This window comes from Ranitomeya imitator, chromosome 9 (genome assembly GCF_032444005.1).
Source record: "Ranitomeya imitator isolate aRanImi1 chromosome 9, aRanImi1.pri, whole genome shotgun sequence".
Classification (NCBI taxonomy): Eukaryota; Metazoa; Chordata; class Amphibia; order Anura; family Dendrobatidae; genus Ranitomeya; species Ranitomeya imitator.
Genome location: NC_091290.1, coordinates 34,839,984 through 34,941,049, shown reverse-complemented (window position 1 = coordinate 34,941,049; position 101,066 = coordinate 34,839,984). Strand labels below are relative to the sequence as shown.

The following is a 101,066-nucleotide window of genomic DNA, read 5'->3' as shown; positions in this document are numbered from 1 at the left end:
TTCAATTAGCCAGATCCGCTAGTCGGATCCGTCCAAAAAAAAAAAAGATCCGACATCAGTTTTTCACAATCTGCGGCGGATCCGACAGATTGTGACTGACTGCAAAAAACTGATGTGTGAAAAGGGCTTTAGGTATGTGCACACGTAGTCTGGAGGACTGCGGATTTGGAAAAACCCCAGTGCAAAACTGCAGCGGTTTTTCTTGCGGATTTATCACGGTTTCTACTGCGGATTCCGCTGCGGCTTTACACCTGCAGTTTTCTATTGGAGCAGGTGTAAAACCGCAGCGGAATCCGCACCAAGAATTGACATGCTGTGGAATGTAAACCGCCGCGTTTCCGCGCGTTTTTTTCCGCAGCATGTGCACTGCGAATTTCGTTTCCCATAGGATAACATAGTACTGTAAACTCATGGGAAACCGCTGCAGATCTGCAGCGTGTGCACATAGCCTTAAGTCCTTCGGAATTTGTTGTCGCTATATAAATAAAAATTATTATTAAATGCAGAGATTCATCCATTTCATGAGAAGATGGACATCATGATGGACAGCTGCACAAAACTTTCATGGGTTCCCCAAGACAGTATATTTTGTGGGTTTCACTTCTGGGCCACTAAAATCCCTTTAACCCCCCAAGGGTGGTTTGCACATTAATGACCGGACCAATTTTTACAATTCTGACCACTGTCCCTTTATGAGGTTATAACTCTGGAACGCTTCAACGGATCCTGATGATTCTGACAATATTTTCTCGTGACATATTGTACTTCATGATAATGGTGACATTTCTCTGATATTACCTGCGTTTATTTGTGAAAAAAAACAAACAAATTTAGCGAAAATTTCGCAATATTCCAACTTCGAATCTTCAGGCCCTGAAATCTCAGAGATATGTCACAGATACGATAAGTAACATTTCCCACATGTCTACTTTACATCAGCACAATTTTGGAACACATTTTTATTTTAGGGAGTTAAGAGGGTTAAAAGTTGACCAGCAATCTCTCATTTTTACAACACCATTTTTTTTAGGGAACACATTTTAAGTCACTTTGAGGGGTCTACGTGATAGAAAATACCCAAGTATGACACCATTCTAAAAACTGCACCCCTCAAGGTGCTCAAAACCACATTCTAGAAGTTTATTAACCCTTCAGGTATTTCACAGGAATTTTTGGAATGTTTTAGAAAAAAAAAAAAACTTTAAAAAATGTTTTACTTCAGCTCCAATTTTGTTTTATTTTACCAAGGGTAACATGAGAAATTGGACCCCAAATGTTGTTGTACAATTTGTCCTGAGTACGCTGATACCCCATATGTGGGGGTAAACCACTGTTTGGGCGCATGGCAGAGCTCGGAAGGGAAGGAGCGCCATTTGACTTTTCAATGCAAAATTGACTGGAATTGAGATGGGACGCCATGTCACGTTTGGAGAGCCCCTGATGTGCCTAAACAGTGGAAACCCCCCACAAGTGACACCATTTTGGAAAGTAGACCCGTAAGGAACCTATCTACATGTGTGGTGAGCACTTTGACCCACCAAGTGCTTCACAGAAGTTTATAACAGAGCCGTAAAAATAAATATTTTTTTCACAAAAATGATTTTTTCGCCCCCAATTTTTTATTTTCCCAAGGGTAACAGAAAAAGTTGGACCCCAAAAGTTGTTGTGCAATTTGTCCTGAGTACGCCGATACCCCATATATGGGGGTAAACCAGTTTGGGTGCATGGCAGGGCTCGGAAGTGAAGGAGCGCTGTTTGACTTTTCAATGCAAAATTGACTGGAATGGAGATGGGACGCCATGTCGCGTTTTGAGAGCCCCTGATGTGCCTAAACCAGTGGTCCCCAACTCCAGGCCTCGAGGGCCGCCAACAGTGCAGGTTTTCAGGATTTCCTTAGTATTGCACAGGGGTTGGAATCATCCCCTGTGCAGATGATCACATTACCACCGATGCAATACTAAAGAAATCCTGAAAACCTGCACTGTTGGCGGCCCTCGAGGCCTGGAGTTGGGGACCCCTGGCCTAAACAGTGGAAACCCAAAATTGACACCATTTTGGAAAGTAGACCCCCTAAGGAACTTATCTAGATGTGTTGTGAGAACTTTGAACCTCCAAGTGTTTCACTACAGTTTATAACGCAGAGCCGTGAAAATAAAAAAAAAAAAAATTTCCCCCAAAAAATTTTTTTAGCCCCCAGTTTAGTATTTTCCCAAGAGTAATAGGAGAAATTGGACCCCAAAAGTTGTTGTCCAGAGTATGCTGATGCCCCATATGTGGGGGACCACCACTGTTTGGGCGCATGGCAGAGCTCTGAAGGGAAGGAGCGCCGTTTGCAATGCAGACTTAGATGGATTGGTCTGCAGGCGTCACATTGCGTTTGCAGAGCCCCTGATGTACCTAAACAGTAGAAACCCCCAAGTAACTCCATATTGGAAACTAGACCCCCTAAGGAACTTTGAACCCCCAAATGTTTCACTACAGTTTATAACGCAGAGCCGTGAAAATAAAAAAAATCATTTTTTTCCCACAAAATGATTTTTTTTAGCCCCCCAAATTTTTATTTCCCCAAGGGTAACCAGAGAAATTGGACCCCAAAAGTTGTTGTCCAATGTGTCCTGAGTACGCCGATACCCCATATGTTGGGGTAAACCCCTGTTTGGGCGCACGGGAGAGTTCGGAAGGGAAGGAGCACTGTTTTACTTTTTCAACGCAGAATTGGCTGGAATTGAGATCGGACACCATGTCGCGTTTGGAGAGCCCCTGATGTGCCGAAACAGTGGAAACCCCCCAATTCTAACTTAAACCCTAATCCAAACACACCCCTAACCCTAATCCCAACGGTAACCATAACCATACCCCTAACCCTGACACACCCCTAACCCTAATCCCAACCGTAAATGTAATCCAAACCCTAACCTTAATGGGAAAATGGAAATAAATACATTCTTTAAATTTTATTATTATTCCTTAACTAAGGGGGTGCTGATATTTTCACTGGTGACGCTGTATGGCGGCTCGTTTTTTGCGGGACAAGATGATGTTTTCAGCGGTACCATGGTTATTTATATCCGTCTTTTTGATTGGGTGTTATTCCACTTTTTGTTCAGCGGTATGATAAAGCCTTTGTTTTTTGCTTTTTTTTACGGTGTTCACTGAAGGGGTTAACTAGTGGGACAGTTTTAAAGGTCGGGTTGTTACGGATGCGGTGATACTAAATGTGTACTTTTATAGTTTTTTTTTATTTAAAGAAATGTATTTATTGGAACAATATTTTTTTATGTAGGAATTTAAAGAAAGAAAAAAAATTATGTATATATTTTTTTTTACTTTGTCCCAGGGTGGGACACCACAGTATAGTGTCAGATCGCTGATCTGACACTTTGCAAAGCACTGTGTCAGTTCAGTGATCTGACAGGCACTGCTGGAGGCTTGAAGGCGCCTGCTGTGGGCAGGCGCTTATAAGCCACCTCCCTGCAGGACTCCCGCAGCCATTGTGGATCCGGGGCCTGCAGAGAGGAGACGCTCGGAACAACACGATCACATCGTGTTGTTCCGAGGGTCTCAGGGAAGCCCGCAGGGAGCCCCTTCCCTATGCGATGCTTTCCTGTACTGCCAGAACACTGCGAGCATGTTTGATTGCAGTGTTCCTGGGGTTAATGTGCCAGGAGCGGTCCGTGACTGCTCCTGGCGCATAGTGCCGGATGTCAGCTGTAATAATCAGCTGACATTCAGGGGCGATCGCCTATGATGTACTATCCCGTCCCTGGGAATTCAGTCCCACGTCACCTCGATGGGATAGTACATCATATGGGATTAAGGGGTTAAAGAGCATGCAACCCATTAGCACAACCCTTGGTATCACCATGCTGCCCATATGGCAAGGGGACAATGACACTGCAGTAGAGGAGCCAAGGTTGGTGTTAGAATAAGGCCTCTTTCACACTTCCATCTTTTCAGATACGTTGCAATGCGTCGTTTTGTGAAAAAAAAAAAAAAAAAAGGATCCTGCAAATCTGCCCGCAGGATCCGTTTTTTCCTATCGACTTGTATTAGCGATGGATCGTGACTGATGGCCACACGTCGCGTCCGTCAGATCAGTCGTGTTTTGGCAGACCGTTGTCTGGAAAAAACGTTCAATGTAACGTTAGGTTGCGGCATACGTCGATGACTACAATGGAAGCCTATTGACGCAGGATCCGTCGTGACACGTCGTATGACGGAATCCAGCACTGGAATCTGTTTGTTTTTTGTTTTTTTTACACTGAGCATGCTCAGAATCAGGAATTTGTAGCCAATTGGCCAGACAGGCCTCAAATCTATATAAACCCGGCCTGGGGCGTCACCCCCAAATGTGCCAGCAAGACTCCTGCCAGCCTGAAGACAGCCAGCCAGTCAATATATTGGTTTCCCTATTTTCCAGTAGCTAATCACATTTGGGAGACTCCCATTTTTAGGCATGGAAAACAGATCCGTCAAAACGGATGGTAAAAATGGACAAAACGGATCCAGTTTTTGGACGGAACGGTCTAGCGGATCCGTTGAAATACTGGATGCGTTGCATCAGTTTTTCACTGTTTTTGACGCATCCGTGGCGCCGACGCATTGTGACGGATTAAAAAGTCCTTAGGCCTCTTTCACACTAGCGTTTTTTGACGTACGTCACAATGCGTTGTTTTGGAGTAAAAACGAATCCTGCAAAGTTGCCCGCAGGATGCGTTTTTTCTCCATAGACTTTCATTAGCGATGCAGTGCGACGTATCGCCACACATCGCATCCGTCGTGCAATGGATGCGTCGTGTTTTGGTGTACAGTCGGCACAAAAAAACGTTACATGTAACGTTTTTTGGTGCGTCGAGTCCGCCATTTCCGACCGCGCATGCGCGGCCAGAACTCCACCCCCTCCTCCCCGGACCTTACAATGGGGCAGCAGATGCGTTGTAAAACTGCATCCGCTGCCCACGTTGTTCTTTTTTTTCCACAGTTTACGTCGGGCCGTACCAACGCTAGTGTGAAAGTAGCCTTAGCTAGTGGTATATCTAAGCCTAGTATAGGCCTACACAGAGAGCAAGATACATGAGGCTGAGACCAGTGTCTGCATCATAAAGCTTTACAGTTCATCTATGAGAACTTACTACTATAGCACACAGGAGCAAAAATTAAAGATTCCAGAGTAAAACAACTTCCCCACCATCATCATGTTCCTGGTCTCTGCAGGGGTAGGAGGCACCGTTACATCCAGAAGTCCTGGCTGATAACCTCAGTAGAAGACCCTCAATATCCAGCAGAGATGTGAGAATCCATTGCATGCAGCAGCCCTCCCTGGTATCCCCATGCCTTCTCAAATCAAGGCTGTTTTTACATAGGCATGCAGGCATCTCTTCACTTCAGGCTGTGGTCAGACGGCCATGTGTTCTCATGTGAAAGAATAGTGTTGATTATTAGTGATGAGTGAATATACTCGTTACTCGAGATTTCTTGAGCACGCTCGAGGGTCCTCCGAGTATTTTTAGTGCTCGGAGATTTAGTTTTTCTTGCCACAGCTGAATGATTTACATCTGTTAGTCAGCATAAGTACATGTGGGGGTTGCCTGGTTGTTAGGGAATCCCCACATGTACTTATGCTGGCTAATAGCTGTATGTCATTCAGCTACGGCAAGAAAAACAATCTTCTAGCACTAAAAAATACTCGGACACCAGAGCATGCTCAAGAAATCTCGAGTAACGAGTATATTCGCTCATCACTATTGATTATGCTAATGGCACTTGGCTCAAACGAAGTCAGCGTTTAAGCCAAGTATTAGCGTGATCTGATTTCCATGCATGAGAATGGCAGCACAGATACTGAGAACTTATTTTTCCCCATTGCCTCTGTGAGTGTACATCGGACTGCACTCTGATGACATCCAAGTGCAGTCCAATGTTTACAAACACCCATAGACTTGTATGGGTGAATGCGAACAGATTATCGGATGCACTCGCAGCACGTGGAATCGGCGTGAGAAAATAATCGCAGATCTGTACTGCCGAGTGCTATCCCATAAAACATCAGACGGTCACACTGCTGTATACAACGGCTGAGTGCTAAGGCCCAGGAAAGGAAAAAAAAAAAAGAAAAATTATCCACCTTTGGGGAATTTTCTTTTACTTCAATGTATTGGGGCTAAAAAAAAAATAAAAATTTGTAATGGTGTTTTATTAAAAATTTGCACTGTTTGGCTCTTACAGGGCTTTTGTTTTTCTGCATGTTCAGCTTTGATGTGATCTATGGTTATAAATCAGATAATCGGTCAGAAAAAAAAAACCTAAAGAAAAAAAATAAAAAATAAATCCTCTTTGTTAAGACTAACAAATTCTCAAGTAATGGGGCTGTTCTTTCTCAATAAATGTTGGTCTCCGACTGCTGATTATAAGGAATCAAAAAGCACTTAGTCCTTCCCAGGGTCACTGGCGAGTCTCCGCTGTGACTCCCGGGGTTTGACACTGGCTACTGCCATGACGTCAGCACCACAGCCAATGTCAGACCCCAGGAGAAGCGGCAGAGACTCGCCAGTAAACCAGAGGAAGGAGCCCAGAGCGTGGATTATTTCTGTATGTAATAACCTGCAGGCAGAGACCATCAGTTATTCAATGGGGAACAACCCCCTGTAATCATCCTGGAGCCAACAGTAAGCCGCACAACGTGGAGGCTACAGAACGCAAAACCTAGCAATATTTCTTTATGAAACGCAGTAGCAAAAATATCTTTAACCCCAAATACATGCATTTAAAGTGTATTTATGTATATTGTGGCCTCTGTAATACGGCACAAGAAATGGTTAACTGAGATCAATGAAGGTCAGAAGAGAGTACAGAAGTGAAGAAAGCCACGAGCATGGAGGCACCTTAACTAGTGATGAGCGAGTGTACTCGTTGTTCGGATTTTCTCAAGAACACTCGGGTGATCTCCGAGTATTTGTTCGTGTTCAGAGATTTAGTTTTAATCACTGCAGCTGAATGATTTACATCTGTTAGCCAGGCTGAGTACATGTGGGGGTTGCCTGGTCGCTAGGGAATCCCCACATGTACTCAGGCTGGCTAGTAGCTGTAAATCATTCAGCTGCAGTGATGAAAACTAAATCTCCGAACACTAACAAATACTCGGAGACCACCCAAGCAACGAGTACACTCGCTCACCACTAACCTTAACTAAAGGGAAGAGGTGGTCTTGCGTCATTAGCCCCCATCCTGTAGGACCGGTCATACACAACAATGAAGTGATGAAATTAAATCAGAATGAGATTGTGCTGCCGAATTTAGTTCCTAAAATTACTTTGTAATATAATTAAGAGCACCGTTGTAATTAACTTTTTAAAAAAAAAGGCTTTCACATAAATATTATAAACCTATGAAAAGTACTAATGTTTCCGTCCTATATTAATCACACGGCAAGCGCCCACGGACGAGCAGTGCACTTTTTTTTTTCTTATTTTACTGGTGGACCTCATTGTTTCATTGTACAAAAAAAAGCAAAACCTAAAAACAAAATAACAAAAAAATAATAATAATTGGGGACGTAAGCGGAGAGCATTAGCGCTCCCAACAATTACAGAAGGGAGTTAATATGAAGAAAAAATATACATTAAAATAAAAGGACGTGGGTAAAATGAAAGATGGGAGGCGAAAGAGCAAAAACAAGGCCCCGTCGCTGCTAGGTCGGAGAGGTGATATTTGGGAGCTGGATTTCAAAATGGGAGGTCTTCACTCGGGGGTCTTTCTGTCCTCAAGTGTATTGGCCAGTGAGATAAGCACCGAGTGAGCAGTACTGACTAGGAAGGGTGAAGGGGACAGAATTTGTTTTCTACGGATGGTCGTTTTTTTTAGTCCCTTAGTCTTCCAAAACAATTGGTTCACTTGTACTGGCAGGATGGGGTGTTGTGAGGGAGGGCAGGAGCCCCGATGGCCGTGGGGGCAGTGGTAGCTTCAACTTCAGAGGCTGATTGGGACGTCGGGCAGCTCGGCGCATCTCCATGTGTGATAGGGATTTTCTTAAGCATCTGTAAATGGAGAAAATAGACACGTAAAATGCTAAGTGATGGAATAGAAGAAGTCACAGATCATAAAAATCTACTGTAAAATTCCATTATTCCTGGAACATTCTGGTTCAGAAATCCCTTAGAAAAAAATAAATCTTATGTAACAGTAGTAATTATTATTATTATAGTAAGTCTTAGGGAAGAGCCAGGTGACCATATAACTCCGACGAGGATCGCAAAGCAGTGCACGGACTGGCCATCGTTTCTTCAGACCCGAATGCATAGAAATACACACTGTCACGCTCGGGTAGGGAGAGCAGACGGCCCGTCCGAGCATTGCGTTGTGATCCTCGTCCAAATTATACAGCCGATTCTTCCTTTATAGACGCGCTCCCAGAAATACCTGGGGCCTACGTTACCAGTATGGCGACTTACAATGTACGTATTGTGCCGTGGTGGGACTGAGGCACACACCTTTGTATGGACCCCGGAAAACCCAGTAAACATACACCTCGTGATGTGAAAATTCTAAAACTCTGGTGCTTCCCCCAAGGATTCCAGATGATCAGAATTCTACTTTTGCATATGGTTTTCACTTCTGTAGAATCAGGACTCTGTAGGTTGTAAAATACGAGGATTTTAGTCACCTTGTGTCTTTAGTAGCCACAAAAACGACAGGATTAGGGGCATCGGCAAGATTGAGTTTCTGCCTCTTGACATTGGGTTGATTGCTAGAACGGACACCTGATGAGAAGGAACGACCATTGGCAGAGAATGGCGGAACTACCCCCACGCCAGACACCTAAGAGAAGAGGTAGTAGATGACAAATTCATGATTTAACAACTACATATAAAGTAGTAAAGTTAATGGACACAGGACCAGATTACTTAAACAATAATTTGAACAAGTGAACTCATACATTTACACCCATAAACTGGGCTGAGTTGCACAGGAATCATGGTCGAGCATGAGTATACATTCATTGTCAAGGCTCCCGGCAGCTGAAAGATATGGCAAATTTACTAAGAGGTATACGCCACTTCATGAATTTGGCAGATCTTATTCCAGTGCACTATTTATTAAGACTGGCGTGCAAGACGCTATTCTTGATGAAGATTCGGGACCATAATCTTTACCTCTAGTGTGCGTAGCTATACAGTCTGCAAACCATCAGATTCGTCTTTTTGGTGAAGTGGATTTAGTTTCTTTCACTCAGACATCCCCTTTATACTGTATGTTGATGCTTTATAAGGCAGTAGAACTGATAAGATTAAAGTGCTACTCACTCCGGAACTGGAGAGAAGAGGTTGCCGTTGACGTTATGACCTCCACAACGTGCCGAGATGTGGATGATCGGCAGATACCGTGCACATGTCCTATTCTAATGAACCTTACATGTGCACATTACCCGACCAACATGCACGCGTCTCGGCGGGTGTGTGAAGTCGTACCGTCATCAGCTCCGTTCACTTTCAATGTGGAAGTGAGAGTCATATGTTAATGGGAATCTGTCACCCCAAAATTCGCCTAAAAGCTAACGCCACCGGCATCAGGGGCTTATCTACAGCATTCTGTAATGCTGTAGATAAGCCTCCAATGTAACCTGCAAGAAAAGAAAAACAAAGTTAGATTATACTCACCCAGGGGCGGTCTGGTCCGATGGGCTTTGCGGTCCGGGTCAAGCGCCTCCCATCTACATGTGAGGACGTCCTCTTTGCTTCCTGCCGCGGCTCCGGCGCAGGCGTACTGATTTGCCCTGTTGAGGGAGGAGCAAAGTACTGCAGTGCGCAGGTGCTGGGCCTCTCTGACCTTTCCCCGGCGCCTGCTAACTGCAGTACTTTGCCCTCAACAGGGCAGATAAAGTACGCCTGCACAGGAGCCACGGCAGGAAGCAAAGAAGAGGACGTCATCGTATGAAGATGGGAGGCGCTGGACCAGGACCACGACGCCCATCAGACCGGACTACACCGGACCGCCCCTGGGTGAGTATAAAATATAACCGGTTTTTCTTATCTTGCAGGATACATCGGGGGCTTATCTACAGCATTACAGAATACTGTATATAAGCCCCTGATGCCGGTGGCCTTAGCTTATAGGCGATTTTTGGGGTGACAGATTCCCTTTAACCCCTTTACTAGCTGCTTTAACAGACCGGTCCGTCAGTCCTTATCAGTAAATGCAGGCTGCAGTTAAATTGAATGAGCAGCATGATTTAGGGGCAGAGACCCCGATTTCAGTGACGTCACTTACTGGGCTAGTTGCTGTAGTTTTGATAACTTATCTGATGCAGATCTAGCGGTTCTCTGAATGCTGAGCTCTGTATAACTCTGCCGATTGAAAGCTTTCTTTGTACACTGTGCATAGGCAGAAAGGTGCCATTGTTTGGGGCGGGTAGGACTACTTGGCAGCAGGTTTACTAGTCCTGCAGTGATCATACACTTCTAATAAAACAGTGATTCTATGAAAACTACAGCAATCAGCCCAGCAAGTGACATAATTGGAAACCCGGTCTCTGCCCCTACATTATGCGGCTCTCAGATTAGGTAGCAAAAACCTGGTGACAGATTCCCTTTAACAGTATAGGGATATAATATGTATAGCACATTTTATATTTCTTCAAATTTGCATTGAGTGGCTCAGAGGCAATGGGTGGAGCATAACCCTATACTTACTGCTTCAAATGCTCTTTTGGCAGGTAGTACACCAATAGTACTGACTCTACTCTGACTCAGTTGATTACGGTTTATTGGAGTTTTTGTTCCCCGAGGAGTCTTCGGTTTCAGCGGTGCTTGAGCAGCTACGAGAACAGAAAGGTTTATCAGAACATAAAAAGGTTAAAAAGGCCATAAAAACGAGAAAGCAAAAATGGGAAGAAAAAAAAAAAAAAAAAAAAGTTTACTTCTTACCTAGTTCTTTTACAATGGCTGCCAACGGTGGACGCACCAAGGGCGATATTTTCAGAGGAGTTTTAGCTGCTTTCGGTAGTCGAATAGAACCTGGTCAGAGAGGTTGCTACATGGTAAGTTCTCAACAAGTTACAAGGCTAGGAAAAAAAAAAGTCATGATACTTTAGACAACTCACATTCTGCTTTAATGGAATTTGAGTTGATCGGGGCATAGGGTCGCCGTGCGGCTCGCCTAGGCTGCAAGATATCTCTGCACATGCGACGTGCGATGCGGGTTAATTTGGTCGTTTGCAGGAGGAACGTCTGCCGGTTCTTTGCCAAAAGCTTAGCACGGTTTGCACTGGAGCTGTATGGAGACAAGCTCTGAGCTTCAGGCCGAGAGAGATGAGTGCGAGGGTGGGCTTCCTAAAGAGAGAAAAGAATGCTGTCACTGCCAGATGGAGAGAAAATGTTACCCCCTATTACAGCAGTTAACGTCCTCTTCTAAAGTTTGAGAAAGGTTTATTTCTCCTCCTTAGTATGCAAGAGATCGATCTCAGAATGATCAGCGACGTACCCCGATATTGCGAGTTGCGCCTTCAAGTTGCGTTGGCGTTTTAAGTCCTCCATACTTTTTCCAATAAATCCAGCAAGAAGCACAAAGGCGGCATTGCATGTTGGGTGGACCCCATGCATACCACTGTGCCGACACTGTGGCTGTAACAGGGGAAGGGAGATAATATATGAGCAAAAAAACAAAAACAGCATCTGCACAGAGATTAGGACAAATGAAGGTTTGGAGTGAGCTTACTATGGCAGCTTTCACAGGTAAGACCTTTCTGGAATCCGGCTCCATTCAGTCCAGGCTTCGCTCCAACAGAAATAATCTGATTGGGGTTGGGTTTGGTACTAAATGGAAGAACTTGTGTCATTGAAAGCAAAATGCATTCTGTCGTATCACATAGAATACAGAGACGCCCTTCACTCACTAGGTTGGGATGTAGACTTGTTTCAGTTTGCTATCTGCTTCGGCGGCCTTCAGACGTTTCTGCAGGAAGAACCCGAATGGGTAGGATGGCATTTTTAATCCTTGTGTACCAGTTACTTAACAATATTTAGAACATATACACTTCTTACCTGCTGAATGTATCGGTCTGTAGTTTTCCACATATAGTAAAACTGGACAATACTAGCTAGAGACTTCCAAGGCAGCTTAAAAAAAAAAAAAAAACGAGAGGTAAAAAGGGGCATTTAGTTTCTATATTTAAGAGACAAGGTGGGGCTAGAGTAACACAGATCAAAGCAGTCACTGGACTTACAAAGTCTTGCCTAATATCATTGAAATCCTTTCCGTATTTCTCCAAAGCTTCCTCAAACAACATGGCTTCTGATGCAGACCACTCCTCCATCTCATCCCGACACAGGACAGGACCTCCTTGAGGGACAAGAGTAGACATGGCACGGGCAAGATCGTAACCGTTCTTCTGTAGTGTATCCATAGCGTGAAACTAGGGGGAAAAAAAAGCAGAAAAGATCAGCACAAAACTCACTGCATCAGTATTTGCAAAGAAAAACCTAACTTTCTTACTGCCAGGATACTTTTTTCACTTTTGTCTAATACAAATAAAACCTGGATTACAAAATTAAAAAGAAAAAAATAAAATAAATCCATCCATCATCCATATATTTTTGGAGACATCCGAGAATGTCATCCAGCACGTGTAATTATGGGTGCCTTAAGAGGTGACGGACCGATGGTCAGGTGTTTGGAGGATGGCTCTTTGGGGAAAGTACACCCAACCCTGTTCCTGATTCGAAAATTATGGAATAGACTAAGGCAGATTCGTGGGGTTACAGGGTTGACTAAATTCACACCGATATGGTCTAATAACAATTTAAAGGAATTTGAGGCTTTGGGAGGACTGATGGAATGGCAGAATAAGGGAATTTGTTTTGTTCACCAGATAATTTCAGCGGCAAGCATTGAAGTCCTTTTCTCAATTGCAGGAAGAATTTGGTTTGCGATCCACAGGGGTATATCAGTATGCGCAGATGAGGCATGCCTTTAGAGCTCAGAAGAAGAAGGTGGATTTCAGAATTCAGGATGATATTGTGTTGGAGTATGTGTGTGGTGACGGGACTACAAGGGGAGTTATTTCCACTCTGTATAAGGACCTAATGCACACGTTTTTACTAGATTTCCTATAAAGGCGAGAGCTAAGTGGGAGAGGGACGTGGGGCCGATGGAGAATGAAACCTGGGAATCGGTGATGGAGTGGATTCCGCGACTAACCTTGAGTGAACCATATAGACTCTCGCAGTTATATATTCTGCATAGAGTATATAAATCTCCGGATGTCCTATACAAAGCGGGATTGCGTGCCAATTCTGAGTGTCCGAGGTGTGCGAGTGAGAATGCAGGAATATATCACATGATGTGGACGTGTCCTAGGCTGGCTGCTTTTTGGGTGGTGGTTTTGAGCCGGGTTGAAGTAGCGTATAAGTGTAGAGTTCTTAGAGACCCGATAGTATGCGTGCTGGGATATGTGGAAGAAATTGGAGTTGACAATACTTGGAAGGTTGCAATTGCTAGGCTACTCTACATGGCAAGGAAAGTGATAGCACGAAATTGGATTAATGTGGAACCACCTACGAGAAGGGAATTTCTCCAATATGTTCAAAATGGTTTAAAATTGGAAAAGGGGGTGTACAAAAAAAGGGGGAAAATAGATATGTATAATAAGATGTGGTCTCCTTGGCTTGAATTGGAATGAGGAGTATAGACGTCGAGTTTCTTAAGATCTGGATAAGGATAAACTACACGAGGCAGATAATGCCTCAGTGGGGTATAGACTGGGAATGAGCTGTCTTAGGGGGGTGGGGGGTAGTTGGGGTAATGTTGGGGTGTATTGAAATAAGAAAACGTGCATGTGATATAATGCAATGTAAATGACATCCGGATGTTCTTCTTTATTTTGTTAATAAAAATTTATTTAAATAAAAAATTATGGGTGCCTTCATGCAATAAATTAATGTTTGCAGCCAAGAATCTTTTTTTTTTTTTCTAATGGATTCACAGGACCCGGGTCCATCGGCCACGTCAGTAATCTGTATCAGCTGGACAGGAGCCCCGAGATTCGCCTCCTACCTCCCGCAGCTCTTGTCATCAGCCGCCCTGTACTGATCTCATCGCTCCGGCATGAAGCACATGTGATGTCGCGCCAGACCGGCTAATCAAATGAAGAACTGGAGATGCCAAAAGTAAGCCGGTGGTTCTCAGGTTCTCCAGTCCAGCGGCCACAGTTGGCTAACGTGGACGATGGACTGGGTCCTGTGAATCGACTTGCATCAACTCAACATAAATGCAAACAGTGAAACCATAATAGAAGGAAAACCGAAAATGTAAGGGTTCTTTCTAACCAGCGTGATGTCACGAGAAGCAGCTGCGGCACTCATATGTAAGCTCGGCTGTCTTATTGAGCTGCTGCAGTCCAAGGCTCTTGCGAATGTGCCAACAGCTCTAAGGAGAGATCAGGACAATGCTGAGATTTCAATACGCTGCCAAAAACATGAGAGAAGAAATCGCAACGAGCAAGTGAGCGAAACTCTCTACCTAGCAACCACAAGAAATTGGTCAATTTGTCTGTCCGTCAGAGGATTCTCTGGATCCCACACTTTCATTTCCATCTTCTGTTGGTTTCGATTATCAGATTCACCTGAAAGACAACATTTATTAGTCACAGGAAACTGCAGGCCCGTGCAAATAGAACTTAAAGTTCTCCGCTCATTGATTAAATTTGCCAGAGAGGTGTCAAGGTGGTAAAAACAAATAAAAGATAATCTACTAACCCCTGGATTTCGCTCACAGTCTCATCGATTTCTGCCAAACTGGACGCAATCCCATCACTGATCAACTGGTCAGAAAGGGGACCCCAGTAGACAATCAGTGGCCAGTTCACTTATCGGTGAACTTCGAGTCTGGTGGTGAGTGCCGGGGTTTAGAGCAAAGTCCAGGGGACGAGTATATCTTACTATTTTACCACCCTAGCTCCAATCTGCCAAACTGAACAATATAACCCCCTTTACTATCGAGTACATAAAGTTACCCCCATCCAGTGACTTACCCTCTGCTAATTGGTCAGGAATGTCTGCCTGATACTTAGAACCGACCCGTATCTCCCCTTGATCAGCCAGCAGAGTCTTCTGTACTGGATCAAACACCAGCGAGTAGAAGAAACAATCCTAAAACCACAAGTAGGATTAGTAAAAAAAAAAAAACAACAACAAAAAAAAACACATGAGATGCACAAGGAGGAGAGGGATGAAGAAGTGACATGATGCATTTACCTCTTTTTCCAAATACTGACTCAACATGTCAGTCTCATTTAACAGGGTTACACTACATTTCCCCCTGCAGAGAAAAAAAAAATAATGTCAGTGGCAGTCTATGGATTCCACCTGGACAAAAATAAAAATCATAGTCCAGTATGAACTTTCATACATTGCAATCATCTGTTCCTGCCTGCTGCAAGCTTTGTTCTTGTTTTTAAAACAACAAAAGGAAACCAGACAGACCGCATAGTAGTCAATGCGGCCCCTCTGTTTCTGTTTGCATAAATGATGCAACAGATCACTTTTATATTTCCGTTTGTTCCTAAATATATGGAATCTGCCATGATTCCCCATCAGTGGGGCGCTCATTAAACAGATCACTGAGGGTCCAATTCTCTTTTAGGCCATGTTCACACAGTGCGTTTTTTACTGCGGAAACGCAGCGGTTTTGCCGCTGCGGTTCCGCGGCTGTTTTCCATGCAGGGTACAGTACACTGTACCCTATGGAAAACAGGACCCACTGTGCACATGGTCCTGAATTGAAAAAAAAAAAAAAACGCACTGATTAGCTGCGGTAAAAAAAGAAGTACCATGTCACTTCTTTTTGTAAAACAGCAGCGGTTCTGCACCCATAGACCTCCATTGTGAGGTGAAAGCCGCAGTAAAACCCGCAGATGAAAAAAAATATCTGCGGGTTTTACTGCGGTTTGTGGTGCAGAACCGCTGCAGTGTGGCTGCCCCCCCCCGTGCCCCAATCCCACCCCCCCCCCCCCCCCATGCTCCGATGCCACCCCCCCGTGCTCCGACGCCCACCCCCCCCCCCCCCCCCCCGTGCCCCCATCTCCCCCCCTTATACTTACCCGGTCCCGTTGTCCGTCTTCTCCCTGGGCGCCGCCATCTTGCAAAATGGCGGGCGCATGCGCAGTGCGCCCGCCGAATCTGCCGGCCGGCAGATTCGTTACAAAGTGCATTTTGATCACTGAGATATAACCTATCTCAGTGATCAAAATAAAAAAAATAGTAAATGACCCCCCCCCCCCCTTGTCACCCCCATAGGTAGGGACAATAAAAAAAACAAAGAATTTTTTTTTTTTTTTTTCCACTAAGGTTAGAATAGGGTTAGGGGTAGGGTTAGGGTATTTTCAGCCATTTTAACCCTAAAAAAAATCCTAGAAAACACACAGACTCTGGCTAGAAAACTGCATCAAAAAACGCATCAAAAAAGGACCAAAAAAAGGACCTGCGTTTTCTGCCAAGAGCTGCAGTTTTTTAAAAAAAACAGTCCTGAAAAAAAAAGGATGGAAATCAGGAACGTGTGAACATACCCTTAAGCTGCAGATATGAGGTTAATCTGCAGGATAATAGCGCTGTGAACCTACCTGGCGTTAAGACCCCCACTGCTGGGAAGAAAAACTTTATTCCTCCAGCAGCGTTTCGGTTGCAGTCACAGGGGCGGCACTGGCGCAGGTTCAGTCACCGCTCTGTGTATATAACGGCACTGACCGACAGCCGTTCCTAATGCTGAGCTACTGTCAGTCAGTATCGGGACGCGATTACAGCCGCTGTGCTTTATACACAAAGCGGTGACTGAACCCAGGTCGGCATCGCTCCCGTGACTGAAACCTTAACGCTGCCGGCGGGAATAAAATTCATTTCCTCCCGGTAGTGGGGGACTAAGTGCCGACCCAAGGCAGGTCCAGAAACCTATTAACCTGCAAATTAACCACTTTTTTCAGGTGACAGGTTCCCTTTAAAGACTGCAATGCCTTTAACATGCACATACCTGATGTGTGTGGCCGGTAAAGATTCGAACTGACGGGACAGAAAAAGCTCACGGTGTTTCAGCTGGTGTCTCTGTTGTTCGCCCACTGTTGGCTGCTTTGACTCCTCTTCGAATTCCCCTACAAACGGGTGGAAAAATCAACATCAGACTCTGTATAGATATCTATAGGAAGATACCCTGTAGAGAATTTAGAATGACATGGTCTGCAGCATTCACAGCGCTGCAGGCAATCACCAAGCTCAGCGCCCTGAGCACCTGTCGCTCCAGCTCTATTCCTGGCCCAGCGCCGCCTCCTCCTGCTGCTTGACTAATGGCTCCTTTGCCAGAAGTCACACAGCAGAGAGGCTGTCAGTCGTACAGAAGGCAGCACTGAGTGGGGGAATAGAGCTGGAGTGACGGTGGCTTCAGATCTACCGTAGCTTTTCAGCTTCATTGTTATATCAATTCCAACGCTGACTACTCAGGAATGGAGGAACAGACTCGCCATGTAAAGGTATTGCTGGACTCGTCTTTAAAAGATTTCCTTTAGATAAGCTTTTTAGTCATCCACTGCCTTTTAAAAAGCGGTTTTCAGATTTACATAATGGCCGTAGCGTTCACGTGTTCTAGATGAGACAACACCACTGCTTCATGTCAACAAGGCATAGATGCATCGCTGGAGAGCCAAAGGGTAAGTAATGTGGTTTCTATTTACTTTTTTCTTTTTAACATTTTTGGCTCTAGTTAAAACTAACATTCAAAACTGTACAATTCCCACAAACCAGAACTTACTTGCGTTGCTGTCGGCCAAGCTGTTCAGGCTGCTGGAGATGTCTCTGCGACGGAACAGGCAGACCACTTTGGCTTCTACGTTACCATTTGCAGTCTACGATGGAAGAGGGGACGCTTTAGTCAAAAGCCGATAAAAAAAACGTGATTACCCCCTGAATGGATCTAATTGAAGTTCTGTTACCTTATTCAGCTCCTCGATTCTACGGATCAGGTACGGGTTACTGGAGGAGTTTTCAAAATATACATAATCTGCAAACACAACAAAGAATTTCATTAATGGCTGATATAACCTGTGTAACGTATCATACACGAGTGACCGGTATCGGCCGGCTAAAGACACCGACCCTCCGATGTGTAGAGGCTGCCCAACAGTCAGAGAAAAGGAACATTGGGCATGTAGGGATTTAAAAGCCAATAATGTTCCCAGGGAAATAAGGTGCATCTGGGTGTCTGGCAGTGGCCTACTCCACTCTCCCCATAGAGAACCCACAAGCTGTGTATGCCGCAGACAGGGGAGAGCTGCTCTCGCTCCCACGGTCATACCCAAGATTAATTTTCGGGCAGTGCTCGCAGCTTAGCGAGTCTTCATAGCCCGTCGGCTACTAAATGGAGCCAAACACCATGCATAGTTCCCGAATATGGTCCCTTCGCCTCTAAGAGTCTGCCTAAGGGACAATGGCAAAAACCAGTCATACTGGGAGAACTTGCTCCCAGCTAAAAGAACACCTAGAAAGAAAACCCTTAGTGCACGACAATTACAAAAAGGTCTGGGATAAAGACCGATCGATCAAAAATATGAACGAGTCATGTCATAGTAATCAATAAACCCTCACTTAGTATGTGTCCTCCTCTATATAATCCATGGTAGATACAAAATAATAATAGTTAATTAGTCACAACACTAAGAAGGACAGGTGGACTCAGACTATGGAAAAATATAAAAAGCCCAGGTAATACCACATATGGCCTATGAAGCCCGAAGATGTCAGCTATATGTTCCCTGACTGGCAGCGGAGGTTGGCACCCTGGATAACGAGGTTTTGGCGCCCGCGCTCCCCCTCACTTTCCTTATGTGCATCTGATATAGCAAATAATCACTGGCATCTGTACACATAGGAGTCCAGTGGGTGGTGCCAGTAGGGATTGACAGTCTTCCCTGTGCATGCAGAAATAGCTGTCAATCACTAGTAGCACCGCCCACTGGACTCATGTACAAACACAAGGGATTTCAATGAATAAAATGCAAGAAATCTGCATATCATTCAGCTCATTCCATACTGTCCAAAGATAAGAGCGCATACAACGTGACAGATTCCTACCAGAAATGCAAATTTACTAAATCACCACCGCGTTGTTTAGTACAGTCTTACCGACTGCATGGCATGCCAATCCAAAACATGGCGTCTAATCCAGGTGCATGTGACCAGAAATGTCCGTTATTGGCCCCTACTGTATGGGAAACGGGCGTATGTGCAGTGCCGCCGTACATAATGCCTTTCCACGTAGACAGCCGATTGCTGCGTCACCTGCCCGTCCATTAGTGACTATGCTCAGGATTGGAGCGCCGTGGGGGTCTGCGGAGAAAACTGTGCAAAAGAAGACATTGGCTCTGATCGAATTCAGCATTAATTAGGGGTTAATAATGCACTTTCCAGCACATTTGGTTAAATTATAAAGGGGTTACCTATAGAGATGAGCGACCCCGAACTGTAAAGCTCAGGGGTTTCATCTCGGACACCTAGTGTCTGGTGCTGAACTCTGACCTCTCCTAGATATCCACTTTAGTGTTGGGAGATCCAGGCAAAGTCCGGGAGGGGAGAAAGAATATTTTTATAAAACCAACGTTTGGTTCCCCATTCACATTTATGGGGTTCTGGTACCCAGACCGAACTTTGGACTAACGTTCAGTAGAAAGCAATGAACCCAAACTTCCACGCTCATCCCTGGTTATTAACAATCAGAAAGACCAAACATGGCCTAAAGACAGGTGCTGCTCCTGCGGGGGGGAAAAATGAGCAATGTTTCTTACCCTGAACTACTCAGACCATGTGTTTCTACCAGGACCAAAAAAACAAAACAAAAAACAGAATGTCGCAAATGTGCACACCACTGCAAAATGTGATTCACATGTATACCTGAAAATTTAATTTTAGTGTTTTGGATTTTTTTTATTAAAAAAAAGGGGGAAATAACATTATAGCCATTCATACATAATACACATGTCTGGACTGCTCCACTACAGCAGCCTCAAGGCAGATGATAGAAAATTATACAATTTTCTAAAAGCAGTAAACTAAAAAGAAAAACCCCACCGCCATACAGGTTTCACACTTTATTGGAGATCATTAAAAAATATCACAATCAGTATAGTAAGTCGCAATAGGGGGTTGTACATAGTAATATAGGGGGGCTGTGACTTACTATGCTGATTGTGGCATTTTTTAATGATCTACAATAAAGCTTGTTGTTATGGGACACCTGGATTCTCCGTCTATTATCGCTTGGTTTTCCTGCTGCACCTCTGACTTGTCGGATCCCTCTCTACATTTGGGCGAGCTGACTTACACCCCCTTTTTTGACGACTTACACCCCCTTTTTTGACGACTTACACCCCCTTTTTTGACGACTTACACCCCCTTTTTTGCTGACTACACAGGTTTGGTATCGCGTTTTCATACTGATCTGGGGAATAGAGTTGCCAGGTCATTTTTAACAGCGCTATGAGGTCATATGTTTAATAAAAAATACATAATTGTTCTTAGAAGAGACGGGGGGGGGGAGAGAAACAACAGGAGCCTAGCAGACGTGGGTTAATAACGCAGCTACGCAACACTTCCATCTGCAGTTTCCTCTGCGCTTTTCATTAACTAGGGCGACTTCAGCTATCGGCTCTATACCTCGTCTCTGGTGTGGTTACTCCCTAAACTGACATCCTTCATCTTACACTGAGCTAATAAAATGCTCTCCGTTCTGAAGAACCGAGGGATTTTTAAATCTATTTAATGATGGTTGCCTAAGTTACTGGCCACCTCTGCAGTCTACCAGCAGTGGACGGTCTCCTAGACAAAGGGGCGCAGTGCTTAGACACTCTTCTGATAGAGAGCTTGTAAGCGCTTCTCTGTAGCGGGCTGGCTCACCAGATCTGGCCAACTTCGGTGCCCCTGAGGACACAATTCAAGCCAGTATTCCTCTCTGATGCCGTTAGTCCGAACTGTTAAAAATCTGTCAAGCTCTGAATGCCGCTGTCACTAGCGGCAGCGTCATACGAGGGGTTAAACTGCTGGGATCGGTGAGAACGCTGATCCTAGTGGGTAGAGCAGGAGCTAGGCTGTGCACATCAGCAGATTGCACTGGTGCAGAAGATGAATCAGCATGAAGAACAGATCAATCATGGAGCAAAATGTGACATGTGCTCAGCTCATATTGAATCTATGCATCAAATACCATTAAGGGGTTAAAGACAAATTAACAATTAGAGCTGAAACCCTTCCATGCATGGCTGGAGGCCTTGGGCCATGTACACACTGTGGATTTCAGCATCCCAATCCTATGTGCTCATGTGAGAAGTTGCTACCAGGGGAGTCTGCACCTGCTTATCCGGGTGTCCCCAGTGAGGAGCCAGGCAGCATTTTGGGGTGGGAACTGGAAGGAAAAGCCGTCAGTCTGGCGAGTGCTGGGACGACTTCTCTCGCAAGCTTCAGCCAAAAAATGCATGTGCTCAGCCCGGCTGTCTGCAGGTTTATGGGGGTGGTGGGAGAGGAAGAAGCCTTTGGCCGACAGCTTCATCTTACATGCTTCACAGGCATCTAAATTTGGCCTTGGGACAAATTAAAATATTACATAGTTATTAATTAAGGTTGAAGGAAGACTTTAAGTCCATCAAGTTCAACCCATAGCCTAACCTAACATGCCCTAACATGCTGATCCAGAGGAAGGCAAAAAAAAAAAAACCAAAAAGTAAGCACCATATTGGGGGAAAAAAATCCTTCCTGACGACTCCAGGGGTTTCGCAGTCCGAGTATAGACTGCAATGCACCAACATGCTCGGATCAGGAGACCTGCGGCCAGCCCATACATCAGGGTCCGTACTCGGACCACAAAACAAGATCATCTGAATTCTGGCCTTAGTATTAGAAATCCCATACGTAGCAGTGTTGCCCGCCACTCTCAGTCACTGCTGTCATCTCTCCGCCTGCTGCCCGCCACTCTCAGTCACTGCTGTCATCTCTCCGCCTGCTGCCCGCCACTCTCAGTCACTGCTGTCATCTCTCCGCCTGCTGCCCGCCACTCTCAGTCACTGCTGTCATCTCTCCGCCTGCTGCCCGCCACTCTCAGTCACTGCTGTCATCTCTCCGCCTGCTGCCCACCACTCTCAGTCACTGCTGTCATCTCTCAGCCTGCTGCCCGCCACTCTCAGTCACTGCTGTCATCTCTCCGCCTGCTGCCCGCCACTCTCAGAGTCACTGCAGTCATCTCTCCGCCTGCTGCCCGCCACTCTCAGTCACTGCTGTCATCTCTCCACCTGCTGCCCGCCACTCTCAGTCACTGCTGTCATCTCTCCGCCTGCTGCCCGCCACTCTCAGAGCCACTGCTGTCATCTCTCCGCCTGCTGCCCGCCACTCTCAGTCACTGCTGTCATCTCTCCGCCTGCTGTCCGCCACTCTCAGTCACTGTCATCTCTCCGCCTGCTGCCCGCCACTCTCAGTCACTGCTGTCATCTCTCCACCTGCTGCCCGCCACTCTCAGTCACTGCTGTCATCTCTCTGCCTGCTGCTCGCCATTCTCTGACTCATTGCCAGCCCCAGAAACTTCCCATCCACCGATAATCATTCCTTTTAAGTTGTATGTTAGCCGCCCTAGTACGCCTGCCCAGAAAAGCCCCAACAGACAAATTGAGAAATACTGGCAAGAAAAAAAAAAAATAAGCCATGGTGCCAGCACAAATAGCAATTGCCAGTCTGCACAGGTAAGTGATCAGGATTAGAACATAGAGCTGAAAATCAGCAAAATGGTAATCAGGAGTGCCGAACCTATATCACTGCAGTCAATCAGAAGGGTAAAGAGGACTCCATTGGTATCGGTGAGAAACTCTTCCACATGCCTTGCCAATCAGGACTAGTGACTGTACTCCAGATACCGCAATCATTCTCCAAGGGTGTATCCAGCTTTAGTTCTAGATGTTTTTTTTACTGTGGAGACGGTGTTCAAAAACAATAAGATTTTCAAGTCAATACTCGCTACAGGAAACAATTCCTTTTTGGGGAGTTTTTCTTTTTGAACAGTGTTTTTCCCCAGCCTTTTAAATCCATCAGGATCTGCGTCAAAGAAGTGACGACATACCGTATGAGCCCCCCCACAGCCAGGCATCTTTCAAAATGTTTAGTGGAAAGAAAAATAAAATGTGACTTGTCAGTTTTCTAAAATAAATGATGAATCAGTCCCTCTGTCTTTTCTTTACAGGCGTCTTCCAGCTATAATCCACTGTAGAATTGATTAGAAGCTAAACCAGAAATCCCATTTATACTGCCATTAAGGGACCCATTTAGACGGACCGGCCATACTCCAGTGCGCAAAGTACGATTGCTTACACAGAACTTTGGGCTGCTGAGTGTGATGATTTTTAAAGGGAATCTATCAGTAAGCCTCCTAAGTCGCCTCTATGAGCATGTAAGTCAGAGGAAGCAGAATAAAATGATACCTTGATACCTGCAATCCGATGCTTTATTCCAGAGAAATCCAACATTTTTCTTACATGCAAACGAGCTGCTAATGGGGTTTGGCACGAAAATGTCACTGGCTGCAGACTTGTGAATCCTTACAGTGTGCACAGTGCGCGCAGTCAGGATTCTCCGACACCAGGAGCAGGCGGCCATGTGAGTGCAAGTGTGTGATATACTTACTCCTGGCCACATTATGACTAGACGTGCAATACAAGTGATTGCAGATATGAAGGTATAATTTCATTCAGATTCCTATGACCTACATGCCCATATAAACGGCTTCGGAGGGTTGATCCTACCAACAGATCCCCTTTATGTGCACTGGCTCTAAATATCCCAAGACCCCATTCACAAGTCTGAATTCCACATAATGATCATTTGCATTTATGGCTGTGGAAAGCTGACACGAGCAGGCCAATAGACAGTAATGGGCAGAGTGTGGTTACTTAGCTAGAGATGGCAGATCCTCCCGACCGCTTCCTGTACTCTACTTACAGTAACCCACAATTACCGCACACAGCGCCATAAATAAAGAGGTCCCCACAGTGACTACAGAGGAGCAGACAAACTGCAAGATCTGCGGGCCTCATCTCAACAATGGGGCCCGGACAGTTGATGGGGGGTAAATAACTGCACATATAGCACCTGCTGTCCAACAAGAAAACCCGGTTTATAAAGTCAGAGGCCCCACAGCGAGGCCTCACTGACCTTCCACTTGTTTTCTTCTGTGAAAAATAAACTACTACATTTCATCAGATTGTCTGCTCTACGATCAGTGATTTTCTTGCATTGAAACAAACCGCGAAGCTTCTGCAAATGGACAACTCACAGATGCCCTTCCGAGTGCAGCCTTTTACTTTCACAGACCAATATACCGTACTTGTATATGAGCTCAGATAAAAAATAAATAAATTAAAAAAAAAAAAAATAAAAAAAATATATATATATATATATATATATATATATATATATATATATATTTTTTTTTTTTTTTTTTTTTTTGTTAATTAATTTTCTTTTTAGGGCAACACTGCAAAAAAGATAAATGAATAAGAACAAAAGAAACATGGAACAGGTGAGATTATAATGGCTCCGTGTTCTGTGAGAAGCATGGATAGAACACAAGTGTAAGGATTAAAGAGCCATTAGTTTGCGGTATACAATCTTGATGACAGGTTTTCTTGAATCTGCACTAAAGACGTGACAACCACTGAATCACCAACAGAGGATTAATGGACTAAGATTCCCAGAGAACACATCCGGAGCATCCAAGGATGAGGTTGTGGATCCACCTTTATTTATTTTTTTTACTATGCAAAACTCCTGCACTCACATAACCGTATATATGGAACTCCATGTCCCCGTAACAGACGCCTATAACACCTCTGAGAATAAAGGGTTCTCAGGTGCAGCGCTCAGAATCCGCCGCGTAGGAGTAGTTTATGTGGGCAGCACGGTGGCGCAGTGGTTAGCACTACAGCCTTGCAGCGCTGGGGTCCTGGGTTCCAATCCCACCCAGGACAACATCTGCAAAGAGTTTGTATGTTCTCTCCGTGTTTGCGTGGGTTTCCTCCGGGCACTCCGGTTTCCTCCCACATGCCAAAGACATACTGATAGGAATTCTAGATTGTGAGCCCAATCGGGGACAGTGATGATAATGTGTGCAAAACTGTAAAGCGCTGCGGAATATGTTAGCGCTATATAAAAAATAGAATTATTCTTACCGTTAATTCGGTTTCTAGGAGCCTTCCACGACAGGCACCAGGAGGTTGTCTCCATTCCCTAATGGGGGACAGGAAGCACAAGAGGTTAAAAACCCCTCCCACCTCCCATTTACCAGTGACTTACAACAGAACCCATAGCACCGGTTACCTTTAGGTTCTCAGAAAAATATCCAAGAACATCGGGAGGGAATTAATGCTGTCGTGGAAGGCTCCTAGAAACCGAATTAACGGTAAGAATAATTCTATTTTCTCTAGTAGCCTTCCACGACAGCCACCAGGAGGAATGCCAACCAATTCTGTATTTAGGGAGGGACCACAGCTTGAAGAACCTTTCGGCCAAAAGCAAGATCCCGATTGGACCAGAAGTCCAATCTATAATGCTTAGTAAAAGTGTGTAGGGAAGACCATGTTGCTGCCCTGCAAATCTGCTCCGATGAAGCGCCAGCCCTTTCAGCCCAAGAGACAGAAGTAGATCTGGTGGAATGGGCTTTTAGGCCCGCAGGAACAGCAATATTCTGAGTTGAGTATGCTTCAGAAATGGCCTTTTTTATCCAGTTGGCAATGGTACTCTTCGCTACCTTCTTGCCTTTGTTTCTGCCAGAAAGATGAACGAAGAGATTTTTGTCAATTCTAAATGATTTAGTATGTTCTAAGTAATATAACACTATACGTCGTACATCCAAAGTATGGAATCTGTGTTCTTCCGGATTTGAAGGATTGTGACAGAACGATGGGAGGACTATATCCTGTGATCGATGAAATTCTGACACTACTTTCGGTAGGAAACAAGGATCTGGACGGAACACAATGGAATCATCTCTTATGGTAAGATAAGGTTCTCTTATTGAAAGGGCTTGTATTTCCCCTACTCTTCTTGCGGTAGAAATTGCAACCAAGAAGGCCGTCTTGTAGGACAGAAGTTGCGAGGAACAAGATGATAATGGCTCAAATGGAGGAGCCGTAAGACCTTTTAGGACTATGTTTAAGTCCCACGATGGCACGAAAATTTGTCTTCTTAGACAATGTCTTGATGCTGCGACCATAAACCTCTTTATCCAACGATGACCCGCAAGGTCCCGATCAAAGACGGAACTTAAGGCTGACACTTGAACTTTCAAGGTACTTGGCTTCAGCCCCAACTCTAATCCTTTTTGTAAAAAATCTAATATTTGTGAAATATTAGGATGAAAAGGGTCAGGTTTATGAGGATGACACCACGAGGAGAATCTATTCCAGATTTTGCCATATATGGCATTGGTAATAGGTTTTCTAGATTTCTGTAGAGTAGATATTACCGACTCTGAAAGGCCCCTAGCTCTTAGTACCTGGGCTTCAATAGCCAGGCTGCCAGTTTGAACTTCTGTGGTTCTGGATGATAAAAGGGCCCTGGCAGAGGAGATCTTCTGATACTTGAAGAAAGACTGGACCGTCCACCTTCAGTTCTTCGATGAGGTGGTACCAGCTCCTCTTCGGCCATGCTGGAGCTACTAAGATAGTCTGGACCTGATCGTCCCGGATCTTCCGGAGGGTCTTCGCAAGTAACGGTATTGGAGGGAACCCGTATGCTAGATGGAACCTCCAAGTATGAGCAAAGGCGTCTACTCCTTGAGACCTGTCCTTGGGGTTTAGGGAGAAGTAGTTCTCGACTTGTGCATTCTGGCTGGACGCTAGAAGGTCTATATCGGGAAGACCCCACCTGTCTGTCAACATTTTGAAAACGTCCGCCTTCAGGCTCCACTCTCCTGGATGTAAGACGTGACGACTTAGGCGATCTGCCTGAACGTTCACCGACCCCTTGAGGTGTATCGCTGAAAGTGAGAGGAGATGTTTCTCTGCCCAGCAAAATATTCTGTTTGAAATTGCTTTCAGTTGGTTGAACTTTGGACTCCCCTGGTGTTTTAGATGCGCAACAGTCGTCATATTGTCCGAGTACACTCTGACATGTTGACCTATAACGAGACTGCTGGCTGCCAGAAGGGCCCTCTCCACTGCCAACAGTTCTCTGGAGTTGGAGGAACCGGAGCTTTCCTTCTGATTCCAGAGACCCTGGAATGGAATTTGCGAGACCACTGCTCCCCAACCTTTTTGACTGGCGTCCGTTGTTACTGTAATTAGCGGATCTTGCACCCAGTTGACCCCCTTCAGTAGGTTTGATTGGATCGACCACCAGGTTAACGAGGCTTTTACCTTCCCTGGAGTGTAAACTCTTCTGTTTAGGGAATTTGGATTCCCGTTCCAGTTCCCTAAGATGCGCGCCTGCAAAACTCTGGAGTGGCTCTGAGCCCACTGGACTGATTGTATACAGGCCGTCATCGAACCCAGAAGAGACATCGCAACCCGTAAGGTCGGAGAACGTTGTTTCCTGAAGTGTGAGACCTTGGAAATTAGATTCATCCGATGTTCCTCTGGTAGGAAGGATTTTTGACCTTCTGAATCCAAGAGGACTCCGAGGAATTTCCTCACCTTTGATGGTGATAGCTGAGACTTTTTTAGATTTGGAATCCAACCCAAAAGCTGTAAGATGTTCAGAGTTTTGGAAATTCTCTGATTGAGAACTTCGGCGGAAGGACCAATTATTAACAGGTCGTCCAAGTATGGTACTATAGCGATGTCTTGGCTCCTGATATGGGCAACTGCTTCCGCCATGACTCTGGAAAACACCCTTGGGGCTGAGGAGATCCCGAAGGGGAGAACATTGTACTGGAAATGTAAGATTTTTTGGTTGAATTGGACCGCAAATCTCAGGTATTTCCTGTGCCGAGGATGTATTGGAATATGGAAATAGGCATCCTTGAGGTCTATTGTTGCCATATATGAATGAGGAGCTATTAGAGGGATGGCTGTTTTTACTGATTCCATCTTGAACTTGCGGTAGGTTATGTATTTGTTGAGAGCTTTCATATTTATTATAATACGAGATTGCCCGGAAGGCTTTTTTATCATGAAGATACGGGAATAGTGTCCTTCCCCTTGCTCGTTCACCGGGACTATGGATATAGCTCTTGAGTCTAGCAAGTCCTGTATTCCAGCCATCATCAACTTTTGAGTCTCCCGAGATGACGGGGAGGTGACTCTTAAGATCCTGGGAGGAGGCGCATCGAACTCTATCAGTAGACCCTGTTGGATTACACTCACCACCCAGGGGCTGTTGGAGATATTCTGCCAACTGTGAACGAAGTTCGAAAGCCTCCCCCCCACCGGATCGGAGTCATTGCTTTTCTTGTTGTGTTTGTTGGGGAATAAGGATGTTTTTAGGCTTCCCCTTAGCATAACTCCACCTCCCGGTTTTTCCTTTCCCTTTACCCTGGGAGGGCTGGGGCTGGGAGGGTCGAAAAAAACGCTTCCTGGGAGGTCTCTGCTCAGGAAGGGTTTTCTTTCTGTCTGTGGCTTTCTCTAAGATGTCATCTAAGGAGGGCCCAAACACGTAGTCACCCTTAAAGGGAATAGAACACAGTTTTATTTTTGACGTAACGTCTCCGCTCCACATCTTTAACCAGAGAGCTCTTCTGGCTGAATTTGTCTGGACCAAGGATCTGGCGGCCACCCGGATAGATTCCAGTGAGGCATCTGCAAGGAAACCTGTTGCCCTGTGTAAGATAGGCAAAGAGTCCAGTACCTCCTCTCTTGGGGTACCCTGAGAGATGTGGCTTTCTAACTCTTGTATCCAACGAAAGAGAGAGCGGGCCACGCAGGTGGATGCTATATTGTATCTGAGGGCTGAGGTAGACGTTTCCCAGGATTTTTTGAGAAGGCTCTCAATCTTCCTATCCAAGGGGTCTTTTAATTGGGAGGAATCCTCGAACGGCAGAGCCGTCTTTTTAGCCACTCTAGCCACCTGGACATCAATTTTTGGAATGTCCCATTTTATTAGGTCCTCCTCAAGAGGGAACCGATGCTTAAAGTCTGGAGGCGTTGTTAGCCGTTTCTCAGGCAATTCCCATTCATTATTAATCATATCAATTATGCTTTTATGGACGGGGAACCCGGGTTGTTTTTCAGTATGAATGCCAAACAGTTCGTCTTGTATAGACTGAGGAACTGATTCCTCTTTTAGCCCCATAGTGTTCCTCACTGCAGATACCAATTCCTCAATATATTCAGAGGAAAAAAGGTATTTCCTAATTTCCGCAGATTTACGTGGTACCGCATCTTCCCATTTGACAGAGGAAGACGTATAAGACCCCTCAGACTGACTCAGAGTACTCCTGGATTTTCCTCTTTTTAGGGAGTGATGGACCAGGTGAGGATGGTGGTGGCGGTGGAGGTGGGGCGAGTGTGGCCAAAGAGGTTTGAACCTCCTGCCTAACCAAGGAGCGAATTTCATCAATCAAAGAAGGGTGTTCCGCTCTGACGATTTTATCCGTGCAAGGTTGGCATAACTTTTTCTCCCAATCTGGTGGCCTTTTTACATTACAGGTGGCACATTTGCGCTTGGTAATGTTTTTAGGGCCAGGCTTGACTCCCTGCAATGAGAGAGGAAGCCGTGTAAGAAAAGGTATATTGAAAAATGTGCCTTTAAATGGGACCCCCTCTGCCGTACTTACTAGGGCTTGGGGAGCGCTGGGCTCTGCAGCTGCAGGGCAAGACGCATCCATGCTTACAGCAGCTTACCTGAGACGTCTTCGCAGCTTATGTAGAAAATAAGCCTGCACCAGCGCGTGGCAATTAGCCGCCCCTCCCCCTCCGGAGTCCCAGGCAGGCGTGCGAGGATGCAGCGTGCCTCGCACGCCGTTCGGTAATCCATTTCTCTGGCCTGTATCGCTCCTGCACAGGAGCGCCGACCCGGAAGTGGAGCGTCACCTGACTTCCGGGTCGCCGAACAGCGCGCGCTAGGAGGGGGAAACGCCGGAGAGCTCAGGGAGGCCTCCGGCGGGCACCCCGACCAGCTTTATCCCCGCAAGAGGACGCAGGAGGCCGGGGGAATGCGGTCCCAGAATCCCGAGGAGACGGGAGGCACAGCGCAGGAGGAAGCCGCGGGGGGCCCGACCTTAAGTGCCCGGCAAGAAATTTAACACAGGTACTCTGCTTAGAGCCGCCGCAGCAGCGCACCAGGAACCTCTCCATGCCCCATGGGGGACAGGAAAGACACTGGTTAATGGGAGGTGGGAGGGGTTTTTAACCTCTTGTGCTTCCTGTCCCCCATTAGGGAATGGAGACAACCTCCTGGTGGCTGTCGTGGAAGGCTACTAGAGAAATAAAGATTATTATGTACCCAACGGCACCGCAGTCACCATGATGGGGGTAACCAAGCGTGTGGTCACCTCTGCCCTGACCTCAGAGATCAGTCTTGTAACAGCTGCAGATCCTATAGAAATGCCATAAACATAAGTGCAATGGAAAAGCAGCATCTTGACCTGTGCGGGACAGTGTGGAGCCACGTGCACCTGCGGACCACCAAGATCCACAACAGGACTTTACTACAGACTACTGTAAACAAACATCTTCAGAAAAACGGTGCAATAACAAAACTAATACCACGCCGTCGCAAGTGTGAACTTAGCCGTATCTACAAGCGGGGGGGGGGGGGGGGGGGCGGCGGCAACGTCGTTCTTAGGTACACACCATGTCTGTCCAGGTCTTCTTCCCATAAGAACACCCCATAATTCCCCCCCCCCCCCCCCCCCCCCCCCGAGTTGTCCACTACCAGACAAACCCTTCTTAATTGCTAAAGTACCCCACATAAAATACAAAAAAAACACACATGCCTCCTGGACCAGTGCCATTTTGCCAATGTTTGCACTGTGTTTAGGCTGGTTTCACATTTGCGTTTGAAAACGCAGCGTTTTAAACGCTAACGCATTTGGTGAAAAAACGTGTTTAAACGCTGCGTTTTTTTAGACGCAAGCGTTTTTGCATGTTTTAATACAAATGCGGCGTTTTGACACGTTTATATTCGGTTTTTCCTGCGTTTGCGTTTTTGAAACGCATGATGAGAAGTGTGTGACAGCTGCCAATCATCAAAATCAACAAGAAAACCCACTATAAACAGAAATAGCTAGGGTTAAGATCCCTAGTAACCCTAGGGATCCTAACCCTAACCCAAACGCTAAGGGATCCTAACCCAAACCCAAATGCTAAGGGATCCTAATCCTAACCCAAACGCTAAGGGATCCTAATCCTAACCCAAACGCTAAGGGATCCTAACCCAAACCCAAAGGGATCCTAACCCTAATCCTAACCCAAACGCTAAGGGATCCTAACCCTAACACTAACCCAAACCCAAACGCTAAGGGATCCTAACCCTAATCCTAACATAAACGCTAAGGGATCCTAACCCTAACCCAAACGCTAAGGGATCCTAATCCTAACCCAAACGCTAAGGGATCCTAACCCACACCCAAACGCTAAGGGATCCCAACCCTAATCCTAACCCAAACGCTAAGGGATCCTAACCCTAACACTAACCCAAACCCAAACGCTAAGGGATCCTAACCCTAATCCTAACCCAAACGCTAAGGGATCCTAACCCTAACACTAACCCAAACCCAAACGCTAAGGGATCCTAACCCTAATCCTAACCCAAACGCTAAGGGATCCTAACCCTAACACTAACCCAAACCCAAACGCTAAGGGATCCTAACCCTAATCCTAACATAAACGCTAAGGGATCCTAACCCTAACCCAAACGCTAAGGGATCCTAACCCAAACCCAAACGCTAAGGGATCCTAATCCTAACCCAAACGCTAAGGGATCCTAACCCAAACCCAAACGCTAAGGGATCCCAACCCTAATCCTAACCCAAACGCTAAGGGATCCTAACCCTAACACTAACCCAAACCCAAACGCTAAGGGATCCTAACCCTAATCCTAACCCAAACGCTAAGGGATCCTAACCCTAATCCTAACCCAAACGCTAAGGGATCCTAACACTAACCCAAACCCAAACGCTAAGGGATCCTAACCCTAATCCTAACCCAAACGCTAAGGGATCCTAATCCTAACACTAACCCAAACCCAAACGCTAAGGGATCCTAACCCTAATCCTAACCCAAACGCTAAGGGATCCTAACCCTAATCCTAACCCAAACGCTAAGGGATCCTAACCCTAATCCTAACCCTAACCCAAACGCTAAGGGATCCTAACACTAACCCAAACCCAAACGCTAAGGCTATATTCACACTTTGCGGATTTTGCTGCGGATCCGCAGCGGATTTGACCGCTGCGGATCCGCAGCAGTTTCCCATGAGTTAACATTTCAATGTAAACCTATGGGAAACAAAAAACGCTGTGCACATGCTGCAGAAAAATCCGCGCGGAAACGCTGCGGATTACATTCCGCAGCATGTCACTTCTTTTCTGCGGATTTTCAGCTGCTCCAATAGAAAACTGCAGTTGAAAATCCGCAGAAGAAAACGCAGTAAAAACCGCGATAAATCCGCAGTAAAAACCGCGATGGGTTTTCACTGCGGATTTTGCAATTCCGCTGCGGAAAAATCCGCAGTGGAATCTGCAAAGTGTGCACATAGCCTAAGGGATCCTAACCCTAACACTAACCCAAACCCAAACGCTAAGGGATCCTAACCCTAAGGGTTAGGATTCCTTAGCGTTTGGGTTAGGATTAGGATCCCTTAGCGTTTGGGTTTGGGTTGGCTTATCAGTGTCTTCTTGTGTTTTTCTATAAAAACGCATGCAAACCCATGTGCTTAAAAACGCATGCGTTTCCATAGACATCAAAACGTTTTTTTGCCGTGAAAAAACGCATGCGTTTTTTTGCCGCAAAAAAAGCCGCTAAAAATTACTACATGTTGCATTTCTGCAACAAAACGCGTGCATAGAAACGACGCATGCGCCGTCAAAACACGGCAAAACGCACGCAAATAAAAGCATGCGTTTTTAATGTTAAGTATAGGGAAAAAACGCATGCGTTTTTTACCGCAAAAAAACGCAAATGTGAAACCAGCCTTACAATGTCAAAAAAAACAACAAAACACTGCAGCCAGTCAGTGACCATTGATCGGCGGCAGCCATCACTGTTCCATTGGAGTTGGCATCTTCATAAGTTATTACAAAGGCGTTATCCAGGAGTGAACAACTTCTTGAACCATCTAATCTATATGCCATGAGCGAAGGCTCAGGGTGTCTCCTGTGGGAACGCACAAAGTCATGGTAACACTGTCACTGTGCGTGGCGGTGTGTTTATTCCCGATGTTCCATCTGAATCCCCAATAACCAAGATTAAGAAGAGCCCCGGAGGATTCATTATATTAATGAGGCAAACGAAGTACAAACTATGAAAGGCTGTCCACTGTGTGGAGGCGTCCATATTCCCTGACAATCACAATAACATATGTAGACCCTAAAGGTCCGTTTAGACCAGTGTTTCCCAATGTCTTCTCGGCCCCCCAACAGGTCATGTTTTCAGGATTTCCTTACTGATGGAAGTATCATCAGGGCATCGGAAATTCTCTCACCTGTGCGATACTAAAAAAAAAGTCCTGAAAACATGATCTGTTGGGGGTTGTGAGGACTGACGTTTGGGAAACACTGGTCTAAACGGACCGACCAGCAACACAATTACTGATCAATGAATTCCTGTGAGTCCTGTTTACACTGGACGACGTCCTGACAAAAACGATGATGTATAGCGCAACAGATCGATTCACTAGTGTTCTGCAGGTGATTACACGTCTTGCATTATAGCCTTGCAGTGTAAATGCCCTTCCGCGAGCTCCAGAGATCTTTTGTGGCCATCTCCGCACCACACAATGGTAGGATGCACTATTCTGCCCAATCCACAGCTACATGATCAGACTCATTGGAAGCAGCGCTCCACAGCTTTTAATTGTACACGCTCTAGCAATGTTACATTCAAATGGGAAGAAAACGTTGTGGATGTTATCTGTATAAAACTGCACAGAATCCACAGCAGATTATTATAGTTCCTGCCGTGTGGTAGAAATGTTTTCATCCATGGAAATTACTGTACGGATTATTAAGGGGTTTTCTGGAAATCTTTAAAAAAAAAATCTACTATATAATTGTCTAAGGGTCACTTCCGTCTTTCTGTCTGTCCTTCTGTCTGTCACAGATATTCATTGGTCGCAGCCTCTGTCTGTCATGGAATCCAAGTCGCTGATTGGTCTCGCCAGCTGCCTGTCATGGCTGCCGCGACCAATCAGCGACGGCCACAGTCCGATAGTCCCTCCCTACTCTCCTGCAGTCCGTCTCCTGGCGCCCGCTCCATACTCCCCGCAGTCACCGCTCACACAGGGTTAATGCCAGCGGTAACGAACCGCGTAATGACGCGGGTAACTCACTCCGTTACCGCCGCTATTAACCCTGTGTGACCAAGTTTTTACTATTGATGCTGCCTTTGCAGGAGACTGCCCCCTGACGAAGCCAACGCGAAACGCGCGTTGGGGCTGCACTATGCGACCATCTGCTACATGGGTAAGGAAGCAAACCAGGGTTACCACGCTGTGCTATACATGGATAGAGCTACTATGGAGATATTTGAGGCGTGAGGAGATATGATATAGTAACATTTGATCCTGGGGGGTTCCTTGTCCCACAACACTATAGTGGCACTGAGCACTTTATTACATTAATAGCAGTAAGTGGTAGGTCACACAGGTCTGGTACCGTTTTGCTTTCCCTTGCTGAGCATGTTATGTCAATTATATGGTATTTTATGAGAAATGTGACTATTGTTATAAATAAAATTGGTATTTTTTTACATATTATCTTGGACTTGAACTCCTTTTTCTATGTATTTAAGACTTGAGCCCCAAGCCTGGACAGCCCCTTGGAAGGAAAAGAAATTGGTTTGTGTCACCATTTACAGAAACCAATAACTTTTTTTACTTCAGTTTTTTTTTGGAGCTGTGCTTTTTTTCTGGTGAGGCAAACTATTTTTCATCACAATCATCTTCAGGTATAGGAAACATTTTAACAACTTTTTAGCCAGTTGCGTCAACCAACAATAAGCAATTTCGTATCATGTTTATTTTTCTGTTTACCCTTATAAGTTAAAAATGAAAACAACGGCTACTCTTTATTTCATAAATTAATATCACATATGAAAATAAGAAGATTTGCAATATTTGTTATCAGGGAAATCTGCTTCTTTCTCCTCTTGGACCTGATCTTTCATTCTCGGGTAAAATGTGTCTACGGCCAATACAGATTTCTACATTACGGAGATGACAGTTGGTGCTGATGAAATTCTATGGAGAAGAGGCGCTATCTATATAGAATCTCATCAGCAGCAGCTGCCATCTATCTCAGTATTGGGAAAGTCTTCACTGAACACCGATTTTATCCATGAATAATGAATTTTGATCAATTCTGGAAGAGAATGAAGCAGATTTATCCGATAAGATTTATTACAAAGTTGCTTATTTTTGTGTAATATTGATATGTCAGATAAAAATTAAAACGACGGTTACGCTTTAACCCCTTTCCGACGTTGGGCATAATAGTACGCCCATGTCGGAATCCCTCCCTTTGATGTGGGCTCCTGCGCTGAATCCACATCTTTCCCGGCACATGTCAGTTGTTTTGTACAGCTGACATGTGCCTCCAACAGCCGCGATCCACCCACAGCTGTTAACTAGTGACAGCAGCATTTAACTCGTGTATTCCGGAAGTGTGCCAGAAATGCTGCCCATAGGTGACCCTGTCATGTGTTCGCAGGTCACCGATGGGTTGGCATGACAACCAGGGGTCTCCAGCAGACCTGTATGGTTGTCATAGCTGGATTACTATGAGCGCTGACCGGTGGTCGATGCTCATAGCAAGTGAGCATTTCTGCTACATACAGGCGATCTGATCATCACCTGTATGTAGTAGAGCCGATCAGACAACTGCAGTTTCTAGTCTCCCATGGAGACTATTGAAGCATGCAAAACGTTAAAAAGTTTGTAAAAATATAAAAAAAAAATAAATATAAGTTCAAATCACCCCCTTTTTGCTCCATTCAAAATAAAAATATTTGGTATCCCCGCGTTCAGAATCACCCGATCAACATAAAAAAAAAAAAAAAAAAGAATTGACCCAATCACTAAATGGTGTAATGAGAATTTTTTTTTCAAAAAGTCAGAATTACGTTTTTTTGGTCGCCGATACATTGCAATAAAATGTAATAATGGGGGATCAAGAGATCGTATCTACAACAAAATGGTAGCAATAAAAACCATCAGCGCGGAGCACAAAAAATAAGCCCTCACCTGACATCACGAAGAATGGAGACGCTACAGGTCTCGGAAAATGGCACTTTTTTTTTTTAACCAAAGTTTGGAATTTCTTTTTCACCACTTAAATAAAAAAAGAACCTAGACATGTCTGGTGTCTATGAACTTCTAAGGACCTGGAGAATCATAGTGGCAGGTCAGTTTTAGCATTTGGTGAACACGGTAAAAAATAAATAAATTGGAATTGCACTCTTTTTTGCAATTTTCCCCGTTTTCCAGTACACAATATGTTAAAACCAAAAGAACTGAAAAAAGTTATGGCTCTGGGAAGGAGGGGAGCAAAAAAAAAAAAAAGGAAAAACAAAAACCTCTGGTCGTTAAGGGGTCAAATAACTTTATATTTTGATCCGACTTATGGATATGGCACTTATGAATATAATACCCCCCCCCCCCCCATTAGTTTTGAAGAAAGGGGGTAGGACAAAAAGTTTAGTTTTTTTAAGTTTCCCTTTAGTCCCCCATAGTGGGCTCCGATCTAGATGCCGGCTGTAGACCGTAGCCGGCACCTGCCCTGTGTGGAGCGGGCCCTGGCATCCATCTATGTGACAGATATATACATCACGGGACGTTTAAAGGGGTTTTCTGCTTTAAAAAAAATAATAAAAAACTGTTCCTGGTTTTAACCACAAACTGTCTTTCCTCGTCCTCTCTGGGTCCAGTGCCGAGTCATCACCGCTGCGCCGGGAGTTGTCAAGGAGACTGCGGAGTTCAGCAGCTCACGCCGTCTATTCTGGCAGCAGTAGAGACTCGGTGCTGGACCTGGGGAGGGTGAATAAAGCACAATTTGTTATAAATGGGAAGAGGGTTTCCGGCACCAAAATAACCGTCTAAAAGGGATTTGAATCCTCTTGTAACTTAGGGAGGAGAGAATATGGCACCGCACACGTGGATTTGGCTGATTTTTCCACGCCGTGGGGATAAATCGGGAATCGGTACAGAACCGGGGGCATTAAAGCGATATAATGCCCCAGACAGAAATCAGTCCATTCACATGACGAAGATTCCAGAACATCACCCACTGCTGTAAAGGAGACCCCCGGGGGTCGCACAGGGACACAAGAAGCCTCGTGCGCCCCCTGCGGGCCGGGCAGGAAGCGCAGCAGTGAGGGGCTCGGGCAGCGCGGAGGCCTGTGGCCGGTCACTGCGGCCCGCACTCCATTACAGGCTACAGGGGCATGGACGAGCAGCACACAGCCCTCTCCACAGTCCCCGAGGGCTGAGGAGCCGGTACTCACCGCCCACCCGGTACATATTCGCCGCCATCTCTCGCTCTCCCGCGCGCACAATAAGTCGGGGCGCCGAGTGTGTTTCCGGTGCCCGTGGTGGGGGCGGGGAAAGAAGGGGGGATACTTCCGGTAAGAAGGAGAAGAAGGAGAGGGAAGGACTTCCGGATAGTAAATAAGAAAAGCGGGTTCAAAGTATCACTTCCGGCGGGTAGTTCCGAAAATGCACGAAGAGCGTTTACGGAAATAACCGAAAGTGGTTGACATCAGCCGTTGGTTAGCCTTGATAGCCAATCAGATTGATGCATTACAATCACGTGGCTCATAATGGCATAGCCAGCGTAAAAACGATGCATACGGGTGGTGAGGGACAGTGGTGCGCATGCGTAGACTGCGTCTGCTGTAGACGGCCCGTCATTGAGCGCATGTGCAGGCTGCTGTTGACAGTGTTGACGGCCCGTCACTGAGCGCATGTGCAGCCTGCGGCAGGGTCTAGGTGGCCCATCACTCACAGTGTGAGGACACACTCAATTTTGTCACAGATTAAATATAAAAAATCGCTCATTAAAAATTTTTTTAAACTTTTGTATGTTTTATTATTTTATTTTTTGCAGTCGGTATAAGTTGATTTCAGTTTACGGTTTTTTTTTCATATAGCAAAAATTACACATTTGCCTCGATTCATCAATAAGATTTGACAGAACTTAATAATAATTTTAATAATAATTTTATTTATATAGCGCCAACATATTCCGCAGCGCTTTACAAATTATAGAGGGGACTTGTACAGACAATAAACATTACATCATAACAGAAATACAGTTCAAAACAGATACCAGGAGGAATGAGGGCCCTGCTCTCAAGCTTACAAACTATGAGGAAAAGGGGAGACACGAGAGGTGGATGGTAACAATTGCTTTAGTTATTCGGACCAGCTATAGTGTAAGGCTCAGGTGTTCATGTAAAGCTGCATGAACCAGTTACCTGCCTAAGTATGTAGCAGTACAGACACAGAGGGCTAATAACTGCATAAAGTGTATGAGAACATAATGCGAGGAACCTTTTTTTTTTTATTATAAATAGGCCACACAGGGATCGTTAGGTTAATGCATTGAGGCGGTAGGCCAGTCTGAACAAATGAGTTTTTAGGGCACGCTTAAAACTGTGGGGATTGGGGATTAATCGTATTAACCTAGGTAGTGCATTCCAAAGAATCGGCGCAGCACGTGTAAAGTCTTGGAGACGGGAGTGGGAGGTTCTGATTATTGAGGATGCTAACCTGAGGTCATTAGCGGAGCGGAGGGCACGGGTAGGGTGGTAGACTGAGACCAGGGAGGAGATGTAGGGTGGTGCTGATCCATGGAGTGCTTTGTGGATGAGGGTAGTAGTTTTGTACTGGATTCTGGAGTGGATGGGTAGCCAGTGTAATGACTGGCACAGGGTAGAGGCATTGGTGTAACGGTTGGTGAGGAATATGATCCTGGCTGCAGCATTCAGGACAGATTGGAGCGGGGAGAGTTTTGCAAGAGGGAGGCCGATTAGTAGAGAGTTACAATAGTCCAGACGAGAATGAATAAGTGAAACAGTCAGAGTTTTTGCAGAGTCGAAATTAAGAAAAGGGCGAATTCTAGAAATGTTTTTGAGATGCAGGTAAGAAGAGCGAGCCAGTGATCGGATGTGGGGGGTGAATGAAAGCTAGGAATCAAGTATGACCCCAAGGCAGCGGGCATGTTGCTTTGGAGTAATGGTGGAACCGCACACGGAGATGGCAATGTCAGGCAAAGGTAAGTTAGTAGAGGGAGAGAACACGAGGAGTTCAGTTTTTGACAGGTTTAGTTTCAGATAGAGGGAGGACATGATGTTAGAGACAGCGGTAAGACAATCACTGGTGTTTTCTAAAAAGAACTTGTCTTTTGCTGTGTTTACACCAGTCCTGGACAGCTCCATCATCATTCTGAAGAGTCAGGCTGCAGAAGTGTCATTAGCTATGGTGGAGACTGCAGGACATTTGTTGCGGTGACGCACGGTCGCTGAAAGATGCGCCATATTCAGTAGGAAGCGCATGTCTGACCTGAATTGGCGCACCATGCTCCGGCGAACTCTTCATGTAGACGAGTGCACAGAAACCACAGATCTCCATACAGCACCTCCGTTCTACAAGGATCACTACAGAAATCACTAGATCACAGCGGCTTTATGGAGGTTCAGGATTTCTGTGCGCACAGTAATCTATACCTCCACCCTCCATACAGTAACTCCACTACAGAGGTCTCACAACAGGATCGACTAGAATCAGTGGCAGAACTAGAGTCCAACAGCAAAACTCGGACCTGCCTCTCCCACACATGTGGGTCAGATGTATGGGCCCTTGTAGCGTTCTACATAGTAACATAGTTAGTAAGGCCGAAAAAAGACATTTGTCCATCCAGTTCAGCCTATATTCCATCATAATAAATCCCCAGATCTACGTCCTTCTACAGAACCTAATAATTGTATGATACAATATTGTTCTGCTCCAGGAAGACATCCAGGCCTCTCTTGAACCCCTCGACTGAGTTCGCCATCACCACCTCCTCAGGCAAGCAATTCCAGATTCTCACTGCCCTAACAGTAAAGAATCCTCTTCTATGTTGGTGGAAAAACCTTCTCTCCTCCAGACGCAAAGAATGCCCCCTTGTGCCCGTCACCTTCCTTGGTATAAACAGATCCTCAGCGAGATATTTGCATTGTCCCCTTATATACTTATACATGGTTATTAGATCGTTCTAAATCCTATAAGGACATACAAGTTGTACCCCCTCTCCCATTATGTAGTAATGTCCTCCATCTTGGGCTCACTCCTGATTATATATATATACACACACTCCATCCTGGTATATATGTTCCCCATCTTGGTACATGGCCCTTATCCTGGTATATATATATACCCCATCCTGGTATATGGCCCTTATCCTGGTGTATATATACCGTATACCCCATCCTGGTATATGGCCCTTATCCTGGTGTATATATACCGTATACCCCATCCTGGTATATGGCCCTTATCCTGGTGTATATATACCGTATACCCCATCCTGGTATATGGCCCTTATCCTGGTGTATATATACCGTATACCCCATCCTGGTATATGGCCCTTATCCTGGTATATATACCGTATACCCCATCCTGGTATATGGCCCTTATCCTGGTATATATACCGTATACCCCATCCTGGTATATGGCCCTTATCCTGGTGTATATATACCGTATACCCCATCCTGGTATATGGCCCTTATCCTGGTGTATATATACCGTATACCCCATCCTGGTATATGGCCCTTATCCTGGTATATATACCGTATACCCCATCCTGGTATATGGCCCTTATCCTGGTATATATACCGTATACCCCATCCTGGTATATGGCCCTTATCCTGGTATATATATACCCCATCCTGGTATACAGCCCTTACCCAGGTATATATACTCCATCCTGGTATGTATGTTCATCATCCTTGTATATATGTTCCTTATTCTGTTATATATATCCCCCATCTTGGTATATATGTTCCTCATTCTGAATTATATCCCCCATCCTAATATATATGCCCCATCCTGGTACATGTCCCCCATTTTGCCGCTGTTCTTTATAGAAAAAAGGTAAACAATTATATCAACCTTCCCCCGACATGCGGGGGCCTCTTCTGAAGTTGCCAGCTGACCTCAGTGTGCAAACGACAGGAACACATGACGTCACGGCCATGCTCCCTGAGTCACATGCATGCTAATGTCAACTGCCGGACTCTCATTGGCCCTCAGCGTGTATTGTTGTGCACGGACCCAGCGGCTCTCTGTGCCACAATAAACTCCAGCTGAATGTGTGTCCAATGATGCACATCCAGTTGAAGTTTGCGCTGGCAGCGGCAAGTCCCTCACCCACACGGGCCCACTGTGCAACCACGATCGTTACGCCCCTGACTAGAGTGGAGGCTCAAGTGTTCTCTGCACATAGTAAAATCGATAAAAACATCCTCCATACAGCAACTCCATTCTGGCCGTCTCACTACAGGGATCAGCAGAATGAAGTTGCTGCACAAGGTTAGTGGTGGTCAGTAATCCACCTGTCATTATGTATTAACCATCCTCTGGGTACATTGTTTTTTACTACTTTTGGAAATTTGCATTCCATTTGTAATATTTTTCTTGTATTCAATCTTACTTTAATAGTGTGGTCGGATATATACTCTTGTATCTACAAGAGGTGTTAGTCTACGTTCCCACTATGAACGTTTGGTGAGTTTTTCAGGTTGCAGATTTTATGCACACATTAAATAGGTTCCTTGCATTTTTTTCTGAAATGTGCAGCATAAAAAAAATCATCGTGGGGAATGTAGCATTCTAAAGGGTCTTCCACATTGCAATGATGTAGAATTGTAGTTCTAACGATGACGCATGCAGGGAAAATAGCCTTCCTATGTCAGCATGTCAGTTTTTAATCACGTGATGTTACAGATCTAATGGGAAAGAGAAGAATTATCTGGTAGGAAGGGAAAATAAGCAATTGTAAGTACACAGTGCTGTATAATATGATGACTGCAATATATTAAGAGGATAAAAACTTTGATGGGAGGAAGAGGAGGAGGGCTTTAAGGCAAGTGGACTCCAAGCGTTCTTATATACCTAAAATAAGAAACAGAGCAGGTACTCACCCTCCCTGGGGTCCAGAACCGACTCACAGACTCTGCTCAGGTCTGTATTTTGACTGCATTGGAGACGTCATGTCAACAATGCACATAAGCAGTGCAGCTAATCATCGAGCTCAGTGATTAGCTGCAGCGGTTATGCACCTTAAGGCTGTGTGCGCACGCTGCGGATTTTGCTGCGGATCCGCAGCAGTTTTCCCAAAGTTTACAGTACAATGTAAACCTATGGGAAAAAAAACCGCTGTGCATATGCTGCGGAAAAAGCCGTGAGGAAACGCTGCTGATTATTTTCCGCAGCATGTCAATTGTTTGTGCGGATTCTGCAGCGGGTTTCAACCAGCACCAATAGGAAAGTGCTGGTGAAAACCCACAGAAGAATCCGCAGAAGAAACCGCAAGAAAATCCGCAGTGAAAACCGCAGTGGTTTTGCACTGCAGATTTTCCAAATCCGCAGGAAAATCCGCAGCGTGGCCACATACCCTTAAAGTTCACTGTTCTTAAAAGTGAAAAAGTTGAAACCCCTTTTAAAGTGTAGTCTGACTTTGTGGGTGCAAGTTGGTCAATGGTACGTAGCCATAGAATAAAATTAAAAAAAATAAAACCAAATCATAAAACTTAATAAAAATAACAAATGATTAATTAAAATAAATAAAAAATATTAAAAAAATACAAAATAAAAAAATGAATAAAAAAAGTAAAACAAGGAGACTGTCAGCACAAAATGTGTGTTTACACCAAGCACAGGCAATCAGTGCCCCCAAGGCTTTGTTCACACGTTGCGTTTTTACTGCGTATGTTTCCGCAGGCAAAACTTGCTCTCTTAGCACTAAAGAAGCTGCTTACAAAAAGCAGGTTTTGCTGAGTTTTTGCTACGTTTTTGTTGCGTTTTTATTCTCTTGTGCATGTTGATAAAGTCTAGTGGCACAAAATAAAACCTGATTTAACTGATACCTGCGTTTTTTGCTGTATTTTTACAATTACCCATTGTTTCCTATGGGTGAAAAAAACACTGGAAATACGCAGGAAAAAAAAAAACACTGAAAGCAGTGACTTGTTGCAGTTTTCCAAATCAGTCAGGAAAATAAAATCAATGTGTGTGTATGAGATTTCTGAAATCTCAATAGTCTTTACTGGTACTGTAAAATGCAGGTTTACAATTAGCATTACAAAAATGCTACATGTGAACATAGGCTTAGCATAGCCAATCTGCACAAAACCATCAAAAAAAGGATGGTAAGCTGAGACTGTGATAGACTTCCTTTACAGCTTTGTCAGAAGTTTTGACCCTGCAAAACCGCCGGCAGCACAAGATAGGAGAGGTGTTTAAAAGCAGATTCTACAATACAATATACATGCATCGTAATACAGATCTCATGAGGCTGGTGTACTTACTTAGAAAATCATTGTAAGAATGGCTATATTATCCTTAGTGAATATTGCCCTGCCTAATATTTAAATGCTCATTTAATATAAAGGATGATGCAACCATTTTGACATGGAATTTAAAGTAAGTACAACAGCATCATCAGGTCTGAGTGATCTATTTAATATTGTATGCAGTTTGTATTGATAAGTCTGGTGATCGTTACACATGGACCGTAACAGGAGTTGCTCTGCTGTAAGGTTTGAACAACACCCAATCTTTATTTCTCATTTACTGCAGCATGGTTAAAGGCTTTGCTCATCTTTGCACAGAATTTTTATTAAATGTCCATTTGCTTTATTAATGCAAAGCTTGGCAACTTTCTAAAAAAAATCAAGCCGGACATGTCACTGGGTGCAAGGATCACCAAGCTACGACTTTCGTACTTTGGACACAAACGAACAGAGTGATCACTGTGGAGAAGGATAGCATGATAGGAAGAGTAGAAGGAACAAGGAGAAGAAGAAGACCAGCAACCTGATGGCTTGATACAATCAAGATAAAGGTGGAGAAGACCCTGGTGGACCTATCTAGGCTCGCACAAGATCCATCTTCCTACAGAGCGTTCCTCCATCAAGTCGCCATGGCTCAAGATCGAGCTGAATGCTGTTATTAATAATAATAATAAAAATGTTCTACCAATTTCCTGTTGCATAGAGTGTATGAAAGTCCTTTATTAGCAGAGTGGACTACAAAAATGTATCAAATCCATCAGAGCTCCCATTTTCCCTATCTCTGGCAGCCTCTTATTGTCTGGAGAACAAAATATATAGGCCATTTGAAATCCATGCGACTGATCCGCCTCTCTATCTCCACCATTATCTGCAGGTAGAGGGTCGGGAGGTCTTCATACACATTAGACGCAGGGGTCCCCAACTCCAGGCCTCGAGGGCCGCCAACAGTGCAGGTTTTCAGGATTTCTTTAGTATTGCATCGGTGATAATGTGATCATCTGCACAGGTGATGATTCCAACCCCTGTGCAATACTAAGGAAATCCTGAAAACCTGCACTGTTGGCGGCCCTCGAGGCCTGGAGTTGGGGACCACTGCATTAGACTATCAGCCGGTCGAACAACTTTAATCTAAAGTAGATGGGATTTTTTTGTTTTGGCCCCATTTACAAGGTTGTGTTTTACCTCTCTATTTTTTTTTTTTTTTACACAATTAGAATAAGTACCCGTTATAGTTTATGTCTTTTGGGACAGTAGTCCGGAAAAAAAATTGATCAATCAAGTAAAAACAAAGCAAAACTCGGATCGCACTTTTTACTTTTACCATTAATCTAGGATAAAAAAAAAAGAACAGTAACAATTTAAATTTTTTTTTTCTGGGATCCGAATAATCATGGCCTAACCTTCAGTGTAGGGCACCAGAATCAGGAGGGTGGAGGTCCAACTTTTGGCTCGGCTGTTTGAAGATGCCATCTACGATGCCCATGTTAGCCCTACAGCCTCAATGTTTGCATCACACAGTTTACTTAGTAGCAGGATTAGCAAAGTTATCACAATCACATCAATGGGACATGATGGCAACGTTCTCTAACACTGCTATTAAGCGGACAGCGTGCGCGTAGAAAGAGGGAAGTGGCTGCAGAGTTCGTGGGAGCACTGCGGCCCCTTAAACAGCTGATTAGTGGAGGTGCAGAGGGTTAGACCCCCATCAGTCTGAAAGTGATGACTTATCCCAACAATAAAAAAGTCACAAACTTTCAGAATAAAATCGTTTCGACAATCATAATTAAACCCCAATCACGACACCTCATTTTCCAATATTTCACATATATATATCTCTTTAATAAAAATCCATTTAAACTGGAAGTCAGTAATTAAACATATATCTTTATATACAGTAAAGGGGTAAAAAAAAAAATAGTGCTTTGGAAGGTCAGAGGGAAGGTGCATTCTGAGGGTATAGAAGGAGCAGGTATAAGGATGGATGGCTCTCACGTCACCCATGTTAGTTAGGTTTTTGCACTATTGATAGATGGGGCTCGGTTTTGGCATTGTTTGCATCTAATGAGACAGTATGGGACAGAATTCTTCACGTTTCTGAGGATATGTTGCAGGATTGTCTACAGTGCAATTATTGATAGCAATATTTCATAAAAATCTGTTATGGACGTGTCAGCACCAGAAAAGGGTTTTATGGTCGTCACTAAGCCTAATGCCTTTAATATACATATACATCTTCTGTCCTACACGCTCTTAGAAAGCGTATGCTGTGTCTGCCGCCGGATGCTTACACTATATGTACAATGACATGAGGCACGTTGGGGGTTTATTACTGCAGGACGTGGTGGGTTTGCGTTTCAGTAGTTAAGATGGCGTTAAGACCTATGGCTCAGTCTAGAGCAGTATGTCAGGTGTAGGGGAATAAAAAGGGAATGTAGTCAGCAAAAAGCAGAGCTGGTAGCATGTCTGATCGCCTTGTGGAGCTGTACCGTAATAACCTTTCTGATATTGTGACATTGCAGGTCGCTGTGTCGGCTCCGCTCTTAGAAGGTACTTGTGTGAGATCGGCCCAGAGTTACCTTACACGACTTTTATCGATAAGGTAACAATTAGTGATGAGCAATAAGGTGTTATCTGAGCATGCTCAGGTCCTAACCGTGTGACGTCGGCATGCTGAAATGATATGTTCAAGTCCCCGTGGCTGCATGTCTCGCACCTGTTAGACAGCTACATCATATGCAGGGATTGTCTAACAAACCGGCTATCCCTCCATGTGATGTGGCTGTCCAACAGCCGAGGGGACTTGAACATATTTTTCAAGCATGCTGACGTCACTCGGTTAGCCCCTGAGCATGCTCAGATAACACCTTATCCCAGCACGTTCACTCATCACTAGTAACAATGAATGTTGGCAGATTTAATAGTAATAAGTCACAACCAGGTTATGGTTTCCGGATCTTTGTCTCTGTGTATTGGGAGACGTCCCTTAGTGAGCAGCTTCTAGCGATGACGTGGAGGACAGCGACTGGCTGCGAGGAAGGTTTGCAGCTTTCACAACTCTCCACTGGAAAATGCTTGCATCCTTCCCACCCAATGATATGAGGTAGCTATCACTGTGCGTGAAGCGAACGTTGGTTACATGGCTTCCATGGCCAGAGTAGACATGGCTTGGTGCCTGTTGGAAAAATATGCAAATTAATTACAGACATTTTACATTATATTAGCAAACGTATTACATTATGTACATTATGTGTCAGAATGTAATATACATCACTCGGCTTCATACCTTAGGCTTATTGCAAGGATAGCTAAAGAGGTGAACCTTGCAGAAATCATCTGCAACGGAGATCATAGTCATGCCATGGGAGCGGGAGAGAGCATTAATATCTGTCCCATCAGATCCTTCCGGCCAAACCCCTATTGAAAGAAAAATGAAAAATGTACTGTCCTCTGCTATACACCATTGGTATGTACAGCCTTCCTTAGTGTTAGATCAGGTGGGCACCCTACAGTGCACCAAACCGTGCACTCCACATTGCACCCTAGTGCACACCACACTGCCCCCCACAGTGCACCCCACAATGCACCCCAGTGCACTCCACAGTGCACACTACACTGCCCCCCACAATGCACCCCACAATGCACTCCACAGTGCACCCCACAATGCACCCCACAGTGCACCCCACAATGCACCCCACAATGCACCCCAGTGCACTCCACAGTGCACACTACACTGCCCCCCACAATGCACCCCACAATGCACTCCACAGTCCACCCCAGTGCACTCCATAGTGCACTCCAAAGTGCACTCCACACTGCCCCCCACAATGCACTCCACACTGCCCCCCAGTGCACTCCACAGTGCACCCCACAATGCACCCCACAATGCACCCCAGTGCACTCCACAGTGCACACTACACTGCCCCCCACAATGCACCCCACAATGCACTCCACAGTCCACCCCAGTGCACTCCATAGTGCACTCCAAAGTGCACTCCACACTGCCCCCCACAATGCACTCCACACTGCCCCCCAGTGCACTCCACAGTGCACCCCACAATGCACCCCACAATGCACCCCAGTGCACTCCACAGTGCACACTACACTGCCCCCCACAATGCACCCCACAATGCACTCCACAGTCCACCCCAGTGCACTCCATAGTGCACTCCAAAGTGCACTCCACACTGCCCCCCACAATGCACTCCACACTGCCCCCCAGTGCACTCCACAGTGCACCCCACAATGCACTCCACAGTCCACCCCAGCGCACTCCATAGTGCACCCCACAATGCACCCCAGAGTGCACTCCAAAGTGCACTCCACAGTGCACACCACACTGCCCCCCACAATACACCTCACAGTACACCCCACAATGCACCCCACAGTGCACTCCACAATGCACCCCACAATGCACCCCAGTGCACTCCACAGTGCACACTACACTGCCCCCCACAATGCACCCCACAATGCACTCCACAGTCCACCCCAGTGCACTCCATAGTGCACTCCAAAGTGCACTCCACAGTGCACCCCACAATGCACTCCACACTGCCCCCCAGTGCACTCCACAGTGCACCCCACAATGCACTCCACAGTCCACCCCAGCGCACTCCATAGTGCACCCCACAATGCACCCCAGAGTGCACTCCAAAGTGCACTCCACAGTGCACACCACACTGCCCCCCACAATACACCTCACAGTACACCCCACAATGCACCCCACAGTGCACTCCACAATGCACCCCACAATGCACCCCAGTGCACTCCACAGTGCACACTACACTGCCCCCCACAATGCACCCCACAATGCACCCCACAATGCACTCCACAGTCCACCCCAGTGCACTCCATAGTGCACTCCAAAGTGCACTCCACAGTGCACCCCACAATGCACTCCACACTGCCCCCCAGTGCACTCCACAGTGCACCCCACAATGCACTCCACAGTCCACCCCAGCGCACTCCACAGTGCACCCCACAATGCACCCCAGAGTGCACTCCACAGTGCACACCACACTGCCCCCCACAATACACCTCACAGTACACCCCACAATGCACCCCACAGTGCACTCCACAGTACACCCCACAATGCACTCCACAGTGCACCCCACAGTAGAGACACCACTAAAGGGCCTGGCTGCACTATGCAAATATTGGAAAATAGTACAGCCGTGATCTATAGGCTGCAGGCCAGACACTGTGCAGTACATGTGGGTGACTGACGCGCTATACCAGCCTCATCTGTGGGCATTTATACCGCTAGGAAATCCCCCCTCCATGAATGGTAGGTTTGTGAGTGGTTGTTTCATCAGTATTTTGCTTCTTTGCTGCGCCCACCTTTATCATGGGGGTCTGCTGCATCCTGTAGTGCTTTGCTATTGTGATCTGGTATCGGTAATGTCTGCTTTTTTTTACCATGTATGTTTCACTTTTATGTGCAGTCTGCAATACTACATGTTTCATATATGCAGGTCCAACCTCTCCAGAATAGAGTCCAATCTCTTGCCGCTGTCACTGGAGAGAATGAACAGATTGAACACTATCTGGACAACCCCTTTTTAAACTAAGTAGACACCCATTTAAGATAAAAATAACATCTACACACCACTCGTACTGGTGGTGTTCCAGCGCTGTGGTCCCCAGTGTTCATGATATCATTATGCCACGAAAGCCCTGCAGCCAATCAGTGGCTACTATTGGGCTGCAGCACCCTCAGACAAGTGGAAGAAATGTTCAGGAGAGTCCCGATACCGACAGTGCTGGAGAGTATCTGTTATGTTTATTTTACAAGGGGGGTTCTATTACATTTAAAAAGGGGTAGTCCAAGTAGTGGCTTGATCCTTTGTGAGATTTTGTGATCGTGCTTGGCAACCACGTATTCCCTGTTCATACGAAAATGATGTATGCTCAATAGATTCAAACATGCATGTTTATGGAGAGCGTAGCTCCATAATCCTCTATGAAGTATATCATATAGTATATGCATATTGTGCTCTATGATGGATATATCCGTAGCCCTGATCCGGCTTAACCTGTCAATAGTGACTGTGGCATCTGATGAGTTTCAAAGAAAGAGTCATATTATGGCTAGCTTAGAGGAATGTGTATTATGGAAAAAGCCTTTAAAAGTCAAGAAAGATGTACAATTGACATGGAGCCCATTGCTCTGAGTGAATACTTGTCTGCTCATTGATAATATAAATTGTATCGTCATGCACTAATCATTACTTACCAAAAACATGGTAGCCCAGTACACATGTGTATGTTGCCCACTCACGATCTTTATTTTTATATCTGTTTCTGAGAAGTTTGCAGCCTCCGGTGATATCCCCTTGATAGGAATAAGTGATAAGCAGAAAAGGTAAGACAACCAAAGACTTTGAAAAAAAGTAAAATATTATACTATAGTATAGGTATGTGACAAGTGATTGGATATAAGGAATAAAGAAAAGTTAAATAAATAAATTAATGATTCTCATTAATTACTAAGTATTACCTCAAAAATAAAATCTAAATTAATTGTAAGATTCTAAAATGTGTTTCTGTTTTCAATACTCACAGTATAGGATCTCATAGTCTCCAGAATTTGACATGATATAATTTCCATCTTTTGACCAATCCAAATGGGTTATAAAGCTGGAGTGCCCCTGTTGTGAGAAGATGAAAACAAGTTCAATTTATTAATTTTATTGGTGACTTTACTATGGTACTTACACATAAAAGGAAAGTTAACAATATTTGTATACTGTGGCGGCCTGTATTAGATATAATAGTGCCCCTAAGTTACGATATTAGTTTATTTCTTGACAACCATTGCAACTGATACCATAACTCTACAGAAAACTAGCAAATGGGAGTCCCAAATAAGAGGGAAAATTAAGATTAAATCTGACAAAGAAAAGGAGTTTAATATCCAAAAATGAAAAGGACAGCGCCTCACACGTTGGTGAAATAAATCACGCTTTATTCTGCCTTCTGTGGCGACGTTTCGATCCCAAAGATCTTTATCAAGCCTTTCTTTGGGATCGAAACGTCGCCACAGAAGGCAGAATAAAGCGCGATTTATTTCACTAACGTGTGAGGCACTGTCTTTTTCATTTTTGGATAATGGACTTTATGCTAAGAAGGACTCCTTGGCTGAGACGTGCGCATCATGTATGGGTAATGCTGACCCTGTTCTCCCCATAAGGTGCTGTGTTCTAATTTCTAAGTAACGTAAAGAAAAGGAGTTTGTCCGTAACTAACATACTGAAGACCTTTTCTTGGGGTAGGTTATAAATAGGAGATCGGTGGAGATCTGACACTAGGGACCCAAACTGATCAGACAAAATCAGCTCAGCTGTAGTGGCGGATGTAAGCAATGTACAGAGTGGAAAAACGCAGCTACGTAGATGTGTAGTGGCTGCTGCCGAGTACTGCAGTTTATCAGCCATTCACTTGAATAGTAGCTGAGCTGCAGTATCCACGGACATTCACTACACAGTGTACGGAGCTATAGTGTTTGAGCTTTATCTATAGGGTACTTCTGATGGCCTTTGTCGGACCGTCATCCAACTAATACCGATGACCAATTCGTAGTCCCGGACTGTAACCTGAGGCCAATGTAGCCTGAGGGATCGCTTTACCAGAACTGGTTACTTAATTCTAAAATAAGTGCCAATGGTTACATCAAATTTGCATTGACAGCAATGGATCCTAAGCGCATCAGAAAAGCAAATAATGAAGGCTGAGAACTCACCACGCACTTTCCATATCGCGTGTAGTGCTGCGCTCTCTCACACACGAAGGTCTCTCCCTCTCCTTCAGGGTTTTCTCCTTCTTCTTGAGAGCTATATTTTTCTTCTAAAGAGCTGTCGCGGGAATAATCCTTATGTTCTTTCTGGCCCGTGCTGTACATGTAGATGACATTATCATGGGAACCAACCGCCAGGAAATTCCCATCTATCGGAGAGAAAGACAGAATGATAAAAACCATGCAGAATCTAAGATGTCAAAACAAATCTAAAGGCGGTAATGAAACCCAGAATGTTTTAATGGTAAAAGATACTTTCCACACCACAATTTCTAAAATCACATATAAATCAGTAGATTGAAAAATATTGTTGGACATTTCAGGAAGATCATTGCATCAGGAGACAACTGTGGTCAATGGTCGGCCAAGTTGTAGCCTCTTTGGGGTACTTGATGTCCGGAGGTTCCAGCTATCTCACCAAGCTCTCCCATACACACGAGCCCTCGGCTTTACTGAACATCCATGTGCTTTTAGCATGGAGAGAGGAGAAAGACGTTTCTGGACTTCTCTGATAAGTGGCTTCTCTCTCCTATAGAGAGGTTAAAATTCCCACCGATCCTGCTCTTCCCCAACATGATCAATTGGAGGGAAGAGTCAGGAGGCCCCCCAAATACATCAGATAGCTTGTTGATCCTACCGAAATCAGCCAACTTTCATCTGATGTGTACGAGACCCTCATTGCAGCCCCAAATAATGTAAGAAATTGAAAAACCTACAACCTGCACTTATTTTACAGATATGTCCCAGAATCTAAAATGAACACAAAACTCAAATATACTTAAGAAAGAAAAAGCACTTGAAAAATAGACACTTGTGTCTTTACTCACCTGGAGAGTATCTGACCACAGAGAGTTGCTCATTCCCATCGGAGTGCACAGAGAGGATTTTGCTGGACTGCAGGTCCAAGACCAGCCACCTGTAAAGAACGGATATGTGATGGCCACATAGGAGGTACAGGAGCCACAAATCAATGTGGGTATAAAAAGCTGCAATGCCATCGTAACACCAGACCAGTGCAGAACATTGCACTATAGCATGTAGCACATATTCAGGAGAATTGTAAGGAGAGAAGAATGAAAAGATGATGTTATAGGAGAGGAAAGAAGGAACTGCAAAACAGATGTCTATTCTTACTTTCCTGTGCTTAGACCCACACAAACTTCTCTTCCATTGGGATGGAAATCTGCACATAAACCAGGATCCTACGAGTAAGAAGCACTGTTTTATAGTAGGTCCATATATATATAAATATGCACAAAAATATTCTTCTCAAAAAAATTACCTAATCCTTCAGCAACCTTATAGCAGAGAAAAACTTGGAAGTGTTTTTTCACGCTCACGGTACTGGTGGCCTTCCCTCAGGATATAACATTCATATCAGATCGGTAGGGGTGCAACACTCAGCTGTTTGGGGGAGGGGGGGGGTGGAGGTACTCACAGCCTTTTCTGCTCTGTGTGGGGGAGGTGGAGGTACTCACAGCCTTTTCTGCTCTGTTTGGGGGGGGGGGGTGGAGGTACTCACAGACTTTTCTGCTCTGTTTGGGAGGGCAGAGGTACTCACAGCCTTTTCTGCTCTGTTTGGGAGATGGAGGTACTCACAGCCTTTTCTGCTCTGTTTGGGAGGGCGGAGGTACTCACAGCCTTTTCTGCTCTGTTTGGGAGGGCGGAGGTACTCACAGCCTTTTCTGCTCTGTTTGGGAGGGCGGAGGTACTCACAGCCTTTTCTGCTCTGTTTGGGAGGGTAGAGGTACTCACAGCCTTTTCTGCTCTGTTTGGGAGGGTAGAGGTACTCACAGCCTTTTCTGCTCTGTTTGGGAGGGTAGAGGTACTCACAGCCTTTTCTGCTCTGTTTGGGAGGGTAGAGGTACTCACAGCCTTTTCTGCTCTGTTTGGGAGGGCGGAGGTACTCACAGCCTTTTCTGCTCTGTTTGGGAGGGTAGAGGTACTCACAGCCTTTTCTGCTCTGTTTGGGAGGGTAGAGGTACTCACAGCCTTTTCTGCTCTGTTTGGGGGGGGGGGGTGGAGGTACTCACAGACTTTTCTGCTCTGTTTGGGAGGGCAGAGGTACTCACAGCCTTTTCTGCTCTGTTTGGGAGATGGAGGTACTCACAGCCTTTTCTGCTCTGTTTGGGAGGGTAGAGGTACTCACAGCCTTTTCTGCTCTGTTTGGGGGAGGTGGAGGTACTCACAGCCTTTTCTGCTCTGTGTGGGAGGGCGGAGGTACTCACAGCCTTTTCTGCTCTGTGTGGGAGGGCGGAGGTACTCACAGCCTTTTCTGCTCTGTTTGGGAGGGTAGAGGTACTCACAGCCTTTTCTGCTCTGTTTGGGAGGGTAGAGGTACTCACAGCCTTTTCTGCTCTGTTTGGGGGGGGGGGGGTGGAGGTACTCACAGACTTTTCTGCTCTGTTTGGGAGGGCAGAGGTACTCACAGCCTTTTCTGCTCTGTTTGGGAGATGGAGGTACTCACAGCCTTTTCTGCTCTGTTTGGGAGGGCGGAGGTACTCACAGCCTTTTCTGCTCTGTTTGGGAGGGTAGAGGTACTCACAGCCTTTTCTGCTCTGTTTGGGAGATGGAGGTACTCACAGCCTTTTCTGCTCTGTTTGGGAGGGCAGAGGTACTCACAGCCTTTTCTGCTCTGTTTGGGAGGGTAGAGGTACTCACAGCCTTTTCTGCTCTGTTTGGGGGAGGTGGAGGTACTCACAGCCTTTTCTGCTCTGTGTGGGAGGGCGGAGGTACTCACAGCCTTTTCTGCTCTGTTTGGGAGGGTAGAGGTACTCACAGCCTTTTCTGCTCTGTTTGGGAGGGCGGAGGTACTCACAGCCTTTTCTGCTCTGTTTGGGGGGGGGGGGGGTGGAGGTACTCACAGACTTTTCTGCTCTGTTTGGGAGGGCGGAGGTACTCACAGACTTTTCTGCTCTGTTTGGGGGGGGGTGGAGGTACTCACAGACTTTTCTGCTCTGTTTGGGAGGGCAGAGGTACTCACAGCCTTTTCTGCTCTGTTTGGGAGATGGAGGTACTCACAGCCTTTTCTGCTCTGTTTGGGAGGGCGGAGGTACTCACAGCCTTTTCTGCTCTGTTTGGGAGGGTAGAGGTACTCACAGCCTTTTCTGCTCTGTTTGGGAGATGGAGGTACTCACAGCCTTTTCTGCTCTGTTTGGGAGGGCAGAGGTACTCACAGCCTTTTCTGCTCTGTTTGGGAGGGTAGAGGTACTCACAGCCTTTTCTGCTCTGTTTGGGGGGGGGGGGTGGAGGTACTCACAGACTTTTCTGCTCTGTTTGGGAGGGCAGAGGTACTCACAGCCTTTTCTGCTCTGTTTGGGAGATGGAGGTACTCACAGCCTTTTCTGCTCTGTTTGGGAGGGCGGAGGTACTCACAGCCTTTTCTGCTCTGTTTGGGAGGGTAGAGGTACTCACAGCCTTTTCTGCTCTGTTTGGGAGATGGAGGTACTCACAGCCTTTTCTGCTCTGTTTGGGAGGGCAGAGGTACTCACAGCCTTTTCTGCTCTGTTTGGGAGGGTAGAGGTACTCACAGCCTTTTCTGCTCTGTTTGGGGGAGGTGTAGGTACTCACAGCCTTTTCTGCTCTGTTTGGGGGAGGTGGAGGTACTCACAGCCTTTTCTGCTCTGTTTGGGAGGGTAGAGGTACTCACAGCCTTTTCTGCTCTGTTTGGGGGAGGTGGAGGTACTCACAGCCTTTTCTGCTCTGTTTGGGAGGGCGGAGGTACTCACAGCCTTTTCTGCTCTGTTTGGGAGGGTAGAGGTACTCACAGCCTTTTCTGCTCTGTTTGGGGGAGGTGGAGGTACTCACAGCCTTTTCTGCTCTGTTTGGGAGGGCGGAGGTACTCACAGCCTTTTCTGCTCTGTTTGGGAGGGTAGAGGTACTCACAGCCTTTTCTGCTCTGTTTGGGAGGGTGGAGGTACTCACAGCCTTTTCTTCTCTGTTTGGGAGGTGGAGGTACTCACAGCCTTTTCTGCTCTGTTTGGGAGGGTAGAGGTACTCACAGCCTTTTCTGCTCTGTTTGGGAGGGTAGAGGTACTCACAGCCTTTTCTGCTCTGTTTGGGAGGGTAGAGGTACTCACAGCCTTTTCTGCTCTGTTTGGGAGGGTATAGGTACTCACAGCCTTTTCTGCTCTGTTTGGGGGAGGTGAAGGTACTCACAGCCTTTTCTGCTCTGTTTGGGAGGGCAGAGGTACTCACAGCCTTTTCTGCTCTGTTTGGGGGAGGTGGAGGTACTCACAGCCTTTTCTGCTCTGTTTGGGAGGGCGGAGGTACTCACAGCCTTTTCTGCTCTGTTTGGGGGAGGTGGAGGTACTCACAGCCTTTTCTGCTCTGTTTGGGGGATGTGAAGGTACTCACAGCCTTTTCTGCTCTGTTTGGGAGGGCAGAGGTACTCACAGCCTTTTCTGCTCTGTTTGGGAGATGGAGGTACTCACAGCCTTTTCTGCTCTGTTTGGGAGGGCGGAGGTACTCACAGCCTTTTCTGCTCTGTTTGGGAGGGTAGAGGTACTCACAGCCTTTTCTGCTCTGTTTGGGAGATGGAGGTACTCACAGCCTTTTCTGCTCTGTTTGGGAGGGCAGAGGTACTCACAGCCTTTTCTGCTCTGTTTGGGAGGGTAGAGGTACTCACAGCCTTTTCTGCTCTGTTTGGGGGAGGTGTAGGTACTCACAGCCTTTTCTGCTCTGTTTGGGGGAGGTGGAGGTACTCACAGCCTTTTCTGCTCTGTTTGGGAGGGTAGAGGTACCCACAGCCTTTTCTGCTCTGTTTGGGGGAGGTGGAGGTACTCACAGCCTTTTCTGCTCTGTTTGGGAGGGCGGAGGTACTCACAGCCTTTTCTGCTCTGTTTGGGAGGGTAGAGGTACTCACAGCCTTTTCTGCTCTGTTTGGGAGGGCGGAGGCACCCACAGCCTTTTCTGCTCTGTTTGGGAGGGTAGAGGTACTCACAACCTTTTCTGCTCTGTTTGGGAGGGTGGAGGTACTCACAGCCTTTTCTTCTCTGTTTGGGAGGTGGAGGTACTCACAGCCTTTTCTGCTCTGTTTGGGAGGGTAGAGGTACTCACAGCCTTTTCTGCTCTGTTTGGGAGGGTAGAGGTACTCACAGCCTTTTCTGCTCTGTTTGGGAGGGTAGAGGTACTCACAGCCTTTTCTGCTCTGTTTGGGAGGGTATAGGTACTCACAGCCTTTTCTGCTCTGTTTGGGGGAGGTGAAGGTACTCACAGCCTTTTCTGCTCTGTTTGGGAGGGCAGAGGTACTCACAGCCTTTTCTGCTCTGTTTGGGGGAGGTGGAGGTACTCACAGCCTTTTCTGCTCTGTTTGGGAGGGCGGAGGTACTCACAGCCTTTTCTGCTCTGTTTGGGGGAGGTGGAGGTACTCACAGCCTTTTCTGCTCTGTTTGGGGGATGTGAAGGTACTCACAGCCTTTTCTGCTCTGTTTGGGAGGGCAGAGGTACTCACAGCCTTTTGTGCTCTGTTTGGGAGGGTAGAGGTACTCACAGCCTTTTGTGCTCTGTTTGGGAGGGCGGAGGCACTCACAGCCTTTTCTGCTCTGTTTGGGGGAGGTGGAGGTACTCACAGTCTTTTGTGCTCTGTTTGGCTTTATACAGGAAAACCCCTTACACAGTAATTGCACCATAACGTAACATTTCTGTGACTCACCTCCAATAAACATGCCCAATTCAGAGTATGGTCACTGCCATTCCAAATACACAACTGCTTGTCATGGCCACAGGTCACAAAGATATTCTGATACGGATGTGTAGCCAAACCCCACAATTCATCTGTGTGCCCCTGCAGAAAACAAGATAACATGCGACAGAATGCATGAGTGTATGATATATTTTATGTACGGTATATATCTATATCTCATATTCCAGGCACAACAAAGGTAAGATCAATGACGTACTGGCCACAAGACTCACATAAGTGTTTCTTCTTTTATTGGTAGACTATGCTATTAATGGTGGCTTACAGTGTTTGTGTGCAATGTCCATGACAAGATAATCCACGTACTACATTCTATAATTCGCCCTTTATTGCAGAATGTAACATTAAAGCATGTCTCAGGAATAAGACATCTGTGCTAATAGAGCTCGAATACTATGTTCGAGTCCCCACGGCTTCAGGTCTCGTGGCTGTCAAACATTTGTTTTTCATATGGGTTTTTTTGTTTGTTTTTTTTTTTATAGTGGGGCCCTCTAGTGGACAGATGCCAGGATGCTCATGAAGGTTGTGGTCACTGCCAGATGTCCGCCCCATAAACGAACATGCTGGACGGTAGGTGCAAACACACCTGTATGATAGGTGCAAATCCCTGCTCCAGAGACCCGTTCAGAAGGGCGTTCTTTGTTGTCCCGACCAGCAGTTCCCCCTCTATGCCCTCTGCGATGGATCGTACAGCCCCATACTGTTCAGGGATCTGAACGACAAAAGGAGTAGAAACACGATGAAGAAAAGCGACACCAAATTACATTTCTCATCCTCTTGGAATAACGGCTTACCTCGTATTCCTTCAGTTGGCTCAGGGTCTCACTCCATAACACCAAGCGCCTGTCCTTTCCTCCTGAGCTGAGCACGTAACCTCCTCGCAGAGCGATCAGCGACGATACGCTGCCATCATGTGCACGGGTGTGACGTGATATCTGATATGTATCTGTGGGAAAAGACATAGGAGGAGGAAGAAGAAAACTCTCAACTGCGTGACAAGTAATTGGTTGTATACATGACAGAGGTGGCCATAGACTTGAAGGATATTCCCATCTCCAGGATCCTATCCCAATATGTAGTAGGTGTAATAATAATAATATTAGCAGCAAGTACATGCAATTAGAAATGTAGTTTAGTTCTTCTGATTCGCTATGTGGCTTACCCATGTGCAGGACCTTAGGTACCCATGGTTACAACTACTCATATAGTGACAGTTAGTGAGTTAGGGGTCATAAGCATGGACACCTAAGCTACTGCAATGCCCTGCACATAGACTGAAGAACTAGACTACATTTCTAAATGGAGGTATTTGCTAATATTATTATTACACCAACTACATATAGGGATAGGATGTTAGAGATGCACAATTGGTAAAAATTTGAGAAATGAAATAAAAAATGTCCTGAGGATTGGACATATTTCGGTCAGATCCAACCGATCTTCATCCCATAGAGATAAGAATAGTTAACAATGCTAAAAATGCTGGATGGGAAACAATCACCCATCTCTTAGGGCCTGGATTGATTTGGTGAACTCCATTATACCTTATGAGCGTACGTTATACCAGAATAGGGGCTGTTTGGAACTCATGGAACCTCACCATGTCGTCACGTGACAGATAGCCTAGCTTCACTATAATAAATGGCAGAATTTTACATTGGTTCACGCCTCGTTTCAACATTTAAATACTAGTAGAATGGAATTGGTTTTGGCAGTAAAACAGTTTTAGAGATTTATTACAGGTCCTTTAGGCATACTGTATTATTTTAAGTTTTCTGAGACCAGGTCTATGTACCAAGATATGTACTGATAAGACTTGGGATATACATTTGTACTGGCTTGGTTGCAAGCAACATGTACGTCTTATTGTTCTCTATTTTCTGATGTTTAATAAACGAATTAAAAAAAAAAACAATACTAAAAATGATAATACAATCCTTAAATCATTTCCGTATGTTATATCTCACCCTTTGCACCTTTGCCCAATGTCCGTGTGTCTGCGGCACTTCTGGCCCAGGTTAATATCTGTCCCTCTGAGTCTCCTGTAAGGACATCCCCGGTTCGGTCGAAAAGCACACACTGCACGTAGCGGGGCTTTTTATACTTCTATAGAAAGGGGCAGAAAAAAACAAGAAAAATGGACTGTACAGGAAATAATGTGCCAGAAGTAACAGCACATGTCAGTCAAAAATATGTGTGTGCACATCCTAGTCGTGAGAAGGACGTACGCAAGGGTGGACGTCCAGTGGATATTCAGTCCCCATATACAGTGCAATGTCCAATGTTCAGTCCCCATATACAGTGCAATGTCCAATGTTCAGTCCCCATATACAGTGCAATGTCCAATGTTCAGTCTCCATATACAGTGCAATGTCCAATGTTCGGTCCCCATATACAGTGCAATGTCCAATGTTCGGTCCCCATATACAGTGCAATGTCCAATGTTCAGTCCCCATATACAGTGCAATGTCCAATGTTCAGTCCCCATATACAGTGCAATGTCCAATGTTCAGTCCCCATATACAGTGCAATGTCCAATGTTCAGTCCCCATATACAGTGCAATGTCCAATGTTCAGTCCCCATATACAGTGCAATGTCCAATGTTCAGTCCCCATATACAGTGCAATGTCCAATGTTCAGTCCCCATATACAGTGCAATGTCCAATGTTCGGTCCCCATATACAGTGCAATGTCCAATGTTCAGTCCCCATATACAGTGCAATGTCCAATGTTCAGTCCCCATATACAGTGCAATGTCCAATGTTCGGTCCCCATATACAGTGCAATGTCCATCGTTCGGTCCCCATATACAGTGCAATGTCCAATGTTCGGTCCCCATATACAGTGCAATGTCCAATGTTCAGTCCACATATACAGTGCAATGTCCATCGTTCGGTCCCCATATACAGTGCAATGTCCAATGTTCGGTCCCCATATACAGTGCAATGTCCAATGTTCGGTCCCCATATACAGTGCAATGTCCAATGTTCAGTCCACATATACAGTGCAATGTCCATCGTTCGGTCCCCATATACAGTGCAATGTCCAATGTTCAGTCCCCATATACAGTGCAATGTCCAATGTTCAGTCCCCATATACAGTGCAATGTCCAATGTTCAGTCCCCATATACAGTGCAATGTCCAATGTTCAGTCCCCATATACAGTGCAATGTCCAATGTTCAGTCCCCATATACAGTGCAATGTCCAATATTCGGTCCCCATGTACAGTGCAATGTCCAATGTTCAGTCCCCATATACAGTGCAATGTCCAATGTTCAGTCCCCATATACAGTGCAATGTCCAATGTTCAGTCCCCATATACAGTGCAATGTCCAATATTCGGTCCCCATATACAGTGCAATGTCCAATGTTCGGTCCCCATATACAGTGCAATGTCCAATGTTCAGTCCCCATGTACAGTGCACACTGATGACACACAGATGGTATAAACAGACACATGGGGTCATACACTGATGACACACGGATGGTAAAATGGACACATGGGCCGTACACTGATGACACACGGACGGTAAAAACGGACATATGGGCCGTACACTGATGACACACTGATGGTAAAAACGGACACACGGGCCGTACACTGATGACACACTGATGGTAAAAACGGACACACGGGCCGTACACTGATGACACACGGACGGTAAAAACGGACATATGAGCCGTACACTGATGACACACTGATGGTAAAAACGGACACATGGGCCGTACACTGATGACACACTGATGGTAAAAACGGACACATGGGCCGTACACTGATGACACACTGATGGTAAAAACGGACACACGGGCCGTACACTGATGACACACTGATGGTAAAAACGGACACACGGGCCGTACACTGATGACACACTGATGGTAAAAATGGACACACGGGCTGTACACTGATGACACACTGATGGTAAAAACGGACACACGGGCCGTACACTGATGACACACTGATGGTAAAAACGGACACACGGGCCGTACACTGATGACACACTGATGGTAAAAATGGACACACGGGCTGTACACTGATGACACACTGATGGTAAAAACGGACACACGGGCCGTACACTGATGACACACTGATTGTAAAAATGGACACACGGGTCGTACACTGATGATGGTAAAATGGACAAACGGGACACACATTGCTGACACACTTATGGCACCCAGATGGTAAAAACAGACACACGGGGTCGTACACTGATAACACACGGATAGTAAATGCACGGACCATACACTGATGGCACACGGATTATAAAAACGGACACATGGGCTGTACACTGATGCCGGACTGATGGCAAACAGATGATATAAATGGACACACAGGCCGCCCAGATTTTTTAAGATATCCCAGGATAAAAGCAACCAACTTCAGGCACTTACCCCAAAAATCCCCTGTTTCTTTGTGAGTGAAGCACCACTCCAGCTCCAGAAGTGAATATGTGACTTGCCTACAGTGACAATGTAAGAGTTGTCCACAGGGTTGAAAGCAACACAAAGCACCGGCTCATTCGTGCACTGGGAAAGAAACAGTAAAGCCGGAGAATATCACAGATCTCATAAAGAAGCTGATGAGGAAAGCGAAAATTATCAATATAAATATATTGAGGCGTTGGGGGCATCCAGTAAGGAAACTTGTCTGTGATTCTTAATTCTGCGCAGTCTCAGAGTGTTACTTAAGTGGTTGAATCTCAGTCTTACTTTTATAGATATTTGTATGTATTCTGTAGCCGAGACCGAAAATGCGAATTTGCCTATTAAATAATGTTAAAGAGAATCTATCGACATGTTTCGCATATGGAAGTATTGATATGTCTGTCCAGGTGCTCACATTAATTTTGTCTCCGTCATAAGAAATCTAATATAGAAACCATATGCAAATCAGGCTGGAAGTGCACAGGGGCGTGTCAGTGCACTTGAAAGATGCAGTCAATGTGTGCTAACACGCCCCCTGGGCACCTCCCCTGTGATTTGCATATGGCGACCCTGCATACAGCAATAACAGATCCATCCCAGTCCTTTGCAGCCTGAAATGCCTAAATCTGTTGTTACCCTGTGTCAGTGCTCGCAGGACATCCGCAGGGGTACAGCGGTAGAAAGCTTAAAAACAAGCTGCAGACAGGTTTACAAGTGTTTGAACGTTTTCTATCCCAACATGATAGTAACCTTTGTCTCCGCGATCTTGTTTCCTTTCACTGTATCCCAGATAGATAGCACATGGTCGTTGCAGTCATCTATAACACCAAGGTATTGGCCAAAGTCCTGTGGGAAGATCACAAATACTTTCATTATGGTTACGTTGTGCAATGCTCAGCAAATCCAAACCCCTAAGCAACAATTAGGGAACAGAAAAAAAGTATATAGAAGCCTACAAAGGGAAAGTGTCAGCAGAAAATCACCTGGCGATTAAATCAGGTTTTATGTTAGAGGGGTTATTTTGTTTGGGGTTTTTTTTTTTTTTACAAATTTTAGATTTTTTTTTTCAATTTTCTATTTTACTATATTGAAAAAAAATAAAGGACCGTCAGAAATGTTCCAATTTTCACATCTTCAGCCTGAGCTGCTCCAAAGACATCTGCCATTTTCACTCTCCATGTGGCAGTGGTGATGGAAGCAATCACAGCCAATACCTGTGGGCAGCGCAGACGTTGTCCTACCAAAGACACTAGAACAGGACGGACCTGTGATTCCATTCAACCAGGCTGAATGGGCATGTGCTGTCCAGCAGCTCAGCACATGGGATTGACTTCCTGCAGTGGCCAATAGGACAGCACCACACCCTATTTCATCTTCCTGCAGTGGCCAATAGGACAGCACCACACCCTATTTCATCTTCCTGCAGTGGCCAATAGGACAGCACCACACCCTATTTCATCTTCCTGCAGTGGCCAATAGGACAGCACCACACCCTATTTCATCTTCCTGCAGTGGCGAATAGGACAGCACCACACCCTATTTCATCTTCCTGCAGTGGCCAATAAGGACAGCACCACACCCTATTTCATCTTCCTGCAGTAGCCAATAGGACAGCACCACACCCTATTTCATCTTCCTGCAGTGGCCAATAGGACAGCACCCCACCCTATTTCATCTTCCTGCAGTGGCGAATAGGACAGCACCACACCCTATTTCATCTTCCTGCAGTGGCCAATAGGACAGCACCACACCCTATTTCATCTTCCTGCAGTGGCCAATAGGACAGCACCACACCCTATTTCAACTTCCTGCAGTGGCCAATAAGGACAGCACCACACCCTATTTTAACTTCCTGAAGTGGCCAATAGGACAGCACCACACCCTATTTCATCTTCCTGCAGTGGCCAATAAGGACAGCACCACACCCTATTTCATCTTCCTGCAGTGGCCAATAAGGACAGCACCACACCCTATTTCATCTTCCTGCAGTGGCCAATAGGAAAACACCACACCCTATTTCATCTTCCTGAAGTGGCCAATAGGACAGCACCACACCCTATTTCATCTTCCTGAAGTGGCCAATAGGACAGCACCACACCCTATTTCATCTTCATGCAGTGGCCAATAGGACAGCACCACACCCTATTTCATCTTCCTTCAGTGCCCATTAGGACAGCACCACACCCTATTTCATCTTCCTGCAGTGGCCAATAAGGATAGCACCACACCCTATTTCATCTTCCTGCAGTGGCCAATAGGACAGCACCACACCCTATTTCATCTTCCTGCAGTGGCCAATAGGACATCACCACACCCTATTTTAACTTCCTGAAGTGGCCAATAGGACAGCACCACACCCTATTTCATCTTCCTGCAGTGGCCAATAGGACAGCACCACACCCTATTTCATCTTCCTGCAGTGGCCAATAGGACAGCACCACACCCTATTTCATCTTCCTGCAGTAGCCAATAGGACAGCACCACACCCTATTTCATCTTCCTGCAGTAGCCAAGAGGACTGCACCTCACCCTATTTCAACTTCCTGCAGTGGCCAATAGGACAGCACCACACCCTATTTTAACTTCCTGAAGTGGCCAATAGGACAGCACCACACCCTATTTCATCTTCCTGCAGTGGCCAATAGAACAGCACCACACCCTATTTCATCTTCCTGCAGTGGCCAATAGGACAGCACCACACCCTATTTCATCTTCCTGCAGTGGCCAATAGGACAGCACCACACCCTATTTCATCTTCCTGCAGTAGCCAATAGGACAGCACCTCACCCTATTTCAACTTCCTGCAGTAGCCAATAGGACAGCACCTCAACCTATTTCAACTTCCTGCAGTGGCCAATAGGACAGCACCACACCCTATTTCATCTTCCTGCAGTGGCCAATAGGACAGCACCACACCCTATTTCATCTTCCTGCAGTGGCCAATAGGACAGCACCACACCCTATTTCATCTTCCTGCAGTGACCAATAGGACAGCACCACACCCTATTTCAACTTCCTGCAGGGGCCAATAGGACAGCACCACACCCTATTTCAACTTCCTGCAGTGGCCAATAGGAAAACACCACACCCTATTTCAACTTCCTGCAGGGGCCAATAGGACAGCACCACACCCTATTTCATCTTCCTGCAGTAGCCAATAGGACAGCACCTCACCCTATTTCAACTTCCTGCACTGGTAAATAGGACAGCACCATACCCTATTTCAACTTCCTGCAGGGGCCAATAGGACAGCACCACACCTTATTTCATCTTCCTGCAGTAGCCAATAGGACAGCACCTCACCCTATTTCAACTTCCTGAAGTGGCCAATAGGACAGCACCACACCCTACTTCAACAATCTGCAGTGACCACTTTTTTTTTTTATTGACCCCATAGCATTTGACCCTGATAATTCACTTGTCTATGGTTTTGTCACCCTATTCTGCCCCGGGTTCTATCCTCCCGATTCCTGACCTGGCTAGTTGTACTACTCTTGCTTCAGGCTCGCTCCTCCAGTCAGCAGCTACTCCATGGACACAACCCCTGTGGCTTCCCAGTGAGTCCAAATTTCTGTATAGAGATTAAATTGCAATGGCCGTCATTTCTCTGGGATCTGCTACACGAAGTGTCCAAAGCCAAATCTGTACAAGGAAGCCTCAGACAGACTTTACAACTTGCCACTAGGCCCTATACTTGAGTCACAGTTCCTACTCTGTACAGACAACTTTCAGTAGCTTCATTATCATCACAGACAGGATTACAATGACGAATAACATGTCTATGTACAGAAGACAACATAGGATCCACAGTGGTGATGTGACAGCTCACCTTCTCCACCTTCCCATCACAATGACCTTTCCCCAGATCACAGCATGCTCAGATTAGGAGCTCAGTGGACTTATAAACACGATATAGGGTCTAGTTTATTGCTGCTAATATCCATGTGCCCATACAAGAAGTAGGAGTTTTAAAAAAAAATATATTTAGCAATTTTTCCTGATTTAAACAAATTAGTAATTTTCTGATGATGCATTCCCTTTTTTATCTAGTGGTACATTATTTCTTTATTTTTTTACATAAACTGTCACAACCATCTTTCCTTAAGCTTAAAACTTCCTGTTGTTAACAGCAGTAAAGAGATCTGTATTTGCACCCCCGAAAAACAGGAGTGAAACATAAACAATTTAAAAAAAAAATGTTTATCACTTCTTCTATATTTTTAACCAACCTCTGGCCTTCACTTACAAATGGTCTTATTTTAAGAGCGGAAGGTGAAAGTCAAAGCTTTTATAGAACCTATAGAATTCGGAAGGCATTTTATGTACTGAATGGAAGAGACAGAATACAAACACTTACCTGGGTGGAGAAGGCGAGACAACCCACTCCTCTTTCAAAGAAGCCCAAACCAAGCTGATGTAATATCTGAAGTGATGAGGAATCCCAAATAAACACCATGGGCTGCAAAAAGAAAAATACAATGATTGTTATAAACCATTTTTCTTCAATGGATTGCAGAGAGGGTAAGGTACGTTCTGAGACCTCCTGCCTTGGACACCAGGAGGGCTTATCCGGACATTGACCTGACAGTAACTGCTTTGCTCAGCGCAAATGATTTAAAGGGGTTGTCCACTATTTATATACTGATTATCAACAATATAGGATCGGTGGGTGTCCGACAACAGGTATCCCCAACAATCAGCTGTTATGACCTGCAATGGGTAGTTGAAAGCAGTGTGCGGATAGTCCGTACAGGGTTTAGAGGCTGCTGCCAGGTACCGTAGATCAGCTCCTATTCTCCTATCTTCTGTATCTGCCAGCAGCCACTAAAGAATCACTATAAAAATAGTGCTCCATTCCTTTACTACTTTTAGAAGCCACTGCAAACGAAATATGGCAAGTACTTCTATAATACATAGTCACACCAAGCCTTCCCAAAGAGTGAAATTCGAAAGAAACTTTCCAAACTTAAAGTGAATAAGGTTTTTCTTTTTCTTATAGACAATTGAATCAATTCCCTCTTCGCTAATTTGAGCCTTTTACAACAGGGACTAATTTCACGAATTGGGGGTTAATGCGAGGGGAAATTCCAACCTTTGTTATATCATTGTGATTTTGCTCATGTAGCGCTATCATCTTCCACAGCCCTTTACAGACATTATCATCACTGTCCTCATTGGGGCTCACAATCTCGATTCCGTATCGGTATGTCATAGGAGTGTGGGAGGAAACCGGAGAACCCGGAGGAAACCCACACAGACCTAAAATGATGCCTAGACAAGGAAAATACTAAGGCAGGTGATAGTTGACAGTAGAGGACAAAAAGTAAAAGTTATCTGACCCAAGGCTCCAGTATTTTTAGCTTTTTAATAACGACAAGGGAATAGAGGAAAGTGTTTAAATTGCCTGTTGTGCGCAATTTGAGATTTGAGAAGGACATCATGGTCAGAAGAATAGAAGGAACAAGGCGAAGAGGAAGACCAGCAACCCAATGGCTTGATACGATCAAGATAATGGAGGAGAAGACCCTGGTGGACCTATCTAGGCTTGGACAAGATGATCTTCCTACAGAGCGTTCCTCCATCAAGTCGCCATGGCTCGATATTGAGCCAAAGGCCATTAATAATACATAATGTGGGCAATTTGTCTATGGTCTCTAAGCAAATGAGGTGACTGTGAAAGGTACATGCGCTTCTCACCTTACCATCCTTGTCCACTCCAGCTGTTTGTCCAGAGGCCACTTTCACTCCATCCGGGTGGACAGCTAAACTATGTGTGATCAGCAATGGTGGAAAGAGCAAAGGATATGTGAAAGTTATGTACATTCCATTATATTACAAAAAATAAAAGTCAGTTGTGTTTTCCATTTTGCACAGTCTTTGTTTTCCCACGGATCTCCTGACCATAAGTTGATTACAGAATATCCTGTTATTAGGACCCCAAGTGATCTGCTGCTATCTGGAGGGGACTATTCAATCTTCATTCTTGTTGGTGGAGCTCAGCCTCAGGAATAATGAATGGCAACTTGGTACTCAGTGAAATATATAGGTCATCCCCACATACAGGGCCTGATCTTCCAGAAAGAAAGACATTCTTTTAGTTGCTCTCCACCATGTGTCACTGACCGAGTTTCTATTCTAAACCAGAAAAACCATTTAAAGGGAGTTATTAAGTATAAAGTAACTTTGGATTTAGAAAAAAAAAAAAACAATTTTCTCCATTTTGTAGATTCCCAGTTTTATAGTATATAAAGTGGGAGTTATTTTGTCTATTCTTTTAAATCTGCCAAAAGAGGCTCTAAAAAAAAAAATCATTTTAAAAATGTGCTTTTTTCGTTATAAATCTTAAAAGAAATGTGTTAACAGAAAAAGGTTTTATGCTAAATACGGTACATTAAAAAAAAAAAAACATTTAATTTTACATATCTCTAAAAAATATATATATTTTTTAGTAAAAAAGCTTGCAATTTTTAACTCTTGCAATTACATCTCTATTTATAGTAGCTACCACAGAATCCACCGTTCCCAATATTACAGCTCACCTCCAGCTCCCATCATAATGACTTTTGCCCACGTGCCCAACAGAAGGTAAAAGTTTAATATTAGTTCTCGTTGACAGTGTGACAATTTTGTTTGATATAGATAGTGATAGGAAAAAAAGGTTTTAGAGATAAACTATTTTTTTCTTCTAAAATTATGATTTTTTTTTTTGCACTGGCTCAGACACATATGAAGCTGTCCTGCTCAGGTCGAGAGTCCTGTCGCCAGTACGGCATTGCGGTCCGTGTTCGGACAGATATGTACGGACGTCCGAAGAAGCTTAACCCATTACTTGCCAAATTAGAAATTTTAATTTTACGGATTTTTCAGAAAAGGGCGTCCCAATATTCAATTAAAAATGACAATGACATGATTTCCTATTTTGAAAACATTCATTTTACAAACGCAACACAAAAAATTGGACCTAATTCTAAAAATTATAAAATCTTAGTTGCTAGAAGCAAAAGATTAGGCGTCCCAAAAAAAGGACATTGGTAGATAATGGGTTAAAGGAAAGCATCTTGTTTCTAATGATGCATGGAATTGGCATTAAAACAGCTCTGAAGCATAGCGTTTTTTGGAGAAAATAAAGCAAAATAATATAATGAATAATTGTAAAAAAAAAAAAAAAAAATCTGAACTTTGCAATGCTTGCAGAATAATTAAATAATAAAATAAGTATATTTTTATGTAGAAAACAATTGGACAATTTTTATCTGCATTACCATTCATATTCCATCGGTGCGTAATCAATATGTTCGCTGCATTTTTTGTAAACCACAGTATACGTATCTTACTGACTTTAATGCAGAAGGAAAACAAGAATAACCCACGTAAGAACAATGATTGTGTTTTACATGGAATTTACCCAAAAATTATCGACAAGTGAAATTGTAAATGACTTTCCTGATCAAACCTCTACAGTTAAAAGCAGAAATTCACCAACTTCACGCCTTCCCAAAAGGTCTCCTTCCCCCAAGACTTACCAGCGAACGCAGTCCGTGTGCCGTAAAAAGTGTCGCTGCGTTCCCCGGTTTACATCACAGAGGACTATGACGCACGCGGTGAAATAGATAACTTCTCCGGACTGCAACATACGCAGATTGCATCGTGAATCACGGCCGCGACAACCATAACTAAGGGTGCAGAACGGGTTAAGGAGATCTCCTTAGTCAAAGTTTCGGTAAAGATAAGGCGCGTGGACTACCCAAGTTACATGTACTATAAGCTCCGGAGTCACAAGTGTCTCTACAGTAAATTGTTCCAATTTCTTTTAGAAAAAAAGTCATTGGATATACGGTAATCTAAAATGCTCTTTTTATATTCAAAAAAAGCTTTTTTTCCCTTTTAATTTTATGTATTTCACAGTAGCACCTTGATCGCTTCCTTTAGCCACTTCACGGCTTTCAAAGCCTAAAAGAAGTTACAAAAGACTGATTATATGCACAGCAAGTCGTTTTGACATCGCTGTGCGTATGTTCATACTTTTTGGTGGGTTTTTTTGGCACTTTTCAGGCAGGTTCCAGATAAAATTCACCTGAAAAAGACACTGAGTCCACATAACCTAAAGTGCCAATATAACCTGGATGGCAGTCGACCAACATCCATCTTCTTTGACGCTCTCATACACATGAATGCTCAGATCAGCCGAGCGTACATGAGTTCTCTATAGGGATGGGCAGATTGAACTCAAACTTGCCCGATCCTTCTTCCCCTGACATCATCTGTCATGCGAGAGCCAGGAGGCCCCCATACACACCAGATTGTTTGCATGCCGATCAATGCTTTGGTTGTCACATGAACAACATTTGTCACTGAAACACAGAATGTATGATAAATTTATGACTGCTGGGAATTCAACTGCTGAGACCCCACTAATCCAAAAAGGAGGGTAACAAAGTCCTCTGCGCTGTGTGAATAAAACGTTATTGAGCATGTGTGACCACCACACCTATAGAAAGTGAATGGGCAGTGGTCGCACATGCTCAGTGGTCGCACATGCTCACTACAGCTTCCATTCACACTACAATTTTAAGAACCTCCAATCTTGTGACCATTGGAGTTCCCAGTCACGAGACCTCCAGCAATCTTACATTTACTACCTGTACTGTGAATAGGTCCTTTATGGAACGGCCCCTTTATGAGAGGAGACATCATAATAGCAGAAGTGAGGTTTTATCAGGCATTAAGGCTCAGTATAAGGATACACCCATTCTAATTGCAGCTTCTCACTCGGAAGTTCTGGTTTCTGGTCATCATGGTTTTTTATGCAGGAAGGTATATACATCGTAATTGGTCGACCACGGAGAAAAACTTTAATGCTCATACCATCTATATAGAAACGGAAATCATTAATTAATTTAAAGCACAAAGTAATATAGGGCTATTATGGGAAGTTGTAATAAAAACATGCTCCCTTGTATTAGGACGATGAAATAGGTAAAAAATCATAAAAAATCATAAAGACAAAAATGACAATGGTTTATAATATTAACTGGAAATCAGATGTTCCTCAAAACTAACATATACTATGCAAAAGTCAATAAAAAAAACAATAATAATGACACAGCCCCTCTCATAAATTGTGATTTACAGTATTGGTGATCAAGAGAATAGGAGCTGATCTGCAGGACCCGGCAGCAGCTGCCACACTATGAATTGCAGCTCCGTTCAATGTGTACCAGAGCTTATAACAGATGATCAATGGAGGTGCCAGGTGTCGGAACCCCATTAATCCGATATTGATAAATTCGATAAATTATCCGAAAGCTAAGCCATCAATAATATTTAACCAGACAACCCATTTAAAGATGAGGAAAACAATAGCAATTTGAAAAATTAACACTCACCTATATTGTAATTTCCCCGTTTTGACGAAGGGGGACCTGAAAGATATTTATGTGACATATCAAAAAAAGGTAAATCAGAATCAGTACAGGGCAATAAATATACAAGTAGCGTGATATTTCTATGCTATTCACGACCATTAAAATATAATAATAATATAATAATAATAATAATAATTTTTATTTATATAGCGCCAACATATTCCGCAGCGCTTTACAAATTATAGAGGGGACTTGTACATACAATAGACATTACAGCATAACAGAAATACAGTTCAAAACAGATACCAAGAGGAGTGAGGGCCCTGCTCGTAAGCTTACAAACTATGAGGAAAAGGGGAGACACGAGAGGTGGATTATGATATTGATATGAAATATGATATTTTCTCACCACTGTAAACAGAACATTATTTGTTAATGTCTATGAAGGATATGAACATTACAACCAACATCGGCTAAGGAGGATGCAACTATCACTGCCGACAATAATTCAATATAGGACTTTAAGACTGTGATCTCTAAACAGAATTTCTGATATTTTTCTAAAAAAAAATAGTTGGTTTACCAAAGTGAAACACTTTATTTCTGGCCACGGACACCACTATTGTATCAGAATATTTCCAAGGCATACATTTCCATTTATTATCTCTGTTATGTTCTTACCACTGAAAAGATTGGAAGTCGAGAGAACTTTCCTATCTAGTTTCTTTGTCCTTTCTTTTGTGTCTCGGAGCAGTTTATCGGAAGAACTGTTTCTGCGTAACCTACAAAAATATACAAGTTATAGTTAGATTTCATCCTGTTATATATTTATACCCACATCCAAAAATTCAAGGTCTAAGTATGGACTGCAGTGTACGCAACGGTTGTGGAACTCCTGACCCAAACTCAACATTTTCACAGTCCTATAAAGACCCGTGGCCAATCCGTGCTTCTCGGTCCCTACATGGACCATGAATATCAGACAAGTGAAAACCACCTAGTAATGATGTATGACTCCACCGTGAGCAACCCTCTGCTGCATGGCAGCTTGACAACTTTCCGATGTGCTGTTATACTGCTGCCTTGGAAAGAATGGAAGCAAACAAAAGGTGCCAAAAAGAACACTAGAAAAAAAAAACAAGAAATAAAGTGAACTTGTATCAAGTGTATGATTAAGTAGTGGCTAAATTACCCATAAATGGATAGTATACAGTCAAGAGTAGAGTATAAATATATAAATCTCTATTAGTAAATATATGATAAAAGATTTGAAAACTCGGAAGTGATACAGAGAAAATCGGCAAACAATGCGGAAGGGTAATGCTTCACTTCTGCTCCGATCACACAGAGCTCTTCAGAGCCCCATTCTCAAAATCATGGGGGTCCCTGCGGTCGGATCTTTTTTGGAGAGGCCAATTATCAGCCAAGCGAGCGTATAAACATGGCAGTAATGAGCCTACAAATGAGAAAATGCAGGCTATATAGTAATATTTGTCAGATCCAATATCTAGGTGTAAGGGCTCGTGCACATGACGGATTTTCTTGTACTAGTGCTATTCTATGAAAGACACTTACGATATTCTACGGGGCTGTGCACAGCTCTGATTATTATCCTCGGAATGAGTGGTCCGCGGCAAAAAATAAATAAAAATAATAGCGATATGTCCAATTTTGTTAGAACAAAATCAGCAATGCAAATCTAAAGGTCCATGAAAAAAAAAATCAGATTGAACTCGGATGATTTTCATAGAATGACGGAATGGAGAAACTTTTTTTTTCCTCTTTATGTCCGAGAAAAACTGATGCCAGTCTGATTAAACTCTGATCAGAATAATCAGCCCATTTTTTATTTCTAAAGCGGAGAAAACGGTCGAGTGACTCTACCCTAAGAAGGAACCATTTACAAACTGTATGGACACCTAAAATATCATTCACCCTCATGCAGATTGTATCGGTACCTTCAAATGAGAAGCAATCAAATTGCTAAATGGTTTATTGGCACTCATTATCTGCTCGTAGGCTTTCTACCGGAACATTAGTCGTAAATTTATACTTGCGGACCCAAAAGGGTTGTGTAATAATCTCTTAGACCAAAAAGGTTTTAAAATAATCAATTTAATCTGTGCCCAAACAATGGAAAGAAAGTACTTAAAAAATATATATATAATCAGAAAATTACCATTGCTTTTTTATTCATATTTCAATTTGTACCCAAAAAAATAAATCTTGTAATTTTCATACTGGCCACTCGGGTTATTATCTCCTGTTCTTTTCAGAAGACTTTTCAGCAGGCTCCTTATCATCACAGGTAAGATTACAATAACAAGTAACTCCTCTATACACAGCTGATTACACAGGATCCACAATAGGCGAAGTCACAGCTCCCCCTCCCTTCCAATGGCCTTTGCACACGCTCATTAGATGCTTGAATACAAAAGAAAGGGTCCGAGTCAGACTATTCCTGCTAATGTACATGCAGATTTCCTGAAATAATAAGAAGTACAAGTCTAGAATAGTCACAATGCCAATATCAAAATCACAAGATAGTGGATAGCCAACTATCAATATGTTATGGAAACATTTACCAACATGAGTACAAGGGGAAGGTGGAAGAATTGCCTAAATCAATGAATCAGGATTAAGCTTTTCTTTATTTTTATTTTATTTTTAAAAAAGGGTCTCTAGGAAGGAGTACAGTAATCTGGGTGGCGGATTTGGAAAACCCTGACTTTTCTTCTTTTTAATTAATTTTGCATTAGTTTATTCACATTCCACAAGTAACACAGAAGAAACAGTCCATACAAAGCCCTAAGTGACAAACCAGCAAAAATGAAGTGAACATTCAGAAATATTCAAACTATTCTTGCACCAAAAGACCACTGTTGTTCAGCTGTGCCACGAGCGACTCCTGCTAATAAAGGGACAATTGTTTTATGTCCTACAGTATTTAATCTGTGATTTTATGGTTACTGTGTGCAGCAAAAAATGCCTCAAGAACTCCCCATAATCATAATACTAATAAAAAAAAATCCAGAGCACCCATGTGCCGAAAAGTGCCATTTTATGATGATATAATTTTTTTGAAAAGGATTCTCTGCTGTTCGCTTGCAGTTATCGCTAATTCGATGCAGTGGCCACAATGCACAATGGATCACATCAGCCGCTGAGGAGATCAGTAGCGACAACGCAAGTACTGGGCAATAGATCACATCAGCCACTGAGGAGATCAGTAGCAACAACGCAAGTACTGGGCAATAGATCACATCAGCCACTGAGGAGATCAGTAGCGACAACGCAAGTACTGTGCAATAGATCACATCAGCCACTGAGGATAGCAGTACCGACAGCGCAAGTACTGCGCAACAGATCACATCAGCCACTGAGGATAGCAGTACCGACAACACAAGTACTGCGCAACAGATCACATCAGCCACTGAGGATAGCAGTACCGACAACGCAAGTACTGCGCAACAGATCACATGAGCCACTGAGGATAGCAGTACCGACAACGCAAGTACTGCGCAACAGATCACATCAGCCACTGAGGATAGCAGTACCGACAACACAAGTACTGCGCAACAGATCACATCAGCCACTGAGGATAGCAGTACCGACAACGCAAGTACTGCGCAACAGATCACATCAGCCACTGAGGATAGCAGTACCGACAACACAAGTACTGCGCAACAGATCACATCAGCCACTGAGGATAGCAGTACCGACAACGCAAGTACTGCGCAACAGATCACATCAGCCACTGAGGATAGCACGACCGACAACACAAGTACTGCGCAACAGATCACATCAGCCACTGAGGATAGCAGTACCGACAATGCAAGTACTGCGCAACAGATCACATCAGCCACTGAGGATAGCATTACCGACAATGCAAGTACTGCGCAACAGATCACATGAGCCACTGAGGATAGTACGACCGACAACACAAGTACTGCGCAACAGATCACATCAGCCACTGAGGATAGCAGTACCGACAATGCAAGTACTGCGCAACAGATCACATCAGCCACTGAGGATAGAAGTACCTACAACGCAAGTACTGCGCAACAGATCACATCAGCCACTGAGGATAGCAGTACCGACAATGCAAGTACTGCGCAACAGATCACATCAGCCACTGAGGATAGCAGTACCGACAACACAAGTACTGCGCAACAGATCACATCAGCCACTGAGGTTAGCAGTACCGACAACGCAAGTACTGCGCAACAGATCACATCAGCCACTGAGGATAGCAGTACAGACAACGCAAGTACTGGGCAACAGATCACATCAGCCACTGAGGATAGCAGTAGCGACAACACAAGTACTGGGCAACAGATCACATCAGCCACTGAGGATAGCAGTACCGACAACGCAAGTACTGCACAACAGATCACATGAGCCACTGAGGATAGCAGTACCGACAACGCAAGTACTGCGCAACAGATCACATGAGCCACTGAGGATAGCAGTATCGACAACGCAAGTACTGTGCAACAGATCACATCAGCCACTGAGGATAAAAGTACTGACAACACAAGTACTGCGCAACAGATCACATCAGCCACTGAGGATAAAAGTACCGATATCGCAAGTACTGCGCAACAGATCACATCAGCCACTGAGGATAAAAGTACCGATATCGCAAGTACTGCGCAACATATCACATCAGCCACTGAGGATAGCAGTACCGACAACACAAGTACTGCGCAACAGATCACATCAGCCACTGAGGATAGCAGTACCGACAGTGCAAGTACTGCGCAACAGATCACATCAGCCACTGAGGATAGCAGTACCGACAACACAAGTACTGTGCAACATATCACATGAGCCACTGAAAATAGCAGTACCAACAACGCAAGTACTGCGCAACAGATCACATGAGCCACTGAGGATAGCAGTACCAACAACGCAAGTACTGTGCAACATATCACATGAGCCACTGAAAATAGCAGTACCAACAACGCAAGTACTGCGCAACAGATCACATGAGCCACTGAGGATAGCAGTACCAACAACGCAAGTACTGTGCAACATATCACATGAGCCACTGAGGGTAGCAGTACCGACAGTGCAAGTACTGCACAACAGATCACATGAGCCACTGAAAATAGCAGTACCGACAACGCAAGTACTGCGCAACAGATCACATGAGCCACTGAGGATAGCAGTACCGATAACACAAGTACTGCGCAACAGATCACATCAGCCTTTGAGGATAGCAGTACCGACAATGCAAGTACTGTGCAACAAATCACATGAGCCACTGAGGATAGCAGTACCGACAACACAAGTACTGTGCAACAGATCACATCAGCCACTGAGGATAGCAGTACCGATAACACAAGTACTGCGCAACAGATCACATCAGCCTTTGAGGATAGCAGTACCGACAATGCAAGTACTGTGCAACAAATCACATGAGCCACTGAGGATAGCAGTACTGACAACGCAAGTACTGTGCAACAAATCACATGAGCCACTGAGGATAGCAGTACCGACAACGCAAGTACTGCGCAACAGATCACATGAGGCACTGAGGATAGCAGTACTGACAATGCAAGTACTGCACAACAAATCACATGAGCCACTGAGGATAGCAGTACCGACAGTTATTATACTGCATACCCCAGCTATACTGCCGTTCTTCTTGTATTTCTATGCAGCTGAACGCTCCGGTCCAGAGTGCCGGCGGCAGTGCCGGGTATTGATGAGAGAGACTCGTGCGAGTTTGTCGCATTGCTCTCGCGAGTGTGACCCCGGCCTTACTCTGCCCTACTCTCAATTTGCTATGAATCAGCTAGGGATTTTCTAGCAAACATCAGTTGTGCCTTTATTTTTTCACAGCACAGTCAAGTGCACAAGTGGCTTACCGTCTGTGTAATGCCAGGCGCCATTATATTTTTCAGACCAATGTTCTGCATTAAAAACAACAACACACAGATGCTATATCCTGGATCCACATTCTGCCCATTTTTCATACACTGCTTGATAGCAGGAGAATTTTTTTTTTAGTTATTTTTTGCAAACGAGAAGAACAGATGACACAGAGCTGGTAAAAATCGACACGTGGAACAAAAGCAGATGGAAATCGCATCACCGGTTTATTTACAAATGGCGTCAATGGCCGGTTAATGATTGACGGTGATGGTGTGATACATTTCATTCCATACTGGCCAGCAAAGTGTGTTCACCCTGGCATCGGCTAAAATACAAACCATTTTTTCTGGGGACAATGATGGAGAGCCTCTTTTATGGGAAGCTCATTCTCCAACTAGACTTTTCTACGAAAATTTGAAACCAGATGTTGTTTTAAGTGTTAATTTTAGGAAGGGATTCTGGCATGCAATGGTGGAGCGGATCCTGGGAACCGAACGTAAGCACATTTAGATGATTTGCAGATGTACCACAAATGCTGAACACCCCATAAAAAACAAGCCAGAAATTCTGCCCTATTTATATCACAGTTATGTAAAACACAAGAGCCTCACAATATTAAAGGGGTATTCCCATCTCCGAGATCCTATCCCAATATGCAGTAGGTGTAATAATAATAATATTAGCAAATACCTCCAATTAGATATGTAGTCTAGTTTTTCTGATTCGCTCTGTCTCTTTCCTCGTGTGCATCCATGGTTACGACCAATAGCCACTAGCTGTCACTACTGCAGTAGTCGTAACCATGGATACCCAATCGTTTCACATGAGGAAAGAGATACAGCGAATCAGAAGAACTATACTACATTTCTAATTGGAGGTATTTGCTAATATTATTATTATTACACCTACTACATATTGGGATAGGATCTTGGGGATGGGAATACCCATTTAAGTCAATCCTTCTCCAGTACAGTCGTTTCAAAGCAGTCAGTACATACCCTCTAGTATCAAGAAAATCACTGATGGTAAAAAAAACGGGCACTTTAACCAATCACTGATGAAAATGGTAAAAAAAAAATAAAATGGATGGTTTGAATGAGGCCTAGTGGTATGCCCACAAGGCGACCTCTTTTATGCACGAGTGAACCTGCCATGTTCTCCAAGAGAAAGATGCTTCAGGACCACGTTGGAGATTTTTGCCCCGAAGCATCTTTTTTATGGTCACTTCCTGGGTCTAATTTGTTTCTTGTTTTTCATCACCAGCAAATATTATTTTTTAGCTTTTTTTTTTTCCACCATTTTTGGGTCATGGTTTGAATTGGCACTTTTCGGTCACTTTTTCTTCTTTCTTTTTGTTTAACCCGTTCACAACCTATGACATATATATATGAGTTTTTTCGCACCCGGCATTAGATGCGGGTTCCGGCGCTAAGTCATATCTTTTCCGGCACATGACAGCTGATTTGATTTGGCTGGCATTCATAGCAGATGAGGATTTATGCTGAAGCCCTGCTATGTGTAGCACAAGTGATCAGAAGATGGCAGCTTCAAGTCTCTTAGGCTATGCTCACACGCTGCGGATTTTGCTGCGGATCTGCAGCGTTTCCGCAGCAGTTTCCCATGCAATGTAAACCTATAGGAAACGCAATCTGCAGTGCACATGCTGCAGAAAAAAACGCGCAGAAATGCAGCGGTTTACATTCCGCAGCATGTCAATTCTTTGTGCGGAATCCGCAGCGGTTTTACACCTGCTCCGTAATAGAAAGTCGCAGGTGTAAAAGCGCAGTGGAATCCGCACAAAAACCGCAATAAATCTGCTATAAATCCATAGGAAAAACGCAGTGTTTTGCCCTGCGGATTCATCAAATCCGCTGCGGAAAAATCGGCAGAGGACCATTCTACGTGTGCACATAGCCTTAAGGAGACTATTGAAGCAAGTAAAAAAATGTTTTAAAAAGTATAAAAAAAAAAAAATCAAAGAAATTTAAAAGTAAAAATCACCCCCTTTTGCCCCATTCAAAATAATACAATAAATAAAAAATACACACATTTGCTATCACTGCGTTCAGAAAATCTCAATCTATCAAAATATAAACTACCGTAAATTAATCCGATCTGTAAACGACATAATGAGAAAAAAAAATGCCACAATTATGATTTTCTTGGTTGCTGCAGTATTACAATAACGTATAATAAGAGGCGAACAAAAGATCATATCTAATCCAAAATGGTATCAATAAAAACGTCAGCTCGGCGCGCAAAAAATAAGCCATCACCCAGCCCCAGATCCCGAAAAATTGAGATGCTTCAGGTCTCGGAAAACTGTGGCTTTTTTTTTTTTTTTTTTTTTTTAAACTTTGGATTTTTTTCACTACTTAAATAAAGAAGAACTTATACATGTTTGGTATCTGCAAACTCGTAATAACTTGGAGAATCATAATGACAGCTGTGGAATTCCCCTTTTTTTTTTTTTTTTTTGCAATTTCTCCACACTTGGATTTTTTTTTTTCGGTACACTATATGGTAAAACCAATGGTGTCATTAAAAAGTACAACTCGTTCCACAAAAAAAAAAACAAGCCCTCACATGGCCATATTGATGGGAAAAAAAAAAAGTTACGGCTCTGGGAAAGAATGGGAGCAAAAAACGAAAATGCAAAAACGGAAAATCACAAGGTGGTGAAGGGGTTAAATCAATATTCCAGAAATGAATATTAGAAATGCATACGTCCCTTTTTTGAGTGTTTCCCATGCGCTTTTTCCGGCACGTTTCGGAGCGCGTCCACCTGAAAGACGTCACGTGCGGATTCAGGTTTGTTTCACATGCTGCATTTTTTGCTGTCAATTTTTGGCTTTCTGCTTTTTAAAAAAATAAAATAAAAAAAAAATAAAAAGCAGACTTTGGCTATAAGTCAATATTAAATACCAATAATTTTTTTCTTCGTCAATTTTTTTTTTTCTTTAATGCATTTTTTTCATAAACTTCTCTATAAGAGCTAAAAATGCAATGTGTATACATGTATGTATTCACATGCAGCAGAAGAAATCTGGTTGGGGATGAAAAAAAAAAAAACAGCCATGAAAATAAAAAGCATGATGGCCATTTTCCCTTAGTTTTGCACAATTAGACCTATTTTTGTGCTGTTTTGTTGCATCACTAGCAGCAAATCCGCAGCAGAAATTCAAGCGTCAGGCTCGGATTATTTGGCGCAGAATTTGATGCCAGCGTGTTGACGTACCCTTATAGTGTTTGAACCCCTTGAATTCCGTTTAAGTGCATCAAGTACTTTCTCAAAACTCAGCGATTCAGCACTTGCCATCAACTACTTTGTTATTTTACGGATGACATGCAGAGGTCTGGACTTCCCTACTGTGTGGGAAATTGGAATTAAGGCCACTTTCCATAAAAACGTTTTATACAAAGATAAAGAGCCAGCATCATCTGTAGACAATTACCTTCTTTATTCGGTTCTTTGCTGTGCATCACCAGTTTGGGTCGCTGCCCAGAATTAAGATGCTGCCTGAGCCGATGTGAGGAGGCTCGCTGTCTGCTCTGAAATCTGATGGGCACTGATAGACCCTAGGGGTTAGTAGACAACAAATGGCAAAAAAAAAAAATGGCAAAAATCAAAGGCTTTTTTTTGGCGTAAAAGTCATGATCCACTTGTGCCATTCTAATCAATTTTGATGCCAAAACATCAACAAATACCACAAAAAAAAAATGATATTACAAATAGGTTCCATCTACTATATAATTGTCTCAGGGTCACTTCCGTCTGTCTGTCTGTCCTCCTGTCACGGTTATTCATTCGCTGATTGGTCTCGCCAGCTGCCTGTCATGGCTGCCACGACCAATCAGCGACGGGCACAGTCCGGAAGAAAATGGCCGCTCCTTACTCCCCGCAGTCAGTGCCTGTCGCCCGCATACTCCCCTCCGGTCACCGCTAACACAGGGTTAATGCCGGCGGTAACGGACCGCGTTATGCCGCGGGTAACGCACTCCGTTACCGCCGCTATTAACCTTTTACTATTGATGCTGCCTATGCGGCATCAATAGTAAAAAAGTAATGTTAAAAATAATTTTAAAAAAACAAAAAACCTGCTATACTCACCCTCTGTTGTACGCTGAGCCGCTCCCGCCGGCCGCCATCTTCCGCTGCAGTTTCCGGTGGCAAAGATGGTATGGCAGAAGGACCTGCCATGACGTTACGGTCATGTGACTGCGACGTCATCACAGGCCCTGCGCGCCTGCGTGACAAGAACCTGCCATGACGTCACAGTCATGTGACTGCAACGTTATTACAGACCCTGCGCTAGAAAGACCTGCCATGACGTCACGGTCATGTGACTACGTCACTGGGCAATATACTACTTGGCTGGGCAATATACTACGTGACTGGGCAATATACTACGTCACTGGGCAATATACTATGTCACTGGGCAATATACTACATGACTGGGCATTATACTACGTGACTGGGCAATATACTATGTAGCTGGGCAATATACTATGTGGCTGGGCAATATACTACGTGGTTGGGCAATATACTACGTAACTGGGCAATATACTACGTGGCTGCGCAATATACTACGTGACTGAGCAATATACTACGTGACTGAGCAATATACTACGTGGCTGGGCAATATACTACGTAACTGGGCAATATACTACGTGGCTGTGCAATATACTACGTAACTGGGCAATATACTACGTGGCTGTGCAATATACTATTTGACTGAGCAATATACTACGTGGCTGCGCAATATACTATGTCACTTGGCAGTATGCTACGTGGCTGGGCAATATACTACGTGGCTGGGCAATATACTACATGTCTGGGCAATATACTACGTCACTGGGCAATATACTACGTCACTGGGCAATATACTACGTCACTGGGCAATATACTACGTGGCTGCGCAATATACTATGTCACTTGGCAATATACTACGTGTCTGGGCAATATACTACGTGACTGGGCAATATACTACGTAGCTGGGCAATATACTACGTGGCTGGGCAATATACTATGTGCATGGGCACTATACTACGTGGTTGGGCAATATACTACGTGGCTGTGCAATATACTACGTCACTGGGCAATATACTACGTGGCTGGGCAATATACTACGTGGTTGGGCAATATACTACGTGGCTGTGTAATATACTACGTGGGCTGTGCAATATACTATGTGACTGGGCAATATACTACGTGGCTGGCCGATATACTTCGTCACTGGGCAATATACTATGTGGCTGGGCAATATACTATGTGGCTGGGCAATATACTATGTGGCTGGGCAATATACTACGTGGCTGGGCAATATACTACGTGGACATGCATATTCTAGAATACCCGATGCGTTAGAATCGGGCCACCATCTAGTATTCTTCATATTTTTCCTCTCTCTTATTACTTCTTATTGTCTCAATCAAAATGGAGAAATCAATGGTAAATGCTGATAAAGTAACCGCCGGATGAGGCATGGAGGGCCCGAAGGAGGGGGTATAACCGGGGCAGGTAGTGAGTGACCATGAGATTGGGAATTTTGGGAAAAGGCAGGGAGAACGACAGGGAAGGGGGAGGGGGGGGAGGAAGTAAAGGATTGACAAAGGGGGAAATGACATAGGGGCATGGTGGAGAAGGGGGGTCAAGGGGGATATAAAGGACGCAGGGAGGATCCGTATCCCTCTTTCGCTCCCAGGACGGCCGAACAAGCCCCACCCATCCATCCCAGAGGAGGAGAACGACTGGGTCGCAGTAGCTGGATCAACTATTCCAATACCGATAGAAGGATACTTATACAAACGTATTTAATTTGGCAGCAACCTTTAAGCCCAGGGGAAGGGCAATCCAACGCCATGGTTCCCTGGAGGTTTCCCCCACCAGGGGTTTTTCCTCTCCTGACTGGTGATGGATGGCTCTTCGTAATCCTGAGCCTGAGGTTCTGTTATAATCAATGGAATGATGATGTGAGCGTTGGTGGGTTCTCGAAGCTGGCAAAAAAGTTCGGTAAGGGGGGGATTCTTGCATTGCGGGGACCTCCTTACAGTGGATGGTTACGGGTTGTTGGTGGTCTGGTGAGACTTGGGTGATACCCGACGAGGCAAGTCGGGGTCACATTATCATGGGACCCGGAGGGCCACCCGATGTTGGAGGTCGGGTGCGCGGTACCGATAGGTGGGTACCCGACGATCGAAGTCGGGTACAGGTTTAACGGTGTGGAGGCAACCTCTTCCCTCAATTCATGGTGCTTCCGAGCCTGGAGGAAAATGCGGCTGGAAGTAAGGCTGGGAGGGAACAGGCAATGCTGACGGTTTAATCACCAGACCAGGATCGGGTTAGCTTCGAGGGCCCCACCAAGTGTCTTTAATTATTATTAATAATAATAATAATAATAATAATAATAAATTGGCTGCTGTGGCCGTTATTATCCAAAACGTACTGGTGTGGCGTGGTTATTCAAGGGAAAGGGAGAAGGTCACGGAGAGTCAACCTTGCCAAGGTCAAGGTGATCAGCCATTATCTCCTACTTCTCACAAGCCCTTTTCTGCAACAGGTAATAAGGAATGTTAATGCTCAGCCTTCAGTCATTTACCAGCCAAAAAATGGAAGGATTTTTACAAAACTTGCACATCGACAAACCGGTTTATGTAAGCAGTAATGAGAAGCTGTCATCCTATCCAGTGACATTAAAGTGAACCTGTCAGTAAGATATGATAAACAATGGGAGACGGGGAAGGGGGAGACAGCTCACCACCTGTTGCAGCAAAGTCCTGCTGTACACGCCCGGTAGAGCCCGGGATCCAGCTGGAGGACTGCACGAGAAGAAGAAATCCGGCGTGTTCGCGGGTAAGTAATGGAAGTCCAGTATTTACTGAAAAATCAATTCTTAAAAACATGTCGACATGCAGCTTTGGCCATAGTGTGAACAACCGGAATAGCAAACATTTTATTACACTCACCTACGGGCCGTAGGGTCTGATGGGCATCACTGGTCTTGATCCAGCGCCTCCTCTTTTCTTGCAATCACCATTCTCCTGCCCTGATTCACGTGGATGATGCATCCTATGACATCCACACAATGTCTTGCCCTGTCGAAGACAGAGTGCAGTATTGCAGTGCGCATGCGCCGGCGCCCTGTGGCCTTTTCCTGCACATGCGCACTGCAGTACCTTGCTCGGCCCTCGGTGCGCCTGCACAGGAGCACTATGCTGGACACTGTACGGATGACCTAGGACACGGCATCCACGTGAAGCAAGAAGGAGGACGGCATCGCAAGAAGAAAGGAGGCGCCCATCAGACGGCACCGTAAAGTAGGTGAGTATTATAAAAGCTCTTTCTTGTCTTGCAGGCCGGATTGGGGGCAGATATACAGCCTATTGGAGTGCTATTTATGGGGGCTTACAGGTACTGGCCTTACTTCATATGGGAAAAACCTGGTGACGGGATCCCTTTAATTTGCAGTGTTCAAATTTTTAATTTTGCAAAATCTAGTTGGAAACACAAACCAGAACTAGAACCAAGTGACTGAGCATAAAGATGTACATAACGGTGTGAAATAGGATATTTTCTAGCCAAGGGAAGACAACAATCAGGCCCTAGTCTCTAATATATTGAATGTCTTCATACCCTCGGGGAGCAGCTATACGTATATTTAGCCTCTGTCAATGACCCAGACAGCCATGATGGGTGCAACCTACAGGCCCGGTGTCTTATCTCCAAAACAAATGTGAAAGACTCACTAATCCTTATGACTGACCATTCCTCCCAAGAAAATATGAAGAAGAGGCTTTTAATGGTGTTCACAACACAAGGACAGGAAAATAAGCCTCTCGCTATTACTACAGAGAGGTACTGTTCTCTGAGCACCTAAAGAAGAGTGATACAGCCAGAAGTAAATTATGCAAATGGCACTGCTCTACACTGGGCTCATTTCATGGCTTTTCCATACTTCTGCACGAAATGTGACATAAGACTTTATATTTAATATTCTGGAATGTTTCCACTCTTTGAACACTATACATGAAATTAGTTCATTTTCTCTGCAGACAAGCGAATCCTGTAGTGAAATCACAGAAGCAGAGACTTATGTTACTTTCAGGAAATGTAAAAGGTTGGTACACCACATGTACAAAAGTACTGGGACACCTTTATTTTAATCACGAATACAAACATTTTTCCATTCCGTCCTTTTACAGAGCGGTGTCGCAGTTCCTCTGGTATTGACGTCATAACAAAAACGATACATGTGGATCTGCATGGCTTGAATTTCCATAGTCAAGAAGCTGCATGCAGCCTTACATCACCAAGCACCATGTTAAGAATCGGATGGAGTAGTGTAAAGCCGCCACCACTGCACTGTGGAGCAGTGGAAACGTGCTGTGCAGTAACGGACCACATTTCTCTGTCTGGCACCTAATGGATGAGTCTGGGTTTGGTGAACGCCACGAGAACGCTATGTGCCTGCTGCATTGTGCCCCCTGTACAGTTTTGTGGGGGAGAGATAATAATATGGGGTGGTTCTTCAGCGGTCAGCTACTTTGTTACAGTGATGGGACATTTTAATGATTCATCTACCAAGGCATTTTTGACATTTGCAGCTTTCACTTGTGATGCTGAATCACTTCTCACAGGCAAGCCGTGAGTCAGGGTAGTCAAGGAATCCGAGGTCAAGAGCCATGAGGGTACGTCATAAACAGAGGGAAGAGACAAAGGCGTAGTCAGGTCACAGTCCGGGATCAGAACTGCATGGTCAGAGTGCATCAAGGTAAAAGGGGTAATACAAACAGGCAATAGGCAAATCCAGGGTCCGACAACAGAAGATCAGAATGTCTGAATTCAGAGCACCGAGAACACACCGCACTGAGAGTGAAACTTTGACTTTCACTTAGAACAGGGAACACCTGAAGAAAGCTCAGCACCTCCCAGTCTCAGATTGACCGCTAAGCCGCCCTATCAAAATACCAACAGCTCAGCACACTCCTTCACTAGATTGGACGAATGAGCTGTCACTCACTGTTTCCAAAATACACTGAGCGGTGGAGTCGTGACACCACTTTTATGGGAACAGTTAGGGGGTAGGCACGTGTCTGTTCCTCATGACTGTGCCCAATGCACACGGTCCACATTATTGAGGTCAGGGCTCTGTGATGCCGGCTGTGTTCTTCCTCACCAAACTCCCGCCAGTTTGGTGTGGAAGAACACAATCAGCAGCACAGAGCCCTGACCTCAACACCGTCTAACATCTTTAGGGGAAAGTAGAACGGAAATTGTTAGTTAGGCCATCTTCTCCAATATCAGTGTCTGACATCAAATACACTTTTTTGGATGAAAGGTCAAAAATTCATATACTAGCACCAAAATCTTGTAAAAAGTCTTCCCAGAAGAGCAGAAGGTGTTATAGCTGCAAAGGGAACAATTCCTTATTAATGTCTATGGATTTAGTACGGGAGGTTAGAATAGCTCCTGTAGGTGTCCCAATGCTTTTTGTCCATATACTGCATTTCCTACGACCCATTGGTATTATGATTATATTCTCAACTCCAACCAATATTAGCGAATAGCAAAACTCTGCCTAGGGGAACTCTACAACTCCAATAATGCCCCTCTTCTCAGACTTTATCTAGGAGGTCTGGTGGCATCAGGTATACCTGCCCTTCCCCTTCTGCACCGTCACAGCATTCAGCATTGCCCTCCACAGACCATGGCTTGTGCCACTTAGCAATGTTCTGCTCTCTTAGAAATACTTGTAGTCTTGTACTTTTTTAACTTGGCTAGATCTTCATATTGTGCCAAAAAAACAGAAAGCCTTGCCAACTTCACTATGTAGCGCCAGTAAAACGAGGACAAACCCTTTTCCTTTTTTTAAGTCCCCCTGAGACCAATTACTGCCTTCCGTACCCATGAACAGATTTCTGTAATGTTCCACAGGTATAAATCGCAGCTTCAGCTTATATATGCAGTGGGTTTGAGGGAAGGTAAATTGGGATAAGGGTTGAAGAATCCCAAACAGCCACTAACGAGCCAGCAGTTCACCTCTGGCGCATTTTGGCCGGAATACGACAAAAGCCTTCTGTCCACGTGGACTGAAATAATGAGAACAAGATTTCTGGACAAAGCTCTAATAAGTCACACGTTATTCCACCCTGGACAGCAGAGATGGATCTTGGAAACCATCACCATCTCTTTGGCTGATCTTATTCAATTCTCCCTCACTTGGAAACCTCTGGACTGTTCTGATAATTCCACCATCTTAGATGATGTGAGAAAATGCTTTAGGAGACCAACATTAAAGTTGTGGGAAGATCTACTAACACAGACAACCAGCACTGTCCAAACAGCTCTGAAGGACCCATGGTATGAGGTAATGTCACATCCAGAATAGAAATGGGGGTCCCAAAGTCCCCTGTGTGAATGGAACATTACTGAGCATGTGCGACCATTGCGTAATGGAAAAATGGTTGCATGTGCTCATCAACTAATCTTTCGCGAAAGGGACTTTATGTCCCCCTTTTTCTCAGGATTGGTAGGAGTCTCAGCAGCTGCATCATTTATTTATTACCTATCATGTGGGTAGGGGAAAAATATTGCTTATGGTACACCTCTTTTGTATTACCAAGACAGACTTAAAGATGTTGTTCACTACTTGGACAACCTCTTCTTAAATGATCTTGTTAGGTCACATGAGCACTGCAACTAATCAGTGGCCACTATTGGGCTACTTTGCCCACTCTTCCCTCGGATTAAGCTCAGATGTCCAGGGGAGGTGCGAGAGATGCGGCCCATTAGCAGCTGCTGAATTGTAGCAGGGCACACAAGATATAACAATGTTGTGCCAGGAGCGACAGTGCCGGTAATGCTGTACCTTCGTCTGTGCAGGGAGTCTAACGCTGCAGAATCCGAACCACAAATCCGTGGCCACATCTGACCATGGACTGATCTATCACACCAATCATGAATCTTGTAAAACTGAAAGCCACGATGGCAGCGTGCACCTAATTGGATATAATTCTGCAAACATTATGTCACTGCTTTGATCGCACTGCACTTACAGCTCCTTTTTGTTCAGTCTCAGTGGCGTCACACCACGTACAATGGCCGCTCCCTCTTCTTGCGTTGGACTTTGGGAAACCTTTTCCACCTCTTCAGAGTCAGCATTTCCATCAGCGGATTCTCCATTGATGGAGTCATTCTCACACGCTACTGTCCCATAGACTGGATCTAGACCGTCTTTGGGGTCTTTATCAACCAAAGACCACACTGTTTGCGTTCCAACAGTACAAAGTACGCAACTATAATCCTGAGCTCTTTCCACCGGCTCACTGCAAAAGAATGGAACAGTTAATCACAACGTATAATTCTGTGCCAATGCCCATGCCACCTTATTTGTTAGTCATAGCAGGTCGTGTTCTCAGCTTCCTTTTACTATCAGTAAATTTCCAAACCTATCTATCCATCCATCTCATTATGTAGGTGGCACTTAGCCAACTTTTGCCACGTTTTTGACTATAGGCAATGACACATCATTTTGCTTGTTGGTCGGGTTGATCACCGTCACATTTTCATGGGCATCTCGCCGTTTGTCGTCTTGTCTAAATGGACGTTTAGTCGTGAAGGAATTTTAAACTTCTTGTAAGGTATCATGTATTTAATTGGAGTTTAATTGATTAATTGTAGAAAGGAAAATGTGTCTATTGTTTTTATAAACATAGAAGTAATCCCGGGGGTCTCGGGTTCATATCCAACCAAGGACAACATCTGTTTGACTTTGTATGTTCTCCCCTTACGTGTGGGTTTCCTCCAATTTCCACCCACATTTCAAAAGACATACTGATAGAGCCAATTTAGTTTGTGGGCTCCAATGGGGACAGTGAATGATGATAATATCAGTAAAGAGCTGTGGAATATGACAGCAGTATAAAAATAAACATTAAAAAAAAAAAAAAACGTCCCTGGAGGCCATCATATTGGAGACAAACCCTTCTTGCATTGTCTGTATGCACACTACAGCAGGACGTGTAAGCATTATTGTGGCTCCATAAATGGAGGATAATGGTCAAAAAAAAGTCAATATACTATTACAGTCTCTAAAAAGAAATGGAGTAAAGACTCCTCTGACAACAAGGAGTGGCAGGAGAGATGCATACAAAGCCTTTTATACATATAGCGCATATCCTAACCTCGGCTGACCCCGTCTCAGTCTGCACAGAAAGGCCGAAGAGTGGGCTGCACACAACAGGAGAGAGCTGCATGGACAGTCACACAATATATGTGTCTGGACTTCTTACAACTTTTCTTTAATTCTATTATCCAGTGTTCAGACAGATAAGTTAGCCCAATATTATTCGAATGATTGCACAGAGTACGCCTATACTTTTATCGGTTTATTTTTATTGCAATGTATTCTACAGTACTACAAATATATATATATATTATACTGCAGCAAATCCAGGTAGGCTAGTGTTAAGACCTAGCACTGCGGGTCATGATTAGATGAACCTGACTAGCTTTGACTAAGAACCAGGAAATGGGTTCACCTTGGTGTGTCAGTCTGCTGGCCCAGGTGTGTATAATGGATGACAATCCCACAAACAAGAATTGAAAGACTCTTGTCTGGCTACAAAAGGTGTTTACAAGCTGTGATACTTACAAAAGGGGGTGCTACTAGGGACTAACCATGCAGGGTTTGACCAGGGGTGCCCAAACTTTTACAATAACTAGCTTTGGTGATGTGAAACTCGGAGAGAAGGCTCTAGCACTAATAGTGGTCAGAGGTTTATGTAATGGCCCTAGACTTTGGGCCCGGGTTTTAGGAGTAGCTGGGAATGATGGGTGGGACGGGCTGCTCCCATTTCTCCAATTTAGGTTTGGCAACTGATATAAAAGGGGCTGCTGAGCTGCTCCATGGTTGCCTGGGAAGAGAGGTGGAAACATCTCTGAGACTTGGTCTCTGTGTGTGAAGGAGAAGAGGCCTCTGGTGTTATTTACTCTCTGCCAGAGTCCTAAGATCTGACATATCTAAATGGGTAAGCCGATCTGTTCTTGAGTATGAACTGGTTTTCTTATGTTATACCTTTTATGCCCAGAAGAAACTATCTGTATTCGTTTGCTGGAAGTTTATGGATTTTTATTAAATCCTCCTGTGTGATCAAGACACTACGTGCCTGTGTATTTACCTCAACAGCTGCCAAGAGTGAGCGAATCCCTGCAATAAATATATAAAATGTGTATGTGTGTATATATATATATATATATATACATATACACAGAGTGACTAAACCTGCAATCTAGTGCACTCTTAAGTTAGCATTTCTAGTTCTGTCTAGCAGAGAAATATGATAACATCCATTGTTTACGCCGCTGGCTGCAGTCAGAGAGCTGGAAAACTGTGCACATTTTTTTTTTTTTTTCAATCCAAATTCTTGGACATTTGCTAAAACCTCTTATTTGGGCATTTGGATAGAAAAACAAATGTGTTAACATCTCCATTTCACATCTCTCTATTTAAAGGTCCCGAGCATAAAACAATAAGACAAGATGCATCCTATGGACGTGACGTCAGCATATTGGTACCTGATAACTTTCGCTGGTGCAGGGACATTACTGACAGGCTGTACAATAGAGGACGAGGAGTCACCTGCAGAAGTGAAAACACTCCGTCAGTAATGACAGTAATTACCAGGCGTAAAACATACAAGCTCCGCAGTATACTGTCCGTTCTCATTAAGGGGAACGTTTGCCTCGAAACGCGTCACTGATGTTCCAATGACGAGAAACCATTCTTAAATAACTTCTTCTCATCTGTGAAATTCTTCTTGAACCTTTCAGAATCTCCCTAAAGTGTCACCTTTCCTGCATAATTACCAAACTTTACAACTGGAGAAAATTGGCTCTGAACTTTCCGAGTGGGATATGCTCCAGGACGCTGAGCATCATCTGCCGAATCCTCCATTATTTCCCCTTTTTGGATGTAGGTGAACACCTCTCAATCAGGTGAGCCCCCCCAGAGCAGTTCTCGAAGGAAAGTGGGCTCTTTCCTCTTACTTATCTCAAAAAACATGTTGGATATGAATGGCTGAATTTACCGATGCGGTATTCACTTACTCAGTAAAGTGCCAGTGTAAATATGGTGTCTACCGCTATATGAAAATATTTAGAATTGAGAGTCCTCAGTAGTTGATACCTTTTAATGGCTGACTGAAAAGATGGTAACAAATTGCAAGCTTTCGAGACTACTCATGTCTCTTCATCAGGCATGGACTCCGAGTCTATGCCTGATGAAGACTATAAAAGGCACAGATGATTGGCCTCGGGGAGACCAAAACATCCAATACCACGGAGACACCATCACGTGTTTCTCAACGCAGTGATTCCAGAACACTGCCCCCATCCCTTATGGGAAATATGCAGATGCATGTAAAGAAGCTGCGGAGACACCATCACGTGTTTCTCAACGCAAGCAGTGAATAGCCAGGCCTTTCCCCGGGAAGGAACAACCACGGGAAGGGCAGCATCCTATGAAGGAAAGCCACCTATGCCAAGCATGGTGTCCATCCACAGACAGCTGTTTCGGGGTTTTTGCCCCTCATCAGTGTGGAGTAGGAATCTGGCTATTAGGAGCAGTGCCCAGTAAAAAGGCTATAAAGGCACAGATGATTGGCCTCGGGGAAACACTGATGAGGGGCAAAAACCCCTCAGCATAGGTGGCTTTCCTTCATAGGATGCTGACCTTCCCGTGGTTGTTCCTTCCCGGGGAAAGGCCTGGCTATTCACTGCTTGCGTTGAGAAACACGTGATGGTGTCTCCGCAGCTTCTTTACATGCATCTGCATATTTCCCATAAGGGATGGGAGCAGTGTTCTGGAATCACTGCGTTGAGAAACACGTGATGGTGTCTCCGCGGTGTTGGATGTTTTGGTCTCCCTGAGGCCAATCATCTGTGCCTTTATAGCCTTTTTACTAGGCACTGCTCCTAATAGCCAGATTCCTACTCCACACTGATGAGGGGCAAAAACCCCGAAACAGCTGTCTGTGGATGGATACCATGCTTGGCATAGGTGGCTTTCCTTCATAGGATGCTGCCCTTCCCGTGGTTGTTCCTTCCCGGGGAAAGGCCTGGCTATTCACTGCTTGCGTTGAGAAACACGTGATGGTGTCTCCGCAGCTTCTTTACATGCATATGCCTGATGAAGAGGCATGAGTAGTCTCGAAAGCTTGCAATTTGTTACCATCTTTTCAGTTAGCCATTAAAAGGTATCAACCACTGAGGACTCTCAATTCTAAATATTTTTCTATCTACTGGCTAACACGGTACCAAGATAGATATCTTTCCTGTACCGCTATATGGTCAGTTCATGGTGAGACAACGGGTCTTTGTATAGTAGCCTTGTACTCCCGTACTGTATGGTGGTCATGTGTGGTCAAGGTGTGGAGGTATTATCTCACTCTTGTATAGCGGTGGTACATTGGTAACGATGACTGCACCCAAGACTCTGCTAAGCACCGGCAGCCACATCCTCGCCTGCGGCTGCCATTGTTGTACAGTACAGCAAACCTTGCTGAGCAAAGGATGCAGCTGCCAGTATTTGGATTGAAATGAGTCTTGTTTTCTTTTCTAGAGAGAGAAAACTAGGAGCCTTTCTTGAAGAAAGATGGACATCACATCCTTTCTTCAGTTGTTTTATGGTGAATTTTTTTAAAGCACCCAATTAAAATCCTGTGTACATCTGTGTGGTGAATAGAGTAAAGTAAAGCACGTGACCATCCAGATGATGGAGATTGGGGTGGGGTGGATTGGGGAGGCCTTGCTGTGACCACTAGTATGGTAGACTAAGTTGAGGCTTACTGGCAAAATTGGGTGGGGTAGGGTAGCACCCACAAGTAAGGTTGGGACTGCTGTGACTACGGAAGTGGTTGGGTGGGTTATATGACTACTAAGCCTGTGTGTGGATCTGCTGTGACTACTTGGGAGGTGTGTGGGCTGCTGTGATTTTTCAACTAGAGAGGAGGAGGAGAATATGCAGGAAAATTGGTAAGGCTACATCAATATTACCTGGTAATAGTGGGACAGAGAGCTGCACCATAATAAGACTACATGTAGATACATAAGGTTTTTGTTATGGTTTTATGGCAATTGTGCATCACAGTGATAAAACTGCAGCAAAAATAAGACTCCCATCCTCAGCAGTAATGCTGGCTCCTCACTTTTGGAGTTGGCTTCTAGACCTAGCAAAAATGTATTTGGGTCTAATTTAAACTTTAAAGAGGACTTGTCACAGGTCAAAAGTGTCCAGCTTTTGCTCTTGTTTTATTCCTGCTGTTCCCCTGAGTTTCTATTTTTCATTCCTTTTTAAAATCACCATACGGTCAAGGAGATATGGGCTTTTTATTTAGTGCTACTTTTTATTGCCTTTACAAAGGGATGGTGCTCATAGGGTAATAATAGAGGCTGCCTAAAGATATGTCCCAAAGGATCCTGCGAGCCATGCCTCTGAGGATCCTGTGAGCCACACCCCTGAGGATCCTGCGAGCCACACCCCTGAGGATCCTGCGAGCCACGTCTCTGAAGATCCTGCGAGCCACGTCTCTGAGGATCCTGTGAGCCACGTCCCTGAGGATCCTGTGAGCCACGTCCCTGAGGATCCTGTGAGCCACGTCCCTGAGGATCCTGTGAGCCACGCCTCTGAGGATCCTGTGAGCCACGCCTCTGAGGATCCTGTGAGCCACGCCTCTGAGGATCCTGTGAGCCACGCCTCTGAGGATCCTGTGAGCCACGCCTCTGAGGATCCTGTGAGCCACGCCTCTGAGGATCCTGTGAGCCACGCCTCTGAGGATCCTGTGAGCCACTCTTTTGGGGGCCCTGTGAGCTACGCCTCTGAGGATCCTGTGAGCTACGCCTCTGAGGATCCTGTGAGCTACGCCTCTGAGGATCCTGTGAGTCATGGTTCCTTGTAAAGAATATAAAAAGCTAGCAGAATACTGGGGAGCAGCGGCAATACAATACGAGCAAGACTTGGACACTATTGACCTTGATGACAAGTATTCTTTAATAAATTATATAAATAACATTTGCTGAAATGATCACATGAAACGCAGACATCCTATATTGCTATTAATATATCTAATGCAGCTGCTCATTCAACTGCAGACAGCAGCTACAGGACTGCATGGTATCCAAAAAGAAGTTGTGCAAATGGAGAGAACCCCAATACAGATGCTATAAAGGGGAACATTTATTGTAAATTGTTTCTTCACTGCCCACACGCAGTAATAACAAATATATCAACATCAAATATTACAGTAAAATATCGCCTACACAATGATATATCAACATCAAATATTACAGTAAAATATCGCCTACATGGTGTCCAGACAGATCTGTACTGTGTATAATACAGAATAAATAACACTCTAGATAATTATTGCATTTAGCAATTAGGAGTCTGGAAGTGTTTTTTCCTCTCTCCCTATTAAAAATACATGAACGTTTTGCCAAGTGTATGTGGGAGTTGGAAGATATGGTCGTCTGCCAAACGATTGTTCAGTCAATAAACTATCTCATGTGTACAGTCTGCAGTCATCTCACATGCATGGTCTGCAGCCATATGGTCTGCAGCCATCTCAGGTGTACGGTCTGCAGACATCTCATGTGTACCATATGTACGGCCTGCAGCCATCTCACGTGTATGGTCTGCAGACATCTCACGTGCATGTTCTGCAGCCATCTCATGTGTACGGTCTGCAGCCATCTCATGTGCATGGTCTGCAGCCATATGGTCTGCAGCCATCTCACATGCATGGTCTGCAGACATCTCACGTGTACAATCTGCAGCCATCTCACGGGCATGGTCTGCAGCTATCTCACGGGCATGGTCTGCAGCCATCTCACGGGCATGGTCCGCAGCCATCTCATGTGTACGGTCTGCAGCCATCTCACGTGTACGGTCTGCAGCCATCTCATGTGCACGGTCTGCAGCCATCTCACATGTATGGTCTGCAGCCATCTCACGTGCAAGGTCTGCAGCAATCACGTGTACGATCTGCAGCCATTTTATGTGTATAGTCTGCAGCCATCTCACGCGCATGGTCTGCAGCCATCTCACGCGCATGGTCTGCAGCCATCTCACGCGCATGGTCTGCAGCCATCTCACGCGCATGGTCTGCAGCCATCTCACGCGCATGGTCTGCAGCCATCTCACGCGCATGGTCTGCAGCCATCTCACGCGCATGGTCTGCAGCCATCTCACGCGCATGGTCTGCAGCCATCTCACGCGCATGGTCTGCAGCCATCTCACGCGCATGGTCTGCAGCCATCACGTGTACGGTCTGCAGCCATCTCATGAGTACGGTCTGCAGCCATCTCACATGCATGGTCTGCAGCCATCTCACATGCATGGTCTGCAGCCATCTCACATGCATGGTCTGCAGCCATCTCACATGCATGGTCTGCAGCCATCTCACATGCATGGTCTGCAGCCATCTCACATGCATGGTCTGCAGCCATCTCACATGCATGGTCTGCAGCCATCTCACATGCATGGTCTGCAGCCATCTCACATGCATGGTCTGCAGCCATCTCACGTGTATGGTCTGCACCCATCACGTGTACGATCCGCAGCCATCTCATGAGTACGGTCTGCAGCCATCTCACATGCACGGTCTGCAGCCATCTCACATGCATGGTCTGCAGCCATCTCATGTGCATGGTCTGCAGCCATCTCACGTGTATGGTCTGCTTTCTATAATTCTGTGCCGTAGCTGCTGCAAAATATGCTGCAGAGCTTCCTTTAGTAAAAGTATGAGGGCATCATATGGTTTAGTCAATAGTGACCAATAATATCCCCCTTAAGGCTTAATTCAGATGTCTGAACATCATGCTGTATGACTTAGGGTCTCCTGATCTGCACTAAACGGCCTCATGTATTTGCCTATAAGGCTGTTAGTTCAGGTCTGAAAACCAGTAAACGGTCCAGGATACCACAGCCCATACTCGGGACCATTGTACTTAGAGGTCTGAATTCATCTTTAGGGCTCTTTCAGATGTGTATGATAATCAGTCGGATCGCAATGCACGGACTGGCCGCGCATCTCCTGACCAAAGCATGACAGCTTCATATATTTTTATGAAGCTGTCACACTCAAGTCTGATGTGCGGCCAGTCCGTGCATTGATTATCACGCATATCTGAAAGACCCTAAGGCTGAGTTTATACACAGACTCCTGACCAATGTCAAATTATCGGCAGCTCATCTCCTGTGTACATGTGGCAATGTGCTGGCAATGACGATAATTTTTGAGCCAGTCTAAAAATTATTCACCTGATGAATGAGCGTTTTCCTCATTCATTGGCCTATGACTGCCGTGTGTTTAGACAAGCCGATAGTTTTTAACTAGCGTTCCTAGAACTCCGATTGACTTTTTCTAAACTCTACTCTTCACTAAGAGGTTCTGCGGCGGTATATGTACTGTATACATTAAAATGGGTACGTTTTTACTTACGAAAGTGTCCAGTCGAGAACTGAGACTCCAGGTTTCGGATCCTTCGAAGGACATCACATAAGGCTGACTTCAGTAAGGTGACTTCTTCCTCCTGCGCCTGGAGACGGAGCTCCCATCCTGCTGGTGGGCACTCATCTGTGGGATAGGAAACAATGGATGACCGGGCTGTGGCTGCCAGCTGCTGGCACATGGTTCTGCTGAACACCTGTGTATTATACAGGTTACCACCTGCAGCCAGCCGCACATTCCTGTCCTTCTCATGCACCTCTTACCATGTTATTGTTTCACAATACGCTCAACTTTCACACTGTGAATCTAATTTACACACCCTCCTCCGCAATGTCTGGAGACGTCCACACCCCGCCATATCTATGCCAATACCGCTCTCTGTACCCTGACCACACACAGCTCTGCCACAGCTGTACCCTTCCATTTCATTATTTTCTTCTTGCAATGTAACTCTGGATATAAAACTCACTTAGGCTAAAAAAAAACAATAGTTTCTAATGTTTATAAAGTCAGAGAATAACCGTTTAACTCTCACATGTTAAAGAGAACCAGTTAGGCAGGTATTTACCACCTAATCTGAGAGCAGCATAATATAGGGGCAGAGACCCTGATTCCAATAATGTGTCACTTTTTTTTTATCAGGAGGAAATCATCACTAGAGGACTAGTAAACTTGTTGCCATGTAATCCTCCTTATTCATGAGCTTCGTATAACCTCGCCTACAACACTGATTGGCAGCTTTCTGCGTATGCTCTGCATAGGCAGAAAGCTGACAATCAGTGGTAAGGGCGGGGTATACAGGGCTCAGCATTCAGAGTGATTTTATCACAATGAAATCAAGCATACCAGTAAGTGACATCGCTGGTATCAGGGTCTCTTTCCCTACATCATGCTGCTCTCAGATGGGGTTGCAAAAACCTGCTGACAGACTCCCTTTAAAAACCATAAATACAATCTCGATTATCAAATACTATCTAACCATACTTGTATATTTTACAGATATATTCTGAAATTAGACACCTGGCATATTGGGAAAATGGCACCTAGTACCTTGTGATCATGGGTGCTTTCATTATATTTAGCATTAACAAAAAAAAAAAAAGGGGTTTTGTAAAAAAAAAAAAGAAACCGTTATGTTTTTGACCAAATATCTAGCCAAGGAGACTCTGAGAAGCAGAATGCCACTTACATGTAAAATTTAAGATGTGCAGAATACGGAAGTGCCCATGCACATAAATAACCAAAGATTCTGTTACAGAGGCAACAAATGTACCGATTATGATTCTCACTGATAAAACACGTACACATTATAATCTACGGGGCTGTTCACATGTCCATGTTTTTTTGAGGACAGATCCATCTAAGTGGGGGATCAAAAAAAAAAAAAAACACTTGTATAAGTAAAATAACACAGCGTGAACACACTCTAATATAATAGTAACATTTAAAAACAGACCAAGCTTCATCAGAGTGTCATCTGGTTTTTTTTTTCCACTGGTGAGAAAAAACATCTCCACCATCTCCTATCAGTCAGTGAAACTGGAACTGAACTCTGGCATAAAACTGCGGCAAACAATGGAGCAACGTTTGGCAATTTTTAAGTCAGCGCCTTTTTGGGTGGAACTGGAATTAGACGGAGAGTGTCCATGCACACCAAACAAATTAACCCTAATTCACGGCACAAAAGTGGCATAATCGGATATACACGACGACCCCTGGCTGGTATAACATTAATGGCGGAGGTGCATGGCAGCTGCATTTTCCTCCAGCGCTTCCTTCATTAAAGGGGTTGTCCAGGACTATTCTATTACTTTTAGGGCCCCTTTCCACTTGTGAGAAAAAAAAAACGGTCCGTAATCTGGACCGGAAAAACGGATGTAACGTATGCGATTGTCATGCGTTTGTGATGCGAGTTCAATGCGATTTTTTTAATCGCACCATCCGTTTTACATCCGTATGCAATCCGTTTTTTTTCTCTGCAACTATTTTTATAGTCATTTACAGGACCCTTTACAGTGTTCTATGCCACAGAATGGAAAGGTATCCGTAAAAAACGGATGGAATACGGATGGTCCGTATTCCATGCGTTTTTTTTCTCGCACTCATTGACTTGCATTGGCGAGTCTCGTCCGAGACCCGCAGCAAATCGCAGCATGCTGCGATTTTTTTTTTCTCAGCCGACCCAGATTTTTCTCAGTCCGATTTCGGCTGAGAAAAAAAAAACGCAAATGAAAAGACACCTATTAAATAACATTGGCCCGAGTGCAATCCGATTTTTTTATCGGATTGCACTCGTCCGTTTTCCTCGCAAGTGGAAAGGGGCCCTTATTGTGAGCCTAAAAACTAACAGGCAGGTAATTATTGCTAACAGAGGCCTGTTCTACCCTATGCCAGCTGAGAGCGATCTCCGACCACTCCTGTCGGCGATTCAGCTGCCCCACAAAAAGCAGCAGCTCTTCTTCCAGGCTGCTCTGTCAATGGGGCGTGACTGTTGTCATCATACTGATTTAGGCTATGTGCACACGATGCGGATTTTTCCGCGCAGAAACGCTGCAGATCCGCACTGTGATGTACAGTATAATGTTATTTAATGGGAGAAAAAAAGCTGTGCCGAAAAATCAGTGCAGAATTGCTGCAGATTTCAAAGAAGTGCATGTCACTTCTTTTGTGCGGATCTGCAGCGTTTCTGCACCCCTCCATGTTAAAAATCCACAGTGGCAAAATCCGCATCAATTCCGCATAAAAACCGCACAAAATCCGCTGCAAATCCGCGGCTGCGGATTCTGCCAGGAGATGCGGATTTTGTGCAGAAAATTCTGCACCTCTTTTCCTACGTGTGCACATAGCCTTACAGCCGGCTCCCCGCAGTTAGGCAGCAGGGATATGGCTGTCAATCAGCATGACATCAGCAGTCACACCCCATCAACAGCGCAGAGCGGAAGAGAAGCCGCCGCTCTGTCAACGTGACATCGACGGAATCCGTTGAAAGTAGCGGTCCGTAACCGCCGTGTGCTGGCAGAGGTTGCCGCTGGTCGCAACAGGCAGGCAGCTAGCAGCAAAATGGTTCAAATCCAAAGAAAACACCAACGTATACACTTGAAAAACAGGGTTTTTTGCCCACCTGAAAGAAACATTACGTGAAACCTACCCTATGGATATGTGCGCTTAGTTGTTCCAAAAAGCTGCAAAAAAAAAATGCAACGTTTGAACATAGCCCCAAAACACCTTTAAAAAAACCCTCCCAAAATAGGAGAGAAGCAGTTTGTAAACTCTTCAAAGAATTGTGTGAATACATCCTTTTGGGAATGTTCACACTAAGTTTTTTTTAGGAGAAACTCAAAAAAATATACTTTTTTTTTTTTTTTTTTAAACCACCTGGCATTTTTTCAAAATCCGAAGCAGAACATAAAATTATAAAAAAAATATCACAAAAATACTAATATACAACAAGCAAAGTGGTTTTGCAATAAAAGTGAATCAGAAGAGCCTTCAATCATCTTTTCTAGTAATTTTTTTTTTTTTCAGGCTTTCTTTTTTCTGGCAGGAGACTCCTGAAAACCTCTGCATGAGGCCTGGTACATAAGTGGCAGCTCCTGCTGTTACTAATAATAACTACAAAGTGGATACAGAGTTCTGGGAGAATGTTACAGAAAGTTTTCAGAGAACTTTTAAAAAAAAACTTTGTAATAAGTTATTGGGCTCCACAAGTCCCAGGGCAGGGGCTGACTGGGCATGTTGGGAGTTGTAGTGTCAGATTGGGGGGATATGTTGCACCCCACTGGGGGGATATGTTGCACCGAGCACAGTGAGGAGCCGGACTGGGGCTTCTTCTCTGCACTCACCTGCAGTCTGCTCCTCCTCCATGCCAGGTATCTGCCCGGACCGAGCAGGGGACAGTCACCCCGGGCAGCTCCTGCCGCCTTCTCCTCGGTGCCTTTCCTGTCCCGCAGACTCTGCCTGTCTCTGCGCTCTCTTCTCTCCCCCGCACTCTCTGTTCCTCCCTCCTCAGCAGCAGAGACAGTCTGTGTCAGGCCGCCCGTCAGTGACTGTCCCTCCCTCCTCAGCAGCAGAGACAGTCTGTGTCAGGCCGCCCGTCAGTGACTGTCCCTCCCTCAGGAAGCGCGTCTCACTTCCCCATACAAGAGACGGGCACTGATAGCCAGAGAGGGGGCAAACTACAGGCAGAGAGTGCTGGAGACCGCAGACATGGAGGGAGGACACTCAGCTCTGAGAAGCCCGCAATCACCCGCCATTTCTAAACGCAGTATTCGCCATAGAGGATCATTGGTTGCCATGGGAAACTCCTCAGGTTTCTGTCAGAAGTGGCGCAGACAGAGAGGCTCCTGTGTGTACATCGAAAAAAAAAGCCACTGTTTGCAAAGGCTCCTGTGTGCCTCCATCACTGATCAAAGTAATAACATATTATTCCTGAAACACAACTGCCCGAAACATGTCCTCCTGCCCTGAATGTGTAATTAGTCACAGACATCACTAAGGAACCCTATGTAGTAGGATAGTCTTTTCCTGGTGGACTACTCTGAAACCCACCAGAAAAAGCGCCCCCCACAAGAAAATAAATTCTTACAAGAATGAACACGTGCATTTCTATGTAAAAATAACTACAATGCAAGTCTGTAGTTATATATATATATATATATATATATATATATATATATATATATATATATAT

General features: G+C 44.7%; 2 protein-coding genes across 2 annotated transcripts; both read right to left on the bottom strand.

Moving 5' to 3' along the window:
- Positions 1-6,177: 6,177 nt before the first annotated feature.
- On the bottom strand, positions 6,178-37,812 carry MTA2 (metastasis associated 1 family member 2). The gene is made up of 18 exons (XM_069739939.1): positions 37,658-37,812; positions 17,966-18,033; positions 17,785-17,878; positions 17,014-17,131; positions 15,246-15,309; positions 15,023-15,140; positions 14,512-14,614; positions 14,319-14,418; positions 12,218-12,406; positions 12,036-12,110; positions 11,888-11,946; positions 11,710-11,807; positions 11,476-11,615; positions 11,096-11,324; positions 10,920-11,009; positions 10,686-10,810; positions 8,660-8,814; positions 6,178-8,033 (listed from the first exon to the last, which is right to left on the bottom strand). Exons 1-18 carry the CDS (start codon positions 37,683-37,685, stop codon positions 7,865-7,867), a joined length of 2,022 nt encoding a protein of 673 aa, XP_069596040.1. The 5' UTR covers positions 37,686-37,812; the 3' UTR covers positions 6,178-7,864.
- Positions 37,813-45,512: 7,700 nt separating this feature from the next.
- EML3 (EMAP like 3) lies at positions 45,513-100,709 on the bottom strand. Its single transcript, XM_069738875.1, has 23 exons — positions 100,219-100,709; positions 96,368-96,502; positions 90,444-90,507; positions 87,923-88,192; positions 71,666-71,766; positions 71,006-71,041; positions 70,364-70,487; positions 69,143-69,292; positions 67,317-67,386; positions 65,977-66,078; positions 62,370-62,465; positions 61,587-61,721; positions 59,166-59,304; positions 57,993-58,144; positions 57,785-57,910; positions 57,151-57,282; positions 52,632-52,699; positions 52,325-52,413; positions 51,444-51,646; positions 50,265-50,352; positions 49,938-50,036; positions 46,989-47,119; positions 45,513-46,877 (listed from the first exon to the last, which is right to left on the bottom strand). The coding sequence occupies exons 1-23, from the start codon at positions 100,238-100,240 to the stop codon at positions 46,689-46,691; spliced, it is 2,721 nt and encodes a 906-aa protein (XP_069594976.1). The 5' UTR covers positions 100,241-100,709; the 3' UTR covers positions 45,513-46,688.
- Between the last annotated feature and the right edge of the window lie 357 nt (positions 100,710-101,066).

Coding starts and splice junctions, on each gene's coding strand:
- EML3 (XM_069738875.1), bottom strand. CDS start 100,240: ATGGAGGAGGAGCAGACTGCAG. Junction 51,647..52,324: donor TGTGGTCAGATACTCTCCAG/GTGAGTAAAGAC, acceptor TCTCTCCGATAG/ATGGGAATTTCCTGGCGGTT. Junction 50,037..50,264: donor AGACTATGAGATCCTATACT/GTGAGTATTGAA, acceptor ATTCCTATCAAG/GGGATATCACCGGAGGCTGC.
- MTA2 (XM_069739939.1), bottom strand. CDS start 37,685: ATGGCGGCGAATATGTACCGGGTGGGCG. Junction 14,615..15,022: donor TCCTGACCAATTAGCAGAGG/GTAAGTCACTGG, acceptor GTTGTCTTTCAG/GTGAATCTGATAATCGAAAC. Junction 10,811..10,919: donor AGCCATTGTAAAAGAACTAG/GTAAGAAGTAAA, acceptor CTGTTCTCGTAG/CTGCTCAAGCACCGCTGAAA.